General features: G+C 41.1%; 5 protein-coding genes across 7 annotated transcripts in view; all 5 read right to left on the bottom strand.

Annotated features, from left to right (window-relative positions):
- Window positions 1–4,443: 4,443 nt before the first annotated feature.
- dip2ba (disco-interacting protein 2 homolog Ba) lies at window positions 4,444–66,662 on the bottom strand. 2 transcript variants are annotated; one of them, XM_080030965.1, is made up of 38 exons: window positions 66,407–66,662; window positions 32,414–32,485; window positions 30,984–31,139; window positions 30,681–30,806; window positions 30,330–30,572; window positions 30,101–30,241; window positions 29,192–29,311; window positions 27,114–27,311; window positions 26,749–26,840; window positions 26,557–26,667; window positions 26,066–26,189; window positions 25,711–25,820; window positions 25,324–25,426; window positions 25,062–25,126; window positions 24,846–24,939; window positions 24,588–24,707; window positions 24,358–24,472; window positions 23,669–23,808; window positions 23,396–23,532; window positions 21,468–21,548; window positions 21,227–21,354; window positions 20,905–21,019; window positions 20,494–20,695; window positions 20,284–20,396; window positions 18,094–18,174; window positions 17,820–17,943; window positions 17,579–17,700; window positions 16,787–16,898; window positions 15,285–15,394; window positions 14,833–14,963; window positions 14,543–14,711; window positions 14,230–14,400; window positions 9,018–9,079; window positions 8,827–8,884; window positions 8,623–8,697; window positions 8,237–8,411; window positions 7,887–8,010; window positions 4,444–7,748 (listed from the first exon to the last, which is right to left on the bottom strand). In XM_080030965.1, exons 1-38 carry the CDS (start codon window positions 66,489–66,491, stop codon window positions 7,496–7,498), a joined length of 4,758 nt encoding a protein of 1,585 aa, XP_079887091.1. In that variant the 5' UTR covers window positions 66,492–66,662; the 3' UTR covers window positions 4,444–7,495. The 2 variants fall into 2 exon arrangements, with proteins under 2 accessions (XP_079887091.1, XP_079887092.1); XM_080030966.1 differs by having other exon boundaries at window positions 30,113–30,241.
- A 2,717-nt stretch (window positions 66,663–69,379) lies between these two features.
- atf7a (activating transcription factor 7a) lies at window positions 69,380–93,380 on the bottom strand. The gene is made up of 12 exons (XM_080030967.1): window positions 93,340–93,380; window positions 87,845–87,916; window positions 84,644–84,740; window positions 84,301–84,413; window positions 83,456–83,620; window positions 77,942–78,090; window positions 77,007–77,100; window positions 76,797–76,919; window positions 75,398–75,547; window positions 74,933–75,121; window positions 74,380–74,485; window positions 69,380–72,444 (listed from the first exon to the last, which is right to left on the bottom strand). The coding sequence occupies exons 2-12, from the start codon at window positions 87,890–87,892 to the stop codon at window positions 72,212–72,214; spliced, it is 1,467 nt and encodes a 488-aa protein (XP_079887093.1). The 5' UTR covers window positions 87,893–87,916; window positions 93,340–93,380; the 3' UTR covers window positions 69,380–72,211.
- Window positions 93,381–94,639: 1,259 nt separating this feature from the next.
- Window positions 94,640–99,053, bottom strand: asb8 (ankyrin repeat and SOCS box containing 8). Its single transcript, XM_080030969.1, has 4 exons — window positions 98,866–99,053; window positions 97,754–97,930; window positions 97,568–97,672; window positions 94,640–96,784 (listed from the first exon to the last, which is right to left on the bottom strand). The coding sequence occupies exons 2-4, from the start codon at window positions 97,880–97,882 to the stop codon at window positions 96,149–96,151; spliced, it is 870 nt and encodes a 289-aa protein (XP_079887095.1). The 5' UTR covers window positions 97,883–97,930; window positions 98,866–99,053; the 3' UTR covers window positions 94,640–96,148.
- A 1,135-nt stretch (window positions 99,054–100,188) lies between these two features.
- larp4aa (La ribonucleoprotein 4Aa) lies at window positions 100,189–115,318 on the bottom strand. Of its 2 annotated transcripts, XM_080030955.1 has the most exons (17): window positions 114,803–115,318; window positions 112,554–112,671; window positions 111,074–111,232; window positions 109,480–109,564; window positions 109,216–109,352; window positions 109,022–109,125; window positions 108,801–108,911; window positions 108,641–108,694; window positions 108,335–108,544; window positions 107,165–107,268; window positions 106,874–106,915; window positions 104,613–104,852; window positions 104,445–104,499; window positions 103,573–103,731; window positions 103,317–103,462; window positions 102,997–103,210; window positions 100,189–102,688 (listed from the first exon to the last, which is right to left on the bottom strand). In XM_080030955.1, exons 1-17 carry the CDS (start codon window positions 114,917–114,919, stop codon window positions 102,296–102,298), a joined length of 2,448 nt encoding a protein of 815 aa, XP_079887081.1. In that variant the 5' UTR covers window positions 114,920–115,318; the 3' UTR covers window positions 100,189–102,295. The 2 variants fall into 2 exon arrangements, with proteins under 2 accessions (XP_079887081.1, XP_079887082.1); XM_080030956.1 differs by lacking the exon at window positions 106,874–106,915.
- Window positions 115,319–116,459: 1,141 nt separating this feature from the next.
- The window catches only part of pfkma (phosphofructokinase, muscle a), a 10,393-nt gene continuing 1,179 nt past the window's right edge, over window positions 116,460–125,673 (bottom strand). The window contains exons 2-22 of the mRNA XM_080031483.1: window positions 124,902–124,975; window positions 124,618–124,695; window positions 123,265–123,454; window positions 122,566–122,731; window positions 122,208–122,252; window positions 121,711–121,819; window positions 121,510–121,605; window positions 121,329–121,421; window positions 120,956–121,081; window positions 120,787–120,851; window positions 120,509–120,572; window positions 120,254–120,400; window positions 119,891–119,961; window positions 119,706–119,793; window positions 119,465–119,617; window positions 119,206–119,370; window positions 119,060–119,121; window positions 118,819–118,930; window positions 118,605–118,704; window positions 116,890–116,995; window positions 116,460–116,791 (exon numbers count right to left, since the gene is read on the bottom strand). Coding sequence (XP_079887609.1) covers window positions 116,650–116,791; window positions 116,890–116,995; window positions 118,605–118,704; window positions 118,819–118,930; window positions 119,060–119,121; window positions 119,206–119,370; window positions 119,465–119,617; window positions 119,706–119,793; window positions 119,891–119,961; window positions 120,254–120,400; window positions 120,509–120,572; window positions 120,787–120,851; window positions 120,956–121,081; window positions 121,329–121,421; window positions 121,510–121,605; window positions 121,711–121,819; window positions 122,208–122,252; window positions 122,566–122,731; window positions 123,265–123,454; window positions 124,618–124,695; window positions 124,902–124,975 — 2,252 coding nt within the window. The 3' untranslated portion in view covers window positions 116,460–116,649. The remainder of the gene's footprint in view (window positions 116,792–116,889; window positions 116,996–118,604; window positions 118,705–118,818; window positions 118,931–119,059; window positions 119,122–119,205; window positions 119,371–119,464; window positions 119,618–119,705; window positions 119,794–119,890; window positions 119,962–120,253; window positions 120,401–120,508; window positions 120,573–120,786; window positions 120,852–120,955; window positions 121,082–121,328; window positions 121,422–121,509; window positions 121,606–121,710; window positions 121,820–122,207; window positions 122,253–122,565; window positions 122,732–123,264; window positions 123,455–124,617; window positions 124,696–124,901; window positions 124,976–125,673) is intronic.

Genomic DNA, 125,673 nt, shown 5'->3' with positions numbered 1-125,673 from the left:
ATTACCAAAATGTATTTAATATTATGTGTTACCAAATGGAAAGAGTCAGCCAAAGGGACACAGTTAAAATGATAATTAAATGAAAATCAAAATGGCAGACTCCATCAGAATGAACAGTGAGACTACATTCATTTTCCTCAAAGCCACATCATTGCCACAGAGAAAAAGCGTGCAGACTTCTTGAATCGATCTTCAACAAAACTGCATTACAACACATCAATGATATAAGTCCTACAGTTTACACAACTCAAAAAAGTTTCAAGAGTCTCATATACATCAATACATCTGAAACACAGCAGCAATGTTTTTTTTTTTTTAATTGAATTGAATTGAAAATGTTTTTATTTCGAACAAGTAAACAATAAAAGACAAAAAAGCAATAATAAACAATAAAATAAATTAAACAAGTGGACAGTTACAATAAAGTAATATTTACACACAATGAAAACCACAAATGAAAATAAACTGTCTTACACTTGCTTTACCTGTTCGAAAAGGGGTGAGAAGAAGAAAACTTATTTAATCTCACCCCTTCTCCCTGATTTATATATCTATAATGACTATTGGCTTCCTTATTAGTGATATAATAATATTTCAAAATTAATAATACATATTAATATATATTAGTTTTCAATATGATACAATTTGTTACCAATTGCATATTTATGTAATAATATCGTCGTATTTATCTAATAATATTGTCAAGTAATCTTATAATAATAATAATATCTGATTAAACATTCAATATTATATAAATACCGTCAAATATATACAAATATACATACATGTATACATCGAAATTGATCTTTCGAGGTTAAATAAAGGTTACAAACAAACAAACAAACATGTAAACATATACACTATGTTAATCTTCATCCCTGTACCTTGTGAAAATCAATTCTTTGTATTTTATTTTAAACTGGTTAATGTTTGGACATTCCTTGATCTCCCCACTCAAACTGTTCCATAGTCTCACCCCACATATTGAAATGCAAAACGTTTTCCTGGTCGTACGGACGTTGTTCACTTTGAAATTAAATTTTCCCCTTAAATTATAACCCCCCTCACGATCACTGAATAATTTTTGTATGTTTAAGGGTAATATGTTGATTTTAGCCTTAAACATTATCTGTGCAGTTTTAAATTCCACCAGATCTGTGAATTTTAATAATTTTGACCGTATGAATAATGGGTTAGTATGATCCAGATATCTCACATTGTGAATAATGCGGATTGCTTTTTTTTGGAGAATAGTAAGTGAATGTAATGACGTTTTGTACGTGTTGCCCCAGACTTCTGTACAGTAACTGAGGTATGGTAAGACTAGTGAACAGTAGAGAATACGGAGTGATTTTTGATCTAGAACCTGTTTTACTTTGTTTAATACATAAATGCTTCTTGATAGTTTTGATTGTACGTGTGTAATGTGTGATTTCCAACTGAATCTATCATCTATTATAACCCCAAGAAATTTATTTTCGTAAACTCTTTCAATTTCAACTCCATTTATATTGATATTTATTTGCGTGTTCATTCTATAGTTACCAAATAACATTATTTTTGTTTTGCTTAAGTTTAATGATAGTTTGTTTTTATCAAACCATGTTTTTATTTTGCTCATTTCCTTATTGATGATTTCTTCTAGTTGTTTTAAATTCTCCCCAGAACAGAAAATATTAGTGTCATCAGCAAATAGAACCAACCTCAAGACATTGGAAACATTACAGATATCATTAATATACAGGATAAACAGTTTCGGACCCAGCACTGACCCCTGGGGTACGCCACAAGAAATGTCCAAACATGACGACGAACAGTTGCCCAACTTCACGAACTGCTTCCTTTTGCTCAAATAGCTTTTTATCCACTCCAATACTATCCCCCTTATTCCATATCTTTCTAGTTTATTGAATAAAATGTTATGATTGATTGTGTCGAAAGCTTTTCTGATATCAATAAATACTCCTACTGCATATTTTTTCTGTTCAATGGCATTTGTAATTTCTTCAACTGACTCTATTAATGCAAGTGATGTTGATCTGTTGGTTCTGAATCCATATTGACTGTCATTAATTAATTTGTGCTTTTCTAAGAATGTGTCCAGTCTATTGTTGAAGATTTTTTCTAATATTTTGGAGAATTGTGGAAGTAGAGAGACAGGTCTGTAGTTGGTGAAGTGATGCTTGTTCCCAGTTTTATACAGTGGTATGACTTTTGCTGTTTTCATTTGGTTTGGAAATGTACCAGTTTGAAATGAGAAGTTACAGATAAATGTCAATGGTTTTGAAATCCCCACAATGACTTTCTTGACCAATGTCAAATCAAATCAAATCAAATCAGTTTTATTTATATAGCCCAAAATTACAAATAAATTTGTCTCGGTGGACTTTACATTTCATACAATATGATATATGATACAATATGATACAATATGATACAATATGACACCCTGCCCTTACACCCTTAGCTCGGCTGAGAAAAAACTCCCAGTAAAAACCCTTTACCGGGAATAAAAAAAAAAAAAAAAAAAAAAATTGAAGAAATCTCATGTCATGTCGATGTCATTAAGATCAGTAGACTTTTTGTTTTTAAATTTTGTAACAATATCCAATATTTCTTTCTCCTCTACTGCTTTGAGAAACATTGAGTAGGGATTTCTCTCCAATAATTTATCATAGCTTTCACCAGATGTCCCTGGATCAGGGATTTTTTCTGCCAGTTCAGGTCCAACATTTACAAAGAATTTATTAAAACTGTTAGCTACGTCATCCATATTATAATTTTCATTATCCTTATCAATAAAGTACTTAGGATAACTTATTTGCCTAGGGCTATTTCTTATAATACTGTTTAGTATATTCCATATTCCTTTAATATTATTCTTGTTATCATCTAATATTTTCTTATAATATTCTTTCTTGCTTGTTCTTATAATATTGATTAATTTGTTCTTATAAACTTTATATTTATTCTCAGCATCTTTAGTTCTATGTCTTATGAAATCTCTGTAAAGTGTGTTTTTCTTTTTACAGGCATTTTGTAATCCCTTTGTGATCCATGGGCATTTGGTATATTTTATTAGTCTATTGTATTCTTGGATTGGACAGTTTTTATCATATAATGACCTAAATATACTTAGAAATGTTTCGTATGCACCGTCAATTTCATTTGCTTGGTATATTATGTCCCAGTTCTGAGCCATTAAGTCGTTTTTTAGTGCATTGATAGATTCTTCTGACTTCACTCGTTTGTATTCCGTTTGTTTATCTAGCTTGTTTTTGTAATTGCAGTCATAGATTGTAAAGACTGGCAAGTGGTCACTGATATCATTAATCAATAATCCACTCATTACATTGTTTTCGATTTCATTTGTGAATATGTTATCAATCAAAGTGGCACAGTGGGATGTAATTCTACTGGGTCTGGTGATTTTCGGAATTAGGCTCATACTGTACATGGTATTGACAAATTCATCTGTAATGTTGTGTTTATTAGGATTTAACAGGTCAATATTGAAATCTCCACAGATAAAAACTATTTTGCTGTTTATTTGAGAAAACATGCCCTCTATCCAGTCCTTAAATATTTCAATGCTTGACCCAGGGGCCCTATATATACAGCTTATTATGACATTTTTGTTTTTTTCCTTGCAGATTTCAATTGTTATACATTCCAGTAAGTTATCAACCACAGTTGTCATACATTCCAATACCCTAAAGTTCAATGACACATCCACATATATCCACTCCTCCTCCACCCTTGTTTTTTCTATTATTATACCTGAGTTCATAACCATTTAGTTCGAAATCTATCCCTTTGTCCGTGTTGATCCATGTTTCAGATATGGCAATTATGTTGAATGGTTGAGTGAATTTCTTTAAATATTCCTTGATGTTATTGAAGTTTGCATACATACTTCTGCTATTGAAGTGTATAATTGATAATTTGCCCTTTGATGTAATGTTCCGGTTATACTGATCATCTGTGTAGTAGCAGCATATATTGTTGTCATTGTTAATATTCGAGAAGAAATTATTGTCCGGATCTATGTCATGTTCCAAATCGTGTAGATTGTGATCAGAGTACTCACATGTGTTTAACTCCAGTTGTTCATGCTCGCTTATCCTATGATATATTTGGCTGTTGATTCCACGTGTATTTGCACAATGTTAAGTTGTGGTGTAAAGCCTATGTGAATAATCGTAAACTAGGATAAAGAAAAAAATAACCTGTCAGCCAGTAAGTAAGATACTTTTTGGTTTGAATAAACATCTAATTCACTGTAGTTAAAAATATCAAGTGAGAAATTCTGGTGAAAATGTTAAAGAAGTAGTTGGACTGACACCTGGTGGAAGGAAGATGCTATTTCCCTATAATGCAGCAGCTGATTGCTGAAGCTGCCAGTAACATAAGGAGGAGAATTAAGAACAAGCACAACAAAACTTCTGACAAAGGATTTTTTTATTATTTGACATGAAACACATCCAATGACCATGTGACAGTGTTTATTGTCAGGTAAGACATGTTAGAAGTTATCGCACCATTGACTTGTTCAGAATGTCTTTGCTGCAGCTCGACAATGCATAGTAACAGTCGTTGAGGTATACATTGTGGGCCCTTGAGTTGTTTTTTTGTGTGTGTTTGTGTGAAAGATCCTAATTTTATTACCTCACATGTACGTTTGAAATGTTGTGCTTAGAATAACATTGGAGGTTTGATATGTGCGCCATTACGCACAAGACAACTTGATTTATTTTTGTTTTGAATGATAAAAATGGAAATGGTTGATATGTCACGTTGCCTGTTTTCATCAAATCTCAGAGCTGATGAAAACTGCTGATGATGCAGTAAGTGAAATCTTTGAAAATGTTGGCATGGAAAAAGAATGACTTATTTTCACACACACAAAAAAAGGGCATCCGGGAAGAAGCTTTCTTTGACAGGACATTGGAGGACAAAAGTCTTATAAAGTTTCCCTTATTGAATAGCACCAATGTCTATTGAAAAGGCTTGAAGGCCAACAGGAAATTATAAAACTTTATTGAAACTTGCTGGAGTGTAACAGTAGCAACAAAAAGCAATTATCACACACTAGCTCAGAAGCTTCACTTGATTATTCATGAGTAACTCTACAACTCGCCGCAGATACTGGCTCTCGTATGTCAGTTTCTGTCACTGAAGGAAAAGTGGTTTATCGATGTGTTGCACTGTATATGTCAAGCTGCTTCCAATTCCAACCAGCTGTTAGCAGAAGTAAAAAAGATTACAATCAGGGAAATATTGATGAAACCCCTATAAAATATATTTAATTCCAATTTTGGATGGAAATAACTAAAATACAGTGGAGGCGACGTAAAAAAAATAAAATAATGAACAAAGAAAAACAAGAAGAAAAAAAGTTTCAATATTCTGGGATACTTTTCTTACAAAAGATAAACCTTGTTGCACCAGAAGAAAGCCAAATATCACTGTTTAAACTGGAAACTCACAGACACTCCCTCATGGACACACACACACGCACATAAAATGATATTGGGAAAGTGCACATTGTTCCTGCCAAAATAATCTGAAACCTTTTTTTCTTTCAATTTTGCAATGTGATAAAAATAACAATGCAGAAAAATGCTGTCAAGTATGAAAGATCAGTCAAGTTTTTTTATATCAATAAAGTTCATATTCATGTACACATTAACGCCAGTAATACAGTATTTGACCTAAAATACAGACAACATCCTTACCTCTCATTTATTACCTCAATTTCTTGTTTTTAAAAGGAGGATTTTTCAAATTTTAAATCACGGGTTGTTTACAGATTGTTGTTCATTCCTAACGTTTTTCTTTTTTCAGTGTTACAGACATTCAGAAAAAATTGGTTTAAAATGATGAAATGACAAAGGCGTGAATGCAAAGACCCCCCTCCCCTTCCCCTCCTCCTCTAAAAAAATGTGATCCGAGTATGTTTTGAGTTAGAAACTGGTGCCTTATTCCACATGTCAAAAATTTTGGAATATTTTTTTACTTTCAAATACACTTATGCAGCTAGAAATGAAGGATCAAGCATAAAAAGTACGTTCCACAGGTTTAGTAAGGCAAAGTTCTGTCCTCTTCTTTTTTAGAAAATCAACAGTACAGAATCATATGTCACAATGGTGCAATTAAAGGCACTGACCTGCCTTCTGATGATCTACACTGATCTAATTGGCTGCAAGGCTAGTATTAAATAATATAAATTATGTTCTTTGTTTTAACATGGGAAACTACACACGGACTGAAAGCTATTGGCTCACTTCAATACAAGCCAGGAAAATCAATAACTTGAGCTGGAGCTGTAGATGTTCAAACTTTTTTGACTTTGAAAAGTCCGAAATATCCATGCAAAGTCCATTTGCGACCAGTGGATCTTCGAATTTTTTTAAGTCAAGAATGAAGAATCCAGCTTAAATCTTGTATGCTTTCTTTTTTTAGGCTCACATGTGGACATCAACTGCTCTCTTAATTTGCATGCACACCTAAACACCAGCTTCAACTCTTCTTCTGCGAATGTGTTAATTCTTAACAGTAATAAGAACTTTCTAATGGACCAAACTTCTACTCACCCGGAAATGTATTATTTTTGTGACACAGATCATCTTTAATTTCCATGTTTATGAAGCAAGAGTCTTTCTTTTCCCACACCAACAAATAATTCAAGTGTATTTTTTTAGTAATGTAATGCGTGAATGCCGGCAGCATGTTCCCTAAAGTATTTACAGTATGTGATGGGAGAGCCACGGTGCACCTGGAAATATTTCCCGACCCATGTGGGCTGCACTTTTTAATACTGATGTGGATTTGCTCTTGTGGAAAGCAGCAAATGCAGGGGGTTTCCCCTTGAGGCAGGTGAGACCCAAATTGGACTCAGAGGTGCGAGGACTTAAAGTGCAAGAGGGGGAAAGTCCAGCTCCTCTCAGCAGTTCCAGTGCGCCATCCTGCCTTCAAGAATTGAGGGGGGTTAAAAAAACTAGAACAAAAAAATGCAAGCACATGAGGATGAATGGATTAAAAACTAGGAATGGAAGGAGGGGAGGATTTTCTTTCTATGATTTAATTAAAAATGTCTTAAAAAACATGAATTGGAGCAATGAGGGTGAAGTGGGATGCTCACAGAGAGGATAAAGATAAAAAAAATTATCCAGGTAACAGATGGACCTACTACACGAGAGAACATGTTTTTCCCCCTCGGTAAAAATCAAAGTGACCCTGGACTGCAGCGATTGAGCAGGTGGAAGCAAAGAAGAAGTTTCTGAGAGGGAAGCAGGTTCTCACTACAGTACTCGTACTGTACTCAGTACTATAATCGCATTCCCACAGTTTGGTGTTTTGAATGTGTGTCTGAGGTCTAAAATTGGGGGTTGCTTCTGAACGCACCACCCAAATCCTTCTTCCTCATGAGAGTTCTCAGAGCCCGGCTCAGTTTTTCTGCATCTTTCCTGGGTTTTGGTGAGGTGGGCGGCTATCACATGTTGTAGGCCACGTAGATGGGGTCCAATTGGTCTGCCAGGAAGGAGTCTCGCAGATGCATCCTCTGCTTCTCTCCTCTGGAGTTGATGGGAATCACCCCAGGGTCCACGATGACCACCACCCCGACGATCAGGTGGTGTTCCTCCAGCACCACGTTGGTGACGAGGGGCACCAGGTCCAAGGCCTCCTGCTCCGAGCCGCTCAGCTCTGCCACCACCACCAGCAGGTTGGTCCATGTAAACACAGCACTGAGGAGCGAGAAGGGTAAGAGGCCCAGGCACAATTCATTCAGAAATGTTATACTGTGTGGATTACAGGCGATGGCATTTCTGAGTGTAAAAAATAAATAACTAAGAAAATGAACAGCACTAATTGAAGGACCTCACCTTTCTGCGATGCTGCGGTGGGTTCGAGACACGGACGTCTCGATGTCGATGGGGTGATAGCGTAACCCCCTCAACTCCAACGTTTCATCGAGGGAGCCCACCACAAACAAGGCATCATGCCGATCTGCAGCAGAAAATAACAAAATGACATGAATTTATTTTTTAAAGATTGTTTTTAGGGCTTTTTTAATGCTTAATTGATAGTTCAAATAGATAGAGATGAATTGGCGCAGAGAGGGGAATGATATGCAGAGAACGACCACGGGTCTGACTCAAACCGGACTCTCGGGTGGGTGGGGGCTCTTACCACTACACTGAATGAGGTCAACTTCTTTCATATAGCCTCTCACCTCCGCTTGCATCCAGCAGCTCAGTTCTCTTGATGAAGCCCAGGTAGCCTGTCCTGGCCCACAGAGTGTGGGGCTCACCGAAGCTGAGTCTGGTGTTGAAATGATCCGCCTGCAGGCTCTCCTCCCCATAGATAGTGTAGTAGCCACTGGCACTGTGAGGGCTGGTCACCCAGATCTGAAGACAAAACAAATCAGTTTCTATTGTGTGTGATGACCTATAAAATCTCGATTATATCCCAGATCAAATCACACAGTCAAATTAATAGATTGGTGTCCCTGCTTTGCTCTTTTTACTCTGTGCAGGTGAAACCTCTCAATAACTTGAAAAAACTGAAAAAATAAAATGTTTAAGTCTCAGAATCCCATGATCCTCTTTGCCCACTCACCTCCCCAAGATGTGAGTCTCCCAGCGGGCCTCTGGTCTCCGGGTTGACTATGATGACCCTCACTCCTGGTAGGATCTTAGAGGATAACAGAAAAAAGAAAATTCGGCTTCATGAATAAAACAACCACTTCAAGAACCTTTCTTGGACTGTGGCCGGCGTGAGCATCGCACACTGGAGTCTGTTTCATTATTAAACAATACTTACAGTGCCTGACTCCATGAGTGGTATACTCTGTGGCGCTCCTCGTTCCACCAGCCTCACCCTGATGGACACAGACAAAAGTCAGCCTGTCAATCAATCAATCGGTCCGAGTTCACCGACAACATTTGTTTTTACCTATCAGGTCATGTGACATGTGTACACTTTGTTCTGGCTACAAGTGTTTCCAGTCTTACCTGTCATGGCGCAGAGACTTCATGTCAACATAGACGGTGGAGGGATCTGGCCCAGCAGTTCCCTGAGGACAGTGAAAACCCAAGAATGTAAGAAAGCAAACCTTACCTGAAGCCGTTTGGCCCATTTAGACAATCAATTGACTACTATATTTCAGCATTACTAAGGAGTTGGCATGGAAAAACATGTGTGTAGAGTAGAATAACAAATGTTTTTATTTATTTTATTTCACCTTTACTTCTACAGGCAAGTCATTAGGAACAAGTTCTTAACACTTATTTACAATGGTGGCTTGACAAAGGACAAAAGCAACTTAGGGGAAAGGAAGGAGCGCTAGGTCATAAAATATAATAGACATTAACTATAGTTTTAAATAACATAGGGGAGAGTGGGGGGAGCTGTGCCACTTTTTACTCAAAATGACTTTAAAGTGAGGCTTTGACAATAATGTCTCCAACTAAAATGTGTATGTGTATTTCAGGATGTGGTGCATCCCTGGCAACAATAACTTTGGATCTGAAATAAACTGTTTAAGAAATAAAGCTTTCGGAAAAAAAGTTGTCTTATGGCACAACTTGCCCCCGGTGCGGGGTGAGTTGTGCCTTTGGAGAGAATACCATGGGGTAAATTGTGCCATTGATATGGCACAATCAATGTCTGTAGCTACTGGGGATGGGCGTTAGTAATCGAGTACTCGAGTACTCCTCGTTTCAAATGATCTCGATTGGTGGATGAGGAAAATCGTTTTTTGTTTTTTTTTAGTGTTTGTAGCCCTTAGGCCGGCCGCCCCTATTTTAAAATGTTGTGTACAAAACGGCACAAAACGGATATAAAGTTTAACAAAATTAAATATTTTGATCCAAGTTAAATAAACTAAGCGTTGTGTCAAACAGAAACCGCAAATAACTGCCACCTCCGTGCAGCGCAGCCAGTGTGTGGTCTCCACAGCACCGCGGAGCTGAATGCGGTGCTGGAAAACTTGGAAAGTCACGTCGGTCTAAAGAAGCCAGGCTGACTTCGGGCACATTCGAGCAAACGACATTTAAGAAGCCTTTATTATGGAATATAGGATTGAGATTCAAAAGCCGACGGTGTAACGTTCCGTTAACGAGGAATTAGTCGCGGTAATTAGTCACGGACAGGAGTGAGCATTACGCGGTTGGATAGGCCTACTACTTCTACTGCTTTGGTGAGTTATTTAGCCTATCTATGTGTTTAAATTGTAGGACAATAATTTTATTGTATTTGCTGCCCTTCTTATTTTAAATGTCTATTTTGAATGTTAGCCAACTACAGCCCATGCTTTTTTTCTCTCTCTTTTTTCTCTCTCCACCGCAGACCTACTCGATCGGTTTAAATTGTGGTCCGCTTATTTAATTACTTTCAGTTAGGAAAATGTGTTTTAAACTTGTGGAAAATAAATCCTTAATATCATATGGCAACTGTGACTGTTTGACATAAGCATTGAGCGCTTTATTGCGGTCAACCGTTGTTCTGTAGACAGATGCGTTGCGTCCTAAAAATAGAAAAAAGTTTGACGAGGAATCGATTGATCCTCGAGGAATGCAAGCGATCACACGAGTAGCGAAAACACTCGTGCCCATCCCTAATAGCTACTATTGCACAAAATGGTAACACTTACGTACGTTATGCAAATATGCAACTTGTTTGTTGAAATGTGGGAGCTTCCTCAGGGGCACTTTACACGGCCACGCAAAACGGTGCATACGCAGAAAAATTTCTGCGGTTGCACTATATCATTTACAGGAAAACAGCAAACGCAAACACAAACGCAGGCATGAACCGCAGATTTTTGAGATCACCTCCGAGGGAGGATTTTTTGGAAAACTTAACGGTTTTGGTTTCCTGTAAACACCGAAACCATTTCCCCTGATAACGCTGACGTCACGGCTCCACCCTCACACATGCGCATTGCGTTTGGATATAAATAGGCATGCGCCGTCTTTGTAGGTCCACGTGCGCCAGTTGGAAAACAACAACAACAATGGCGGATCACCGAGCTGTATTCATTGTGCTCATGGACGTTGTGCTGTTGCTGATGCATTTGTTATCGTGCCACCAATCGCTCCTACAAGCAAATAGGGAAAGAGTTGTGCTCTGCCTGTTTTTCTAGCTAAATAAACGTGTGTCACTTCTATATGCCAGGGACACGGCTCTACATTAAAAAAACACTATCAGCGTGCAGCGGTTAAGTTAGGCTACTGTTCAACAAAAGGAGCATTAAGGCTATGGCTTCACAGTAAAAGCATTTCACTGGCTAAACATTCATAGCATTTCGCTGGACACACGTGAGTTGACTTTTATTTTGAAGTACGCCTAACAGGAAAATATCCGCTCACGAAGCCCCTTCACTATCAGCAAGTCTGCTGTTTTTCCGAGTTCAATGCGGTGAAATAAGAGGACAGAAAGCTTGTCTTTTACAATATTTGTAACCCCAAGCTTACACCAACCGCTTTATGAACGTTAGTGGCATTAATTTTCGGTTACAGTAAGGTTTTATGCATCAAATTGTACCGGAAGAGCTATCTACTAGGCTGTGTCACCGCTGACTATTGGCTTGGCATGGCTGCTACTTCAGCGATTTCGGCCCGTTTCCTCTGAAAACTTTGTGTACGGGTGAAGATGTCAGATAAATTGTGTCTGAACGGGGGTTTTTTTTTTAAACCAAAAACGGGAAAACTCACGTTTTCACCGTGTAAAGTGCCCCTCAAGCTGCCATCTCTTTCCCGACAATCCCCTCTGTGCACGAACTCTTACATATGGTAATTAAACATTATAACACCTGCGGCTTATTGTCTAGTGCAGCATATAGTACGGAAAGTATGGTAACTATCTTACCTCTGCACTACTATCTTTGTTAACATGTGGATGTCTGGGTTTTATGTCTTATTTTATTTTTGTTAATTTACCTTCATGTTTTACCGACTGAATGCACTATGTACAGCACTTGCGAACTGTTATAAATAGGGCCCGACCGATATATCGGCCGGCCGATTTAATCGGCAGATTATAGCACATCTCCGAAAAATCGGCAATAGTCAAAATGGCATTTATTTTTATTTTTTTTCAAGCAATCATGTTGATTGAGATGCATTGCTGCCCCGGAGGTAGCCTACATGCATAGCATTAAAGTTATAGCCTATTAACAGCAGCATCAGGTGTGCTGTAAAACATTGGATTAATTCACACTTGACAGTTCACAATTGATAGAATTTATATAGTGCTTTATTGGAGGTCATTCAAAGACACTTTACATCATACATATAGAAAATCATACTTATAGAAAAAGTAAACAAAATAAAGAAAAATTAAGGATAAGGTTTGGAGTCAGGTGTAATTATGTTTTCTGAAAGAGGTGAGTTTTGAGTTGACTTTTGAATGAGTTTATTTAGTCTAAGATGCAGATTTTTGAGTTTGGAGGGAGGGAGTTCCAAAGGGTTGGGGGCAGATACATAAAATGCTTAATGTCTGAGTTTAAAAATGCGTCATGTCCAGGGCTGTACGCTTATTTTTTCAGGTGGTAGCACTGGTGCTAGCAAGCAAAAAAATTCAGTAGCACAAAAATAAATTTGGTAGCACACAAAGTAGGCTATGATTGAAAACTTGCATAACCTTAACCCTTGCATTTTGCTCTAATTACCTTTGAGCATGTCATCCTGGTCTCATTTGAGATTCACAATTAATATGATATCCTAGTGGGTGCAGTAATAATTGTAGAAAAATTAATAGGGGTGCACTGATTGCGATTTAGAAAAAAGAATCTAACCTGCCAATTGCAATTTTTTGCTGAGTCAGAATTATTATTATAATGTCCTTCTGTTAATTAAAACCAAACTTTAAAACATTAAACATAGCCTATTAAATTAATAAGTATACATATTGGTACAATTTAGGATAAATTAAATAGGTTGTTGTGAATGTGTTGGGAGTAGCTTTTCAGTGGCTTATTTAAAACTTTGTAAATAGACTAGGCTACTGTTGACTGCTCTCTGCAGCTGAATGAGTTGCCTTTCAAGCTAGAAAAAAGCGCTAACTTCCTGTTCTTACCGGCTTCAAAATAAAAGTCAACTAACGTTTGGCTAATAACAGGCTTTTAATGTGAAGGCGCACAGGAAATGTTCTGTTTGTACACGAGCTAACTTAACTGCGGTAATGTGCCGTCTCCTTCCGGTAATTGCCGTTGGTGAAGTTTTTATACCTAGAATCGCTGCACCCGCGGCGCACAGATCCCGAGCACACATCTTTCACCAGCCAAGTGGAGGGTGGATTCAATAACTTACTTGCCTAAGACTCATTTACCCGCAGTGTTAATATAGAGCCCTCTAAGCAGTGTTGTGCATCTCTCCTCTGTGTTTCAAAGAGACAACATCTGCTCATTATCAACCTGTCGCACGAGTGCTAATGGGTTCGTATTCATCATCGCACGTGATCAATTTCAGTAGCAAATGCGATCAAAACTGTCGCACTGTACAGCCCTGGTCATGTCACTTAAGACATATTTGTAACACTTTATTTGTTTTAGATAATGCATATTTCAATTAATAAAAAGTTCCTGTACACCTATCGACAGTAACAAGTATTTATATATATTTAAGGGTTCAAAAAAGTAAATTTTTTCAACATATATTTTGGGGACTAAAAAAAAAAAAAAATCGTCCGATTTAAATTTACCGTAATTTTTCTCTGAAAATTATCGGCATCGGCATTCAAAAATCCATATCGGTCGGGCCCTAGTTATAAATGTGCTTTTATAAATACATTTTACTTACTTATAACTCACCCAGGCACTTTGGCACAAATCACCCCAATCCCAGCATTTAGGGATAACATCGTGCTAACTGTATAGACTCAAGTGTAGCATACTAAAGCACTAAAACACGTGTCAAATGTTTTCAAACGTGTCTATAATTGTTCAGACACAATAATCAAAAAACTATCATAGAAATTTTACTTGGGAGGCAAAACTGTTTTTTGAGCTTAAATGTGCTTTTATCTTATTCCATGTGTCTCCTTTCTTTACAGGATTTTACTACTTCCCAGCTGGTACAACTCAACCCACTCTCCCCTATAATAAAACTTAAATACCAAACTAAAATTGACAATGAGAACACAGACAGCAGTCAACAAGTTTAACGCGACTACAGTGATTCACAATTGAACACTGTAGAGTCGGTGTGTCCTTATAAAACTAACCTGCAGACAGATGGCCAGGTTGACCCTGGAACCGAAGGCTGTGCTGACGGCGCGTGACGACAGGCCGAGATCTTTGAAGAGCTTGGAGAAGGACTGTGTGAGAGAGAGACGAGGACGTTCCTCTGCTATCACCACGCAGCTTCGCACGCATGACAGATTCAGACCCCGCGCCTGGAGACACGCAGGAACAGCTAAATCAGCACTGAAGCATCCAATTATTCATTACTATAAAATAGACTGATACAACATCCACATGCTGTAAACACTGAAATAGTCCATTTATTTTGTGAGTGTATGAGGGTGTGATTCTCACCTTCAGCATCTCTGTCTGAGTGCCCAGGCCTTTGGTGCAAAGCTCCATGACAGAGTAGGAGCAGAAAGTGTCTCTAATCTTGTACTGACTGAGCGTACTCAGCCACAGAGGCAGTGAGCTCTCCAGCTCCAGGGGAGGGATAAGGATGGACTGGTGACCTGAGTAAACACTGGCGGGAAAAAACACTTGTTACAGCAACAACGCCACATTTACAGTAAATAGCATGTTATATGTGACGTGATCGTCAGTCACACAGACACAGTGTGTATTTGTGAGTGTGGGTGTGTTACCTGGAGAGGCACCACAGGACAAAGCCCAGGCCACAGTACGGGTCCAGGCAGATGGCTATTTGGCGTGAGGAGTAGAGTTCACACTGCAGCTTAATGGAGCGGCACAGAGTACTGATTGCAGCATGAGACATCTGATGAGAAACAGACAGAAGCTCTTAAAAATATACTCAGTTAGTGCCACCTTCAACTTAACAATGTATATTTACTTGATGATTTTTTTTTTCATAAGCATTTTAATTTGAGTATTTAACTTTAAAAAATCCCCTACAAACAAATTCCTGAATATACAAAATTTCAAGTGAAGGCACCACAAGCAAAGCACATGTTTAACTTTACATCCCTCTGACTAAAGGGATTAAAAATGTTAATGACACAAACAGATAGCTTTAAAAATAAAATAAAAATAAAAATCATGTTTTATATGATATGCATAATTTGAGAGAGTAATTTACCTTTACTCCGGTCAACATGCCTGTAGTGGACACACTGAAGTCCAGGTAGGCCAGCATCTCAGCTGTAGGGGGTTTGTAAATGTGGGGAGGCCGCTTTCTGGGGAGATCATCTAGAAGAAGGAAGTGACGTTTGTTTATTTTCTTACTTGGACAAAATAAATCGCACACTTTTGCTGTCTTACTGTTAGTGTTGTTGTTTACTATTGAGTTACTGTTGAGTGGGAGGATGGTATAATGTCGGATGAATAACTCCTCACACGTATGTCACATACAATACCACTCAGTTCATGAGCAAATCCACTATCATTTAAAAATGTTGTTGAGTTTTTTTTCCTGCATGTTTTAAGGTACGAACACACTGCACATCGCCGCGCGGCGAGTTTACATAGAAAGTCAATGTATTTCGAGCGCCGCCGCGCGAATCGGCGGCCGGCGGCGAGCGGATCACGCGGCACGGCCAGGGGCGGCGCGGCGCGAATGCTGCGGCCGCCGCAGAAGTTGAAAATATTGAACTTTTCGCCGCCGGCCGCGCCGCGATAGCCAATCAGCGTTGAGCTCCTCCCGACATCACTCGGGTGAGTCTGCTGAGCTACAAGACACGTGAAACCTGGCTGGCGGTGCAGTCGGGAAAGGAGGGATGAAGGGAAAAAAGAAGGAAAAGACAGAGAGACAGAGAGAGAGAGAAAGTTCCAACACATCGATAAAATGTATGACAGCAGTTTAATGAGACACCTTTTAGTAAAAGGAGCAAGGAATAGACTCACATTATAGAAGAGAGAAGGAGAGAAAGCCAGGGAAGATGTACGGCAGATGAGTGAATATGCAGAGACAATAAAAACTAAATACGACAACTGACACTTCCAAACATTTCCCTAAACATCTGAAAATCTGTTTGGGTTTTCTCTACATGTTGATATGCCGGCGTGAATGTGTAGCCTATATGCACGGCCATCGATACATATGTGCGTGTGTGTGTGTGTGTGGGCGGGTTGTGTGTGTAGCCTATGTGTGTGTGGGCGCATGTGTGGGTGTGTTTACGAAGCTTGGGTGGCAGGTGGCGGGGAGAAATGTGTGAGAGGTGCAGTGAGACCAATACAAGGGCCGATGGCAGAGATGAAGAAGGCAGAATAGCCTACTTCAGAGACGCTCCCAACAAAAACAAATCAGTGAGGATGACGACGATGATGAGAGAGATGTAAATAGCGGGAAGAAACTGGGCGTGCACATTCAATGAGTCATCGGGCGGCGGGCGGCGGCCGGCGGCGGACACAAATGAGCCAAAATGACCACGCGGCGCGGAACCTGCGATTCGCGCGGCCAACCGCCGCGCTGTGCAGTGTGTTCGCACCTTTAACACTACAGAGTATATCGACCCTTAGTCTATCTTGAGGACACCTTGTGGCCAGAATGGGAAGTGTTTGTATTAAATCCAGACACGTCTACAGATGTTTCAGAACAGACAGTGAAGTACAAATGACTTCACATAATGCCTAATGTTGCACCTGTATCGATGATAGTGGGCCAGGTCTTGATGTTGACGCTGGCCGCAGCTTCCCTGGACCTGAGGATCCTCATGAGAGGCTGAGTGGTGAGGATGCAGGCTGCTTTGCTAACCTGTGACACAAAGTAAAGAGTAAAGAAAAAAATTAAATAAAAAGTCTCTTGAAGGATACAACCACACTTTAACAGTGTAAAGGGTAAATAAAAGAAATACAAATCCTTCATTCGAGGTGTTGCTCAAATAAAAGGCCTTTAATTATCGTTACACTTTATTGATTCCTGAAGTAAAATTCAATTTTATTTTCTTCCCTCCAGGGAAATCAGTTATAGTCAATAGCAGAACTATTTCACAGAAGCTGTGCGGCATTAAGTTACTTGCTTAAGGGCACTTCAATAAATATAATAGATTGCTGAAGTGGTGAATGAAAAGTATCAGAAAGGCTCATAAATCTTTTTGACGTATACGATACATATGTTGGTGGTTGAAAGCAATCTAAGACTGACAAATTAAAGCCTGCTCTAATGTTCAGTAATAATATCTGGTTATACGTATCTAGAAAAGTGACTACAATATCCTAAAGGCTGTAATGAAGCAAAAGTAGACGTTTTTTTTTCTACTATTGAATCTAATCATGAAAAGCATTTTCTACCTGAATTTGCTTGGAGTGACTTAACCTTTAAGGAGCTGAAGCTTAATGCAAAGATAATCCATCGTACATGAATTACACCATGTAACAGAAGCACCATGAATCAAAAAATTCTTTAGATTTTCATGACAGTGTTGAGAAACTCACATCGATGATCATGCGGACCGTGGGGAGAGTAGCAGCCAGGTTCTGTGGGTGAGGCGGCCTCACTGTCACAGGGATGACCCCCGCGTAGAGACAACCATAGAAGGCAGCTATAAGGTCAACACCTGCAGAAATAAGAAAGGAACCAATTAAACAGCCGTACTTTTCCACTGAACGTTAAATGGAGAAATGAGGGCAGATGGCCGTCTACAATGATGAGGGGTGTGTGGCTGTGTGTGTTCACCTGGGGGATAAAGCAGCACCACGTTGTCTCCTGTGTTGAGGCCACCTCTCTCCATTAAGGTAGCTGTGATTTTCTCTGCTCTCTTGTGCAGCTGAGCACATGTGGCTGTGCACACCGCCACCCCCTACAAGAAAAGAAGAGTAAGAACAGCTTAACTCACAGTCAACAAAAAGAAAGACAGAAAACTGTGCAATATATACGTTGATTCATAATTGATTGGATGATTGATTTTGTATGATTGGTGTGTGTGTGTGCGTCAGAGTGTTTAATCTACCTTGGCATTCAGCAGCACATACAAGACATGGTCTGGGTCGGTTTGAGCTCTCCATTGCAGAGATTCAGACAAGAACTGGTGCTGGAATGAAAGTTTGACATTGCATCATCAAGAATTGTGGAGTCTATATACAGTATGTATTGGACAATAAGAAAACATAACATAAACAAAGCTGCATCAGTGACAAATAATAATCCATTTAAAAATGATCAACAGATAGAAAGACATAAAAACTAGTCCAGCCCACTTCAGTTCATATATCACCAAACCAACAGCCAAAAATAAACGGTCCTCTCAGTGACAACAGAAACCTTCTGTTCATTTTTTAAACTTCGTGTGAAATAGGGAACAGAAAACCTTTTGACCTGTCACAGAGAGAGACACACAGGCACACGACAGGAGCATGGGAGTGTCCAGCGAATCTATAATTTTTTGCCAAGTGCAGGGTCATGCCGGGACCATCTGCACATGGTAGGAAGCAAATTGAAGCCACTGTCAACAACTATCAAGCTCTGGGCCAAGACATTTTTGAAAAGTTTCCACAACACTGATTATTCTTACTATAAAATATATAATATAATATGATAATATTTGATGCAGTATTAGCCCCTCGATAAGTAAGGTCAATAAGCTGAGGAACTGGCTGGTGCACTGGACTGGAACAGACAGGACAGTAAAGCAAAGAAGTCCTTTACAGGCAGGAGCCAAGGGAACATTAGGCAACACATAAAGTAAAAAAAAAAATTAAGGTAATACCAGGACGTTCTCTGGACAAACGAACATAATATAAAGCAGTGTCACATGGCTGGCAATGTTAAATAATCTGTCCGGAGCCGTCCTTTGTGAATCTCTCTCTCTCTCTCTCTCTCTCTCTCTCTCTCTCTCTCTCTCTCTCTCTCTGTGTGTGTGTCAGACAACCGCTCGTGCTATGGACAACAATTAATCAGGAGAATAGACTGTATATAAAAAGGGGATCAGGAGTCACATCATGCAGACCAGCTGCCCTGACCACTGATCAAGCCATGCTACATGTGGGAGCATCACAGTGAACACAGCGAGCAGAGGTGCACACAAAAATGTTTATTGTCAGAAATAATTTTATTTGGGGGGTTTATTACATGATATTCACATAACGCATCACAGTGTTTGACATGGGTCTTCAATGGCCACATATGCCACTTGACTTGCTCAAAGTCTGAATTACCTTTAAAAGTAAGAAATGAGAAGCGAGGAACTTCACTCACTTGGAGTAGATTATTATCACTTAATTTACTGCCGAGCTTTTGGTTTGGCAAAGTTTAGCAGCCTGCCAACCATCCCCCATGTTAAGAAGGAATACTGGGCACTGATAAATGAAGGATGGTGATTAACTGGACTATTAATGTATTACTGCATATTATCGTATTAATCGTGTGGACCCCTGCTGGCCAAGGAGCGAGCTTGGACAGTGATTCCTGAGCGTGACAGTTGGCCATTAGGCCACCATGGCTGCAAAAGCGCATCTGACTGACAAAAGCAGCAGAAGCAAAGACGGGTGGGGCCCCAGCTAGAGCCTTACCATCATGGTGGGCCACATACAGAGCTAAAGCCCAACTCAGGCAAAGTAGAGGCAGAACAACAACAGAGATTTAGACATAAGCATCCATTTTCTACCGACTGTTACAGGGTCATCTATTATTACGAACACAATCAGAGCATTTTCAGTTTATACATCAGATAAAGGTGAATAGCTTTGTGTATAATACAATGTAGGGCCCAAACTAAATTAATTCTCTTTTTCTTGATTAACCGATTGATCATTTGGTCTATAAACAATCAGAAAACATTATATAATGCCTATTACTATTTCCTAGAGCCTAAGGTTATGTCATCAAATGTCTTGTGTCCAAAGATATGCAGTTAACAATAATAAAGACACCAAAATTAGAAAAATCACATATTTGGCCAGTTTGGGTTGACGTATTAATGTAACGTGTGTATTATTCAGTAACTAAGCGTAGCAATAGTATGAAGTTTATTGACAGAGTCATGGATGTTGACAGCTTATATATTATAATTTACAATATTATATTAAGCTGTTGAAAAAGTCACTTAAGTCAAATAATTCCTCAATATGTCTGGTAATTATTCTTGGATGAGTGTAGTGTTCCAAAGTAAGATTTCAGAAGATGTCTGTGTGGTAAATTGTACCTTTCTAATCAGATCCTGGTCCTCCACCACACCCAGCTCTCTGCCTGTAGCCTGGGCGATCCGTTTCCCTGCCACCAAGTTGCCAACCAGCATAGAAGCAGGGCCGACATCCACTGAACAGATCAGAGAAAATACGATACCACATGACAATTCATATTTATAATATTACCTTCTTTGCTGTGATGTTTAGCATCAGTGGATATGGTGTACCTGGCTGTTTCTGACGTGGCTTGGGCAGGTTGGTAACACACGTGTGTGGGCACATGAGGATATTACAGGGGTGCAGGTTTCCCTCCAAAAAGTTCTGCTTGGTTTCACAGATGTGGATGCCCCCAAGGGGTGTCTTCGGGAGAGTGTTGGCCGGAACGAGTGCGAGGCAGTACAGGCCGACCTGGTGGATGCTGTCGATCGCCTGAGCAGGAAATAAGCATCACGTGACATGGAAAAAAAACACAGCTTATCATAAAATATCCTTATAAGAAGAGTTTAAACATAACTGGGGGCTTAACAGGGAGGGTCTGTTACATAACAAGAGTTAGTTACAGCATAATATCATAATTGAGAACCTGAAGATACATTTTTGTTGAATATTCCCTATGTTGTACTGTCCATGTGATTTACCTGCAATACTCGACTCATCCACTGGAAGCTGTCCTCCTCACTGGCATCAGGCCTCTGCTCTGCCACAACCACTATCCTTTCATCATAAAACACTGTGACTGAGAACACAGCGATCCTGCACGAATGACAGAGAAATAAGAAACACACAGGTACACTGTTTAAGTGGGGTTCAATTATTAACATTATATTGGCACATATGGCTAAAATGGTCTCCTTTGGTGTTGCCTGTGCATCTATGCATCATTTTTTAGGGTGAAACAGTGTACACACCCATAACAGGAGCGTCAAGCATACGGGCTCAGATAGGAAACCAGCGTCTCACCTGCCCCTGTAAACGGTTTTGACAGGCTCCACTGCTAGTGCGGTGGCCACCAGGTCGTCTGCATTGTGGCGACGCCCACTCACCATCAGCAGCCCCTCAATCTTCCCCACAACAAACACTAGACTGCCCTGTGGAACAGACGGCTCAACTCAGTATGGAACACGAAAGTCTCACCCCCCTTATTTCCTCAAGTCAATTTAAGAAAGATAACTGTTTTTATGTATGCGTATGAGTTGCTTACCGGTCCTACAAATCCTAGCAGGCCAGTCCGACTGAAGGGAATTTCTCCTATGGGTGCTCCAGCTTGGTTGACAGGTATCACCTTTGGATTAGCAGACAAATAAAAGATTGGATCTCACCCAGACATTATGTTATATCTTAAAGCCAAAATATATGATATAATGAGGGAATAAACAGAATGCAACAATTTCATGATGACTGTGGCTCCTTTTCATGGTTCATGTATATCTGTGTTTCTTTCCCATCTACCTATTTTTCTAAACCAGCCAATCCTGTGCAGAGTGGAAGGGGACAGGCAGTGGTGGGCCATCAGGGCCAGCAGGGCCTTCTCTGCTGGCTCTGTCAAAATCCAAATAATATATTTTTGTTGTTGTTGTTGTTTAAAATTATATTAATTTGTGTATAAATATGTCTGAATTTAATAAAAAATGTCAGTACGTTACAATAATAATTCAATTTTTTTGGGAATATAGTTATTTTTTGTGAGGCTGAGCTGGATTTCCCAGGCATATGTCATCTAAACACATCACAGCTATGTGGAGCAGCGGGACCTGCACTAGAAGTATTGCTAGCCTTTCATTGAAGCTGCCGTCTCCTATTGGATAATAACTTTGACTGACATGTCTCATCAGCCAATCAGATTCTGATGTGTAGTGACAGCCCACCCCAAGTTTGAAACTCCGGCGGGCTATTAGCATTGTGATGTGAGTGAACTGCTGTGGCCATCGCTTTCACACAACCTACTCATCCCATTACCGATCTAGCGTGGCTATTTGAAAGGTGATCGTTTAACATAGTTTAGATATAGTTTCGACAGGAATACTACACATAAGCTGGATGGGCTGACAACGTTTTTTTTGCGGCACTTCACTGACTGTAACTACGACGCTATGACTGGCTAACAGCTAGCACCGAGCGGAACAAGTTACCGGTATGTTGCTGGCCGTGTCTGCTTTTTAAACCTGTGAAGGAACATGACACATCACGGATTTTAACAGCCTTAATGGTTTAGGGGATACAAGGATGGATTTCCTCTACAAGTGATGGGTGAGTGTTACTTTTGGCTGTGTCTATCTGTGAAGAGATAACGTTTTTTTGTGGGGTTTTAAAACCATTTTGTTTGTTTGTTATGGTCGTTGTAGTGTAGCCTATATTGCTGGGACTTGGGCAGTAGGTGATGCTGTTTTTCATTGTTGATGCCGCTTTCTAAGCATAATATGGGAACCAGCTCTCAACTACACTTCTTCTTAATATGCTGGTTGGATTGGCTGTTGTAAAATATTTGGCATAAAAGACCCTAAGTTCTTGCATGTTTCATTTTTGTTATTGAAGCGAATGCGGCTCACTGGTAATATTGTCGCTATACTAAATTGAATCCGTTGAAGTTGTGCAAGCATCCGGTGAACCCTATTACAATAACTGGATGCTTGTTTTGTTTCGTGTTATGCGTTTGCAAACAGTTGTCGAGTGACATTAAATATCTGATGGTGATGGTGCAGTAGTCTATCTGGTGTAGGATGAATAACAGTGGTGTGCGCAGTGCGCTGTTCTGTGGTTGTTGAAGATCAACTGTCAAGCTCTTCATGTTATGCATTAGTGTATTGGGGGGGTGGGTTGGAGTTCGCTACTGAAGGTCCTGACTGAAACCCCACGGTACGCTACTGGGGACAGGAGCATTCCAGAACACACTCCACAAGAGTCAGCATCCTCAATCGCTAAATATAACTTTTAAGTAGAGTTGTGATTTGCTTGTTCATGCAAAATACATTTCTTGTCTCATGCCAAATATTTATTTAACCAAAGCATGCTACATGTTTTTTTTACTCTGCCACACTACTTGGGAAGAAATGTTATGTAAGAATTAAGTGTATGAGGAACAGATGTGTAATGAAGGCTCTTCTTAAAGATGAGTTTTAAACTTTGTAAGACCTCAAATGTGTTCTTGGTGACACCAGGCAGGCCGTAGTACATGGTGCCTCCAGCCCGAGAATTGATCACAATCTCTCCTATTTCATCTGTCTTGCACAGCTGCGGAGGCCCGTCTGGTTTCACAATGCACATCAGAGCTAAAACAAACAAACAGGTCGCAAAAATGAACATTAGGTACGTGGAAGCAGCGAATGAAGATCAGAAAATGGAAGAATGTACAGTGAATGTGGCAGCTGCTACACTGCCAATGAAAGGCCAACTCCAGTGTCTAACCTCCAGGCATGATGTGGCCCACGTCCTGCACTGTGAGAGCAGAGTTCTTGTCCTCTGTGTTCACCCGGATCACACTGTGGCTCAGGCCGCCCATAGACAGGATGGCCCTGGCTGGTAGTGGTGCTCCCCGTGCACCAGGCCTGCACAGAAGGCAAAATGAGAAGTGACGTGTGAGAGAACTAATGTTCCAGACAGGAAGGCAGCAGAATGGTGACACGTTGTTCATGTCTGCTGATGGAAAAAATCTATCTCAGATTCAAAGGGATTTTCATCTTGAACAAGACAGAAGAAATGAGGAAAACTTTTATGGTTTTATTTGAGTTTTGAGTTAATTTACTTTAAAATAGTGAAATTATTCCACCCTCAACATCATGAAAAAAAAAGATATGTCAGGAAGATTTGTGAATTTTTAGGAGACACATGATGCATGCAAAAAAGTTGGTGTCAAAACCACAAGTCGCTCAGTTTATTAGTCTTTGTTCCTCACACTTGGTCTGTCTCCTACAAACTTTTCATTCAAGACAAATGAGGTACTGAATAATGTTTGTTCACACAGTCATGTTGGAAATTTCCCATCCTAATTTTAAACGGCACTCAATTTAAGTGACTTAACGGTGAGTAGTATGTGCAGAGAATCCCTAATATCAGAGCATCTCTTTTCAGAGCATGTGAGTATGCAGATGTGATACCTGCGAAGGGCCACAGTCAGGGCCTCAGGAGAGGTGGCACAAGGGCAGATCACCTCAGGCTTCAGACCATGAGACTGAAACACATTCAGGAAGGCGTCACACGACGACACTGACCCTGGAATCAAACATTGGATAAAAACATTACCAAAAACTGACAGAAATAGTGGGGGAAACACGTTCAAATGTCTGCACATAAAGATGACCATGTTTGTGCAGGAGAGGTGACTCACATGGATTTGCTCCATCAGCCACAATAAGCATACGAATGGAGGACAGGTTGGTGTCCCTCTGTTCCTTGTGGGCCATCATGGCCCAGTGGAGGTCACGGCACTTCACCAAGGCCACACGCGCTATCAGTGGGTGAGGGGAATATGTTAGATATATTGCATTTGCATATTGTATAAACTTTAAATCTAATGGTCTTGTAAGTAGTTTTGAATGATATACAACTACACAAATATGGAACAAAAAAGTAAGATAAGTTAAACCTTTGTGAATGTGGACCCTCTGCACCCAGGAAATGGGACATGCTTTCATGACAGCGTATGGCACTGTGATGGTGTGGATTCTGTTCATGACACTCTGGAGAAAAAAAAATACACACATTGTTAATGTCACATTGCTCTACAAAGTGGACCAAAGTAAAAAAAAAAAAGAGTCAACTAGTGTGGATATACAGTACTAATTGTTGCAGTCAATCTTACCGCTAAGACGCCGTGCCACATGCCCATATCCTTCTTGCAGTCCAAAACATTGACCAGGGTCTCCCCTACGACAGAAACACTTAAGTTAAGTTGTGTGCAATCACCAACTAAATGTGTGAAAAATTTAAGTTTTAGCTAGAACCAAAAAATAATATTTTTGTGGTTCATCAGAATGTGTATTTTCTCTGAAAAAACATAATGCTAGAGCATCACAGACGCAGGAGAGGTACAGTAAATGTTACATTGGGCACTAAGCTCTGACCTTCACAGTAGTTACAGGCCTGCGTCAGGGCTTGACAGTGAGTCAGCATGGAGATCTTGGACACAGCAACTCCCATCACTGTCCCCTCCTTACTTGCTTTGTACTTGGTTTTATGAGACACATACGCACAAACAAAAATATAGACAAAGTTACATGACCGCAAAAGCTACCTTTTCTCAATATATCAAGTACTGGTATAGATCAAATTTAAGATGGCATAAAAAAGGAAGGAATCATTCAATGGAAATAAAGAAAATGAAAAGTAAACAAAATATAAATGGAGGAAAGATGCACACTAAAATGCAAATGATCAGTAAAGTCAATAAAAATTGTTTTAATAACCAAAAGTATATTGCTAAAAGTGTGAATGTATGTCCTGAAAAGTACCTCTATGTAGGCAGTGTCTGTGTTGGCGGTGGGGATGTGAGGCTGCCAATCTTTGGATGGTTTAGTCAGGTACTTGGTGTCCGTCACGACCCATTTCATCCTTGGCCATCCTGGTAAACATAACATCACAAAAAAAATATAGAGATATATTTTTTGCCAACACTGGGCAAAAAAAAGAATGTGTGATTATGCACGCTTATTTGGAGCCTGACGGTGTTCCCATTGCAACCTTCTGGTTTTAAAGTGAAAAGTGAATATTCAAAAGTTTACTGGTGGCATCACCCTGCATATTTATTTTAATGAATCTATCTAATTGCTCCCAAAGAGACTGAGACGGAGGAAGGCCCTGACTGACCTTTGAACTGGATGATCTCTCCGTTTGGTGTCTTGGGCAGCCCTTTGAGACACAACTCGCTGGTCAGAGCCAGACTAACACCACAGCTGCCCAACAGGAAGCCAATCTGCAGGCTGCCAGCATCCTATAGAGACAGACAAGGGTCAAGAGAATTCTGATACACAAGGAGAGCAACCAAAACTGTGACAATTATAAACCAAACAAACGCTCTAGTTGTCAATATGCTGGTCTTATAATAAATCTTTACCATACATTGACAATTAAAATGGATGCTTAGCAACAATTAACATAGTTTACAATTAATTACATGCCACAAGATTCAAGATAACTATGACTGATATTGTCATAGAAAAAATGCCAGTCTGCTGCGTGACAGTATGTGCTTTTGTGCTGATTCTGGATGTACATTTCAGACCTGACGTAACTATCAAATGCTTGCTTCCATGCATGGTCTTTAAAAAGAATTCACTTGACAACAGTGACATTGTTACCTGTCGTGACAGTGGAACCTCAATGGGCACAGGGATGACCTCGGCTAACAGGCAGCCATAGAAAGCCACCCAGAACATGCCAGGGTCACTGTTTGGATACACCAGCGCCACCTAAGAAACACACAAAAAACGATTTGCCGTGTCATGCTCCTTCATACTTCACATACTGAGTTGCGACGGACAGACTCTTACCCGATCTCCGGGTTGTAGAACAGGTTCTGTCTTGGTGCCCAGTTTATTCAGCAGTGTATAGGCCAGTTTTAGACTGCGACTCCATAGTTTGCCTGTGAAGAAGATAAGAGATCATTTTCCATTAAATCATGTTGTATAACTGAGCCTGCATAGTTGAACCCTACAACCCCCTGTAAAACCTCACTGTAGAAAATAATACTGTGGGTGTTATTCTATACAGGCCAACAAACCTCTAGGAGATGTAACTTACATTTACATTTGGTGGACACAACAACATGAACGTCATAAACTGAGAAGTTAAAACAAAAAAACCTTTGTTTGTTACTGCCTTCATTTACTAGTCTATGAATCGAGGTGTTGCTCACCATATGTTAAGGTGTAGAGGGGTTTGCCTGTGATATCCAGAACGGTGAGGGCAGGGCTCTTGGCCTGTGTGGCCCCCCAGCGGGCCAGGGCAGCCTGCAGGGCAGGAGGCCAGTTGCTGACAACTCCGAGGGGCTCCCCCTTCACCGGGATGATTTGACGTCCCTCTGGCTTCGGGGTGTTGGGGTCCGGCTGGGGCACTGGACAACGACAGACATACAGAGTAGAGGGGAGGCAGGAAATGATTAGAGGAAGCTATGAATGAATGTGAAACCATGCAATAACAATGTAGGCAACACAAGTGATATGTAAAAAGATGGTCACTTCCAACATATAATTAAATCTATACTTATGTGGTGGTTTAGTTTAAAATAATAGTCCTCTGTGGCAAAATGGTAGATACATTCATTCCATTTTGTTTCTGCTGCGCTTCCATTTAGTAAACATAAATGCAATATGTTAGCTATGTCAATAGCTATACTATATGAAATCTAACATGAAAAAAATCGATATAGAAAAATAGAAACTATTGTCCACTATCAGTCTGAATGAAGCATCCCACCAAACAATTTGTGATACGTTGTTTAAATTATGTGAGATTATGTATTTCATGCACGATAAATGTGATCGTGTGAATGAGTGAGGGCTTGTTTATTTTGGCTATTCCCCCCTAATTTTAACAAAAAATGATATTCATAAAAAAAAATAAAAGAACAGAACATGAATGCATACGCATGCTATGTACAGTTGTGTTCAAAATAATAGCAGTGTGTTTAAAAAATTGAGTAAAGATCAAAATCCTAATAATAGCTTTTATTTCCATACACGCAAATGCATTGGGGACATTGCACATTCTATTCCAATTCCAAATATGAAGAAACATTTGTCAAATGTTTCTTCATACAGAAAGTGAAGAAAAAGGAATATTAGACTGTTCAAAAAAATAGCAGTGTCTGCATTTTTCTTTACAACTCAAACATTTACTGTATCAACTGAAAAATGCATGAAGATTTAGCTTTCCTATGAATCACTGAACTAATATTTAGTTGTATAACCTCTGTTTCTGAGCATCGGTGTTGCAGGGAGCCGACCAACTTATGGCACTTGTGAACAGGTGTTTCAGCCCAGGACGATTGGACTACATTCCACAATTCCTCTGCATTTCTTGGTTTTGCCTCAAAAACAGCATTTTTGATGTCACCACATAGGTTTTCTATTGGATTAAGGTCCAGGGATTGGGCTGGCCACTCCATAACGTTAATCTTGTTGGTCTGGAACCAAGATCTTGTTCGCTTACTGGTGTGTTTGGGGTCTTTGAATTGTTGGAACACCCATTTCAAGGGCATTTCCTCTTCAGCATAAGGCAACATGACCTCTTCAAGTATTCTAATATATCCAAACTGATCCATGATCTATGGTATGCGATAAATAGACCCGACACCATAGTATGAGAAACATCCCCATAACATGATGTCTGTGCCACCATGCTTCACTGTCTTCAAAGTGTACTCTGGCTTGAATAGGGGCCGCAGACAGTTTGTCAGACGACCCCCAAACACTCAATTGAAGCCACGGTACACTTTGAAGACAGTGAAGCATGGTGGCACAGACATCATGTTATGGGGATGTTTCTCATACTATGGTGTTGGGTCTATTTAATTAATTGTGGAATGTAGTCCAATCGTCCTGGGCTGAAACACCTATTCACAGGTGCCATAAGTTGGTCGGCTCCCTGCAACACAGATGCTCAGAAACAGAGGTTATACAACTAAATGTTAGTTCAGTGATTCATAGGAAAGCTAAATCTTCATGCATTTTTCAGTTGATACAGTAAATGTTTGAATTGTAAAGAAAAATGCAGACACTGCTATTTTTTTGAACAGTCTAATATTCCTTTTTCTTCACTTTCTGTAAAGATGGAGAAACATTTGACAAGTTTCTTCATATTTGGATTTGGAATAGAATGTGCAATGTCCCCAAAGCATTTGTGTGTTTGGAAATAAAAGCTATGATAAGGATTTTGATCTTGCCTCACTTTTTTAAACACAGTGCTATTATTTTGAACACAACTGTATCTCACCTTCTACAATTTCTTCAGAGTCATCAACGAAGAACTCGCTGAGTGGTGGTCTCTTTGGCCGTTTGAGTGTGTTTAACAGCTGCTGGATCTTAGTAGACACCCTGCTGTTGACGGGCACGCCTGGACAAACACCAACAACAGCCACCGTCACAATCATATACAAACAAACAAACAAACAAACAACCGCGGGAACATGTGCGCACACACTCACACATTAGGTTCTACTACGACACACATCTCTACTCCATGGCACACACTCACGCAGGCAAAACCTCAAAGCACTAGCACAGGGTCAGGATCAGAATCAGCAGCAGGAAGGATTCAAAAGGGAAATCGCTACATGAGGAGAGAGTGACAGATTGGCCGCTCTTAAGGAAAACAAACACAATGTTTTCTACATCTACACCTAAGACACAAGACATACACAAAGGTAGATAGACAGGCTCCAGGCTGAGAAAGCAAGCTGATTTAGGCCTCCTCAGCATCCCTCCCCTTCCCCGGGCGCGATTTGTATTACCTTTTCTTTTTCCTTTTTTTTTAATGAAAGGCAAGACAGGGACAGGATTAATGGACCCAAAAGAAAGAACAGAAAATATCTGTCGTTAGCAGCATTCACCACAGTGAAATGAAGATGACGTTGACAGTGATCCCTGGATAAACACTGATCTTTAATTGGTTTGAAAGCAATCCGATCAGCTTCGTCAGCGCGTACGGTCAATACGAAAACAACTGGTTAGAACATGAAAACTATTCAAACTTTCAATCTGAAGAGAAACAGGGTAACCAAGTTCAACAATTTTAAGGATTAGAACATAATTGTGATTTTCCTTCCCACATTAGCAGCAATGTGCATCTTGGTACAGTATTTACATTTAAACCTTCAATAGACATTTATTAATATATTAGCACTTGTCAGGGTACCGTCAGCTGTATCCAGTATGCTGGAGCGACTCTGTCCACGGCTCATGCCCCTGACCGCCGGGGGCAAGTCCACCCTGGACCCTCTCTCTTGGGGAGTGGAAGATGTCACATCTGGGGGGACACTGTTTTCTGAGGGAGAAGAAATAGTCAGCGTCATAAAAGAGAGCCACGTCATTTAACAATTACATTTTGGGGCAATTTTTTCAGTGAAGACTACCTATGCGTGTGAGGGCCAGCATGTCGGCCAACAAGGAAGCACCGGGTTGTGGCTGGGGCTGTGGCTGGGGCTGGGTCTTGGGCTCTCCATGGGAGAGGGTGGAGGAAGCAGACGAGGACGTGGAGGAGCTTTGGACGGAACGGTTGATCCAGTAATCGGGGCTCTGCAGGCTCTGGGCCAGCACTGCACTGAGAGCGGCCTTTCTGCGCAGTGAGCCCTCATCCTCTGATGCAGAAGATGTGTCTGATAGAAGAAGAACATTCTGACTATTTAGATGTGCACTTCGGTAATGTGTTCCCGTAAGTATTGCACTGAGCAGCTAGGCACTGGGATGAGAATTACCCAGTTTACCTGGAGGTGTGCAGTTCTCAATGGGAGACTGGACAAAGGCTGATCGTCTCTTGGTTGGCATGGGCAGTGCCATCTTCTCTTCTTTGTGTTTGGCCAGTGCTGCCTGCACAGCCTCTGTGTGGATGTCTACGTTTAAGGTGAAAATAAAGTGTGTGAGTCAAACAAGTGAGGAAGATAGAAAGTAGTAGGAAACATACATTCAAAGGAGTAAGTGGACAGGCTGATGATTTGTTATTGAAAATATTTTTTTAAATGTTTTTATGGTTTGTAATGGTGTGTTGTTGTTTGGTATGTTGTGTGTACCTGATCTGTAGCGGTCGTCCCTGGCCCCTCCACTGCGGTGTGCGCGGTGGTGTCTGGAGGCCGAAGATGTGGAGGGGCCCGGGGCCTCAGGACTGGGGCTGGGGTCAGCGCTGTGGCCTGGGGACAGCTGCACATCTGGCAAAGATAGACCCACATCTGTAGAACGACAGCAGGTATGTACAGGTTAAAAGCACATATAGAGGAACATACAGTACATAAAACAACAGAGGAACATGAGCTCTTTGGGATGTTGTATGCAAACAGAGCACACTATTCCTTTACATAATCCTATTACAGCCACATGTAGGCATACATTTTGTATGTTACTCGGAGAAGCTCTCTAAATTTAGCCTCACTACAGATCCTCTGAGACTGAAATGAAATAGGGACATGGACTTGACTGATGGAACTTCTACTGTTCCCGCAGTATATGAAATTAGACTAGATTCAAGCAAATATATTTTAGTCAACTGTCCTCTCCTCTCAGAGAGCCTCTGAGGGGAAGAGAGTTCAGACGTATAAGAAGGGGACCATTGCAGCTTCAAAAGCTTCCCAATACCGGCTTTGTCATCCAGGTCCAGCTGCCCATAACACAACATACTGACAACCATGGGAATTTTAATTTAATTCAGCTACTAAATATGGAAAATAATATCATTATAGGATTCAGTGTTCTGCAGCCTTTTTCTATCGCGAGTCTGCTCAAGGCAAAACAGGCCAAGGTTGAACTGGCCTAAAGTTAACTATTCCCCTTTTTAAATTAGTTAACAGTGACACATCAACAAAGCTTTTTTCATGCTAATGTGATGCAATTTTTCCTGAGGGGAAACACCGCACCCTCATGTGAGTCAGCTGACTGAGAAAAAGCTGAACAGATCGGCTTACCTACAGGGACTGAAGTGACTGGCTCATAGTAGTTCCAGTGAAATTATAGTGCTTCCCTTCTGTTGACAGCTTTATGAACAGACAGTTGGTTTCAGCATGGTTTCACAGTTTGCCACAAACTGTGATGCTAACAACAGTATTGTTATTTTTTGCTGAGAAGTTGTTAAGAAGTTCTTCTGGTTGTCATTTGTGCAGTTCCCATTTTGGCCACAAGAGTGCCACAGAAAGCCAGAAATTATCTTGGACAAAGAGAATTACATTCACAAGAATTTCTGTGAAGATTTTTTATTTTATTTTATTTTTTAAATAAAGCTGGGAATAAAAGTTCATATTGAAAGCCCCTCTTTCATGATTATTTTGTATATGTAAATTCATCACTTGCCGAATTATTCTGGTGCAATTACTTTAAGACTCCGGATTCCACATTTTTTTAAGATTGACCAGGAGGAAGAAAGCTGACAGAAGAGGTGACGCAATGCAAGAGAGCAGAAGGGCTAACAAATGAAATGAGGAAAAGCGAAGAGCAGAAGGAGAGTTGGTCTTACTTGGCAAAAGGGAGATGTAGGAGGCCAGCAGCTTGGCTTTCTTCTTCTCATAGCCCTTCTGCGTGATGTCACCTAGGAGAGAGGACAGCGACACCACACTGTGAAGTTAGTCATAATTACCACACAAACACCAAGCATAAACTAGATAGGAAGTACACACAACACTAATCTGACACACACACACACACACACACACACACACACACACACACACACCTTCTGCTTTAGCTAATACATTTGCAGGGGTTGAGTCAGAACAATAATCCTCTTTGAAACAAATCTACTGAACTCCACTTGTTGACGGCTCAGGCCATTTACAACTAGGCAAGGAGATAACCCCAATGTTTGGCCTTACATTAGCCCCGGTGAACAAACATGATGAGCGCACACAAAAATCTCTGGGCTACGAAACACAAATATGATTAGGGCAACTAGCGATTGACCGTGCCAGGCGGAGAACAATGGTAGAAAGAAAAGAAAGAAAGAAAACCTGAAGGCTACCGGGAACAGTTGGGATAGTAACCAGAGAAAAAGGAAGCCATATGAGCCACTTTCACATGGCACAATTTATCTCCTCCACCTCCCTTCCCCCTTTTCCCACTGTACACCCCGCCCCACCCCTTCCCTTCCTCATTCGGCCTTGGACTGGTAGGACTCACATCGCTACCAGAGTTTTTAGCTGGAGTGCGACAGAGGCAAGGCAAAGTCCACTTAAACTGGGACCCCAAAACACACATCGTCTGCTTGTGCAGCAAACAAGCACGCAGGACACACCCTGTCAAGCCAACTCACACAAATACACACTCCCACAAACAATCCAACCACTGCAGTGTAAACTCTTTCCTGAGTTATTTCTCTTCGCCTGTGTCCAGTGATAACACCGTATGCTATGTCAAGTGCAATGTTGCCAAAAAACTGCTCAGCCTCAAACCCAGACACCTCCTCCACACTCAAACCAGGGTGTGTGTGTGTATGTGTCGGGTTGGGGTCGGGGCTAAGGTGATGAACACTTGGTGAGAGAGTCACTGACGAAAGTGAACAACAGACCTGTGTGTGTGTGTGTGTGTGTGTGTGTGTGTGTGTGTGTGTGTGTGTGTATTACACAACAATGGAAAGAAAAAGAGGAGAGGGGAGCCAAAAGTTCAACAGCAGATTGGAGGGTGGTGGGCTAGATAAGCCGGCACTGGGTGGGGTACTCCCATGTGTGACATAAGATTCTGTGTATTGTTTCCTAAGGCTTACTCACACTCTTGTCACTGTCCACTGGGAAAAACAACAATATCGGAAAGAAAGTTCCTCTTTGGACTGAGTATGTATTTTCAGGACGGGTTGAATTTGAGCTTTATTTCTGATGTTCCCATGCAGAAAATTATCTGAGGTTGCACAATACTTTGAAATCATACGAAACTGGGGAGGAGATAAGGAGAGGAAGAGTGAGTGTTACAACATTCATAGAGAAACAAAGGCAGTAAAATGAAGTTGGAGACAGTTTCAGAGAGAGGGAGTGTGTGATTGAGTGGCGAATGATTTGTCATTCTCTGCGGGAAAAAAAAGCTCAAATGGGGATGCCGGACGGCATTCAGCTCCAACTTCACGCCTGGGTAAACACACTGGCCCTGAAATCTACTTTGGATGAAAAACACAGCGGCAAATAGAGTCTCTTCTTCTTTGTTTTCTTTTTTGTTGTCTAAGGCGTGGTTACAGGCTTGTTATGCAGTGGACACTCAGCGCTCACAGACAGACATGCGAGCACAGCCATCAGCAGCAAATTGATTGGAGTGGACTGGAGCTTCATTGTTGTTGGAAACAGGGTTCTGTCAAGCCCAGTGCTGGTGCCCAAGTGGCGCCCAGAGGGAGGAAGGGATGGAATGATGGAGGGGAGGGTGGTGCTCATTAACGCAGACAGAGGAGAGTCTGTGTTTGGTGTGGGACATAACAACAGGCGTGGACTGGCACGACCACGCCGGCTCTGTGGCTGGCAGTGGGCACAGAGAGACACACTGAGGGCTCTGGGTTGAAAGAGGGACTGTGACAGCTGCTTCAAAACAGAGGAAAAGCTGTATGTTTTGAGAGCAAGAATGTGGTGTTTTGAGAGCGAGGCATGAGCAAAAAAACTGTACAGTGACTGTGTGTGTAATCTGAGGTCAGGGGACAGGATATGAGTGTTACCCCACCCTGTGCGTGCGCTGCCAAAATCGTCTCCCCGTGTCTGTCTAGAGAAAGAGGAATGTGCTGATTGGAGCACACCAGGCTAACACAGAGGGCCAAATGGCCAGGAGAGCGAGCTCATTGGCCCAAAACCCCCCTGAGGTGCCGGATACAAATGTATCTGCATTTTAGTGTGTGTGTGTGTGTGTGTGTGTGTGTGTGTGTGTGTGTGTGTGTGTGTGTGTGTGTGTGTGTGTGTGCATACACAGCTAGTGCAGGTTAAAGTTTGCTACAGTACACAGAGGAATGAATGCTGACTGATGCCGCAGCAGAGTGGCATTACAGGCCTTCTCTGTGAGATGTGTGTCAGTGTGTCAAACCAGGAGCTTGAATGTTTGTTTTGATGTCCAGGCATATGCTGGACATGCTGAACACAGATTGTTGGAAGGCAGGTTGTTTGCCAAAGTGTTTGTGTAAAAATGTCTTGTAGATCCATTAATTCAGCGAGAAAAGGTCATCTCATGTTTGTTAGCAACCATCATAGTCCTTCCTTAATGTGTCCTTGGGCGGCAGTGGCGAAGTGGGTAGGGTCGTCATCCACTGGAGTGCAGGGTCAGTGGTTCGATCCCCCGCCTTCGCGCCACATGTCCAAGTGTCCTTGGGCAAGACACTGAACCCCAAATTGCTCCCGATAGTTAGCTTGCACCCTGCATGGTAGCTGCTGCTTTCGCTGTATGAGTGTGTGTGTGATTGGGTGAATGTGTACAAAACAATGTAAAGCGCTTTGAGTCTGTGAAAAACCAGGGAAAAGCGCTATACAGTGTGTTCCAAATAATTATGCAAATGATATTTTTCTCAGATTTTCCTAAATAGTCGATGTAAATGACAGTCAGTATAATTTTCAAGTAATCAACCGTTAAAGTATGATTACATTTTTATTGAACAAACCTCCAAATGTTAACGGTATTTTTTTCAAAAATTAAAAACTCAAAATGCACCGTTCCAAATTATTATGCACAACAGAGTTTCAAAGCATTTTATAGGTTGTAAAGAACTAAAAATGGTCATTTGTTGAATTTGCAGGATGTGAAGGTCATATTTAGTGAAATCAAAAGCTATTTCAATCAAAAACACCTTAACAGGCCAAGTTACATGTTAACATAGGACCCCTTCTTTGATATTACCTTCACAATTCTTGCATCCATTGAACTTGTGAGTTTTTGGAGAGTTTCTGCTTGAATATCTTTGCAGGATGCCAGAATAGCCTCCCATAGCTGCTGTTTTGATGTGAACTGCCTCCCAACCTCATAGATGTTTTGCTTGAGGATGCTCCAAAGGTTCTCAATAGGGTTGAGGTCAGGGGAAGATGGGGGCCACACCATGAGGTTCTCTCCTTTTATGCCCATAGCAGCCAATGACACAGAGGTATTCTTTGCAGCATGAGATGGTGCATTGTCATGCATGAAGTAGGGCTGCACGATATTGCCCAAAATGATTATCACGATTATTTTGGTCAATATTGATATCACGATATTTTACCACGATTATTCAGTAATTTTAGTGAGTAAAATATTTGTATTGGATTGTCACGTAAACATAACAGCGCTTTCATATCCATGTGATCGGCTATGCAATATTACTGATAATGTACATATATTTGCATAAATATAATAATTATTTACCTGAAGTCAATGCATTTCCACAAAGAAAATATAAATCAAAATATTGCACCAAAACTTTACACAAAATCAAATCAACAGAGCACTGCTTTAACCTTTCCTTGTGCTACATTTCTGTTAAATAACACATCTTTGTTTCCTCATATGACCTCATTGCATCTCCTAAAAGCAAAATATAAAATATTTTACTCCATTCATTGTACCTGCATGATGGATGTGTATAAAACTTGATTTTGAACTAAATAAAATTGTGCCCACAATGTATAAATAAAATAAGTATATTGTGAGCTGCGCCCTGTCAAAATAAATCACAACCTATATGGCTCTACTATGTCGAAATTTAATTTGAAAGGACGGAGACGGGAAGTGACAGGTAACACTCAGCAACACGTTAGTTAACTGTAGCTGCCTCTCATGCCTTTACTCGCAACGCAAGGTTTCATCTTCGCTTCAGGTCGTGTGTACACCGAGGCACTGACTGTATGGAGTTATTAGCAACCCTGAGAGCCTGTCTAATAACTGGAATAGTCATTGCAAACTAAGTTCTTATGTAATGAAAATGTAGTTCAGTACGCCAGTAAATAGGAACGACCAAGGATACGACCTAGTAATGGGGGAATAGTCTACTCGCCCCGCTAGACTGTCTGCTTCAGCTGACTGAAGGCTCAGGCGTTAGCCACAGAGCTACTGTTTTGCTAACAACTCAAGACTCGCACACTGTACAAACAGACAGTAAATGTAATCGGCCAACATATTTAACAAGAGCTCCATCTAGCTAACAAAGCAATAGCCCCCAAAATCAATAACACAATTCACGGAGAAAATGACTGCCGCACATTTACATGGCGGGCTGCAGCCTGAAGTTACTGTATAGGCTAATTGTCAATATGCGGCCAAACGTACTCACGTCGTGTTGACTGGAGTCCTGTCGGACATTAACCATGACTCCTGTGTTCCCTGCTCTCCTGATACATGCAAAGTCGCTTTGAAAAAGTATTCCATTGTTTTTTGAACGAGTAGTAGCCCTGTTTGTGGACGTCTATCCATCAAAACTATGACGTAGGTCCTTAGGTGACCCGTTCGCTATACATTATACTCTTGACAGCGGTCTGTCTTGCTGGACATAACAGACCTGGCAAAGTGTCATGTAATAATGGGTTATAAATCCGGCCCCACACAAAAAAAGAGACTAACAAGGGGATGTATGTGATTGCACCAGCGCAAATATCTGCTCTCGCTCGCGCGATAAGCAGCAGATTGCTTCTTCGCGCGGCTCTTGGAGTGCTTTCTGTCTATGCGGGCAGAAAATAGGCTCGTTCGACCTAACTTTCAGCTCGTCTGGAAAGTAGACGAGAGTAGCCGAGTGCAGTCGGGGGAGTGACGAAAATGCCTGACTGAAGCCGGACAGCTCCGAGTCGGAAGTAGCGTCCTTGTTGCGGATGCAGTTCGTTTTCTAGTTTTATTTTGAAGGCCTATTAGAAACATATTCGCAGGAGAGTCACACATGCTACAACCGATTAGAAGCAGAACACAACACAAAGACGAGTAAACACTTTAAAAGCGAGGGGCATTTTCAAAACAAGAAACGAGATATAATATCCCCATTCCCCACACATCTTTATCTTTCTTGTTACTTTACTAGAACACCTACCTTTAAGTGATAAAGAATAATTTACAAGAATAATTTACAAATCCAAATAAAGGAGGTTTAGTATTTCTCCCTTCACATAACGAATATGATCGGCCTAAATAAAGAAGGTCTAAGAAAAGATCCCTTATTATTATTGTAGAGATGGATATGATGAACTGTATTATGATGTGTAACAAACAAACTACTTGTTGTAGTTTTGGTCTGGCTTTGCGACACTACATGTAAAATACAATCCCCAGACCATTTAGATCACTTGAAATAAGCCTATGATTTAATCTTAATGGTATAAAGATATCACTTCACCAAGATCTTATGTGACTCAAGTTTGTGTTCACTTTTAAATATATCTATACAGGAGAGTTACACATCCAAATTATTTCTATGTCAAGGGTTCAGAGGTTTAACTCTGATTAAGTACATTTCTGCTTAAATGCATATTGTGGCGGCCTATGATTAAACATAAATTAAAATCAAAAAGAATGGATCGTAATTTAATTTTGAGCGGTGATGTCAGACTTTTGCCTAACCAATTGGGGAAACGCATCAAAGGCACGAGGTTTAAACTCCCAATTAGCGCTCAGCTCCGCCTGTCAGCAAGACGTTTCCCATCAGACATTTCGCTCCCGCAGCCCGTGGGGAGCAACTGCAGCGACTTGCTCCAGTGTCTGTGTCCGTCTTGATACCGCGGGACTTCAAAGTCTCAAGCAGCCGAGCCGCAGCCAGCCACGGGTGCAAGTGGGACAAAAAGTCTAACCATAATGCAGTGCGCTCAGCAAGACGAGCGTCATAATTGCGCAGGTCTTAGCAAGACGGCGACAGGTCGAACGAGCCTAGTGTTCACACTTTGGGGGCGGAGCCACTGGACTTTGATTGACAGCTCTCGGGGAACCTGGGGTTGCCAGGTTGGAGCATGGACAGGCACATGATCAGCGAGTGGTTTGGGGAGTGATTGATTTGCTTCGCAGCTGAGCACACATTTCAAATATCGCACATTCATGTACACGTCATCGTGGGAAGGCAATATCGTCATCGCGATGAAAATTCGATATATTGTGCAGCCCTAGCATGAAGATGATTTTACTACGGAAGGCACGGTTCTTCTTTTTGTTCCACGGAAGAAAGTGGTCAGTCAGAAACTCTACATACTTTGCCGAGGTCATTTTCACATCGTCAGGGACCCTAAAGGGGTCTACAAGCTCCCTCCCCATGATTCCAGCCCAAAACACTCCGCCACCTCCTTGCTGAGGTCGCAGCCTTGTTGGGACATGGTGGCCATTCACCAACCATCCACTACTCCATCCATCTGGACCATCCAGGGTTGCACGGCACTCATCAGTAAACAAGACTGTTTGAAAATTTGTCTTCATGTATTTCTGAGCCCAGTGCAACCGTTTCTGCTTGTGAGCATTGTTTAGGGGTGGCCGAATAATAGGTTTATGCACAGCTGCAAACCTCTGGAGGATCCTACACCTTGAGGTTCGCGGGACTCCAGAGGCACCAGCGGCTTCAAATACCTGTCTGCTGCTCTGTAACAGCATTTTAGCAGCTGCTCTCCTAATCCGATGAATTTGTCTGGCAGAAACCTTTCTCATTGTGCCTTCATCTGCACAAACCCGTCTGTGCTCTGAATCAGCCACAAATCTCTTCACAGTACGATGATCACGCTTAAGTTTCCGTGAAATATCTAATGTTTTCATACCTTGTCCAAGGTATTCCACTATTTGACACTTTTCGGCACCAGAGAGATCCTTTTTCTTTCCCATATTGCTTGAAACATGTGGCCTTCTTAATAATGTGGAACATCCTTCTTAAGTAGTTTTAAGAAGTTTATGACACTTCAATTTGCATAATAATTTGGAACGCGGTGTATAAGTGCAGTCCATTTACCATTTCCTCAGTCATTGTCTTTTTTAGGTTTGTCTTCATCAAGCTGGCTGTGTAAACAACCAATGAGGCAGACTCTTCCTTTAAGGCGAGACACGGCAGGCAAAAACATCGTTTTTTTAAGCACTGGTCAATTTTGAGATTTGTGTCTATTTAGTTTCCATAACATGTCTTCTTTCATACTAGTATGGATAAAATGTCCAAAATATACGTTTTAGGTGTTTATTTTACTAAACTTTGACTGCTTGCGTCTGTATTTTGCTCCTAAATTCGTCAAAAGTGAGCATTCTAACGTAACATACAGCACCGCGACCGCTGTATGAATCATAATAACCATGGTACTGTTGGAAAGCTCTGAATCTCAAGAACAACGTTATCTGATCCAAATATGGTCATTTCCTTTGTATCAGTAACCAATCGTGAAAGTGTGAGGAGGGATTCAATGCTAGGAAAGCGACCTCATTGGCTAATGCACATTTCTGACGATGTGATTCGCTAAAAGGCATCACGTGATGCTAGCCCCGGGTAGCTCGAAAATCACAAAATAAAATGGGAAAAACGTCGAAAATATGCCAAACCAAGACAAAAAAAATACTTAATCAATTGGCTACGGACATTACATGATCGCCATTTGAAGGGGAGAAGTGTTAAAGACATGTAAATCACACCGATCACGTCGGAGAGACACAGACTGTCAGACGATCAGAGGGGAGATGGTGGGGAGAGAGAGCGTCTGTGCCGACAGGAGCAGGTTGACAGACAGTGGCTAATAATGAATTAACCACGTTTAAATTAGCATGTGGATGTAAATGTTACTATGCTATGGTTTATATATGTTAAGCAGTGGTAGGCCTATATGGCATTGAAGGGTGTAGGGCCTAATTCAATAAATTACTCTAGCTATTATCAGCAGAATTCACGTTTTTATCTTTAACGGCCGTTTTCTCAAAATGAGCTTTTTCCAATACCCTGCGAAAGATATCTCAACTTCTAGACCACTGACATCAACCAAACTTTCTATGATCATTCATAGCACTATTTTAAAGGTTTTTACAGAAGGATTTGTTAATATATTGTTAATTGTCTGATTTATGATACATTTTCCTCCTAAAAACATGCCAAAAATGCATTTCTAAGACATGTACATAGTCTTTTTTGATTTATTAAATGAAAAAAGGCTGTATCCAAAATCTGTTCTGTAAAAACTTTAGAAACTAATATGTGGTTAAAATAAAATAGAGATTTTAACTCTGGCTTTATCCAACATCTCAAAATCTTTCTCGAAAAATGACCCAAATTTACGCATAATTGGTTAAATATTGCCATATTTGCATATTTAATAAAATATTAAAGAAAAACATGTAATACAAAAAATTATTGTGTTTGTGTCAGTAATCAACTGGCAAAGTTTCATGATGATATCTATAAGTTAAAAAAAAATCCCTATTCACCTGGGGTGTCTCGCCTTAAACTACTGCTGTTGACCTCTGACCTCAAGACAAGTCAGAAGGAGAGCTGATCCTCTTACAGCTGACAGCGCAGGGTCACAGAGGGGATAAACAGACAGACACACACACAGTTTTTCCCTGTAACACCAATAATTATAGCTAGCTAAAGCGCACGCGATTGGGATTTTACAGTAAAAGTCATGCATCCAGGCATTAGTTAACACTTTTTTTTTATCTGCACTGATCCAGCAAATGAAAGCCTTTTGTATTTACATGCACAGTACGCGGATGAGCTGCACATAAACTCACACACTGTGATGGTTTTTTCATCAGATTTCTACCTAATATCTTGACAAGTTCTGGTTTAATCTGCACAACACATCGTGTTTTGATTGAAATGTATAGCCAACACAAAAATTATTTGCCTTTAAAAGCGATTTTCTAAACTTCAAAAAATATTTTTCATATTAGTGGAAATAAAAGTGTTGATAATCTGAACAGCAATTCAAGACAGAAACACAAAACTCAAAACAGCAAAGTCAGTGTGCGCTCCAGCTACTCTTTAGTCAGAGTAACACCTGCTGCCTACCCGGGAAATCCAGACTAGCCGCTACCAAATTTCAATTTGTTCTGCACGATTCAGGGACCAGATGATGGAAACACTCTCGCAGAACCAGCACTGTAGTAAAGTAATAAATACAAGGAGTCCGCTCAGTTTCGGAGCTCACTGCCGGGCTAATGTTTCTATTTGGACTGAATGATGAGCTAATGGTTGATGCCAGCAGCAGACAGGAGAGTCTGGACTGTAGTTAGTGTCTGTGGCAGGGGGTAATACTGAATGGTTTTAGGAATCAGCTGATTAGCAAACATGACACAAACATCATGTATGAATGTTATATGCACAAAAACTAAAGGTGAGTCACTTCTTCCACTTCTTTGTCAATGATGTGGCAACACCATGACGTCTAATGAAATAGATGTTTTTTGTAGTTTTCTGATGAGGTTGCAGAACACATCCATACTATGCACAGACCCCTGTGACCCCCTAACTTAACCCCCCCCCCCTCCCCCCTGCCATCCCAAACACACACTGGTAGAGCTCTGTAATTACTGGGGGGCAGATTAGCCTGGTGGCATCCAGCTCTTGGAGGAAGTGACATTACTGTTTCTGCCACCCACCATTTCCTCTTGCCTCACAGTATCAGTTCCTCTCCCTTCATACACACAAGCACCAACATGTCAGAGGTTATCTGCAAACACATAACTGTAGAAAACCCAAACACACACACACTTCAATGAGGATAACTGCCCACACAGATAAGTGTGAGAAAAAAAACATTGCTTTCACATTGTGAGAATTATTCAGCGTTTCCATTTTTGTCTTTTACCTAATCTGTAATCTGAGATTACATCTAACGTAACACATTACATTGCGCCGTCTGGACAATTTGTGTGGATTTGCTAAAAGGATGGATGACAAAATTGTCTGAACTGAGGCTAGCCTCCAAGGCAGTAATGAGGGACTGTCTTCTAACCCTGTGAGATCATGGTTGGGCTCCTAGCCAGCGAAACTGGTTCCATCTACACAAAGCTGTCTTTGTTTATCATTGGTTTATTGCCATTGTGCTAAATGTGATGCTAATTTACAACACTTACAACTAGGGCCCGACCGATAAGGATTTAAGGGTGCCGATGCCGATTATTTTCTGAGAAAAATTACAATAACGATTAAATCGGACGATTTTTTTTTATATCCCATAAATATATATTGAAAAAATTTACTTTTTTGAACCCTTAAATATATATAAATACTTGTTACTGTCAATAGGTGTACAATAACTTTTTATTTATTGAAATATGCATTATCTAAAAAAAAGAAAAGTGTTAGAAATATGTCTAAAGTGACATGACGCATTTTTAAACTCAGACATTAAAGCGGCAACGAGTAACATTTAAATATCTTTTAAACAGCCTCATGTTTCCTCTCATAATCATAAATTACCTTTAACAGCAAACGAGACCATCAGTGCAAAGAAAGACGTTTTTATATAGTTTTTATTACTGCATTTGATCTGGTCGTACACCCAGTCCGATTTTCGGTTCAAGCATGCATGCTCTATGGTCACATATCCGCATTGGTCGCAGATTTCAGTGTGGCGCAGCAACGTGAATTGAGAAGCCTATGGCTCCAGGTGAGGGAAGGGGAGCGGGAGCCTTGTTTGAGACAGTTGTTTGTAGTCATAATGACTGATAACGGGGCTGAACCATCAAAGAAAAAAAATAAAATGCAATGAAGAAAAGCTAAAAGTGAGAGTGATAGGCGGGCGGGAGGGCGTTGCCAGGCAACGTATACACAATTTCACGGAGCGAACCTAGACTGCAGTGTTTACTCCTAAATGAATGAGCGGTAGCCTCCTAAAACACAGTCTACTTTGCCTCACCAGCATCATCAGATGACCATTATTCATCTGAAATAGTCATTATTTACAACAACATAAACACATTACCTCATCATGATCCTAGACTACTAACTAACTGCCATCTCACGGACACGGACTCGTTCAGCTACGTGAGAGGTGACAATGCATCAACTCATTGCAATCAGGTGTGTTTAGCACTTACTGGCATTAGTTGATGCTGTGTCACTAACCACTCTCTGGAAGCCGAAAAGAGTCCGGTTCCCCTTACACTTTCAACACACGGACACGCACCATATTGCTTCCTGATTATTTGATTCTTGCACTCCCAGCACGAGCTAGAAAACAGCTGGCGTCGTAAAAATACTACCGCTTTTGTTCAAAGGTGTCGCCAACGTGCCGACTTACTCGTAGTAGCTTTAAGCATTTTATGTAACTGCACCCAACCCTCTGGAACTCCCTCCCTCCAAACATCAGCATCTCAGACTAAATAAACTAATTCAAAAGTCAACTCAAAACTCAACTCTTTAAGAAAGCATAATTACACCGGACTCCACTCCAAACCTTATCTTTAATTTGTCTGTATTTTGTTTTCTTTTTCTATAAGTATGATTTTCTATATGTTTGATGTAAAGTGTCTTTGAATGACCTAAAAGTGTCTTTGAATGAATAAAGCACTATATAAATTCTATATAATAACTATCAACTACTATTAACAGTCAAGAGATGACCAATGACTCTGCTATTGGTGTCAGGGGGAACTGTCAAGTGTGAATTAATCCAATTTATTACAACACACCTGCTGCTGCTGTTAATATGCTATAAGGCTACCTCCGGGGCATCAATGCATCTCACTCAACATGATTGCTGGAATTAAAAAAAAATTAAAATTAAAAAAATCAGCGGCCTTTGCCGATTTTTCGGATATGTGTTATAATCGGCCGATTAAATCGGCCGGCCGATATATCGGTCGGGCCCTACTTACAACTCAATCTCACGAGAAATAGATAGCAACAACAGAAAGCTGCTCACTTGTAAGGGTCTTGGTGGGCAGATGACACAGAGGATGTGGAGACACACAGTGCACAAACACAGATACTCACACAAACCGCCACAGTGTGCATATTAACATGCAAATACACACATAAACACAGAGGCTGAGAGAGGAACTAACGTCACCCACACAGGATCTTATTTATAGAGCGGAAGAACAAAAACAACAGGCAGACTGAGAACATGGGTAAATAGAACTCAGCAGGAAATGCAAATGAATGAGACTGACACCAAGGTCATTTAATGCCACCTGGTCGTTAGTGAAAGTAATTTTTCAAAACAATGCCAAATATTCCCTTCTTGCAGCTAATAAAGTGTGTTTATCTCTGTCTCATGCAACAATGAAATGAACATCATTAGGCTTTTGGAGCCTTAGTCAAGTGAGCAATGAGATAACATCAACTTGGGCTTCAAGAAATTCCAAAGGAAATTTTTCACTATTTTTCTGACATTTTATAGACACCAAACAATTAATCAATTATTTGAGATAATAATCGGCACATTCACGGATATTGAAAATCATTAGTATTTTCTACTGAGTCCTTAATTTGCCTGAAGGGAAATTTTTTAAAAAGAAAAGAAAAATAATGTGAATCAACAATATGTGGTTGTTTGAGGCATTGGCATTTGACAATTATCAGAGAACTGACTAAGCAACCACCATAGCAGTGTGGAGAATTCTCCAAGTCTGCAGGACATTTTATTAGTGTATCATCAGCTGAATCACAAAGATATTAAATATCAGTTGTAAATTCTTGTCACTCAGGGGGGATTTTGTTCATGTCTATGATTGAAACGTCTACACAAGGGCTCCATGAACAATGTTTTCCACTCCAAAAGCAGGCCTAATATTCCTCTGGGACCCAGCTAACTCCAGTGTTTTTTTTTCAGACAGACAGACAGACAGACAGACAGACAGACAGACAGACAGGTAGGATGGAGTGATCTCTGGGTGGCTGAAGAAATTTGCCATCTAGCTGAGAAAAAAAAGGCTGGGGGAGTCCGATTTCTCTTTAAAGAATCTCCATTGGAAACAACGATTTGTTTTTATTTGGTTGCTTAAGGGTGGCAGCAGCAGGTCATGACAGTAAACTGACAAATCATATCATGATTGAGTAGGACTAGAGCTGCAACGATTAATCGACGAATCGATTATTAAAATAATCACCAACTATTTTGATAACCGATTAATCGTTTAAAGTAATTTTTTAATAAAAAATTTCCAAATTCTCTGATTTCAGCTTCTCAAATGTGAATATTTGAGTATTTTCTGGTTTCTTTAATCCTATTATGACAGTAAACTGAAATATCTTTGCGTTTTGGACATAAAAATACATTTGAGGACGTCAACATGGGCTTTGGAAAATGTATAAAAAATGTTCACCATTTTCTGTCATTTTACGGGCCAAAACACTAATCGATTAATCGAGAAAATATTCGACAGATTCATCGATTATCAAAATAATTGTTAGTTGCAGCCCTAATAGGACTGGGCAAATGATGGTAAGTTATCATTGTTGTTAACAGATTTTTTTTGTATTTTTTCCCCTTCCATCAGACCCAATAGCAGGTCAACTGTACACGGTTTGCAATTAATCGTTTAATCAAACCAGGCCTTCCTGGACGGGATAAAAACACTTCAGTTCAATTGTGTTGTGCCATTCTAAGATCAAAGTTAAGATTATTCCCACTGTGAACTGTAAGAAAGGATGCATTTCTGTGGCTGAGGCACACTAGACTGAACAGTCAGCATCCTGTTTTTTTTCCATACGTTTCGTCCAAGCTTTTACCGCGTTTAAATTCTGTTTGAGTGCTGATAGAGGATTTCCTTCCATTACTTCTATTACATTCTTGAGCCAGCTATTTCAGTACAGCTTTTGAGTTTTGAGCTGGGGACAGTTTCATTCACCAAGCCATATAACGGATGTCTCACTCCTTAAGCTTTTATCTAAATGTGACATCTTTATTTCTATGGATGCACTTTACACACAAATTTAGTTCACAGTATTTCCCTGAAAACAATAACAGGCACATTGCACATCTTGCTGGCAGTGACAACTTGTTTTGTAAATAAATTCGGAGCACACTACTTCATCATAATGCTAAAACTGGTGAACAGCTGATGGGTTATTGTCAGACAACTGACGAAAAACAGGCACAAGTGAGTTGCATGTGATTAAACAACAAAGGTTTAATCTTCTTTCTAGTCAGGCTGCCTTGAAGCAAACTATAACCACAGTAGGTTGTTAACTATCAGGTTGTGTCTTTGTGGTACATTAGGAGCGGGACCACCTGAGGAGAAGGCCAAATCCCAGATTGAATTTTGGTCAGATTAGCTAGCCACCCTCCCCTTGACTGGATTAACCGTCACCTTGAGCTGTTACAGAATAATTGCTTGAAAATGTTTTTACTTGAGGCTAACACACCAATTTGATCATTAATTAATAGACCCTTTTCACAGGAGACATTTTGAAATGTTTGTAGTATTTAAAAGTAGAATAGAATAATTATACCTGTGCTTTAACAGCCACATTCAATTTACATCAGCAAGTGTCAATGGCCCACACAGCGAGTTGGCACATTCAAATGGCTTACTGGGACACGAATAGGGCCAGCGTTAATGATATTAGGAACACCTTTGAATTTCCTACATTGACGCGTCAAAATGTCTGCAGTGAGAAAGGTTTGTAAGGTGCTGGTATATGTTGACAGAAAGCCAATTTAAGCTGCTACAGAAATATTTGTTTCTATAAAATAATTTTTGAACTTACGTTTTACTCTGTTAGAAATTTATTTATTCGCCTTCACCCTGAGAATTACATTAGCAGAAAGATTCCCCTGTCATGCCAGTCGGTGAAAAGAGTAAGTAAAGCCAGGGCCAGGAGGCAAACTGAAGACAAGTTCTTGTTTTACGGGGAATTACGAGCTGTAACGATTTCCTGGCAAACAGCAGCCAGGCATGATGACTTCCTGGAGTCTTGTCGTAACCATGAAGTTGACTCCAGAAAGTTGGTTCAGAAAGTATTAGACAAAATGAACAAAGTAAAAGTGATTTCTGAACTGACATTATCAGGAATTTGTTCTATGTACAGGCTCCAACCTTACAGTAACAGTTTAAATCTGTCTTAATTGGCTGTTTTCACAGAAACATGACATCATGACATGTCCCAGTAGCAAAAGCAAAGAGGTAAAACATAAAACAAATAAAATAAATTATATTAAGTTGTTTAAGTTTCAGGTCCTGCCAGGACAGACTTGAGGTAGTATAACAAATCTGATTTATGATAGAAGTCTAAATTCATTTTGTTAGAGTTAATGTTCTAAGCTAGAGTTCCTGACTACAGTAGGACTACAGAAGGATTTATATTCCATGAATTCTGGATACACCCTTTTCAAACTGTAAATCAAGGCCGACCAATCAAAAGCATAATGTGATAAACTGCTCAGCTCCCTTCACTCAAGCATCCGTAGGGAAGAGATCAACAGTTACAGAATATTTTACAAGAAATTCAGCAACACATACAAAGATACAGAAATAAAGAAAGTGCATTTTTACTATCTCAGTAGGTTCGCTTTTACTTAATTCCGCATACTGTAAAGAAAAACAAAAGCAGAGACTTATTGAGAAAAAGGCATCCTAGCCTGTCAATTGAATGACATACCAGTGTTCCAGCATTGCTGGTATAGTAGCCACAATGTACTCAGTGGCGAAAGTAAGCAAGTGGTGTCGGGTGTCACTAGCCCCTTTTACACAGCCAGTGAAAGCCGGGAATATGCCGGCCTTTCGGCCCTCCCCCCAGCTGTGTAAATGCGACAGTTGCGGAACGAGGGAAGAAAGGTGCGAGTGATCGTTCCGGGAATTTTACTACCTCGGGGGGTAGTAAGATTCCCGACACGATCAGTTCCGCCTCTCTGTTTAAATGCTCCAGCTTGTTGTTGCGGAACTGGGGGGCGTTTGACGTTCCATGTCCTACGTTCTAAACATGCGACCATGTTAGCAGTTGAAGGACGTGTGTTTAACATTAACCACGGCGGCCTGATGTCCCGTAAAAATCACCAAATAAAAGGAACGGTGTATAATCTAGCTGATCATAAAGTCCGTTGCTCAATCCAAACCCCCGCGCTTCATTTTGCAGAGTGTATGAGTCTATTTCTGCCCAGGAGAAGTTGTACAATGGAAAGCTAGGCTAGGCTAAGTAAGGGATAAAGTATAGCGAACGGGTCACTTGCTAGAAATAAAGACCGACAAGCTGAAGCAGGAGCCCGACGCGCAGCGGAGGGCTCTTGTTCAGCTTGAAGGTCGACCTAGTAACGGGGGAATAGTCTGCTCGCCCCGCTAGACTGTCTGCTTCAGCTGACTGAAGGCTCCGGCTCAGCTGTTAGCCACAGAGCTACTGTTTTGCTAACACATTCCGCCGCCGCTATTATATCCTAAGTCTGAGCGTATATCCACACTTTATTTCTGTCTACAGTAACGTGACTTCACACACTGTGTGTATGTGTATGTCTGATTGGCAGATCGCTGCCCTCACAAAGAGACTCGCTCACAACCAACCTGTCACACACACACACACACACACACACACACACACAGAGGTGAAGCGGTCGGATTGATTTAGTCAGTTTGGTTAACTGTCCCAGTGATGTTGGACTCAGCGCGTAGCGAGATCAACTGGCACATCGTGGGGACAGTAAAATACGGCCCTCTTACTGCAAGCTCCAGCACTTCTGCTCTCAATTCACCGGCCATTGTTGTTGTTGTAAAGCAGCTGACCGGCGCGGCGCTAAATGTTTACGTCACACCTGACGCTGTTTACAAGCATCTCTTTCATTCCGGAGCGCTGTGTAAAAGGGACTACTGATGCGCCAGCAGGCCGGCGTTGCTTGGTTCTGTGTAAATAACACAGAAGCAAGCAAAGCCGGCATATTGGAGTGATGTTGTTCCGTCAATATGCCGCAATCTCTGTGTAAAAGGGGCTATTGTTGCGGTGTGGCGGTTAAGACAGTCAGACACAGGTCACCAGTGTGGGACAGACGGACCTGATCTAAGGTTTACTGAGCCATCTGTCAGTTACTAGCCTGGAAATCCAGACCCTGATATCTTGAACGATAGAGGGTCTGGCCACGATCAATAGTAATTTCCAATTCAAGGGGCGGCTCCTACTCGTGCATTTCAAATGCCACTGCAAGCAGTTGGATAGCACTACAACCAATCAGAGCGATGCACAAGGTGACGTATTAAGCCGTTAGTTTAGCGAACAGCTGTTAAACTGTTAAATTAAACTTTTGCCGTGGTCGGTCGGGAAAACAGAACATTCCACTTACTTGCTAATGAAATATTTGAGTGCCGTCTTTTAAGTCGTAAAGCAGTGGTGTCAAACATACGGCCCGCGGGCCGCATATGATTTAATCCGGCCCGCGACTTGTAGAGCACACATTTATGAGCATTTAAAAAAAAAAAGTAAGTCTCTAGCCCATTCCTGTGAGGAGATATGAATTTTTAAAGAAATAACCAAAATGCTCACTCCAGCCGCTAGGGGGCAGCCTAAATAAAAAAAAAGCACATTTTAGCAACGTGGGAAATGGTAAATGGCAATCTTGCTTCACCGCTATTAATGTTTCCTCCAGTGCTTTATGGCAAAGTAAAAACCAAAAAAATAAAAAATAAATAAAACAATTTTTATTTTTAGTGCTGAACAATTAATGTACTAGCAAGCGCGATGTGTCCGCGGCTCTGCACGTGCGAAACGAGCAGGAGCATGCTAGTGTAGGCCTACAAGATTTATTTCCTAATTTTCCATGCTGCTTTATTTTTATGTTTTAAATTGGGAAAAACGAATTCCAAAACAACCAATAACCTCTGTATTTAAAAATAAATCAAAACAGTAGAAGTTGCACTTTTATTAAATTTTATTTTGTACTGTCTGCATGTTTGCACAAAATGTGTCCCTGTACATATAGTAAACAAAATTGGACAACTGTAACGTCAGTGCCTGTTGTATTTGTGTATTCAAATAAACAGTTGTTTATTTCATTAGTGCGTATTGGCATCTTTGAGCAAATTTTTGCTGCGGCGCTGCGCGCCGCACCTCCTATTCCCATGGCCAGCAGCAACCTTTACTAAGACATTTCCTGGGGGGTACAGAGATCCCTTGTGATCCGTGATAATGTAGGTTACAAATGTAGACTGAGTGATAAAGCATATTACTGAAAAACAAAGCTAGAGATTTGGAGTTGATGTACGTTATTTTGCCATTATTGTACTGGTCTGGCCCACTTGAGATCAGAGAGGCTGTATGTGGCCCTCGAACCAAAATGAGTTTGACACCCCTGTCGTAAAGGGTCGAGGCCAAAGCAGTCTAAAACTCACACAACATATCCGCAGCCATCTTTGATGTTTACTATCACGGCTTCGACGTCGCATGCACGTCACTGTCGTCATCCGGTTACGTCCGCCCCATGGCACCATACAAAGGGCTCTGGCGCGCCCATATTAGATAAAACCAATTGAAACGTGAGTCGGGATTTCTCGACTTTTTGAAAAAGCTTCAATGGAGAGTGTCCAGACCAGCAGGCGCAGCAAATTTAATTTGCCAGCGCCTAGTGGCAGGTCTGGGAATGCCAGGCTAGTCAGTTACTACATTCAACACAAATTCTGGTCAGTGTGGTCAGCACACAAGATAGCATGACGCCAAACATGACACGTGCTGTATGAACCTGAGCATAGCTGAGTAATATTTTCCATCTCTGGATGACATATGGAGAATTGATGCTCCTTGAAACTGCTTAATTGCTCATGGATGATGGTTTAAAAGAGGAAATTAATGTAGAAAGAGGAAGGATAACCAGGCAGCTGACTTATTAAATCAATATTGCACACTCATAAAAAAGGCATGAGTAGCCTTTGAGAAACACTCACATCCCGGTTGTTGAGTCTATTGCCGACATTGAAACCGCACAGCCAGGCCTTATTGCCTACGTTCCACTCTCTGGACAGCTCATGGTCCTGACCTTCCACCACCTACTGCTCAGTTATTAAACAGCCTGTCATCGGGATGGGAATCTGTTATTGCTCTGAAAATAATGGCTATGAGACCGTGGGGATGTTCAACAAGGTGCAACACAAGAGAAAAGTGTTAAAAACGGTATGAATGCCTGTCAAGACTAAGAAACATATACCTTTGTGTCAGCGAAAACATATCACATCATGTGGAACTGAAGGTGCAAGGTCAAAGGAGGAGGGGTAAGCAACAAGGCACTCACCAAGAAAAAACAGTTTGGTGATTAGATGAAAGTGTGGTGAAAGGAGGGACTTGACAGTGCTGCATTTACAACTGGTATGATCCTGATACAACCTTGAAGAACCTATATCTCCAATAATGAAGATATACTGTATATGAAAACACCACTGTCAGTTAGGCTGCAAAAAAACGATCTTTTCAGAAGCACTCACAATGAAACCCCACAATGGGGATGCATTGAAAACATCAGTCTGACATGCTAGTCAGAACTGTCAACACCTTTTCAGTGACACTGATAAATGACTGCCATGTCATTTTTGGCAATGCACTTTTATAAAAGACAAGGTAAAATCAGACCTGGATAGCCAGACATGTTTTCAATTGATGACACCACAAATCTGGCAACAAGTTGTGACATTATCAACCAGTCATCATCAGTTGTCTCCTGAAGTGAAAATGAAAACCTAACTTACCTAACCGTAAGGGGGTCTGATTTTAAGGTGGAGCAGCTTTTAATAAATAAATGTAAATAATGAAATATTGTTACAAAACATAAATTCTGTGTTGTTGCGTGATTTGCATCAGTACTGAGTAGCCTCAACTTTTTTACGGTTTTGTTTTCCTCTAGTTTATCTTACAGTTTATCTTACTGCTTGTACCAACTGCTATGATTAGCCCCTTTTACACAGAGATTGCGGCATATTGACGGAACAACATCACTCCAATATGCCGGCTTTGCTTGCTTCTGTGTTATTTACACAGAACCAAGCAACGCCGGCCTGCTGGCGCATCAGTAGTCCCTTTTACACAGCGCTCCGGAATGAAAGAGGTGCTTGTAAACAGCGTCAGGTGTGACGTAAACATTTAGCGCCGCGCCGGTCAGCTGCTTTACAACAACAACAATGGCCGGTGAATTGAGAGCAGAAGTGCTGGAGCTTGCAGTAAGAGGGCCGTATTTTACTGTCCCCACGATGTGCCAGTTGATCTCGCTACGCGCTGAGTCCAACATCACTGGGACAGTTAACCAAACTGACTAAATCAATCCGACCGCTTCACCTCTGTGTGTGTGTGACTGTGTGTGTGTGTGTGTGTGTGACAGGTTGGTTGTGAGCGAGTCTCTTTGTGAGGGCAGCGATCTGCCAATCAGACATACACATACACATACACACAGTGTGTGAAGTCACGTTACTGTAGACAGAAATAAAGTACTCACATGCATCAACCCTTGTTGACTGCTCGACACCATGCTCGACACTCTCTGCTAAAAATTGTGCTCTTATGGTCCATAAATATAAATACGTATTTCTATCTATGTTTATGCTCTAGAGAGCTGTCCCATCATTTCCGGCTTTCGTATTTTTTCCGGCCACAATACAGATTAGCGCCGCCTGCTGTTGTGGAGACATTACAAGCGCGGGACGTACGGAAAATAAGCAGTCGTCTCGGTGTGTTTTTGGGCCGTGACGGAAAGACTGGAGCTTCCTGAAACGGCGACTCCAGTTTTTGGGTAGTCGGAACGTGTCGGACTGGTGTGTCCTGGCCTTAACAAGTGCGCACCGAATGCACACGCGCAGAACACATACACACACGCAGACACACAGATCAGCTGATGGGATGATCAAACGAGAGGTTGTAAAGACAGGCGCACACGAGGGGTAGACCGACAGTGCCGCGCAGACGCTCGCAAATGATTATTACGGAATCAATGATTTTTTTTTTTTTTTTTTTAAGTCAGGCTGCTGTTGGCCTGGCGGGGGGTCCCGTTGGCCTGGCGGCCCGCCAGTCCTGTATAATGGTAGGGGAAACACTGCTGTACTGTTCATGTAGGCATGAAGTGTCTATGGGAGGGGATAAGAGTCTGTGTCAGTGGGGAACCACGGCTTTGATAATCTGACCTGAGTGAAATTTGTAGAAACCTAACTGTTGTGGTTTCAAACTAATGCTGATACCATTTTCGGTAGTCACTTGCTGGCTTGGTGCTTGTTGAGGGTGCAACAACACTCGTTTGGGACTGTAATTCATTTATCATTTTCTGTGTGTTCTTACTGGTGATATTGTTTCAAATGTTGAAACATGTGTATGGTGTTTCCTGTCTTAGATGGCACGTGTTTTCAGTGCACTGTTTTTTGTTGGATGGTAAATTGCCAAATATTCTCCAAACAATGAAGTGTAGTGAACTTTCTTCTTGTGGATGGTGGCTTTGTCCTGCTTCGAGCTGGTCATGGGCACTTTGTTTCTTCGAAGTCTCTCTCTCTCTTACTCTCATGTCTCTCACTTGTGCTCTTCATTTGATCAGCCACAGCTGATCACCACAGCCTTTGCAGAGGGTGTGGAGAACACGGTTATTTCTCACCAGCTGGTCAGTTTCTATATATGAAAGCTTAGGGCCTGCGTCAGAGGAAGGGCTGATGGGAAACCAGCCCTCGGGGGTAAAGCGGTGCTGCTCTATATGTACAGTGAAAGTTTCCAAAAGGTCAACTGGTCAGTCATTGGTATTTTTGCTTCTTTCTTTTGGACTCTTGCCTTGCTTTTGAATAGTTCTCTCCTTAATTCTTACCCGAACCCAAAGGGTTATCAAAAATGTCCTCAGGAAACCCCCTCTACAAGCTGATGTGTATCTCCCCTCTTGGCCCCTCAGAACACATTGTGCTAGAGCCTGGCTCGTAGTCATGGACCCCTTTAATTCAACTCCCTAGAGGAAGAGGTAAAACAAAGGCCATGAAAACACATTGCATGGGTGGGGCTTCAACTTTTTGATACTTAACTCTCAATAACGCAGGCTTCTTGGCCGATGCAGACCTATTATATGTTCATTGCCTTGAATGGAAACATTTGGTTAATAATTTGACACTGGTTGTATTGTATCACAGAAGTAATTTCCTGGAGAGTAGCTTCGAGAGTATTAGAGTAGGCTAACTCTAGCATAGAAACAGACTCCGTTTAGGTGGAGCTTAATATGTGCCAAATGCCACTGAGCGTGGTGACAGTCATTATTTCTCACACTCCTGTATAGGCAGGAGACTTCAAAAGTAGCTTTGTTTTGTTCTACATGCACCCACTGACAACAACAACACACTGTTGACGGTTCTCATGTAAATTGGCCCTGGTTGTGGTGATAAGTAGGACTGCAACTATCCATTATTTTAGTATTTGACTATTTAAGTGATTATTCCATGTTGGCTGTTGGGCTGGTTAATATACAACTATGCTTTGTAGACAGCTGTTATGTTTAAGTGGGTTGGCCTACTCATGCAATATATTTTTAGAAAGCTGAGATTATGTGATACGATTTATACAAATAATTTCAAGATACAATAGCCCCTTTTACACAGCCAGTGAAAGCCGGGAATATGCCGGCCTTTCGGCCCTCCCCCCAGCTGTGTAAATGCGACAGTTGCGGAACGAGGGAAGAAAGGTGCGAGTGATCGTTCCGGGAATTTTACTACCTCGGGGGGTAGTAAGATTCCCGACACGATCAGTTCCGCCTCTCTGTTTAAATGCTCCAGCTTGTTGTTGCGGAACAGGGGGGCGTTTGACGTTCCATAGTCTACGTTCTAAACATGCGACCATGTTAGCAGTTGAAGGACGTGTGTTTAACATTAACCACGGCGGCCTGATGTCCCGTAAAAATCACCAAATAAAAGGAACGGTGTATAATCTAGCTGATCATAAGGTCCGTTGCTCAATCCAAACCCCCGCGCTTCATTTTGCAGAGTGTATGAGTCTATTTCTGCCCAGGAGAAGTTGTACAATGGAAAGCTAGGCTAGGCTAAGTAAGGGATAAAGTATAGCGAACGGGTCACTTGCTAGAAATAAAGACCGACAAGCTGAAGCAGGAGCCCGACGCGCAGCGGAGGGCTCTTGTTCAGCTTGAAGGTCGACCTAGTAACGGGGAATAGTCTGCTCGCCCCGCTAGACTGTCTGCTTCAGCTGACTGAAGGCTCCGGCTCAGCTGTTAGCCACAGAGCTACTGTTTTGCTAACACATTCCGCCGCCGCTATTATTATCCTAAGTCTATTTGTACATTTACTACATAACTGTACAATGCATCTATTTAAAGAACAGACAATTGCACAGCCTTCTTTTTTATAATCTATTTTTTTTAAGATAATTTTTTGGTGTTTTTATTTTTATTAGACAGATTTGGAGAGACAGAGTTGAAATGGGGCAAAGAGGGGAGGACATGCAGAGAACCGACACGGGTCGGATTCGAACAGGGTCTGCTGCAACGAGGACTGAGCCACTAGGGGGACGCTCTAACCACTACACCACTTGCTTTTACTTATTTTCTCAATGTTCATTTTCAATAGACTAACACCAAAAAATGTTTTGGCAATAAACCAAATTCTGACTATGAAAATAACCTTTTAAACTTGATTTGACATTCATCCTGATAATAACAGATATACTGATATGAACATTTTAAAATGGAAACATTTTAGCCATCTCGCCTAGCCCTTTGATTAAGAAATCATGTTGATTTTCATGGCATAATTGGTGTGGTGAATCCAATAGCCGTCTACAAATTAGGAAATCACTCCCTTAACTTGTGAGATCTTTCAGCACTAATGTTTAGGTACACACACTTTGTAGGTAACACGCTAAAAACATCTCAAACCACTGGTGTGATGCTTTTACAATTAGCATACCTATCGCATATCACCATGGGTCAGACAGCAGGCTGGTTGGCCTGAGAAGGGCAGTCCTCAACATACTGTGGTATTTCACACAAAACCCATGTGCGTAACAGTGACCCACATTTACCAGCCAAGCAGCTAGTAGGTTGGATATGGAAGTGTTTGCTACTGGCTACTTTATACTAGCCAGGAACATTGGCCTCTGCAATAAAGAAATACAAACAATTAGGACTGACTCCTTGGGACTTTGAGAGGGTGGCCTCCACTGCAATAATGGTGGAGCTTTTGTGTCAAAGAGATGCTTGTTTTCTCCTCCTCGGGCATGAAAGCGAATTTGTCTTGCCAGCCAGGTCTATTTATATTCACAAGAGCATTCTTCAGCATTAGCACAGTCACACGGCCCGCCGGGCAGTTGATATAGCCTGGCGATACATTGGAGGGGCTCTGCATCAGCTCCCCACAGACTAAAAACACCAGAAAACACAACCAGATTTGGGTTTATTTCGGTTTTGTCACTAATGAGTTAATTACTGTTATATATGGAGGTTTAAATCACATCAGTCAACATTGGCTGGTGTTTCAAACTCTGGGCACCTGACAAAATGACTGCAGGCATCAAAACAACTGAGTGGCATGTTTGCACAACCCAACGTCAGAGAGGTGCTTTACCGTCAACTTATGCACAGTCAAGATTACGGGCTGCTCAGGAGGTGAATGAAGGTGGGAGAAAGGGTCCCATATTACAAATCCCTATGCATTATTTTCTTATGGTGAGTCACGTGGCGTCACGCATGTTAGCTCAGTAAACAGCCCAGTGACACAGGAGGCTAAAACAGGTTCTCTCACTTGGTGGTGGATGGATTTGCCCCAGAGAAGAGAACACGCCTTATTGCAATGACTCACAGGTTTACAACAAGCAGGAGACAGACTTGCCTAGACTGTTATATTATTCTAAACTGTGAGGCACATAAAACAAGCTACATACATTAAGGGGTGAATGTGTACAGTATATCACAAAAGTGAGTACACCCCTCACATTTCTTCTATTATTTCATTATATATTTTCATGGGACAGCACTGAAGAAATGACACTTTGATACAATGTAAAGTAGTCAGTGTACAGCTTGTATAACTGTACACTGTGTGTGAATTTACTGTCCCCTCAAAATAATTCGACACACAGCCATTAATGTCTAAACTGCTGGCAACAAAAGTGAGTACACCCCTAAGTGAAAATGTCCAAATTGGGCCCAAAGTGTCAATATTTTGTGTGGCCACCATTATTTTCCAGCACTGCCTTAACCCTCTTGGGCATGGAGTTCACCAGAGCTTCACAGGTTGCCACTGGAGTCCTCTTCCACTCAGTCATGAGAGCATCACAGAGCTGGTGAATATTAGAGACCTTGCGCTCCTCCATCTTCCGTTTGAGGATGCCCCACAAATGCTCAATAGGATTTAGGTCTGGAGACATGCTTGGCCAGTCCATCACCTTTACCCTTAAGCTTCTTTAGCAAGCCAGTGGTCGTTTGGAGGTGTGTTTGGGGTCGTTATCATGTTGCAATACTGCCCTGTGGCTCAGTTTACGAAGGGAGGGGATCATGCTCTGCTTCAGTATGTCACAGTACCTGTTGGTATTCAGTGAACTGTAGCTCCCCAGTGCTGGCAGCACTCGTGCAGCCCCAGACCATGACACTCCCACCACCATGCTTGACTATAGGCAAGACGCTCTTTGTACTCCTCACCTGGTTGCCGCCCCACACGCTTGACACCATCTGAACCAAATAAGTTTATCTTGGTCTCATCAGACCACAGGACATGGTTGCAGTAATCCATGTCCATGGTCTGCTTGTCTTCACCAAACTGTTTGTGGGCTTTCTTGTGCATCATCTTTAGAATAGGCTTCCTTCTGGGACGACAGCCATGCAGACCAATTTGATGCAGTGTGTGGCATATGGTTCGAGCACTAACAGGCTGACCCCCCACCCCTTCAAGCCCTGCAGCAATGCTGGCAGTATTCATAGGTCTATTTTCCAAAGCCACTCTCTGGGTATGACGCTGAGCATGTGCACTCAACCTTCGTAAGACGACCGCTGCCTTGCTACAGAAGTTGAGGGTAAAGGTGATGGACTGGCCAAGCATGTCTCCAGACCTAAACCCTATTGAGCATCTTTGGGAGATGCTCAAATGGAAGGTGGAAGAGTGCAAGGTCTCTTATGTCTCCAAGCCCAAGAGGGTTAAGGTACTGCTGGAAAATAATGGTGGCCACACTTAAGGCCCAATTTGGACATTTACTCACTTTTGTTGCCTGCAGTTTAGACATTAAAGCCACTACGAATAACATGGCACGTTGGCGTCCCCTTTGGACAAAAGCGGTAGTATTTTTACGACGCCCGCTGTCGCAAAGCTGTTTTCTAGCTCGTGCCAGGCGTGCGAGTGAACTGAGAAGGGCGCAATATAGTGCATGTCCGTGTGTTGAAAGTGTGAGGACTCTTTTCGGCTCCGTGAGAGTGGTTTTGACACTGCATCAACTAATGCCAGTCAGTGCTACACACACCTGATTGCAATGAGTTGATGCAGCAGTGTCACCTAACTACTCTCTCACGGAGCTGAAAGATTACGTGTCCTCACAGAAAGCGAATGAACGAGAGACGGTAGTTAGTATGGATCACGATGAGGTAATGTGTTTGTGTTGTTGATGTAAATAATGACTATTTCAGATAATGGTTATCTGATGATGGTGAAGCAAAGCAAACTTTGTGTTAGTACCAACCGCTCATTCATTTAGGAGTAAACATTGCAGTCTAGTTTCGCTCTCGTGAAATTGTATACACGTTGCTTGGCAACGCCCTCGTCCCGCCCGTAGCCTATATCACTCTCCCTTTTAGCTTTTCTTCATTGCATTCTCTTTTTTTTCTTTGATGGTTCAGCCCCGTTATCAGTCATTATGACGACAAATAACTGTCTCAAACAAGGCTCCCATTCCCCTTCCCTCACCTGGAGGGATAGGCTTCTCAAATCGCGTTGCAGCGCCACACTGAAATCTGCGACCAATATGGATATGTGACCATAGAGCCTGCACGAGCGAACCGAAAATCGGACTGGGTGTGCGACCAGACCAAAAGCAGTAATAAAAACTATATAAAAACGTCTTTCTTTGCACTGATGGTCTCGTTTGCTGTTAAAGGTCATTTATGATTATCAGAGGAAACATGAGGCTGTTTAAAAGATATTTAAATGTTACTCGTAGCCGCTTTAATGGCTGTGTGTCGAGTTATTTTGAGGGGACAGTAAATTTACACTTATACAAGCTGTACACTGACTACTTTACATTGTATCAAAGTGTCATTTCTTCAGTGTTGTCCCATGGAAAGATAATGAAATATTCGAAGAAATGTGAGGGGTGTACTCACTTTTGTGAGATACTGTATGTGTAAGAGGAAGGTCAGAGCGCAAGGTCAGACAGAGAGCAGCACAATTTCAATGGAAGAGTCATGCTTAAGGGTGCCTCGGAAAAGTAGATGCTTCAGCCTGGCCAAGGTCCTTCATACAATAGCCCTTTTGACACTCTTTCATGTGTCATGTCAGATTTGCAAAGTACACAGTCCTTAAACTGGAGCTGGGATATAATGCAATATGATCATACATCAGCTTATAATGGACTTATATTTTGACAATATGATATTATGTTCATCATCATTTCCAACCTGTTGTCTATACCATTGATTCAAAGACAATTGTCCTTAAAAAGAAAATTAGGCATTATGGTTTTTATTTTCAGTTTTTGAGTTGTCAGATGTAAATCCAACTGAAAAACATAACATTGAAGACAGTTAATTCACATCAATCAACATCAGTCTGAATGTTTCATCTATAACACTTTTACAGTAATCAGTATGAGAAAGAAAAAAATGTCTTACTGATATTGTAGATTTCTGCCATATTATCCAGCCCTACCTGACATTACATGAACTTGATCGACAAGTTAGGTATCTTCTTCTGCTAATGAGTGGGATGCCAACAACATCTCCTTGGGCTAATTCAAGGAAGGTTGGCTTTTTCTATGCCTGCCTCAACTTTTACCTTCAAGAGTCAAGTCACATACACCAAATCTCCAAATCACACCCACCCCACTCTGTAAGGGCTGTCTTGCTATCTAATGAGAGCATGTGAATTATTTAGCCTACAACAGGTCTGTGGGAGGAAAAGGGACTGCAGCTATCATTAACTATTAACAGAATAACAGTATTATGATGACACACACACACCAAAACACATGTAAGCTTTTGCCAAGAGTATCCAACCATCTGCTGGGACCTAAGGCTTTGGCTCTAAAGCAGCAAGGAAGATGATCTGTGGGCTTTTTGGAATCTGAACCCAACAGACATTATTAAATGTCATACACTTCCCAAAGATCTAAACCAATTTAAGAAATCAAAGTTTATAAAGTATTCAATGTTCATTCAAATGCAGTGAGAAATGAAAGAGTAAGGTTTAAATCGCAGCCATCCATCTTTATCATATTGTTACAAAAAAAGTATGATGCGTCATAGTTGTTCTATGTAAATAAATACATTCATTATTCAAATGATGAGATCGCAGAACAAACCTTTTGTTTGTTTGTTTTTTTTGGGGGGGGATATGACATTGTGTTCTAGAAAAACACTTCAGAATCATTTGACTCAATAGTATAAACATGAATGTAACTTTTAAACATGTAATTGTGAAACTTCTGTAAATAGCATCATGGGAAGCCGTCTGTAATTGCAATGTTCCCCGTTTGCTCTTGCTGGCGACATTTGTCGTATGTCATCATCCCCCTCTTCCCCTCCCCCTGTTTCCTGTCTCTTGTATGATTCTCCACTGTCCAATAAAGTCAAGAAAATCCCATACCAATACTGTCTCCAAAAACAAACAAACAAATGTAAATAAACACCTTTAATAGATTAATGCTGTGATAATTCTGACAATTACATTTTTGAATATATTTCCCACCCATTTGTAGGACAAGTGCAATAACCTTTGGTAGTAGTTGTAAAAAAAACATGTTGTACCAAAGTCAAAAGCTGTGAAATGATTTGAATATGTGTGGAGATTTCAGCTTTCAAATAGTTTGAAAGTCACTTATTCCTCTTTTCTTTTGTTTTTGTGCGGACCTCCACCCTAAAAACAAACGCTCTGCAAAACACGAGCTTGAGTTTGGGGAAGTGTCTGTCACATGTCTGTAATTCGTCTAAAAATAAGCACTTTGCCCGAGTCTACTTTCAAAAACAACAGTTTGCTGCTTATCCCATTCATAAATTATGCACAAGAGAGAAGAGATATGTTTTCACAGAGGGTAGACCTCCTCCCCATGTTGGGAGGAGAGTCTTCCTCAAAGATCCATCAGGCTTTTGCCCTACATGCTGTCACTGACGGCTATAGGTCAGAAGAATGGATGGATGATGCAGACCGGGCCCATAGCAGTGCTGTCATCTTGAGGGCCCTCTGTCCTAATACTACAAACAAGTCAGGCCAACTTCTGCTGCATCTGAATGCTGGCTGGATGGATGGGATGGGTAATGGGATGATTGGCATAGAAAAGCAACTGTCAAAAATCTGGATACTCTCTGTCTGCTAGGGCTGGCCCGAATGCCATTTTTCAGGCTTCGAGTAATCGTTGGTTTTTCCGAGCGAATATTCGGATATTCGTTCCAGAAAAACACACCATCAAACCAACATTAATAATGCCAATGTACTCACTGAAACCGAGTGTGTGAGCCGAGACAGCAAGCTGCATAGTTTGTTGATGCTTTAATAACTTTTGAACGGTAGTAAAGTTGGAGTTCCTTACTTTTTCCCCATGGAGGCAAACAGCTGTTTTTCCGTTCCAAATCAGCTGTCTTCCGCGCCATCGTAACCCATACAGGAGCTTATCAATTCATCCAGGAACGTGCATCTTTTCGGCGATTTATAAATCCATACAAAGATCCAATATTGATAGTCTTTTGTGTCCATATTATATCCATTATTGACTGCCTATTCCCATGATGCAAGCAAGTCACGGTTGATGATGGCTGAATAGCATGGCTGAATGTAAACAAACAGCTGAGCTAAGCTAACGTTAGCATTACGTCAAGCATTACATTTCCTTCCGAAATCGCGCTAATATTGTGGTAGCCTATAGAGTTATTAGGAAATAGGAACACAATCTATTCTTCCTCCATCTCTCTCTCCCTTCTGCGCTTGGTGCCGCTTTTAGTTTGCCTCACTCTGGTAACATCAAGTAGCCTACTACAGCTGATATCACCGCTGGTTGCGCTTTGGTCAAAGTTCAAATAATTCGATAAAATATTGTAAATGAACGTCTAATCTGTATTTTACAATTGTTTTATAACTTGTATATCCAAATATTATTTGCTGACCAAATATACTGCAGTTTGAGCTACCTTTGCAAAAAAAAATGTAAAAAAAAAATTTAAGAAAAAAAAAAACGAATATCCCGAATACTGAATTGAGCTCCGAATACTAATTTAACAAACGAATACTCGGATATTCGAATAATTCGGGCCAGCCCTACTGTCTGCACAATCACATGTATGATGATCATAGATGCCGACAGAGAGCAAGAAGTATTTCTCCATGAACACAGGCACAGGCATGTGCACCCCATGCATGAGAAGCCGCTCCTGAGACAGCAACATCAATTCTAGACATAGACTCATTAATTAAAAGTCCTACACAGGCTCTGAAACTAAACTTAGTAAGATATTAGAATCTGTTTCTCTCATATGCAACAGATGTGGTACTGCCGCAGGCTCATTATCACACTTATTTTGGCAACTGTCCGGTATTAAATAATACCCTTGCTCTTCCTGACAGAAGGAGCAGACTCTGTTTATGCCTATAGTGCTGTTGACTGGAAGCTTTCGGACTATTGACGATATAATCCCCTGTCATTTGCCTTATATTTTGTGTGAAGGTAATTTAAAAAATACAGCAACTCAACTTCTGTATAAATTACTTGAAAGTTAGTGGGAGATGTGAACCAGGTAGGCTAGTTACAGGGAAGAGCCAGACATGACCTTTTAACCCTGGCCCAGCTGAGCAAAGGCAGGGTGAGAGGGGTGAACCACTCCCTTCTTCTCAAGTACTAATGGCCTGCCCCTCCCGTCTCTTCCTATGGAGGCAGCTCATTCCAACGTGCACACAAAGGCTGGGTTCAGCTGAATGGCCTAAATGGCAGCACAGCTCCTGGCCGCGGCGGCTCAGACCAGCTGAATGTCCTCATTGTGTCCCCACGGTCACAGGGGGCTTGCAGAGCTGGCTTGTTTTTTAAGAGGCCATTTGGCAGGCCTGTGTTCTTATCCGAGCAACGCAAGAAAAAGCATTTCCACTTGGTTCAGAGGAGGGCTTGTTATGGACTCTAGAAAAATAGCCTATAGGTGATAACATGCTGGAGGCATCCAGTCACAAAGACTGGCTGCCTTGCTGGCTTTAAACGTATGTGAACCTAAAACACAGCAAAACACTCAAATCTCTAGCATTTATTTCCTCATTTTTCCACTTAGGTCAATTATTAAGAGTGGCAATGGGAAAGGCAATGCTAAAAGCACTGCTGTCACCTTCTATACTGTCCGACAACCAGTACGTTAAAGGACGCCGCCAGGACAATGTGAATATGGTGTTTTAATTCTGCCAGAACTTGTTATGTAAAGCAACCAAACTCTCAATATGTTTCTCATGAATGCACCAAAAATGAAATGCCATCAGAGCAGTTCCTGTTGATGCTGCATTAACCACATAACTGACCAATTATAAAAGGTAGCATGTTTTTAAAGCTAATTTTCAGTCCAGACAAGAAGATGTCAACTACATTCTGTTATGAGGTAAAAACAATAACAATACACTAAACAATGAAAAGAAAATGTGGTGGGCAATATGAACACATTCCTATATCATGTTGTATGTAAGTCTAAATAACAATATTTACACAGTATATACATTGTAATACACTTCCTGGTGAGGGGATAGTTATCACAGTGTAAATAATGTATAAAAACATGGCAAAATCATAGCAGACAAATGTTTATGTTTATATCTATCTATCTATCTATCTATCTATCTATCTATCTATCTATCTATCTATCTATCTATCTACACATTTATCACATGCATTATATATTGAGTCATATCAGCCACCCCCTTATAATGACCTAAAATATAACTGTGGTAAATGGTCATATTGTAATGTAGTGTAACTAGCTAACTAACCTTCTTTCAATATTGGCCAATATGAGCTGTGAAAAGAGATCAAGGGCCCGACTCAGATATTCTTATACTCAACTATTTTGTAAATATGTATTTGTATTACTTACTGGTGAATGCAACATAATTAAACCATGTAGTTAAGGTATTTTATAGTACCATGCTGCTTTTTAAAGGCCTTATTACCGGCATGGCGGAAATGGTCAGCCTGAATTTTGTATTTAGAATCCATCAAAACTAGTTTCGGCCAAACATGAGTGGGAAAATATAAAGTACAAAAGTATCAGATTCACAGTACAAAACCACATCACACCCTGTAAAATCAACAAATGATCAATCTGCATGGACATGTACATACTGAGCAGTGGGAGCGTAGGACACCTGGATTGGGTCACCCCTGCTGGAAGAGGGTCGCCCATAGGTGCCATGATGCAGGAGAAGGGGGACAGTGTTGGGGATATGACAGTGTGTGTCACTGGGTGCAGAGCAGTATAGGGGGCTAACAGCTGCTCTGGGGGAGGGGGTTGATATGCAAAATGCTTCGGATGAATGAATGGTGCAGAAATTATTGTGAACTAGTAATAAATAGGACACATCTATCACCCACCTACATCCAGAAAAGCAGAGCAAATATGCACACCTGACCTGACACACATCTGACAGGGAAGTGTGTAAGCCACGATGAGCAGCGCAGGTAGGTTCACCTGGTATAATTCCAGTAATAGCAGGTTTACACAGCAAGTGTATTATGCCATGAACACATCTTGTTGATCACTCTGATTACATACACTAGGTTTGGTAATTACTCAACATCATTACAGACTCAGACTTCATTTGACACCGGAGCAAACGATGACTGTTCATAACACAGGCCTAGTCATAACACCTCAACACGGGCCACAGTGAGTCACAGTTTTACTGCAATAACAAAATAGCATTTTTTATTTACAGCTGAGATCAAACAAATAGATGCCCTAGCTGGTACAAGGCCAGCATGATGTCAAACTGGAAGCCATGTGGTCACATATGAACCACATTCCCCCACCATGATGCAGAAGTGTGACAAAGATATGTCAGAGGGAGAAGAGGTCAAGCCCTGGTAGAGACCAGACCTTGCCTCTGGCCATCTCTGTCTGTCACACAGCGACACACAAGCTGAGCAATGGCTTTGACATTCAATCACACAGCAAATGAGGAGAATTTGGCCCAGAACACTGATATTTTAAATTGACAGTTTTTGTTTTTTGCTTCAAATGAGCTATGGTTGAGATAAAGGAGACACGAGGAAATGGATGAAAGCCTTTCTCCTCCTCCTTCTCCTGCTGCTACTACTCCTTGTCATGCACTGCTAGCTAGTGTGCCCACGTCCTGTATTAGCACAAAATAAGCTAACTAGGTGGCACAGGCTGTTGCCGGACGTGTGTTCTCATTCAATGTATTAGAAACGTAAAGTAGGACAGGACAGGAGGAGGGTAACTACTGGTTTTATCGCTGCTGGGCTAGCCAAGACACATATAGCTAGCTTGGAAAAATCAGCTATAGCATCCCTCCCCCTATTCTTCCAATAGCCCCCCCGTCCTCTCATTCTTACCTTCAGATAGCTCCAGATCCAACTCCGCCAATTGGTCTCTAACCTCTTTTGGCAGGGCGGACGAATCCACGCCGCGGTCTGCCATGACTTATCGCCGATAAACACGAGCACGAGCGCTCACGCTGTCAAAAGAAACGGCTCAGTGAATGTTTTAAAAAACATATATACAAAAAAATAAAAATAAAATAAAACGCCCTCCCTCAAGACACAAAACAAGCCTCGGAGTGGGAGAGACAGTCCATCCGCACGTCCGGCCCCTCCGCCATAATGGGTAAAACTCACCAACGGCGACGGGCGGGGTCACATGACTACATTTACCTCGCCTGCACGTTAATTCACTGCTGCGTCCAACACCGAGAGACCACGCCGACACGGTGGCTCCCCCTGGCGTCCTAACCCAGCAAACAAGAACACACGCACACACACGCTGTTCTGTGATCATTCAGACTGACAAACTCTTCCTCTTGAGTGAAGTTAGCGACGCACTTTATTATTTTTTTTACTCAGCTGCTCGCAATCAGTCCGTTTGTGTAAAGTTAGCGGCACAAGATCAGTCCAGTCTGCAGTGGCGTGCACAGACATTTTCGGGGGCAGGTGCTCAGTGCAAAAAAAAAGGGCACAATATATTCTATCGATGAATGACCAAATAATTTTAAGGTTACTTGTACAAAATCCCCCCCTGGCCTAATGACTTTTAATACCCGGCCACACATAGAGTGTTTCTCAAAGGAATTTGGGAGACTTAAGAAAAACCTTTTTTGAACCTTTTTAAAGTAAAATTCATCAATCTGGTGCACTTTGAGAAGAAAGCTAAGGCTAAATCACCTGTGTCAATGTGGGCTATTTAGTACTATTTTCTGGAATAATTTGGAGACACAGAATTACCAAAAAGCAGGAAGAAAAAAATTGACATATATGAAAAAAAAACAGTCAGTTTTGGATTTTTTTAAATAATCCCTTATCCCGAATTCTCTCTTTGAAGTCTTTGTTAGGCCCCTGATCTCCGTACTAATAATACCCTATTAAGGTAAATACAAGATTACTGCAAGTCTTGTAACATAGAAATAACTTATGGTTGGGACAAACTAATATAATTAGCTTTAAAAGGCCCTGAACAGTTAACATGACTCTGGTCTTGACTCTGACCTCTCATCTTCAGCTTCCTCCTTGCTGCTGGTGGATGCTTTCATCCAGGAGAGCAGAGAGCTGCTCCCCTGGGCTGCCTGCTGCAGCTCCCTTTCTTTTTCCTTTTTAACCTCTCCTTTATAGGCATTATACTGCAATTTGTAAATAAAAAGAGACCAACCAACCATATGAATAAGACTGCTTGGTTACATTACAACAAGGCACAAGGCTACTTTTTCTGCAGGCAATTGGGAATTGCCTGTCATTTAGCAATTGGGAATTGCCTGTCATTTAGAAAATAAATTACTGCAAGTGAAGTGTTAATTATATAGCCTAAAGTAAACCTAAACAACACCAAATATTCAGCATACTGATAGATTCACATGCTGTACCAATGACAAACTCTGCCGACATTAGTTGTGTTCATCACGTCATATCTATTTTTTTGGGCTAGCTTGTTAAGCAGGATAGTCGGCTAATTTATGCTCAGCTGTGTGGCGCTGCATGATAGAGGCTACTTTATAACAGAGTATAAAGTAGCACCTACTCCCTGGCCAGGCCAGGGAGTAGGTGTGTGTGTGCAGCAGCTGTGAACTGCTGCGGCAACGCGCCTCCGTTTGTGTCCACTCTGCGCCGTAGGAAGTGTGTGCGGAGGAGGAGGAGGGGGGCATATTTATTGGGGCATTATTGTCAAACGTTTTTAATCGTTGAGCATTTATAGATGATAATGTCGGCATGGGCCACATACACTGTAAAAAAATAAAAATAATAACTTTAATTTAAAAAAAAAAAAAAAAATTCAAAAGGGCACTTGATTGGGTCAGGGGAAAAGGGCAGGTGCTTCAGCACCACTTCAGGTCTACCTGTGCACGCCACTGCCAGTCTGTGCGGAAGCTGAGTCAAATGACGGGTCAAACGCCCCCTTTCATGGGGACGCGCACAGAGCCTGAAGCCGAAACCCTCGTTCAACATAAGAGGTTGATAACTTCCTTCGTGATACCGGTTAGTTCTGAGGGTATGTGTTATGTTGAACCAGATCAAAAAAAGAGAGCCGGGCTCTGTTGAGTTTGTTTCGTAGTATACCCCTCAGCATGGCAACATTTAACTTAAACATTGTTAGTATACAGTAATTATTGGCTTTGTTGTGTATTTTATAAATGAAATGACATACCAAATAATCTAAAAATTAAACCAATTTTTCAACATGTATAATGGATCTTCTTACTTTCTCACTGGACCAAAGACGTCATGTCATATGAAAACAAATAGTATAGTATAGTATAGTATAGTATAGTATAGTATAGTATAGTATAGTATAGTATAGTATAGTATAGTATAGTATAGTATAGTATAGTATAGTATAGTATAGTGTTGGAAGCCTGGGGTATGTGTAGGGCAATTCTAGATACTGAATAGATTATCTTTTTATTGGTCTTATTTTTGGTCCAAAAGGAAACATTTAAAATAATAACTATACTAAATACATCTATAAAATACTCACCAAGTATGTTGAACAAAACCTCAGTTATCTACATGAATCATAGTCAGAAAAAAATTGAGGACATGGCCTCGCTGTCCTTAATAATAATAGCTACGACCACACCTGGAATCTTAGAATGTAATTTAAAAGTACAGGAAACATTATTAAAGTTCAGGAACCAGAGTACTAATTAGTTAATTTGCTCCCCTCAACATCTTCATTGGGAAGAAGACACAAATGAAATGGGACTAAGGGAGAGGTCAAATTTCCTTACATACAGTATTTCCCATATTCAAATACACTACCTTTTATACCAGACATCTAAGCTTAAAACTAACAAACAAAACTCTACAAAATGTTACATAAGATGTAGTTTCTTTAATTAAAACTGCAGCACTGTAAGTGTTCATTGTATTCCACTTGGACATGCATGGAAAAGTAAATATATTCATATAGTACAGATATGTACAGTACAAGGACAATTTTTGAAATCATCAGTCCAACAGTGGGAGTGTGAAAAACCATTAATACACTGACTGTATGCAACTTTCATATTGTTGCACTTTCCATTAAATTGCTCTTTTCACAACAATTCTAGGTAACATTAATATGCCATAGACCATTGCGACATTTGTTAGTTGACCAATTAAAAAAATAAGTTAGACAAGGACATCACCAAATTCATCTTAAAAGATATGAGAAAGGGGGATATGATCGATACTTGAAAAGGCCTAATGACATTTTTCGTTTGAGAAAAACAAACACAACAGAAATCTGTGTGTTAAAGAAAATGAGTTTCCATATTCATCAGTACAATCAGAAGCGTTATGACAAATGTCGAATAGTGCTGAAAATAACACAAGAAAACAAAGAAACAACAGAAAAGGAGGCAATGACATTAGTTACATGAAAACATGAAAGCTAAATAGTTAGAATTTTCATTTCATAAGAACAATCGTCTATAAGGGACTGCCAGCCAAATATAGCGCCAGCTTCGAAGTTCAACAAAATGCCGGGGTCGCCATTGGGACTGTAGGACAACAGGTTCAATCAAAGGTGAAAGGTACTAAAGTTGCAGAACAAAATTCCTATTCATGTATACAGTACAGAGAAGAGAATATATCATCTTTTATAAAGGATCTGATATCTCTGAAAAACACCCAGAGGACAACGGAACAAAAACTTGAACTGAACAGAATTACAAAGCAACAATAAACTTGCATTATCTTAGTGCATAAAGACATGCCCTTGTGTTAATGGACAGATATCTTGTTTATGAATTATCACATCTTTCAAAAGGAAAGGAGGAGGGGTAGGAGAGGAGGGGGTTATACAAGAAAAGAAGAAGAAAAGCAAACCACTTGATTAAGTGTTTATGTAAAAGTATACACTGATATCCCGGTAAAAAATTATGACCATTCAGATACAAGACATCTACATTTTTTTCCTCCAAGTGAAGATGTCTTTCCTGTGTCTGTCCACCAGGTGACAGGCAAGAATTGTCAAATGTTTAGGTTACTGAAAAGAGATAATGGTTAGGTAAACCATTTATATTAAAGGCTTTGAGGAATCTACAAGTCTTGTATTCCCCATTGGTTGTTTTAATTCATCAAATGAAAATTCAGACAGATATATTTTTCTAAGTTTCCATTGTTTATCACATGAGCAAATCTGCATAAGTGGAGGCACCAATGTGATCTTAAGGCAGATTTCATCGGAAGTTGCGTCTGTGTGTCTGTGTGTGTGTCTATGTGTGTTTGAGACTGTATGTAACAAGCAAGTGAAAGTTAACGAGTGGTGATTTACTGTAGACTGTGTCACTGCGACCTCTGAATCACGACATTACAGTCAGGCCTTTTACTTCCTGCCCCAAGAACAGAGTACCGAGCGGTCTTTGGAGATTCAGAGATGGGGTTATGTTGTCATTATGGCTTTAGTTTAGGATTGATAAAGAGAAAAGAGACTAAGTGGGTTCATCTCACTTCCAACGAGCAGCAAGGATGTGCAACCATCCTGAGAAGTGTGAAAATAACAGTTACAGTAAGTCCAGAGCGGCACACAGAGGAACACACTTACTAAGCATAGTCTCATATAAAATGGAAAAAGGCATCCACTTGCAAACCATTAGACAGCACAAACTGCTTGTTTTAGGAGAAAGTAGGGAGGACGTTGAATTCCCTTAAGGTCAGAAAAAGCTATTGCTCAAACAAACTCATTTTAAGATAATACACTTTCAATCCAACGTATTTTGGTTCTTTGGACTAATCTTAATTAAAAAAATATGTAGCTGCGCATACTGTATCACGAACAAAACACCCTAATAGAAAAAGTCACATGCTAACAATCCAGCTATCGACGTATCAGATCAGGAGTGGGCAAACTGGTATGTTCTGATGTACATAAATATATACACACAGACACACACCCACACGCACACACAGAGCCTATCACACACATAGTTTATCAATTTTCTCATAAAACGGTCTGACTGAGGTAAGGTTTTTTGGATCTGTATTGAGATTACCTTGAGGTGGAACCATTTATAAAATGTTTGGGTGAATAATTGAGATCTCAGACACAGACGTCTAGACAACCACTGCATCTTTGGAGCTGAAGATGTTTAGGGGATGAATGCTGCGATGGCCTGTGTGGGTGTGTGCGTGGCTAAAAAGGCGAGGAGCGCAAGGCACTATTCCCAGCTGAAAACATGTGAAGCCCTGCGTTTTGTTTGGTATCTGATTTGATCGAGAACGTTTATGCAACACCTACGTGTTAGAAACTGTGCACATGTGCGGTACGTGTCCATGTGAAAAGAGTTCACTGCGGCAGAACGCTCAGAGCGGTGGGGCCCTAACAGTCCAGTGAAGAGTCGTTTTGACTGAGGGCGAGGCGAGATGAGCGGGGGAAGCACAGAGGGGAACGAGGATGGGAGGTTGGAGTCCAGCCCCTGTAGTCTATGGCAAAGTGAACAGGAAGCTTTCTTTTAAAAGTCTATTCCCAGAAGGCTGCTGCTGAGCTCCAGGCCACAGCATGATGGCTCTACAGGAGGATCAGAGAGAGCAGAGGATAGGGGGCAAAAGGAAGATGAAAAATGTTGACTTCTAGATTGGGGAAGTCGGGTAGAGGGGGGGTCCGCTGCTCTTTTGTTACCCCCTGGCTGATGGGTGTGAGCCAATCCTGGGCCACGGTGATATCGCTCATCATCTGGCAGCAGATTGAGACTGTGCAGCCATGATTATGTGAGAGGCTCCACTCTCAGCCCTCTGCTGCTGGCCCATTCCTGCCAGAACAGACATGGCCATGGCCTCGGCAGCTGCCCTTGAGCTCAGGCCGTTGTGACCTACAGAGGGGCTGGGCGCAAAGGAGCTGTGCTGGATCACCGGGGCAGGGGACCCTGTAGGCTCTGAGGTGTCTCTCATGTTCTCCTCTGCAGCTTCACAGAAAGAAAATGACACAAATACAGACTTTTAAAGCATTTCACTTTTAACAATTTAATATACATCATTCAAGCCTTAAAGGTCACCTATTATGCAAAATGCATCTTTCCATGGTTTTTCAACGTTAATATTGGTTCCCAATTTGACGAGAGACTTCCAAAGTATGTGCTCAAAAACCCCAGTCAGATTTCTCTCCCCTTATGACATCATAAGGGATATGCCCCCTCATTACCAATCTAAATTAGTGCTACCTCTACCTGTGATAAGCGACCCCCAGATACAGGGCCAATCAGAGCAGCCTGAGCTTTTTGGAAGGCAGGGCTTAAAGGAACATGCTCTTAAACAGAGCATTACAGACAGAAGCTGTAAAGATAAGGTTCAACAATGGCACCGTGAGAAGTATGAAGGTTTTTTTGGACATTGCACCATGAAAACCGTTTCTAATGGAAACACAAATTTGAACCTGAAAATAAGCATAATATGTGACCTTTAATGAAAGGCTTTGTTGATTAGCAGTTGTTTAACAGTACCCAGATCCAGTGGCGGCTCGCCCATAGAGGGCGATAGGGCGCCGCCCTCCTTGAGCCATATCAGCAAAAAACGAAAATATAATAATGAATAATAATGATGATGTTTTTTTTTTTTTTTTTTGTATTAATAATCATAATTTATGATTTCAATACAGTTTTTACCTGCATCTAAGTCTGAATATCATTGTACAATCAGCGTCTGTGCTCTGTACCGTCACTCTGGGGCGATGTCGGGCTGGTTGAAAATCGCCCCCAGCGCTCTCATAGACATCAATGTAAAACTTTTTTTTTTCAAACTGCAAGCCTCGCAATGCAATCTCTATGGGTTCCGGGGGTGCTCGCACTAACGTGTTGTCGTCATACGTACAGTAAACAATAAACCAATTACAGTGACTGATACAGTCACATGTCCAGTATGCAGCCCAGAGCGGTCATATTCAAGACCAACACAACTTTATATCAACTCAGGCTAGGCTGGCAAGCTACTTACTTGATCGGACTCGGACTAGGTCTTTCCCAGACAAAATGTAACCATCAAGCAAGTATCTACCAAGATGGATTGGGGGATCTTATAAACGCGGATTTTCACGGGGCTCGTTTGAACGGCTAACGAGGCTAGCAGGATGCTAATGCGCTAACGCTCTGTCCTGCTGCCGCTGCATGATGATATGGACTGTATACTGGCTTTTTATCCATCCTGATGGCAGCACAGAGACCGCATGGATAACTTTGGGTGTCACCCCTATGCATCATCTCTCAGAAAAGGTAAAACAAACATTAAACATCAATCTGCATATACGAGCCAGCGCCGTTCAACAGCTGATCGGCTATTGAACGGTGATCAGCTGTTGATCGTCGTTTAGCTGACAGCTGCTTTCACCGTCCGACATAAACCCGCCTACCAAGTGCTGTAGACAGTAGTAACCCAAACCAATGTGATGATTAGCACTGTTAATGTTGCACATGCTATGCCAGCATCCATTTTTGTCTCCTAACTTTTAAAGGAAGCCTATCTGAGGAGCACACTGGTAGATGACAAGTTATCTGTGATGGCCACAGCCGGATAATTAATCATTTTAGAGCTAAAATAATTTTATTCAAGAAATTAACTAACTTAATTTCCAAAAATACTGTACAGTGCAATGCTTGTCTAATGTTGCCAGAGTGGTTATGCCAGATGAACAGGAAAAACAAACAGTTAAATGCAATATGACATTGTCATATGCTATCTGATTTAGGTTAATTTTGGGTCATATTTCCCATCATGGCAACAATTGCCCCCCCTGAGATTATTGTCAGGAGCCGCCACTGCCCAGATCATGTCTTGAATTATTAACAGTGAGAATATGAAATGTCAGAAGCTTCCGGGTGAGTGGCATGGCATAATTATAAAAGGTTCACCTAAGTAGGCAGTCTTCTTCTGTAGGTTCGTCACAGGACAGTCTTTGTGGGCCAGGAGCAACTGCTTCAAATGAGCCACCTCGTTCCGCAACAGAGACACCTCATTCTGAAGGATAAAAAAATTAAGATGTACAACACTTTTTCCAACTAATTCATAGAGAATTCATATATTAGTTAGACACACAGTATACCCCCAAAAACTCTTAACTAATTCTGGGGCATTTAACACCAAACGCCATTTTTTTTATATATATTTTTTAAATGGATTTGTTAAAAAGGGAAATGGTGTCCACTACTGTACATCTGTCAGTGGCGACGTGGTTACAGTGTAAAAATAACCTGACACCACCAAATTACACAATAAAGATGTGAAACAAGTCATAACCAGTTCACGGTTACAAGTCCTGTAACCTCATCCATTTGTAAAAGTACCCAATATTCCCTGAAACTAAAAAACAGCTAACAACCAACTGGTTGAAAGGCTGTCAACCGGGCACAGTCAGTGTGACACACCAACACGGGCCTCCCACAGGCCACATTTCATCCCACTCACCGACAGTGACATGTTCATGTTGCAGAGCTCTTCAGCCTTCTTCTCTAGGGAGTTGACCCACACTTTGCGTTTCTGTCTGCAGCGTGAAGCTGCGGCCCGATTCCTCTCCAGGAAGCGCTGTCTTCGCTCGTCAGGGTCATCGTCTAGCGTCCGCCGCCGACGCCCACCTGTAGGCTGCGCTGGAGATACCTAGGGGGGGACAGGGTGAGAAGGAAACAGAGACAGGGGAGGGGAGTGGAAAAAAGACGAAGAGAGAAAAGGGAAGTCTGAGTCATAGTTTCATGTCAAAGAACACTGTAGTCATCTCTCTACAAGTACGGCCCCAGTTTACTGTATCTGAAACAGGTGATATGTCATTTAATAAAGATAGTTTAGCTCAGTTACTTTTGTTCATCTTCAGGTTTTCCGAAAATTTAGAAAGTCATTGCAGAGTCGGTTTATTGCCCTATAGACAACACATTGTACCTGAGGTTGAGCAGGTGATGGAGCATCAGGCTGTTGGACTAGTAGCTGGCTCTGCTCCGCCCTATGAGGCACCATGGGGCTGCTGCCCATGGCCATATACCCCATACTGTGTCCTGACGGGCTCAGCTGGGACAGCGCAGCCTTCAGACGCTACACCAGACAACAACAATGATATGACCCAAGTCAATTTCAAGCACAGGGATGAGAATAAACAGCCCTAAGCAACAGTATATGGAGTAATGTAGGCATAAAAAAAGCACTGAAAAGACACACTTTTCAACACACTAACAGCATTGTGTGATGGAAGCCAATATATTTCTGGAGGCAAATGTTGCTGCAGACAAGACTGCTCAGTTTAAATATTTGACATGCAATTACTCAGTTCTCTGCTAGATATCTGATGTTTTAATTCAATTCAATAAGCAGTGCACCAGTTTGTACAACTCTTTGCCTCTGGAAAAACCTTTCTGAATGATCTAAGGCATTCATTTTAAAGTGCTCCTATCCTGCTGAGGTCTTCACTCGTGCTGACCTGACAGTGTCACACGGTTACCACTTGTATTCAGCAGCACATTTATGTAACATCCTGTTCTATCTTAATCAACTCTGGGGCCTTTGTAGCTTTGTATCAGCCAACCAAACTTAAAATGTTCCTGAAACTTTTTTCAGATGATGTTGGGGCATTATCCAGCTAGTAGTAATAGTTTTGAAGTAAGCTTGAAGGAATACAACTGGTCAGGTGCACTGCAGCATTTCGACAATCGTTCATGGTACTAAGAGACCCATGTCAGTCCGAAATCACTCCCTATTTACTATACACTGCACTATGTTTATTGTCTACAATTTTATTTGAGTGTAATTATCTGTACTATATAATTCCAATTTTAAAAATTCCACCCAAGAATAAAATATGTAGCGTACACAGCATGTGATTTCCCTGGTCACTATAAATGTGAACAGTTTATTATATAGGGAGTAGGGAATGAATAAACCCATGATCATGAGTGTGACTGTGCCCACACAACCTTCTAAACACCAACAATACATCTGAAGCCTTCCTTCACACCAATGATCTTCCAATTTGTGTAAAATAGCATGATTTACTCAGGTGGATACTCTTTGTAAGTTGTAATACTATAAACAATTATGACCATACTCACTCAGCTCCATCTGAAGTGAAAACATGGAATCTTTACATGAATCTTTGCAGAGTTATAAAGTGAATAATCATTTCAATTGTGTTGTCCTGGTGTAAGGGTTATATAAACAAGTAACGGCAACAACAAAAAAAGTCATATGATGAACAAACTAAGCCAGTACAGAAGAAGGCTGGAGGGTAAAGATGGAGACAAAAAGAACAGACAGAGAGATAAAAATAGAGAACTAATCTAGCGCTGACCATCTTGGCCTCTGAGTGGATGCTGTAGCCAGAGGGGGAGTTAGAGCCGCTGCTGCTGCTGCCTCCCAGAGGAGGACCAGGGATCCCAGGAATGTTGGGTACCATGCACATGGGTCGGGCCAACTGAAGACAGGAGAAGATACACAAATAAACTCATATAAACAACTTGAAATTGGATTACAACATGTTTAGACTGCTGGCGTGCCTTACATTAATGACAGAGGGCATCTGCAGAGGACCAGGGAGCACAGGCACTGCCTGACCAGAGGGAAGCATCATCATTGGGTAGTGGCTGGTTGGCGAACTAGACAGACAGAAAGCAGACGGACAACAGGAACAGGAGGTTCAGTCATGATTGTATAAATGACTCTAAGGTTTCTGTAAACATAGCAACCATCACCATTTAGGGGGACAAATCTACATATCCATCCATCATTACTTTTCCAAGCTGTGCATATAAAACAAAATCAAAAACACAAGGATTTTAGAGACACAACATGTGTAGGTTTGATAAGGACATTTTTATTTGTCCAGCTAGATAAAACATGATGGCATCATCCGTTTGAAAGGTTCACAAACAATGGTATTATCAGCTGAAAGAGAGTATACATGAAATATTGTCATACCAAGATATCGTTAGCCTGGTTCTACGAGACCATCGTACTTCATTTAATTTGTACAGAGGGTCTGGAATCGCTCAATTGACAAACGTTAACTCACTTGAAGACGGGTGTCTGTTGAAGTTTAAAACTATTGGATATGCCCAGTGCCACTCTGGATCTGCCAACCAATTGCAGCATAACCTTTGGTCGTGACGTATGTCATGCGTTGGCTTCTTCTGACTACAACTGAAACTGGCGCACATCATTGTTCTCAGCCACTCCCTCTGTTCGCTGATTGGCTGCCAAAAATCTGGTGGAGAAAACCCACTAATATAGGCCCAGACTGACTGCTGTAGGGAAATGAAAATTGAGCGGAAGTACATAGGCGGGCGGTGCCAGGCTAGGATATCGTCATACAGGGTGCAAAATCAGTTTCTCAAAGAGCGTAAATAGTTATAGGGAATTTAGGGATATAATACAAGGGTTAAATTAGGGTCAAAAGGGTCAGCAGGAATCAGTAGGACGGTGTAGAACTTTACTCACCCCAAAGTTCGATTGGAAGGTGGTGTTGGTGTGATGACAGAGGTGGGTGAGGGCATGGTGGGCTGAAAGGCATCAAAGCCCAAGTGTAGTGGGAGGGAACCTGGACGCACGATAGTCGGGGTAGGTGCTGAACTCCTGGGTGCTGTGTCCTAGGAGAATCAAAGCGGGGTAAGTTACATTAAACATTTTTAAACAATGGTTTCAACATGCTAGGCATACTGCAAAAAATACTGAAAAAGTCATAATGACATGAATCATGAGACATATAATCTTTCTACATCAGGGGTGCCCATTACATCGATCGCAAAGGCATTGTGGGTAGATCGCGGAGGCATTCTTAAAAAAAAATATATATATATATATATACAGGGTTTTTCCTGGCTCAGAATGGGCCTTTGGGGGGTCAGTACGCGACCGACTTTTTTTGGGGTCGCGACAGTAAAGGCAAACGGTTTGTGTATTTTAAGAGGGGTGTTGGGTTGGGAGAGGGGAGTTTCTGTCCAGCTCAAGAGCATTTCAGTCAGCCTGTCAATCACTGCGTTACCATGGAGCTCACTGACGCTTATGAAATCACAATAAACAACCTGTAGATATATCAAAATACTAATAATGACTAGGCCTACCTGTTTAATACTTTAATTGTTTCTAATTGATCTAAACCATGGAAGAAGGTAGGGCTGCTCAATTATGAAAAAATCATAATCATGATTATTTTGAGTAATCACATTGTGTTATCACGATTATTAAAGACAGTTAATCATTGATTTAAGAACATTATGCATTTATTTTACTTTTAACAGGGTTTTTTTCTAAAAACACCATGACTTTGGACTTTAAACAAAGGCCTAATTGAACTGAAAACAGGGAGAATAGAAATAGGCTAAATAAGTGAAACATATTTTTAATAATTTAATAAAAATATGTCAAAATAAAAATAACCAGTTGTAAATGGTGTTGATAGGGCACGTCTTTTGCTAGCATTGAATGTAAGGGCATGATTTATTTATGTCATGGAGCAGGCTGGATAGGCAGTTGCATTGTAGTGTTGACAGTTGTGGTGGCAGGAGTTAAGGAGCTTTAAACTTCCTGTGTTTTTATTCATTGATTGCTTGGTCATAGACCACTAGGATTCGACTTAAAGTGAATAAACAAATGGTCGGGATGTTTAAAGGTGCAGATCAGGTCGTATATCAATTTTCTTTCTCTCTCTCTGTCTCTGTCTCTCGGTCGCGTATGTCATGTTACTCGCGTGTCCGCGCGTGACAAATCTTGCACATTATTTTAGTTTGTTGTGAGTCTGAAGTGTTTTCAGACAACACAATTAGTTTTACCTTTATTCTCGTCATCTAGAAGTTTTTCAAAACACCCGGCAATGCGCAACATCTCCCTCGTACTCTCTGGACCAGCCGATAGCGAAACTATCAGGTGAGGGAGGGGCCGAGCGGAGCTCACGGCTGAAAGGGTTTGCTGCATTTATAAGCCTGCATGCCCCGGCGAGCGGAACAATGATAGTTTAATAACGATTATCCCCGACCTGATTTCTTTTTTTACAACTGAGATTGCAAGTAATATGACTGGAATGGCGCGGAAATGGAAACACATTTGGAGCCGTTTTAAAGGGGACATATTATGCAAAATCTCGGTTTTAAAGGTGTATTTCCAAGGTCTACTAGAAAAGGTTTTCATGGTTTATTGTTCAAAAGACCCAATAGTTTTCTACCATTTCCCATTTCTTCATCGCCTTTTTCAGCCTTCTCTGCCCTCTATCTCAAAAGGTAGGTTTTGACAGCTTACCCCCCTTCGCAAGAATACTAGTCTACTCTGACTGGTCAGATCTACATGGGCGTGCATGCACCGCCCTGCTCATTTACTCTATACCTACCTACATGGGCATGGCACACGCCCAGCTGTCAGTTTTGTTTACTTTTGGCCAATGCAGCATGGAGACCAATGTAAACATGTTTAGCTTCATTTCTACCACAAATATCGGCACACTAACCAGTTCTAAACTAAAAGATGTACAACTGAACCTGTTCAGACAGGAGTCTGAGCTGAAAACTGTGAAAATGGCATCAAGATTTCTGATTTCCCTGACATTATCCTCAGGTAAATACTGTTTAATTATGTCACAGTCAATAACATAATTTGAGCTAAGTATTTATGCATAAACTCTCTAAACTGGTAACATACACCCTGTTTTACGTTTGTCTTTACAGGTCTGTGGAATGATCTACAGCCCAGTGGAGTGAAAAAGCTTTGATTGTGAACCGATACTGAGTTTACATGTAAAAATGTACAGTAACCATAATGGAAAAGAATGTATCCTGAATCATGTCAAGATTCACTGGAAAGGCATTATCTTTTGTAAAATGTATGGTTGAAATAATTATGCTTTAGGTTTGTCAGAGCTGCAAATTATCTGACAACATTTCAATATCTAGTAGATAATGTATCATTTGTATTGTGATCACTCATTCATAATAAAGTTACCGTTAAAAAATGTATTGTGTTGCTTACTGTCACTGTTTGCTACCTGTAGTAAAGGACTACTTGAAACTCACATTTTCATCTCGCTGAAGATTTTCTCTGATAAAACAGTATCATTACATTTTAAAAAGACCAAAAACATCCTTAAAAATAAAGCAGTTTATTCATAGCCAGTGGAATGAAAATATGAAGTGTACATATCAAACAGAAGCAAAGCCATAACTTTTATGTTACTGTCCAGTTGTTGTTAGGCCCTGAAGAAGACCACCTGTCCCACCAAGTGAACACATCCTCCTCTGAAGGAACGGATAGTGTGACGGTCTTGGTGGCTCCGGCTCCATCAGGTCACTCAGACACCTGTAAAACATGGCACATTCAGTTACATCATGTAGCCTAGCTGACATGTATAGGCCTACATCATACATCTGTTATGGCAAAGCTACAACAAATTCAGTACAGCCCTGGCTCGATAAGCAACAAGTTCTGAGTGATACTGTGTGCTTTTTGAAATATAATGGACAGGAAACAAACACCAGCAGAGACAACTTACAGTATTCCTGTCTATGTGTACATTACACTGGAGATCATGTAATAGGCCTATTGCTGCTTGTACTACAGGTTTATTTTGCTTTAAAAAAACGGCACTTTGTCCCGCATTCTCCCGCACAAACGTAGTCTTTGTCCCACATCTGGTGAATTGGGATCTGGTCACCCTAACTACACACTGTCCGCAGACTTATTGCGGTGTGTACTTGAGCTATACAATCAGACAGCTAGCAGGTAGCAGGATGAAGCTATTAAAAAAATACTCTTCAGTTTCCAACACACCCTACAGTTTCACCGTCTGTTTTTCACTCAGGGGCTGTCACGGCAGGACTAACGTGAGCTCACAAAAGAGCCAAATAACAGTCACTGCAAAAGAATTACAGCTCTAACCGTTAGCATAAAGCTAGCGGGCGCTAATGCTAACGACTAAACCCCGCATTCTCTTATTTCAGTCGGTGTTGGTTATTATAGGAGGGATAAAATAAAGCACATTACAGACATTGAACTAACAAACGGATAGAATTATTTTTAAAATAGGACTACTTACATTTCGGACGGATGTTGTGTCTCAGTCTTCCTGGCACAGTCTCCTCCACACTCCAGTAAAAAGGCATTGATCACACTAACAGATTGCAAACCTTTGCTGGAGATAGCCTAACAAAAAATGAAGTAAATCCATTCAGCCCTAGTGTGCTTCGAGGCTGGGGTGTGATGGTAGCTTGAGGTTGAGCTCACACTGCAGCTTACTTCTCCTCTGTTGTTGCATGAGTGAGTGGAGGCTCAGCCAGGTGTGTGTGGTTACCAACGGGCGTCTTGATTTGCCAATCAACTGCCGAGTTTCTGGTGAGCTTTCCCGTGGGAGTATTTATGATAATGAAAACCGACCGATTTCGTCATCAGTCGGTGTTTTTTGGAAGAAACCTTCAAATCCCCCCTTTTTCGAAATAAGTGTCCCAGAAGAAACTGACATATTTGTCTTTTTGAAGCTTGTGTGTGCTGGTAGGGACGCCAATAACCTAAACAGTGTGCCCAAACACCGGCAATGTTTGGTTTTTCATAATATGTCCCCTTTAAGTAGATTTTTATTTATTTATCTATATATATATAAAAAAAAAAACACTTTGGCGCTGAGGATTTTCCTTTGGGGGGCGCTAAAATTCCTTTGGCGGGCGCCAACATTTTTTTAATGCAGGAAAAACCCTGTATATATATATATATAGGCTCCTAATCTTTGAAGACCCCGAACAACTTTATTTAAAAAAAGAAACAATTGACTGGCTCATTATAGGCCCCTAACCTCAGTAGGCATACAGAGATCTGGCACCAGTAAATTTTTTATATTTTTTAAATTACATTGTTCTTGGCTACGAAGATCAGGGGCCTATATTGAGGTATACTGTATTAAAAAAATAAATAAAAAGACTTCACAGAGAGATTTTTTAAACCTGTACATTTTTTCTTTCTGCTTTTTGGTAATTCTGTGTCCCCAAATTATTCCAGAAAATAGTACTAAATAGCTCACATAGGACGCAGCTGATTTAGCCTTAGTATTCTTCTCAAAATGCACCAGATTGATAGCCTGGAAATCCAGACCCTGATATCTTGAACGATAGAGGGTCTGGCCATGATCAATAGTAATTTCCAACTCAAGGGGCGGCTCCTACTCGTGCATTTCAAATGCCACTGCACGCAGTTGGATAGCACTACAACCAATCAGAGCGATGCACAAGGTGACGTAAGCCCCGTTCGTTTAGCGAACAGCTGTTAAACTGTTAAATTAAACGTTTGCCGTGGTCGGTCGGCAAAACAGAACATTCCACATACTTGCTAATGAAATATTTGAGTGCCGTCTTCCAAATCATAAAGGGTCAAGGCCAAAGCAGTCTCAAACTCACACAACATATCCGCAGCCATCTTTGATGTTTACTATCACGGCTTCGACGTCGCATGCACGTCACTGTCGTCATCCGGTTACATCCTCCCCAGAGTACCATACAAGGGGCTCTGGCGCGCCCATATTAGATAGAACCAATTGAAACGTGAGCCCAGATTTCTGGTCTTTTTGAAAACGGAGAGTTTCCAGACCAACAGGCGCAGCAAATTTAATTTGCCAGCGCCTAGTGGCAGGTCTGGGAATGCCAGGCTACCAGATTGATACATTTTACTTTAAAAGTTTAAAATTTTTCTTAAAGGCCCCCTAAAAGGCCCTGAGTATTACCTTAAAATGATTTGTTTATTAATCAAAAGAAATATTACACGTTTTGTGTTGTAAGTGGGCCTACGAAACCTCTCAGCTCCAGGGCCTAATATGTTTTGCATTTTTATAGTAAGTACATCTTCTTGACTTGCTCATTATAAAAGTAGCTCACAAGCTGAAAAGTTGTGGGCAACCCTGTTCTACATCATCTAAGGTTCCACCCTGCTTTCTTTACACTCCTGCTACCCCCACTTCTCTTTCTCCACCTCCCATTTCTGTCCTACCCTTTGTTTAACCGGAGGCTCTCTGCTGCTCTCTGACCCTCCAGAAAAAGATTCAGGGCTGCTCGGTGGTGAGGAGTCCACCTCTACCGGTTCCTCTTCTTTCACCTTCACGTTTGATGGCGTCTGCAGGCTCATATCCAAAGCCACAGGGTTGGGAGCAGGGAGCTGGGAAAGGAATGAGACAGTGAGAGAGAGAAAATAGTGTTAGGTTAAAGTAGCTACGAGGAACTTTTAGTTTCTAGTTTGTGTTTTTATGAGACCAGTGCTCAAGCGCGTGCCGGCGGCATTTGTTTAGGAATCAAGTGATAACATCCATGTCATGAAAATATAGCGCAAATGCGTCGCGATGAGCTAACGTCACGTGTATTCATATGTGACTACATAAGATTAATAGTGGTAATACAAGGGTGGTGAAGCAGAGTAAACTTTGATTTAGCACCGTTTGTAAACACAGGCAGTTCTGGCCTGCCTGCCGTACATAGTTTTGTCCAAGTTCCCTGAACAAAATCGAACCCATATAAATACATTAATAAAAACTACTTCACTGATAATCTTGTTTGCTTTTAAATGTAATCTATAATCATCAGAGGGAAAAATTAAACTGTTTCATAAACGTTTAAAAGTTCCTTGTAGGAGGTTTAAGTATAAAAAATAAAAAAGGAAGTGCGTATTTATGATATCATACAAGCAACCATAGCTGACTACATCAACACTTGAAGTACGAAAGAAGGAGGTAAAAAGTATGTTTCACTACACACAAAATTCCAATGGTTTCTGTACATAATGATACTGTACATAAAGGCATTCACAAAACATTCAACACAACACACAAAAAATACTCTTACAGAGTTTTTTGCTCTCTTTTCTTCCTCCTCTTGTTCGAAGGAGCTGGCCAGCTCATTAAACAGACCAACCTCCTCGCAGTTCTTTAGGAAGCGGGTGGGAGTAGGTGTCTGGTCTGGCAGAAGGGAATAAGCAGATATAACTATTAAAAGTCACACTTTCACACTTAGTTCACACTTAGCAATGAATATAGAAACTCATGTCATAAATGTGTCGTCGAAGCTGCCTTTCCTGAGATTGTGAAGACAGTGTTGGAACACACAGACCCTGAGGTACGCTAAACTCTTGACATCTCCTAAAAGTCAGAGAAAGAGCCAGTGTGTTCGTCTCGTAGACAAACAGTACCTGCAATAATGACAGAGTCGGTCCTGGCTGGTCCAAATTTCAGTGTCATCTCGTGCTTGTGTTTGTGTACAGCCAAGTGGTCCTCATTGGTAAACCTCTGGAACAAGTGAACAAGAAGAAAAGAGGTGAGTACAAAATATGTATCAGCCTTCAGGTAGTTTCCTGCTAGTCCTGGTGACCTTAAGAAAATGCCTATAGTACCTTAACCCAGATATCAATATAGCAATAATCACAGACAGATTATCTCTTGGAAATGCAACAGCTCAACAAATGCAGCCTATACTGTGTACATTATGTGACGAGAAGCCATAAAGAAAAACTGCATCCGTGGTGTACATTTCCCCGTCCCATTATAGCCCCAGAGCATGGGCTCAAATATCATTACAGAAAGTAGAATTATTGTGAAAAAGAAACTGACTTGTATGGATAAAAGATTAAATGATTTTAACAACACAGAAAATGTAGGAAATGAGCATGGTTGAAAATGTCAACACATGGCTGACGTGTTTTAAACCCCCTTGTCTCCAAACTACACCAAAGGCAAATGAGCTGACCCATCAAAACACTAAACAGATGCTGAAAATGCAAGTGTAGTGTTTTTACAGCAGAGGACACATAGTTGTCATACTAGTCAGCGTGTAAAACATGGGGATTCTGGCGTCAATTGTGTCTCAGTAAAGCTCTGCATTTTTTCCTATGCGCCGGTATTTCTGATCAAGTATCCACAGTGGAAGTTACAGCCTGGTACTCCAGACCTTTAAAATAGAGTAAGAGAGCACCGGCCGCCATCGTCTGAGACACGGCACTTCTTCTCCTTTGGAGAAGTGGCGAGGTGAATCAGTCAGGAGACGGTGGAGAATTAATCTTGGCTCTGGCACCAGCCTATTCACCATACCCTGCAGCCTATTTTTGGGGGCGCCGCGTTGCAGTTGCAAGTTGGGCCGTGAGAGAGTGAAGTGGAAACACAGTCAAGTGTCAAGGGGCTTATTTTTAGCACTACCCGGCAGCATCACCAATACAACTGCAGGACTGATCCGTCTCTTTCCTCTGAACGCGGCGGCTGGGTTTTGTGAAGGAAACTATCTCCGGCTAATCTCCCTGTATGAGATACTGGCAGCTAGGATTACCCCCACCCACACAGTAATACTGGGCATCACATAACGGGGGGTTATTGTGTTGTTTTTGACTTGGTAAAGAGGAAAACCCTGAGCAAAGCCAGGACTCAATCGTCCTTGTTCTATTGTGGGCATGATTCAGACTTTCCTGGTACACAATTGTGTTTTTTTAAAGGGCAGCAGTTGGTATTGGTATTTACACATAAGGAACTTGTCTCATGTTCCGTGTCTCAATGTAAATAAATAATATTATCAGAGATGATAAATATAAAGACAGCACGCCTAAGCTTCATAACAAGTTGTATAATGATACTTTAACTGTATTCAATTCTTTAATTTTGCTCAAAACTTTTCGGGTACAAACCAAAATAACACTTGGTCACCTTGGAAGGTATTTTGCTTTTATCTGATCAGATTCCTGATCCAAATCAAAATTGTGCCTTTAAAATGTATTGTATATCATTGTTATTATTTCTGCTTGTGTTATACAATTTAATTCCCAATAATCAGGCTAACAATGAATTGTGTGTTGTTGTGTGAAAGGGGGTCGCTCATAGGGTAAATGGTAAATGGTAAATGGACTTGACTTATATAGCGCCTTGTAGCCGATTTTCTCAGCCCCAAAGCGCTTTACATTTCTTACCACATTCACCCATTCATACACCGATGGCAGTAGCTGCCATGCAAGGCGCTCTCTGAACCATCGGGAGCAATTTGGGGTTCAGTGTCTTGCTCAGGGACACTTCGACATGTGGCGGGGAGACGGGGGATCGAACCTCCGACCCTGAACTCCAGAGGCGATCTCCCTAGGGACATATCTACAGTGAAATATCTCTGCAGTTTTCCTCACAACTTCACTGTTTTGGTTCAGTCCGACTGGTCTCATCAACCTCAACTCCAGCTGCAAAACACGACGTTTTCAATTAAGGAAATCTAAAAATCCACAGTGTGATGCCTGCCTGCGACTTACGCTAACGCATGAACATAATGTAGCATTTAGCGGCTGCAGAACCAGATATTTCCCTCATGCAGGGACCAAAACAAAGCCATAAGCGAGCGAATATTACATTTACAGCTATATACATCTCGGTCAACGTCATCTTTCCTTGAAAAAGCTTCCAGAATGTGATTCTGTTGCTTTTACTGCCATCTAAATTAATAATGATATTATCTACAAATGAAATATGCAGAGTATTGACATCCCAAAAAACATGTCAAAGGAAGGCTAAAATACTTAAAGAAGGGGTCCCTGTGTGTCCATAATGTTCTGACAAGGTAGTAGCCAAACAACACACACACACGTTTAACCGCTTTACATGCCTGCTGTGCAAACTGCAAATCCCACTTACAAGACATTTCTTCTGTTTAGAGAATGCAAGAAGGCTTATGAATCACTAATGTTTCTTAACCACATAAACACTTTCTTCCTGCAGACCCCAGGAGAGATGATCCATCACCAGCTCTTATATCACACCCAGCTGGACACGGCAACAGACAGCTAATTGAGCACAACATCAGACATGATATTTCCTGTGTTGAATGGTCATGAGTCCTTGAACAAACTTCTTTTAACTTGCTGTGATATAAGGCCAAGCCCAGACAATACACCATGTTGCTGGCATGGGAGCGCATTATTGGCACTCAGCTGAGTCACTGCCGTGGCTCAAACCTGTGTCTGCAGGCGCTAGAAGTCAACAGTGACAGGTTAGAACAATAACTGTGCTCTGATTACTCACTGGAGCTTTCAGTGAGTCACTGCTAAAGGAGACAGCAGTGTCTGACCATACAGCATGCTGCTAGCTAGAACGCTACGAGTGTGATGATCATTACGGCAGTTACATAAAATCACAGCAGCTTATTAGCTTATTCTCGCAATGAGTATACAGTACATAAAGCTTTATTCTATTCAAATCACGTGTCTTTTGAAGTACAATGTTGTTTTTCATTTTCCTTTTTGGGAAGTACACTACATTCAATCATAAGTAGTCAGTCACAGTCAACTGCTAGAGAGAACTTAAACAAAATATCACACAGCACACTCATACGCACAAACCGGAAACTTAGGTCACGGAAGAAGAAGACTTACCTGTCCACAGCCAGGAGCACTGCACACAAAAGGTCGGTCGTCCCCCATTTTTGCAAAGAGCTTGCAATGTAACTGTGGGAAAGGAGAAGAGGAGAACATTGCTCTAATTTGTCAACTGGCAAAATCCTGAAAATAACAAAACAGGGATGCTGGGGCTCGTAGTCTTTAGTCTGAGCAGGAAGCCGAATGCGATTTAAAAATAACCCTGGCACGGAGGAAAACATGCACAGAGGCAGCGAGACCAAGTTTCCCTGGTGATACTTCCTTCACACAGGGGGGGATTGTGGCAGGCCAATGAGGAACCGCTTCCAAGAGAGAAATGACAGCTCGCGTTTACACAAAGACGTCCCATTTTCACACACTTCCAATCCCTCCTCCTCTCAATACCACTCCCTCTCCTCACTTCTCAAATGCCTCCAAACTTTTTACCGTTTTGTACCCCTCATTCAACCTCTGTCTCTCTCTGACTCGCCTGTCCCAGTCCACTTCTACTTACCTACTTCTTCTGAACGAAGATACATCACCAAACATTACTTGTTACACTGACAAAATCCAATATAGCATTATTTTACTTAATACATGTATGCCGAATGTTTCATATTATAATGTACAATAGGGGTGGGTGAGGTAGTCTGTGAATTTTTTTTTATTTTATTCAGCTAGAACATAACAAATGCACTCATTTAACAGCTTAAAGGCCTACTTCACCGGTTTGAATATGAAGGTGTATTGAATTCTGAGATCCTATGTAGTATAAATGTGCGAAAAAAATTGAAATCGGTTCATCCTAGCCTGAGAAAAGGCAGAAAGAGTTTTTTTTTAACCCTATATTAATCTTACTGTGACATCACAGTAAGATAAATATAGGGTTAAAAAAAAAATTACTTTGTAAATATTACTGTGATGTCACAGTAGGAGAAATCACAGTAATATTTACAAAGTAAGGTTTTTTTTTTAACCCTATATTTATCTTACTGTAAGATTAATATAGGGTTAAAAAAAACACTCTTTCTGCCTTTTCTCAGGCTAGGATGAACCAATTTCAATTTTTTTTGCACATTTATACTACATAGGATCTCAGAATTCAATACACCTTCATATTCAAACCGGTGAAGTAGGCCTTTAAGTCCAAGAAAAGACAGCCTTCAAACTATTATCATAATATTTAACTTGTCTTCAAAATATCTTGAGTTATATAATAATATAACTCAATAATATACATAATTAATCTTCTCCCACGTCCACGTCTGCGAGTGGTTGATGAATTATGAGGAAAATAAATAGTGCATAACACTGCTACTTTTTTAGGACTTAACAGTATGATCTGAAATCTATGCCAGAAAAAAACATTGAACTCTAAAATGTTCAATGTAATAATGATTATTTTCAGTTACATAAGAGAACAATAGTAGTTTTTTCATGTTGGCTCGCCTCTGACATGTTTGTCTCATTAATTACAGTTGCTGACCAGTTTCACATTCTGAACATTTTGAGCAGACTTCAGGCCCCTGGTTGTAGCTCTTGTCATATTAAATATATTAAATACCCACTACCTATTCATTTAAAACTGCAATGAAAGTAATTTTAGGATGATTAGATATGTATTTACTTTATTTCATTGACCAGCGCTATGCTGTAATACCACAATATGAAGGATGTTATTGGGATGCTATTAACACATGCAAAAATATTTGGAAATTGTGCAAAAATAGAGGAAGGTATGGATAGCATTGTTGGGGGTTTCAATGCACTGGAAACACTTCCACATGACTACAAAGCACATACTACATCCCTCTCTTCCTGAGTGCAATTTCAAAGAGTTAAAAAGCTGCTTCTATCAGCTCTCTCCACAGAGGAGAATAACTCCTCACAAACCTCTCCAAACTCCCCCAATCCACCCCACCCTGCACTGCTCTGCACAGCTGAAAGCTCAGCACGTCAAGACAAACTGGGAGGTTTAGAAAAATAACTTGATCGTTGAATTTAAATCAGGAAGTTGTGGCTGGCGATGGACATAAATGTTTTAGCAGTCATTCTCAACTGGCTTAAAGTGACGACTGACAGCTATTACACAATTATGTCCCACTGACTGTACAGCGACTACCAACATGCATCGTGGAGCCCCGCTGTGAATACAAGTAGAAACCTTTCAGTAAACAAAAGCCACTCACTAACGCAGTACTCAACAACGGTTCCGCTACAACGCATGAGCAGGGCAGGGCAGGCATCCAACCTTAATAATTTAATATTAGCCCTTTGATATTAACATGTCTTTTGTGACTTGCTCAGTACTTCCGTGTTGATGTGAACTGTTTGCAAAGCTTGTTTAAACATGTTAATTTGTATAATCTGCTGTCGCATTATCCGACGTAACGTACTTACTTACTTTCCACAAACTTGAGAGCAATATTTTTTTTTGACATAATACTGACTTTCTGACCATATTAATGACTATTATCCCTACTATATGGATCGAGCATGTAGCCTAACATTATTGAGTGGGACAGATTATTCATTATGTTGGCCAGGCATAAATGTCTGAACATTTTCCCAATGTTGAAGTCAGTATATTTTCCTCCTTCCTCCCTGCATCTCTCACTCTGCCCCTGAGCCAACACATGATTAACTGAAGCCTTGCTCTGCAATGCAACGCTCTCCCATGACACCGAGCCTGTAACAGGCCTAACCGTTGTGTCTCCCTGCTCCATCAGGAAAGGGGGTTTGCGTTTTGTTTGCAGGCAAAATCACTGTCTCTGTCTATTCTGATCGAAGGGCAGATGAAGCAGACCTGCCATGCTCTAGAGAAAGGCAACAGGTTGGTGCCGGGGCCCTCACAAAGTGCTTCCAATCCACTGAGTCTATTTGAGCAGAGATGTGTCTGCAAACGAGATACTCCGTCTAGCTCGTTATACCGAGGGTGTGGACTATGTGGGGAAATGGACACATCTGGCGTCAGGAGTGGGAACAGATTTCAGAGTTTACATCTTAGTACAGACATACTAGACATTCACTTGGCTGTCTGGCACCAACGTGAAATATGGGATTTCCACCATAAATTTTAAATGACGGGCGTGGAAAATACCATTTGTTTTCATACATGCCCCAACTAATATCTTACACTGATTAAAACAGATGTGTTAAGGTATTTATCAAGCATCTATTGCTTGGTTTTGGCAATCCATCTTCAAAAACGACCAACCTATCTGTAACCCTCAACTAGATTCATGTATATAAAGAATGACACTACACTGTGAGTGTGAATGTACTTTGATTGTCAATTCGACTCAATGAGAATAAACTAATTAACAATTTGACAGTGTTATGTTTTACTGCATAGTAAAATGCTCAGCTTCATGAAGACTTAAACCCTGTGAGGGATAACAAATCAGTTGATAGTTACATTAGGCCTGATAAACATCATCAATGTTCATTTTCAGGCATGGGTATCAAGTCCACCTATTTTCACCTCCATTCATCCAAGGTGACATGGAAGCACTCAAAGTGCTCTAATTCCTGTCCTTCTCATTGAGCTGCTGCCAAAGTCCCACAGTTAACTTGTATTTCTCCGACTCAGCAGGTGTAGGGGAACGAGTCCCATCTATAATCAGCCACAGCCATCCAGTGTTTGATGCCGCCTGCTAGGAAACTGACTAAACAAACTGTATTAATAGCTTGCACTGCAGCCATGACTCTGGAATCTGAGGCTTGAATTGCCAGAGGGTAGGGGAGACCCCACAAAAAGAAAAAAAAAGAAAGGAGGGAGGTCGGGAGGGGTAGAGAGAGAGAGAGAGAGAGAGAGAGAGAGAGAGAGAGAGAGAGAGAGAGAGAGAGAGAGAGAGAGAGTAAAATGTTGAAATAGCAGAAGAAAAACACAGTCAACAAATGATCATTAAAGGATCATTAATATAAGCCGGATCCCAGGTGACGTTCTGTAAGTTTGGGCTATATTAACTATTATATATTAAGTATAAGCTAAGTATTAATCTAAGCAAAGCAAACCTGAGATTTTGTAAATGGAACAAATGAAATCCTATATCCATGTCTGCATAACTAACAAGGTCTAAAAGCCAAATCCATGCCGAGCTAGCAGACAATGTAGGACAATACCAGTTGGACCCAGGGCAGTTTTCTGAAAATAAATCAGAAACACTGTGCTAATTTGATTTGTGGTCGGCAAGCACTTGCTGTGAAGTTTTGTCACTCTTACTACAAATACATAGTCTCATCGGAGGCTGCAGAACCTCTGGTGCTGACAATAATTTTGCTAAATAATTTATGCTTAATGATGTAATGAATAAATTAAATTAATTAATATATTAAAAAGGCTTAGAATCACTGACATCAATCTCAGCCATTGCCTATACATAACTTTTAGCAGACATGCTCGACCTATACTTTTGAAACATTAAACGGCATGTGAGATGTTTATGGTGCAGCAAAGAATTTTAAATTTCTCGAGATTTTAAATCAATTTCATTATTTAGAGTGGGTCAAGGTGTTTGTCTGGACTATACAGGCTCCAGTTTTCTCTGGCATAACGCTATGTGATGGAATGAGGTACAACTCTGCCAAAAGCATGACCTACATTCCTAATGAAGGTGTTGACATGCATGGGGATGCGGTTCCTGGGGCGCTCCACAGCTCAGATTGCAATACTATGGATATCATTATTACTTGAGACTTTTGAGTTCCATGGAGGCTCTTCTTACAGCATATTCTACCAACCCCCCAAAACAAAAAAAATGTCAGTCAAGTATTTTTCGTGAGGTTTCGGGCATTTCAAACTGAAATCCCCAACGTCTTGGTAACTTTTAGTTCCTTTTTCCAGACAAGGTTCACAGGCTTGAAAAAGTTCGGTCTTTTTTAGCCTTCATTACTGTCTGGCGATGTTCGGGCATACCTAACCCTGCCTTTTCCCGTAACAAGACCGCCTTTTCTTTCAGCTATTGGCTTAAATCACGTCAATCAACGGCATCTGGCGCACGCAAAGCCTCGAGCCCTGTCAATAACGTCGAAAAGCTGAATCTCATTGGTTAAAACCACGAAATTAACTTTTTGTATCCACCACAAAACTAATGGCTAGCTGGTGTGGGCTAGCGTTAACAACAGGGCCGAACGCACATTCAAAATGAGTAATAACAGCGCTGCTACCAGCTTCAGTGAAGACAACAAACACACACCAACACTAATTTAATTATATCAGAAGTGAGCCGGTGTCTTTAAAGACATTTTGAACTGTGAAAATGACAAATGAAAAAAAAAAAAAAGCTAGCAGTTGGTTGGTTAGCGGGACTGACACTTGAGTGCAAAGCGAAACACTGGGTCCGAATGAAGCGTTGTGACTGCTACAACAGTTTTAACAATTAAATAGACGTGTGGATTTAACAATATAAAACACTGAAAACTGGCTATGCCGAACGCTACTTTGTCATAGTTTCGTATAGTCGACACGTCTATGGTGAATTTAAAGGGTAATAAAGTGTTTACAAACGTACCCTTGCGCCCCTCGCTCTGGCTCCCCTCTCCTCTCTCTTGGAATTTGACACTCCCCTTGACGTCGAATCATCGCGAGAATTCAAGTCAATCCTCGCGCCCAGACTTTTAAAAGTGTATTCAGTGTGAGGTTCTTATATTAAATTAAAGGAAAATATCATGTCAACCTGGACACTGGATAAAACCGCTTGTGTCCTGTGCGTGCAGTATTTTCCCCTCTTGCGTTGTTTTCTTGCTGATATGTTTTATCTCTCCTTGTGAATTTTTAATTTTTTTAATTAAAATAATTAATTTGAGATTATTCACATAAATCAATCAGCTATTGTAGTGTTTATAAATGCATATAGTATTAAATTCTAGTCAGCTGATGTAATCCACAGCAATTTTTACCATTTTCCTCAAATAGGCCTATACAAACCCTTCACATCGGTTGTTATACAAGCCATTGTGAAGAGACGAGACTAGAGAGACCCCTAGTGGATAATATTAGAACTGCATGTCATTTTGTATTCTTCTCAAGCGACAGGTTAAAACTCTCAGCATTGTAAAGGTTTTGCCAAAGTAAATACATTTTATAGTATCAAAATACATTTAAAATTCCCGTTTGTTATTGTCCTCTCATCCAATTATTTGAAATTGCTTAGAAACAGACCACGTAACAGTCTTCTTGACTGTACATGTTATGTGTGGTAAACATTCCCTTTGTTTGTTTAGATACAGTTTACAGAGCCTGGGCCCAGTTTTTGCGAGAATATGCTTTACAATGTCAGATGAGATGTTTTGTTATAGCTTACTTTGGTCGGTTTCTATTTTTCTTGCCTAATGGTTAGGCTTTGTATATGTCCAATCTAAAAGGAGAACTTGAGACAGCTGTCACCTTGGTGCAACACATTTTGAAAAATAAAGTATAAAAGGATTTTTTTTTTAAATAAAAAAGTTTTTAACTGTGAGTTTGATTTTCTGTGACAAAGCAGCGTTTCTCCTGAGTTTCAGGAACACGCCAAGATGTTCCATTAACCTTAAAACCAGCTGGTAACTGGTTTGATAATCGAAAAACAGGGAGACTCCATCTATGTGTATTACAAACTTACAGGAGAAGCTCGGTGTAATGACTAACACATAACAATATGTGCAGTGAAAATAACATAATTTGAACATGAACCAACTGAGTGTCAGTAGGGTTTTATAGCCTACTGTGAGCCTTTTCATTATAGTGCTCAATTAGTAATTATTAGATGTATTATAGCTCTGTTTAAACTGAATGAGTTTATTTTTGTGTGAATGACAATGAAGAGAAAAAACTTAATGGAATATAAAGGCATTTACTTTACTTTCTTTACTTTAACAGAGAAATAAAGCACTTTTGCAGGTACACAAGACATGATCTAACATGGTGAATTTTTTATACAGCAGCAGAGACAAGCAAACAAACTCATAAAAATGGTCAAATTTTAGACATATGCCATAACAAACAAATGCATTTTGCAAGCTTATTTAGTCGATCTTTCGAATACAAAAACTTAGTATTCATGCCATTACATGTTTCTGACACTTTAACATTTAAATTATAAATATATATTATTAAACATACACTGCACAATTTTGGACTAGGGAGCACCCTTGAAAAAGTTCAAGTTAAGACCAAAATGCACAATTGTAAAAAGGTAAATTTTATTCCTTATTGGCAATGGAAACCTTCAATAAAACACAGCCCAAATAAATACTAAATTACAAACGACGGCAGGCATATTGACTTCACTTTTGTCAGTGGACTAGATGGAGGCTTAGTGATTAGAGTGCCTGCCTGACATATTTTACGAAACCAATCGGTAAAACCAATGATAATATTTAACAACCTTTTGTTGCTTCTACATAACAAATACAACTGATTCCATCTGACACAATATTATCCATTCTGGTTAAGGTGTTTTTTTTTTCTTTCTATTTTATCTTCTTTTTTTTCTGTGATAATTTTCAAATTTGACTGAATTGTGCATTTACTGGGATGTCATCCAGAGATATAACCTCTCCAAAAATCATACAAACTACAAAACATTGGTTCCTGAGCACTACTTTAGGAAATACATCCTGACACAATAACTTTACAGCCTGGATCATTAGCCCTAATGCATGAACCTATCTTACATTTCAAACTAATCTTTAAATGACCATATACTCATTTTACCACCAAACTCAATATCTAAGCTTTTCCTCATGGTCTGTGAGGAAACCATAAAGGCATTTTTTTTATTATATTTAATGTGAGATTCAATACTATATAATTGTGAAGTTTATATACCAAAAATAACAATAAGCCTACTGAAAAGAAGCACTGGCTATTTGTGAATGGCAGCATGGTTAGACACAACGAGCTAAATGTAAGTCCATTCCTATGATTAAGACCAATAACACTGATGTTATAGCTTCTTTCTGTAGAGCATGCAGGTTGAGCTGAGACAACTTTGGCCAGGGTTTGCAAAAAAATACATAATGCTCTTATGAAACAACATAAACAGGGAGTGGTGCAACCCTCCTAAAACCCTGATCAAACTTATCAGCCTGCAATGCCGATTTAGATGTTGTGCAAGTGCGAGGTAATAATAATTTTTAAAAAAACTTGAGGTTTGTACATCTCTCCTTGTGCACAAATCTGTATTAATTTGCTTGCTTTAAAAGGTTTGATAAATTAGGGCCACTGTCAGACAATAACCTATAAGTCAACGGAGGCCCCTCCTTGCCAATAAATGCTGTGTGCTGAGCTGTCTATTAGTCAGCCAGTGAGGTTTGGGATCCCCCAATAATCTATCTGCCTCAGTCTCTCAGCAGTAGATATTCTTTGATTGTCTCTGGTAAAGGAAGCTCCTTCACAGCAGTGGGGAGGAACTGGACTCCAAGGCTCTGACGGACTGCGCAGCGTGCCAGAGAGCGAAGCGTGGGAGCCTGAGCCACCATGTTGGTCAGCCTCGCCAGCAGCTGGGGATCCTTGCTCAACTCCCTGGGAAGGGTGCCGTCAGCCCGACGGATCTCAAAGCGCCCTGCTGCCCGACACAGCAGCTCTAGGCACTCCTCCTCCTGTTCAGTGCCAAGGCCCCGGGCCAACAGGGCCACCAGGCGGGAGATAGGGGTCTGGCCCTTCAGGTTGGTAACATGGACCTGGGCTCCGTAGTCTAATAGTACTTTGACACTCTCCAGGTTGCCCTTCATCGCTGCCCAGCTCAAAGGTGTGTCATTGTTGTAGTCCCGTGCATTGGGACAGGCCCCGCTCTCCAGCAGGGCCCTCACGCACTCTGGGTTATCTTTGAAGGCGGCCCAGTGAAGTGGGGTGTCCTTGTTGCCATCCAGGGCGTTTGGCTGTGCCCCGTACTCTAACAGCAGTTCAACACAGCTCTCATCCTTCTCGGCTGCATAGTGCAGCGCTGTGCGGTTATAGCCATCCAAAGCATTCACCTGATAAGGAAATGAAATGGAATATGCAACCTTATGTTTAGGAGTTAACAACACTTGGGGACATATATTTCACACAAGCACAAAGCTTGGAATGTAGATGTGTTGGAAGAAAATCAAGCAAGAAGTAGTACTAGGATGATTTACTAATAAATAAAGTTGAATCTATAACTGAAATACAAATGCAGATCCAACTGTTCTGAGTCTTATAGCATAGAGATAAACGGTATTTGTTTATGCATATAACATTGTGTGTAGACACTATGAGAGTTTTTGAAAAAAATGGCAATATATCGCCTTACTTGTAGAGCACAATATATTGCTATCGTATCGTTACCCCAGTATCGGGATATGTATCGTACCGCGAGATTCCTGCCAAAACACAACCCTAGAAGGTATTGTTTTAATGAATCAGTCAGTGATGCTGGAGAATGCTTGCTGTCAAAACCAGTGAAGATCACCTCACAATCCACTATGTTTATGTACTGTGTGTTTGCTGAAAAAAATCCAGTGTTAATAGACAACATAGGCTCTGTAAACAGGCATGTTGCTAGTTACAGTAGAGCCCCTGTTTTTACATGCCCATCTACGGAATCTAGGATGTGTATTAACACCAGATTTTATTTCAGCACACATAGTACGGGCACGTAGCAGATCGTTAGGTGATATTCCCTTTTGACAAAAAGTAATCTAGGCAACAAACGATCTCCAGAATTGACTTCACCTTTAGTGTAAAATTCAATGGAATGATATTGGAAATGTGTGTTGGAGGCTGATATGTAATACCTCTGCCCCCTTCTCCAACAGCAGCTCCACGCAGTCAGCGTCAGCCACCATACAAGCACAGTGCAGGGGCTTAAGTGTGCCATGCATCCGGTTCACATCAGCTCCCTGAGGTATACAGGGAATAATGATGTCAATGCACACATATAGTATTCATTTAAAGTCGGACTAGAAGGAGAGCATGCCTACCTTACGAATGAGATCCTCCACATTGTCATGTGGGAATGATCGGATGGCTGCAATGGTGCGGATGAGCCGCTCAGACAAGGAGTATTTACTTTGAATGCTTTGCATGATGTACCACATAGTAGAGCTCATGTGTAACTGAGGACCATGGCACCCAGGCAGGGGTGACACCAAGACACACTGAAATACATTTTTCAAGGAGTAGGAGTTAAAAGTGAGACACATGATTTATAGTCGTTGATTACAACATCTTTTGGGTATTGACATGCAAAGTAAGCGACTTCCAACACAAATATACAGTAGCCTATGCAGCCAAGGGTTCATTGTGTTCATTTGTTTCATTGTGACCAAAAAATGATGCTCACAATGTAGAAATCTCTTTAATATCATGTAAAATTACACTGGCAGCAAATACACCGTTAAATACTACGAGTCGAGCAACATCTCCGTTTATATGGAAGTTTATACAACCAATTTTCTAAAGAGTTAAAAATAATGTGAAATTACAAAAGTTTTTATTTTTTTAATATACATGCAATCATGTATGATAAAAACAAATCACACACTTCTGATCACAATCGGTTATTAGGGTTTTAAAATAATATATTATAAGGACACCATAGTTCCGGCCATGAAATCTAGACAGTATGGTTTGTTAATCTAAGAGTAGAAATAGCTGGAAAGTTAGAGTTGAGCAAAATATCAGCCTTGTACGGAACTAAACGTAAACACATGACTGACACTGACAGCTAACTACCTCACTTGCCAAAAACAACCAAAGAAAGCACAAGACAGACTGCAACAGTGACGCACGCTTTACACCAAGTTACAGCTTTTAAGAACATCATATCATCAACGTTAGTAAACAAATCACAGGAAGCGCTTGGCTAGCGAGCAGACCAACGCCGAGGGTCTTGTTATGGGAAAAATAAACTATCGCCCCAGCAGCTAGCACCAAGTTAGCTAGCTAGCGAGCTAAGGTTAGCGTCGAGTTTCGAGGGACAATCGAGGCTGGTAGAAATCAATGACATGCATTTGAAATACTTGTAAATGGGCTCTGAAATGCGTCTCACAACAATCATCGATGATTTGCCGATGCTAACGAAGCAACGTACCGTTTATGGTCCACTTTGTGAAGGTCTGACAGGTTACCGTGTTGACTGTTTGTTTTTCTGCTGGGCCTGCGCGTCACCGTCCGCGGCCACGCCCTCTGCCTCCCTGTATTTAAAGCTCACTCAGACAAAGGTTTTGACGATATTATTAAGCCCTAACTTCATACAATTGAATGTTTTCTTTTAATGCCGTTTTTATGATGTCTCAGACTAAGAGGCACATCGTCCTTGCCAAGTATAGCGCTGTCTTTACAGACGTATGCAGAACACATCGCAGGCATCCGCCGCGTGCTCGGAATGCCTGCAGATCATGACCATGTTAAGGTAGTCGACCAGCAGCAGACTCTGAACAAGTGGCTTCACACATCATTGAAGACTGACAGGTCAGGCAGCCTCTGGTGGACAAGTAAGCCAGCAAGCCTCTTAACAGACTTAGCAGTTTAAAGCATCAGACAGTTTCATATGTGGTCCGGGGACAGTTGGTTCCCTGTTTTTTGCAGTTTTTCAAATGCTATCCCTAACCTTATGTAGCCTAATTGTTTTAAGAAAGCTTTACTTTTCTGTCGACTAATCAGTTAATTGTTGCTTGATAAGTTATCAGGAGACAGTTTTTTAAATGACCAAATAAGAGATAAAAGATGACGAATCGATTGCTAAATTTGATTGTCTACTAATTTCATACCTAACCCAATTAATTCATTGTTATACTTAATTCTAAGCAAAAACGTGCTTCTTACAGCCTCTATTGTCTGGCATTGCTGCTTTTATTGTGAAAATGAACTGAACATCTCATGGTTTTGCACTGTTGGTTGGACAAAACAAGCAGTTTGATATCACCAGCTTGTGCTTAATTGGAATGTAGTTAGTTGTAATGTAATTCAGAATTTTCGGACATTTGATTGATTAACCAAGCCTTGTAATTTGCTGATGTCAGGGGTCTGCACAGTCCTAAATATTAAGCCTGGCCCTGTACCAATATTTTTTAGGCCTGATAAACCTAGCTGTTGGTGCCAACGTTGACTCAAAGCTTTGTTTTGTCTATTTCCTGGTGACATTTTGCTGCAAGATTTCTTGCATCACAACGCATTTGGCAAGGTTAGACAGGAATAAGGACATTCAAATTGGCGTCTGCCACACCCTGTATGGTTGCGGGCAGATCGCAAAACTCTAGAGGGGATAGAGGGGCAAAGACCCCTTAACATATTGAAAAGCCATGATCCGAATATCTACTGCCTTACAAATACTTTAAACTACAGACCTCACCGTAAATCTGTAAAATGTGTGCAGGTGTGAAAAACGATGGTCAAGAAATGTGACACTGGAGCGCCAAATCAAAATAATTTATTTTTGGTGACATTTCGTACAGTTCTAGGATTGTGTCTCAAACACTTGGTTGATCCATTACTATAATTCCTTTTGCCACCCCAACCCAGATGAACAGAAAATAACCCAAACCTATGGAGGCGGAGGGGCAATTCCTGTAGGTATTTGCAAGCCTGTCAATGTCAACCATATGGTTCTAAAATTATTTCACATTACTCATGAGTAAGATTCTTTTAAAAACAAGTTAGTGCATTTATTTAATTATACTAAACCACTAGCTGCTCACTCATTAATGAAAAAGAAATAACAGGCCCAGTGATTTGGTTAACTTGTTAACTGCATTACTTAAACCAAAAAAGTAAATGCATCAAGTATTTTTCGCTCAGTTGACATCTCAAAACAGTATATAAATGTCATATGCGTGATTTTATTTTGCCAATGCGATTTCACACAACTTTGGGGAAACCAGCCTACCAAGATTGGGAGAAAAGCGTTGTGCATCAGAATTAAAATAAATAAATTTAAAAAGCAATACATACAGTGAGTCAAACTTCAAATTCTAAGTCAACCTGTTTGTTTAAAAAAAAACAAAAAAAAAACAAAAAAAACAAAAACAGCAAACTCACCCTAATAGCACAAAACAATCTGGTGGATACCTGCTCTCAAAAGCCTCCCTCTGTCAAATTGAGTACTAGAACAATTACATTCTCCCACACACATTTCTAGTGAAGGGTCATTAAAATATAGCATAGGCAACTACACCTCTACAGCTTCTTCAAAATCCAGTTTCACTGGGCCAAACGTTTCACCAAGACCACATTATTTAGCAGACCTCGTCAATAAAAATCAAAACTTTATTCTATCACACTATGATCGTAGGCAGCTGGCACATAGCACGTGAAAATGTTCCAATTATCTATATACCCACGACTTTGCTGCCATTTAATATGTAGCTATTGTTATTAGCTAACACTCTTTTGTCTATGACACTATGCCTTTTGTTAAGAACAATTCACAGATATAAACTTAACCTGGATATCCTGTGATGTAGAAAAGCCAAACCTCACCTAATCCCTCAGGCGCACTGAAGTGTCAAATCTTACCTTTAACCTATTTTAATTATTATTTATTTCCTCTTTGAAAACATCAACCTACAACCCAAACAAACATGTAAACAGAGAACCTGACTGATTATCAACATGACAATATTCTGAATCCATCAGAGTGTGTAGACCCAAAAGCAGTTTAGATAGATAAAGAGACAACTCAACGTGAAAAACTTTGGACCAGGCTAGCAGGTTCACCGAGGCTAACGGGCCAGTGAGCACCCCCAAAGTGGATTTTGCGTCAAACAAAACCACACCAACAGTTTCTGATATCTGACTGATACACCCTAAGCCAATTATGAACCAGGATCAAAATACCGCCATAGAACACAATTCATTAATATAAATTAGGAGACCACACTGTCCCAGTTTCAGGTCAGTGATTCTGAAATCTGATGTAAAAATCAAGAATCATCCGTTTCATCAGTGCAACAGCACACCGTAGCACTTCAATCATTTTGCTAAACAATCAATGCATACACAGACATCAGTCAACCCTTCAGTCATACTTGCAAACCTAAGCACACAAGAAAAAAAAACTGATGTCTCATTGCGTGTTAGTGATATCTTTGTATATGTATATGACACATATGCATGTTCTTTTCTTCTTAGTGCATACTGTTCTTGCAGACATCTATTCGTTAAGAATAATAAAATAAAAAAAAAGGTAGAGGGCCATTTAGGTGGCCCAGCTTCCCACCTCTCCCTAGCAGAGCATATATGTGATGGCCTCAACATCAACTGCACTTCTTATAAGCATAATGCTGGAGGCCAAAACAAGATTTGTTTCCTTTTCAAATCACTCATCAAAGTTCTTCAGCTGTCATTTTGCTCATTAGTCCTGGATGCCCCGGTCTTAGTCATTTTAAAAGCTTTTCTTTGGACAAGTTCCAGGGGGGGAGATGGCTACCATAATGTTGTTGCTTTTATGTTATTCATTTTTATATAATTATATATATCCATGTATATATTCATACATCTTTTTTTCTATTCATATCAAGTTTTTACTTTGGCGATACTGGTGGGATATTTTGCTCTTTGCCAGTGTGCCTGTAGCCTCCCTGGGGGGAGCTGCGTCGTGCCTGAGGCGGGCGCCTCTGGTCCCGAAACTTCAGGCCCCCGTTGCCTCTGGGGCCATTGTTGCGGTAGTAGCCTTGAGAGTCACGTTCACGTGGTGGCCGGCTCTCCTTGCATTCCCAGCCCCCCTCCCTGTCGTGGCCTCTCTCCTGTTTCTCTCCGGGACCGTTGCTGGATCCCGGCTCCTCAGCCTTGTTCACGCGCAACTCGCGTAGCGGCTGGCCAGACGCAGTGCCTGAGGAAGGCGGGGCAGGGGCCGCAGGGGGAGGGTCCTTGGGTGGCCGTTGGCACACCTCAGCATAGCTGAGCTTTCGGGGCTCCTGAGGAAACGCAGTAAAAAAAGTAAAATTTTAAGATGCAACAGAGACTTGGAATTTAGAACATTTTCACTATTGCCCTCGTCAATCCCTCAGATCTCATAATCTGAACGCTCATCGGGGTAGGAGTGAACGTTCTGGACTTGTGGTGGGATAGGGAAGTGAGAAGAAAAGAGTGAAAGGTAGAGAGAGGGGAGAGAACCACAGCCAGTCAGGACACTACCTCACTTCCCTCTATGCGCAAAAGATCTCATCATCGGGAAGACGACAGTATGCTGTAGTGCAGGGCATCATCTCAATAAGATTCTCACCAGTGCAGGGGTGGGAATAGTGGCTGTAGCAGGGGCCGGCGTGACTGGCGTGACTGGCGTGGAGGGTGGAGCGGGCTGAGGCCTGGGGCTAGACACAGGCTTCTCGGAGGAGGAGGATGGGATAACGCTAGTTTGTACAGGTGCGCGTGGAGTCGCCTTCTGAGCTGGCGGTGGGGGCTCTGCCCGTTCAACCTTCTTCTCCTGACGATTGATACTGTCAAAACGAGAGTTTCAGACATTAAAGTTACCATGTAAAGTTCCATACGATTCCAAAGTACCAAATATCATGAACTACATTGTCATTATTGAGACAGCCGTACCTAGGGGTTGAAGGTCCAAGTGGTTGTGTAGCACATTTTGCTGGAGCTGGGGCAGGACATGAGACAGCCACAGCCTCCTCTCTGACTGGGGTTGGGGCTTGGCTTGAAACTGGACTCGCAGCGACTTCTTTATTGGCTTGTTCCGTCTATAAAAAGCAAGAAGAAATGAACATCAAACCTCTGCCTCTCAACAATACTCACTAAATAAAAAATGTATCAAAGAGATTTATAAACCGAGTCTGAAATTTCTTCTTACCTTGTCCCTGTACAAACCGCGTACGACATCTGACATTCGGTTTTCGAGCACAGGCTCCCCCTGTGTACTGACCACGCAGCCGGGAAGAGGTGGGAAATTGGTAGCAGCCAAGTCAAACTTAGGTTGAGAAACCTTGATCTCTGCAAGCGGTACAGGCCTCTGGGGAAGGACATCGAAAAGGATCAAATAAAGCAAAAGATCACGGCATGTTTCACGCTTAACCCATTGATGACTATGGCAATCTAGGATGCATGTCCTTAATGCCTGAGGGTTTTCTGAAAAAATAGTACGAATTGTCAAGTCTACCAAAACCTTAATATCTAACCCTGTGTAGCACATAGAAACATGAAATAAAATACATTTAAAAGTTAAGGTTCACAGGTTTTATTTAAACATGCTCCCTTAGCGCTTACAAACCAACAAATATTTCTAAAAATCGTCAAAATTAGATGAATTAGAAAATTATTAAATATTGTTAATAAATAGATGCAATGTGTTGTGTGATTTTCGTCAGTAGTCTATAGTAGACCTTGATTCTGCGCAACAAACGCCACTAACTGTTCTGTCACCGACACAGCCGGCGTATTTTTTATTATTATTTTGTCTTATTTTTTTATTTTTATTTTTTTTGATTGACGTGATTTTCGGCAAACCACACAACTTTTGGGTGGTCACGTGGTCTTAAAAAAATCAACAAAACCCACCTCATGTGTATTTGAACCAATGACAGTGCATTCTATGCTGGGAATGCCATGAAAATTAGATAAAGTAATAATGCTGCGCGACGCAGCATCAGGCAGGAGAGCCTATGTGGCATCGCGCAGCAGCCGTCATCAATGGGTTAAAAGACAACATAGAAAACGTCTATTTACCGCAAGCCGTTCGTCTTCCCGCCTCCTCCGTGTTCCTCTGTAGGTTGTGCTCCGCCTGAAAGTCAAGTAATTATTTGTCAACAGTAACTCAAACCGAACGTCACAGGATGAGAGCCCATGAGGCCATTACAGTCAGGCACAGGTCAAGACATTAACAAACAGGTTTACCTTCCACGTCCAGCCATGCCGCTGTCATCATTGGGGTCCAGAGATGATGAAGAGGAGGAGAGATGTGAGAACGCTGAGCTCAGGTCAGCAGTGGTCTGGACTGGGTTAGTGGTGTTGGTGACAGCAGCAACAAGCGCAGGGGGCTGTGGGCTGCGCAGTCCAGTCAGACTCTCCAAGGGGACAGGAGTTAAAGATGGTGGGGGGACCTCGTTTGTCCTCACCTGGGGCTTCACATGGTTTCTGTTGCAGAGTAGAAAGGCAAAGATGAGCGAGGTCAATATAATATTGAAACACTTGTAACACATTCTGGTAACCAGTGTTTCCTGTGGAGCGGTTTTCTTTGAGGATAATTTTGACGCCCCCCAAGACCTTAAGAGGTAAAAATCAAGTGACATTCCACTGACAGTGATTGACTGGTGATTTTTATATTCAAGTTAACAAAGGCGTTTTAACTACTTCAGATTGATTTAAAACTTTTAAAAAGGCATCTGTTATACCGTAGGAAACCTTTTAGAGATAAGAAACCTTCCTGACATCTCGCTGAACATATAACCATCTTTATATTTTGTTCAATTGATGCGGTTCGGATTCAATTGCAAGCAAAATAAACATTTAATCTGGCTGGTATAAGCCTATACTTGTATATAAAAATAGGGCCGTCAGTCGATTAAAATATATAGTCGCACGAATGACCAATGCGATTGGTGATATGTGCGACTGATCACACATATTTTACCTGTTGTAAATGTACCTTAAGGGATTAGTCGTGTTTTTTATACTTCTATAAACATGGAAGTGGACATATATGGTGCTTAATACAAATGTATGTTTAATATTACTACAACAATGCTAGATCCTGTCAATAAATGTAATCTAATCTTTCTTTTTCTGTAATTTAATCAAAGTGAAACTAATATATTCTAGTTTCATTACACAAAGTGAAATTCATTTAGGATAAACATACTTTTTTGAAGGTTGACATTTCTGTAAGGTGTTATAAATCCTTTTGTGATTGGTTTTATGTAATATGGCTACTGGATTTTTTTATATCCAATGTGCTGTAAGCCGTGCCTAATTATCAAATGAAAACAGAACGGCTTTACATATTTCCCTTTTGGAACGGACTTTTCCCATGATATTACATTTTTTCCTGTGTTAACTTTGTCAGCCCTAATAAAAATAAAAAGCTTTTTGTTAGGAGGTCCTTCAATCATTTTCAAATAATGGTGGCTGAACATGTCAATGGAGTTCAAAAGGAAACACTGGTGTTACCAGTTTGCTGGAGGAATAAGACAGCATGCTGTGTCCAAAGGGCAACTGTGTAAACAGGCATTTTTATTTTTTTATACATTTGTGCTCATCATCGATTGAATCAGTGAAAACATTGATGTCAACATACTGTATTGTTTCGCCATCTGATCCAATCATAAACTCATAGAAGAGATGACAACGCCCTACAAGATCCCAAACATTAATACACTACAAATGGCCCTTTAAAGAGATATTGTTTTTCCAAAACATAGCAGCGTGATTCACATGGATTCATCTTCTTGAGCAATTGACCTTCAGATCTCATAATCTGAACGCTCATCGGGATGAGAGTGAAGCAGCTGACATCAGAGAGAAAGGAGAGAGAGAAAGTATATAGAAGAGAATGAGAGAACCAAAGCCAGTTACTCCACTCCCTATTTTCCCTCTATGCGCATGTTGATTTCATCACTAGGTCTGACTTGAGAAGAATCCAGTGAGATCTCGCTTTGTGAAGCTGCTTTTTTTAGTCTATAAACCGACTGGCAAAGTTGTCAACTCTTTGCAAAAGATTTAAAGCGTATGGATTAAAACGTCAACAGCTGGGTGACAGTCAACTCCAAACCGCAAGTATCTATTTTACAATAGCATATAACACATGGCAATAAATAAAAGCACTGACAATGAAAGCAGCAGAAAAAACAAGTTATAAAATGGGTAGTAATGTCAATGCAAAGGAGGATATTTTGGAGCCAAGATGGCCATAACTGGTAAAAAAGCCAGTTGGTACGAATGAGATAGCAGCTGCTGCCATGTAGCAACAAAGTCTTAATTTATCAAATGACGTGACAAATCCAAGATGTCCAAACATTCATCACACTGATGAAAAGGATCATGGTTATAGGAGATCTGCCTGGCATAAGGCCCCATTATGGATTTAGTAATTTGGCTGCTGCAGCGTGGTAAGAGATGAGGGTAGCGATGAAGCTTATTGTACAATATAACAGTGGTACCTGAAGGCATTTATTACATTCTTTCTTGAATAGAGGGGGACACTGTGGGGACAGTAAGAACACAGGGAGTGAAGAACAATTCCCTGGTGAGGTCATGTTATCTTTATACAAAATGTCATTGCAGATGATCTGATGATCACAATATAACATCATGCAAACAATGGCACAAGTGGTTAAACATTCCAATTAAGAGTACGTTTATGAAATAACCAGACTAAGATTTTACTTTTTTTTTTTTTTCTTTTTTTTTTAAACTCGCAAATTAAAAGGTCTGGAAAAATGAAGCCTTACCGGTTTCTGTTGAATGGGCGAGTGATATTAAGAGAATTGGAACCAGTTTTGTAGTGTCCGGTAGAGCCAAATCCATTCACAAAGCTGCTGTTTGGAAAGGGTGCCTGCACAAGAAATAAGGGACAGTGCTTACAGTTTGTATAACATGAAACTATTTGTTACAAGCTACTTATTCAGTAGTCACCACACTGATCTAAAAAACAAATACTGTAAACAGATATTTTTTGTCAAAAACATAGCGTGATTCACATGGATTCATCTTCTTGAGCAATTGACCTTCAGATCTCATAATCTGAACGCTCATCGGGATGAGAGTGAAGCAGCTGACTTCAGAGAGAAAGGAGAGAGAAAATATATAGAAGAGAAGGAGAGAACCAAAGCCAGTTACTCCACTCCCTATTTTCCCTCTATGCGCATGTTGATTTCATCACTAGGTCTGACTTGAGAAGAATCCAGTGAGATCTCGCTTTGTGAAGCTGCTTTTTTTAGTCTATAATAGTGCTGCCAATAACGGCGTTTTTTTAGCCTTTTTTCTAGGCCTTTATGGCCTAGCAAACTTTGTAGTTTTTTCACATGCTCTTGCAACAACTAGTAACGTTAGAACAAGTATACACTGAACATGTAGCTCGCAGTTAAGTTACTGTTAATTCAACCTGAACATTTCCTACAGCATAACTTCACATTAAAATCATTTAACTGGCAAAATGTCAAGTCAATTTTGACTTTTATTTTGAAGCAGAAACCGGAACCTTGTGCTTCCTAGCCCCGCTGCGGAGCGCTTCCGTCACTACTAGTGTCTTCCGTGTGGGACTCTGGGACTATGCGGTGAAAGAACAGAGAGAGAGCTTGTCATTTGCAAGAGTCCTACTTGTAACCCTGCACTCACACCAAAAGCTTCAGGAAAGTTAGCAGCAGCGGCAGTCATTAATTTTCACTTTCACTACGAAGGGCGACTGGAGCAGCGCCATAGCAACCACCGGCACACAGGCGTATAGTGTAAGTCCACACACAGTCTGAAATAAGCCGTGGATGAACGACAAGGATGTTTTTCTTCACCAAATTGTAAGAATCATTTTCCACAGCAACACAAAAATCAACAGCAACTGGAAATGAATGTTTTCAAACAGTGTGTGAAGGATGAATCCCTGAGAGGGTTTGTGTGAATCTCACCAGAGGAGTTTCAAAATAGGGTGTGGGCGAAGGCGTCCAGGTGGGAGGTACGATGCCATAGACTGGGTACTGCTGCTGGGGGTAGACATGCTGCATGTATAGTGGGGAGCTGTACTGGGACTGGCTCTGGGACTGCTGGGAATACACGCTGCTGTCCATGCTACGGTAGCCATTCTTCGCAAAGAACGTGTTGATGGCCTTTATCCTGGCCTATTGAAAGGAAAAGAAGAAAAAAAGGAAAAAAGTTAGAAATAACTAAAAAAAAAAATTCACAAAACAGGACTTTCCGAAATTACTAATACTCACCATAATGGGTTTTCCCTGAAATGTTTTTACTTCCTCTCTCAAGTATTTGTACGCCTAAAAGTGGGGAGCATAAATAATCGTCATAAGGCCATTCATGGTGCAGTATTTCCACTGAATACTCAAGCCAGTGTAAAGAAAAGTGTAATTCGTCTCGTATTACCTGTTGAGCATCTGTGTCTGATTGGAATGTGATGTACCAGTTGTTGTTGTGCGCAAACTCGACACTTATCACCTTTGGACAGTTGTCACTCTTGAATAAGGACTCCACTTCCTGAGAATTAGATACAAAGAATCATCTCACACTTCAGCTAAATATCAACGAACAATTTTGTCCTTCCAAACACATAAACTATTTTTGGTAAGTGTGTAGGTTAGCCTTACCTCAACAGGCGTCGTTTCAGGGACCTCCCTCAGAATGATAATACACCGCTTGTGATTAGGACGCACTTTCTCCCCTTTCTCGTCCACTTGTACCATGGGAGAGGCTGAGGAGAAGCAAAGGTATTTACATATAGACAAGTGACAGATGTACAGCAGATTGTTTTACCATACACCAGCTTAAAATGTCCACTTACATCTCAACACATCCAGGATGAGGTCCATGTCAGTGGTGAGGACCTTGATGCCCTCCATGCTGGCTATAGTCCAGATAGGGACAAATTGGTCACTGTCCATCTGGGACATCAGGTACAAATCCTTAGAGAGGTTTTCTCTGAATCACATGGGAAGGACAAATCCATGTACATTAGATTGGTCATGACGTGGGGGGAATAAAAAGAAGAAAAAAATAAGTCCACTTTCTACAGTATAAAGACTTGGTTCGAGGACTTGGCACTTACCTAGAGAAATAAAACTCCAGCTCCTTCTTCAGAGACTCTCGTAGATTCTCAGAGGAGATTGGCTGTTCTTCGGTTTTGGAATCCACTGTGAATCAAGAACAAAGTTTCAGAGGTAGGCAGAAAAAAGTTTCAAAATGCTTGTATACTTAGCTTATCTGTAACAGGCGTCTTTCAGAAAGACTGAGTAATGTGGGGGAGGGGTAAACTCACATTTGGTTTTGGCCACTATATATTGGTCACTTGTCAACCTTCTGCCATAAAAGGTTAACATACACTCATTGTCCACTTTAATAGGTACACCTGTACAGTAGAATGCAATCAAATACTATTGTTGTGCAATAAAGTCTACTTGTATTATGCCTATAATGTTGTGCTTTTGTTGTCTTTTCATTAGGTGTTAAATAATTCAATTGTTAGGGCTTTGTCACCAAGTCTGGCTTTGACACTTAAGTCATGTGCCTGCTTTCATTTTATCCATGCAAACTCAATAGTATAACTATTGTAACTCTAGTATATAAATACAAATGTCACTCTCCTGCCCAGTTAGTGTGTTGATGTCAACATACTGTATTGTTTCGCCATCTGATCCAATCATTAACTCATAAAGAGATGACAACGCCCTACAAGATTGCTAATATAATAATAAACTACAAATGGCCCATTGAGAGATATTGTTTTTCAAAAACATAGCAGCGTGATTCACATGGATTCATCTTCTTGAGCAATTGACCTTCAGATCTCATAATCTGAACGCTCATCGGGATGAGAGTGAAGCAGCTGACTTCAGAGAGAAAGGAGAGAGAGAAAATATATAGAAGAGAAGGAGAGAACCAAAGCCAGTTACTCCACTCCCTATTTTCCCTCTATGCGCATGTTGATTTCATCACTAGGTCTGACGTGAGAAGAATCCAGTGAGATCTCGCTTTGTGAAGCTGCTTTTTTAAGTCTATAAAACAGAATTGCAAAGTTGTGATCTCTTTGCGAAAGATTTAAAGCATATGGATTAAAATTTGGACAACTGGGTGACAGACTCAACTCAAAACTGCAAGTATTTATTTTATAATACCAAATAACACATGGCGAATGGTAATAAACAAAAGCACTGACAATGAAAGCACCAGAAAAAATTAAATAGGTAGTTAGTTTTGATGGGGAGAAACTTAAAATTTCAAACACACATTCAAACTGGACGGTAGTACTGTAAGGTTGTGCCAACTTCATTGACAGTCAGCACCGGAGCTGAGAGCACTGCAGAGCAGCCAACAGACTCGAGTTACGCTGTGTGCAGTAGACTTAACGGCCTTCTGTGCTACTGTTCCTGCATTTCGCTGTGCAGTGATTTGACTGATAAAATGCATGACTGTGTGTAGACTGCTTCATTACCTTTTAAATATACAATTATTATTTAATAAGTAAGTTTTCCAGAGCTTGTGAATAGTTATTGGATGTATCTTATGGCTCAGATTACATTGGCTGCAATATTGTGGATGATAAAGTAAAGTTGAACCATGGAGGCAACGACAGCTGGTTTTCATTCATTTTAACCAAAGACAAAGAATGAGGCGATCAGTTGGTGTGGCTAGATGTGACTGACCTGAGGTCCCTGTGGTGGACTCGGTGGGTGTAAATCCCAACTCTGGAGGGTCCATTCCATTTACTGCGATCTCAGCTGTTGCTGGGGAGCTGCTGTCATCCGTGGCCGTGAATCCCGCAGTATACTGCTTGCACCCGGCAGACGGAGGCTCAGAATAACCTGTGAACAAGGTAAAGAGTTTAATTGGCAACCATGGACATCATTTTCAGGGCTGCTTGGCTTTGTCCATTTTTGAAGTCCATGAGTGGGCCGTGTTGGGCTTAGTATTTAGTTTAGTCATTATATTTCGGAATTATCGGCATCTGCACTTTTAAAAAAAAAAAATTTCAAGCAATCATGTGTGAAATGTATTGCTGCCCTGGAGGTAGCCTAATTGAATAGCATTAATGCTATAGCCTATTTACAGCAGCAGCAGGTGTGTTGTAATACATTGGATTAATTTACACTCGACAGTTCCCCCAGCAACCAATAGCAGAGGCATTGGTCATCGCTTGACAGTTAATAATAATAATAATTGATAGAATTTATATGGTGATTTTTTGGATGTCATACAAAGACACTTTACATCATAGAGAATCATACATGTAGAAAAAGAAAACAAAATACAGAAAAAATTTAAATAAGGTTTGAAGTGGAGTCAGGTGTCATTATGCTTCCTTAAAGAGGTCAGTTTTTAGTTGACTTTTGAATTAGTTTATTGAGTCTGAGATGCTGATGTTTGGGGGGAGGGAGTTCCAGAGGGTTGGGTGCAGTAAGATAAAATGCATAATGTCTTAATTTTTAATATCGGTCGGGCCCTAGAATTCCCCCCCCCCCCATTATGAACTTCGAGAAAAACGACTGAATGAAAAGTGGAAATTCAATTTTGTGAATAAAGACGAAGGCCTTAACTCAACAGTTCAAGACTGTGGTTAAGTTGGAAAAATGTTGACAGATTTGAACTTGAAGATCACCAACTGATAATTTAAACGTTATTAAATCACAAATTATGCATCTTTGCTGCAACCTAATTTTTAACCAAACAATAGACTGCTCTAAGCTCGACATATAATTAGAACTAAGGTATCAAACATTTTACACTCCAGTCTCGCAGGGAGCAATATATTATTAGTAGAGACTAGAGGACGTCTTATTTCGGTAAAAATTAGGCCTTATGACGATAGCAAAGATGCATCCCTGGCAAATTTTGCTTTCGAGTTATTCATACCTGTAGTTTGAATCTTTCAACATTTTGAAAAATCCATTTTGAGGTGTCGAGTTCATTCGGGTAGATTTGTATTGTAATTGTATTTCCACTCTAAACTCAACATTTGTTTTTAATTCTTGAAGTGCATAATTAAAGAAAAGAAAAAAACCCTCCAACGTATTGTTTTCTCTTCCTGTGGCCCCTTCCATATTCTGTTAAATCTATATATGAAGAAAGAATCCTGATGAGTTTTCTGGTGGATATTGAAGTTAGGCAATTGGAAGCGCATCTCACCCTCACTGATGTCTGAGGGGGCCCAGTGAGAGCTGTTGGTTACAGCCTCGCTGGAGGCCACAGGCATCTCCTGCCACACCTTGGCATTCGGGTTCAAACCGGCGCCCTTAGAGGTGACCTTCAAAGCAGAAACAGCAGATCAGACGAGTTTAATGCATAGCAACATAAAAAGCAAAAAGGACATTTGTATTTTAGCTAAATTAAACAATGAAGCACATACACAGGCAAAAAAATAAATCTATTTGACAGTTATTTATATTTTCCATCTATTCTCACTTGTTCCTAGAATACTTTTAGACACAACAGCACACAGTATGTTTTAACACTAATCGAGTTCTTTTTTATATACAATATTGAGCAATGGGCAACAAGCACCTTAAACGCATTCAATAAGTGTAAAATGCATTGACCTCATGAAATCTTTGACCATCCATTTGGAAATCGAAAAGATGCAATTATAGCATGGACTTAATATAACAGCAACAAACAATCAAACTAATACCCAGTGCCGCCCTAATGCTGCAAACAAAAGAGTTCCAAACACTCCAGAAAACTTTAGAGAAATTCATATTTAAAGTATTTCTACAAAACCAATGCTTAACTATTTAGTTTTGAAGGCTGATGCACTTTGAATTCTGCAATCTGCATCTGAGTGTTAGACAGAAACATTTATATTTTGCCGTTTCGTAAAAGAGGAAATCTTTAGTGTACATGCGAGGCATCAACACATTTACAAAAACCAACCACAGAAAAAAATGACCTTGAAGATTTAACAAGGAAGTAACCAAACTGTGGGCTTCAACAATGTATGGAGTCAGAGCATGCAGCCAACAATCACTACAACTGCCTACTCTCCTAATTACTTCAACCTTATATTGGGAGGCCACTAACTGAAATCACCTGGTGCAACCTAAGGATGGAGGGAGCACCTGCATACTATTGGGCCTCAGTGGCAAGTACTGTAATTGGAAAGCAGTTAAGTGTTGTGAAATGTGCCCCATGAATGCTATCAATCTGTTAACCTCAAAGAGGAGAATAATTAGAAAAGCTTTCAGTAAACCATCATGTAGTTTGCGCAGTAAGAAGTGTTCAGCAAAACAACAACCTACTACTTTGTGTTACTTTCACCACAAAATTAAGATTTTTAAAGCATTTAATTCAATATTGGATCTCACCCTTCATGTCTAAAGGGCTGAGAACTGGCAGGCGACTGTCCCTCAAAATCTGGGGCCAAGAAATATCACATACTGTACATAACACATTAAAAAGGGATACACAGAGAGGAGTGGGTGACTGTACAAGTAAGTTGTACATTTTTCAAAATTACCAGCTTCTTCTTTTGACATTGCAACTTGCGACCTGCCCAAAGATGCAACCCCTTGTTGTAAAGGCAGCGGCCTGACAACTACAGCTGCCGGATAGAATATGCCCCTAGGCACTTATGTCCACCAGTCAGACAGGCCGTGCCAGACGGCTAGGCCTAGGTGTCATTCAAAAGAGCTCGAACATTTATGTGCCGAACAACTTGACACATGGTTACAATGCATGCTTCTGTGTTACAGGCCCGCAGCGAGCCAAGTAATGTCAGCTGACTGCGCTGCGCAGCACAGGCCAGGTATTTGCAACGCATGTCACCGCGCTAGATAATTCAGCTAGCAGCGCGATTAGCTAACAGATAACGTTAGTGAATGAAGGTTTGTCCTTCGGACAATAATCATAGCATCGATCGACCAGAAAATAGAACATAACTCGATCGTACTTCACTGGTGCTTCATATAGACCTACCGTCGTTCCACCGCGGTGGCATGACTTAACTTACAGGCTAATGATTACTCAGCAAACTACTTAATGCGCTGGCTTGTTACTGTGGCTAAGCTAGCACGAGCTCACTGTCTGCAAGGGGCTGCAGCGGGGATCAATCGATAAGTGTGTGAAATAATCTGTCTGTAAAATGACCCCTTCGTGGTGGTTACAAGTTTGTAGTCGTGCAAATACTGCCATATGTTTGGTGTGAGAGCTAATCAATATCACCTTGTTATACATCGTTATCAGGCTGCGATTATGCTAATTGCAGTCGTAGAAGTCAAAGCCGAGCTGAAGCTAGGTGGTGTAACAGTTTTTTTTGGGGGGTTAATTTTAGCTGCTGCATGTTGAATATCGCCCATCACGCAGAGGGGGGCGTACTGTGCTAACAGGTCTCCAATGAGCAGCAGCTAGCTGGCTCGGTAGCTGGAGAAGGCCTCACTCACCATGCCGCCTGACCCTCCCTCGCTCCCCAGCAGAGACTCGTCCTTCCCCCCGGTCTCCGGTCCGGGATCAGCCTCCTCCTGCAGCAGCGGCGGCTCTCCGCTCTGGTCTGAACTCATCAGCCGCTCCTAACTCACTCCCACCCCGTCGCGTTCTCCCGCTCCCCGCCTGCCACCACCTCCTCTCCCCCGACGCAGCGCCTGTGTTCAGTCCCGGTGTCTCTCCTGCTTGACTGTAACAGCAGCACACGGAAACTAGCTCAGTTGCTAGCTAGCCGGCTAGCAGGTAGCTACAGACGGAGGCTAACGACCTAGCGTGCTATGAATCAACGATGCGGGCTGACGCCAGCTAGCTCAATGAATCAATCTCGCACGCCGGGACACTAATGGCACAAACGACGCCAAACCATGACTCTTCTTATGGTTTCCTCAAATATTACAACGCACAGGCTCGCGAGGTGCATTCCTAACCGGGCGACCGGAGCGGACACTGGGGACACGCACCCTTCCTCAGCGCAGGTACACAGTCCGCCGACGTCCCGGCGGCCACCGCGAAGTCCCGGTGACCTCTGTAGAAACCATTTCCTTTTCCGGAATTGAACTGTAGTTTTCTACTGTATTTTTTGGCGTAATGAAGTCCTAATTGCAATAATGTGTCCCTGTTTCTTTATATGTCCATGGTCCCTGTCTGAAGTAGCCTACGTACAGACTTTCTGTATGTTTTTGTTGTTGTATTAAGAAAAGTAAAGAGTAGGCTACATTTAATCAAATCTTATTTTAAAACATGATACTTGTAAGAAATAAAATAATTAGAATGTAAATATCCTCTTCTCTGAATAACTGAACCTCCTTCAAGCCAATATTCATTTATATACTCCTGTTCTAATTTTATGTTGTGTATGTATTTAGATAATTTTTGTATAGAGTGAGTTGCCCTAATGTGGGACAATGTTTGCAATTGCAATTTATGTACGATATTAACATATGAAGCCAATACATTTGACATATACATGATACCATTCTGAAATCCCCAAGATGTTGGCTAATTAAAACGGAAACAATTCAAATATCATACTCAGAGAAGAAATGGAACATATATTTGTGGTCCATGTGCAAAATTGCTCAAGAAAATGTGTTTGCTCTAATCTGGGACAGTGTGTGCCCTAATCTGGGACAGTCTGTATTATGCATTAAAAAAAACAATATCCCCATAATTAATGCAAGGCAGGTATCTTCAGTTTGAGATATAACACTGCTATCATGCGTATGCCCATACATTTTGTACAGTGCCATTACCAGCAGGTTTAATAAATAGTCTCACACCTCGTGTGGCAAAAAAATAAAAAAAAGGGACCCCTGTGATGTGATCGCCTTTTTGCCCACTTAAGATGCAATCAGGAACAATTGACCATTGAAATAGCCCCAAATGATTGTCTAGATACCTCTTATCTCATTGGATTGTCAGTGTTGTAGATAAAAAAAAATGGTTCCACTGCATATGTTCCTTAAAAAATAAAGCAAAAGTATCTTTAGTGAACATATTGTATGCAAATTAATAATACAATTCTTATTTTATTATTTTCTCAGAGTACATCATACACACATTTAATAAAAAGGACAAACAATATAATTTTTTTTAAATAAGTGTTTAATTGGTTTCTTGAAGTCTTATCATCTTCTGCAAACCGGATTCACTGATGGTTGTGAAAGTTGGGAGAACAACAGGACAATACATTCTAAGAGGAACAAGCTATTGTACCAAGGCTTGTGGACTTGGACGACAATTTACTTTGTAATGGAAGTGAAAAACTGCCCTACCCACCCAAGTGCTCCTTGGGGGCAGACTGAGTCTATTTTTCGAGGAGACTCCTCTTCTTGATCACGTGCTCCATGTCAGCATGTTCGGATGTGTCCAGCTTGATGTCATATTTGGCCAGAATCTTCATGATGGGCCTGATCTTCAGCCACCACTGTGTCTTAGGGATGCGATGCCTGCAACAGACAGAGGAGTAGATCATTCCACGTATCCACCATCAAACATTATATTGGTAATTCAGTAAGTTATTTGGAAAATATGAATCATAGCCTACTCAAAATCAGTTTCTTCCTTCAGTTCAGTTAGAGGCTGGAAGGTGAGCGCCCTCTTTCTCATGCCGAGCACACAGGCAGAGTCTGGTGTGTTAGCAAAGATACGACCTAATGGACAGCACAGAAAGTTAAAGAGATAACAGTTATATAATGCTCATTACTATCAACCACCACAAACTTAGTATTATGAATTACTGTTGGCAGTGGTTGAGAAAATGTCATCAGATCCTTTCCTTAAAGCTGGGGTATATGATTTCTGATTGGTCAAAGTGAACATGAGCGGTACACTTTGACCAATCAGAGCAAGGCTCCGATTCAAAAAAAGAAGAAGAAAAATCCGATTCTCTGTTCTTATTGGCTGTTGGGACTGTCCATTCACTTTGGCACCGACGTTGTTGGTGTAGAGCAGGGGTGTCCAAACTTTTTTCACTGAGGGCCACATACAGAAAAATCTACGAAGGGCCGGGCCACTTTGCAAAAATAACACATTTATCAGGACATGTAGCTGCTCTGATGTTTCATAGTGTTTTCATAAATTGTAATCCTTCTTCACGGCAACACTTTACTTGCACATTAAACAGATACATTTCCCCTCTTGTTAAATGCCATTGATACACCCAGTGTTTTCTGCTTTTGCGTCCAATGTCCAGCTGGGTGAAAATAGTAGCCAGCTGAGATCCCGACCCTCCTAGGGGGGTCCGGGGGTATGCCCCCCCGGGAGAATTTTTTTAAGTTTTTAAAGTGAAATGCATGAATCTGGTGCACTTTGAGAGGGAAATTAAGAGGCTAAAGCTGAAGAATTTTGTATGAAAAAAATGGAGACACTGTGTCAGATGAATTAGAAGCTATTGGAGAAGGACACATGGATTTTCCATAATAATATTAATTTAAAATAAAATGTTATGCAGGGTCCTCTGGGATGGGCTTGGAGCTATTTTTCTTTTTTGGGACATATTTCTCTGTAATATAATGAGTGCATTTAAATTATTTAAAAATTAAAAGGGCCATATTACATTATATTTTTAAAATGTGCCACGGGCCAATCAATCAATTTTTTATTTTATTTTTTCCAAAGGGCCATATTACATTATATCTTTAAAATCGGCCGCGGGCCAATAAAAAGCGGGCCGCGGGCCGCAGTTGGCCCGCGGGCCGTAGTTTGGACACCCCTGGTGTAGAGCGTGTCAGGGAGGGACCATATAGGAGGTACCAAAGAGAACAAGTGGAGCGGTAGAGGTATTTGGATTCGAATCTCTATCCCAACTGCTATTTTCTCCCCAAATCATGTACCCCAGCTTTAAGTAGAAGTAGCTTGTTTGATCATGAAAAAATTTCCCCCTGTGAGTGTTAAAATATAATAATATATGTGTTGGTGGATTACAACTTGTGCTATAATGTGTGTGACACTGTTTCTAGCAAACTGTCGCAGTTTTATATACTGTTAGGTAGTTTGATGCAAGATTGCATAAAATTTATGAGCGCATCATATGTTTTTGTGGGTAAAATCTTCATCTGCAAAGCAACAAGTGACTCAAGCTAGTAGATCAATGCAGTGGAGTAAATCTAAAAACTAACACTCTAAATATAAGGTAACAATAATAAAATGGAAAAGCTGCATATTTTCTGTAAATGTACTAAGCTGCATTTCACCACTGCCTGTTGGGATTATACATTTTCAATATGTGCAATAGACACATCCAGGTTTCAGCACACGTACCATGCCTGTAGCACTCCTTGAGTTTCTCAGTGATCCACAGAACGGACTTGGCGCCCATCTTTGTTCCAAAGTTTCTGTCGAAGGGCGTTGGAGTGCCGCCCTGTGGTTGATAAAGGTGCATCATTGATTACATTGAGTTAGAAAAAAATAAGTTAAAGCAAGGACAATATCTGTTTTATTGGAGTGGATCGGACACTTCGCTGAATGAACAGACCTGCTGCATGTGTCCGAGGACATTCTTTCGACAGTCGAAGACGCCTTTGCCCTCCTCAGAGTAGAGGTTGAAGATGAAGTCAGTGGTGTAGTTGGAATTACATTTTTCATTCCTATTGTAGAAGGAACAGTGACAGATCATTGTTCTGTCATCGGAAAGGATGTGCTTCCAGAGTAAGAAGCCTGTCAACCTTTAACTGGGCTTTACCTCAACTCATACCTCACACTTGACAAAACCCTACCTGAGAATCAAGCCTCTCTTCACTGTTGTCTTCATTTTCTCCACGAGATGCTCTACGTTCACCTGCAGGCCGAGGACACAGATCACAGTAAGTACACAACACTCTTTATAAAAAACCTGGATGAATAAGTCCAGTCATCAGCTCACCTCCAGGTCTTTGATGTTGAATTTGTCCTCAAAGATATAGGCAGCATCAGCCCCAGCAGCCATACCGGCCATGGTGGCCAAGTAGCCGCAGTATCCACCCATAGTCTCAACGATGAACACGCGCCGCTTGGTTCCCGCGGCAGACTGCTTGATTCTATCACAGGTCTGCAGAAAAAAAACACAGAAAAAAAATGTATTAAGTTGTTTTATTTTTATGTATATATGTATGTGTGTATATATCTGCTGTTTAGGCACTAACTGTGACGATGGTGTTGACGGCACTGTCAGCTCCGATGCTGAAGTCAGAGCCAGGGACATTGTTGGAGACGGTGGCAGGGATAACCACCATGGGAATGCACATCTCCTCGTATTTCTCTCTGGCTTGAACCAGCTCCAGGGCTCCCATATAGGCCTGCAGGAAGGGTGATGGACCTTCAGGCAAAGCCAACTCAACAGCCAACATTTTTTTAAAGGCAAAGAACGGCTGCCATGTGTCTTACCTCAAATCCACCAATGATCACCAAAGAGTGGATGTTGAACTTTGCAATGTTCTGGCTGATTTCCTCCAATAATTTTCCCGGCAGAGATCTTTGGGACACATAGACAATTTAACAGGGAAAGGTTTGTAGTGCAACAAACTAAAACCATGAAAATAAAAAAATAAAGAATTACAACTATGATTTACCTCTTGGTGCCCAACATTGAGCCTCCTTTTCCTGTCCAGCCACTCACTGAAGTCCAGTTGATGGGCTCAATCTGCAATGACAAACAAATACTAACTGCAAAAAATAATAGTAAACTTTGTGCTGCCGTATTAAATTTGTCAGGTTGATAGTAAGTTAGTTCTCAAAAACGACTTATTGATTATTTACTGTTTTCACTGGAAAGACCTTTTTTAACATTCAACATTTACATTATTTCTTGGATTCCTTGGTTCTAGATACATTTTTTCTCCCCTATATGTTCTGTCCAAACAGATTGTCCACCATTTTTAAAATTTGAAACAACATTTTACTTATTTCTGAATACATTTTGCCACGAATCCTACCTGCCCGTGAGCCAAGCCGTCAAAGCCGTCATGGACAGCCAGCATGTTGTGACCCTGGATGATGCCAATCCTGACTGCTGAACGGACGGCAGCATTCATACCAGCGCAGGGAGCACCGATGTTAATGATGGCCACGTTGATGTTGCTCTAGTTGGTAAGCGCGAAGGAGAGAGAATATGACTGAAAGGTTAGTTACTGGAAAAAAGGATGATGGTGTAAACATTGAAATCATGAATTTGTTTTTTAATAAATTACCTTAACATCTGGAGGGTTGATGTGAGCCAGCATCTTGTACGTGTTCCAGTTGTTCTCAAAACTCCTGCACATCAAAGATAAAGTTGAGTGTTGGTTGTTTGGAGCTACATTATCAAAAACATACTCTTTTCATTTTAAATTGATTAATCAATGGTATTATCTATTACTATTCTGTTAGCACGCACCGGGATCCGTAGTGCTACATGGTCACGTTGCACTCAAGACCAAAGTTTGGTGGATCAATTGTGTTCATTATTGCACTGAGGGAAAATACTTACTTTCCTCTGAGTTTGATTGCGTCCTCAAATCTGCCCTCACCCATGGCGGCAGTTACATCTTTGGTCTGTGGCAAAGACGTTTAGAGTGTTAGAGAGAGGAAGCTGGACAAATATCTTAACTGTAATGTAAGGTCATAACCTCCAAAACACCCTTTATTTTGTGACATACCACTTGTACACACTCCATGAGGGGCAGCCTGATTGCCTGGTTTCCAGACAGGCTGACCACACAGGCGGGAGTTTCTGGAGTGGCCTCCAGCAGCGCCATCACAGCCTCCACACCCATCCTGCTACCCTACACACACAAACACACACACACACACACACACACACACACACACACACACACACACACACACACACACACACACACACACACACACACACACACACACACACACACACACACACACACACACACACACACACACACACACACACACACACACACACCAAACACACACACACACACACAGAGTCAGATCATAAGGTGTGTGAGGATCGGAGAGAAAATTGGTGGAGCTTTCTACCTGAGCACTTACCAGGATTCTGTCGAAGGCGGAAGGCGTTCCGCCCCTCTGTACGTGTCCAAGAACAGTGGTGCGCGTATCAAAGCCGAGCCTGTCAGTCACCAGCTGAATACAAACAAATCCACCTGTTAGTATGGCATATTATTTCCTGTAGGCCTACTTCTTGGAACAAGACATTTGCAGGAATGCTTGCCTTTTTGATCATGTCCGATGTAATGGGTTTACCGTCCCTGGAGATCGCACCCTCAGCCACAATGATCACATTCAGACGAGAACCTCTGGCCCTTTGCTGTAAAAACAATCAGAGGAAAAAAGAATAAAAAAGAAGTTAAAACACATTGCCGTTTAGAGCAAGTTGGCAGGCATCTCGATCTTCAAATACAGACACACATACATCTGCCAGTCTCCTGCACAGGTGATCCTCCCAGCCAGCATCTGGGGGCATCTCTGGAATGAACACCCAGTCTGCACCACAGGCCTGAGCAGACACCAGGGCCAGGTACCTGCAGCCAAACACACACACACACACACACACACACACACACACACACACACACACACACACACACACACACACACACACACACACACACACACACACACACACACACACACACACACACACACACACACACACACACACACACACACACACACACACACACACACACACACACACACACACACACACACACACACACACACACACACACACACACACACACACACACACACACACACAAGTAAAACCCATGTATTAGCAATGAATGCCTTGACATTATTCAGGAATAAATATACATGTCTGTAAGATGTTACATTTGAAACCGTTTGTCCAAATACAGGACATGCAGTATATATCCTGTATATTGACGAAGCACACAAGGTACTGACCCACAGTGTCTGCCCATCACTTCCAGGATAAATGTCCTCTGGTGGCTGAGGATGAGCAGAGAAAATGTTGTGTTTATTAGTCAAACAGAAGTCAGGTCAAGTCAAATTAATTTCAATAGCCCACGATCACAAATAACAATCTGCCTTAAGGTATTTATTATCTGGACAGCATATGGCACTCTCTGTCAGTCTGTCATTAGACCTTTGACTCAAATCATGAGGGGGAACAGGGCAAAAAGGGAGAAATCTTCATTAAGAGCAGCTTATCACTATGTGTTTACTATTCATCGTTCTTGGGTGTGAAAGTAATATTATCCCCCACTGTGTGCATGGGCAGGAGGGCTACGTGACCTCTGACCTCTGTGCAGTCGTGGTGATAGCGTCCACCACCTCGATGATGCGGTGCAGGGCAGAGTCGGTGCCAATGGTCATGTCTGTGCCACAGAAGTCATTGTCGATGGAGCCCACCATGCCCACGATGTTCAAGAAGGAAAATTCCTGGGCTTGCTCATCCGTTATCTTACCTGTGGAGAATTATGTGTGACCAGGGTCAGCGATGGTAATGTTGTTAAACATAAACATACTGTATAATGCCTGTAAAAAGTATTTATATATTTTTACTTATTAAAAAAAAAAAAAAATCATATACTTTGTAATTCACTGTTGTAAGGCAACAATACTGGACAGAAAAGTTCAGTGTATCCCCAATCATTATGATTGTTTTTGAGTTATTTAAACTTATGTACTTAAGTGATTCTTGCCGTTTATAACTTCATGGTTGAATGCATGTATCGGAAGTCGCTTTGGATAAAAGTGTCAGCTAAATGAAATGTAATGTAATGTCATTTTCCGGGGACCATGAACGTCTGTGCACGATTTCATGTTAATGCACCCACTTTGCTCAAGTAACATTGACATTAAAAAGAGCCACTCCGTCCGCTTGGCTAAAGTACAAACTGAGGTCTCGATAAACACACACCTAAAGGAAGATAAGCGTGGAGGACTTTACAGATTTGCCTCTTTATTAAGCCCACAGCCTCTACGTTTGTCTGTTTACCAGATTTGCAGAGGTCCGTCAGCAGTCCGCTCCACTCCGACCTGAACTCGTCAGCACCAGTCAGACTGCCATCGCCTCCGATCACGCACAGGTTAGTGATGCCCCGCTTTATCAGGTTGTGAGCTGCTTTTATGCGACCTTCTCTGGTCTTGAACTCCATGCTGCGGGCACTTCCAATGACTGTACCTCCCTACACATAGAGGGGAACACTGTTTATAATACAGTTACTGAGATTCACACACTGTCATGCTTTGAAAGAAGAAAATATATATAATATAGGCCTATACATAATACATGTATATTACTTGTGTTTAAAGGTGAAGTAAGCAGTTTATTTATAATAATATAAGTGTTAAATCGTTCTTTACTCACACAGCAATCACTTACACGATGTGCGCGTCTCATAAAGCCAATCTCTTAGAGAGCTGCTCTGCATGTAATAAGCAATTAAGCTTTATGTAGTATCCCAAAATTTTATCCAATCACAAGGGAGAACGCTACAAACCGACACCCGTCCTCACCCGTCTCACTCATGGTCTCACTGCCGGTGCACGCCAGAGCGACACATTGGTGAATGTTTATGCGCCTATAATGGCGGAGCAGGTAAAAATCCTTCCCAATGTCTGTTTTGATGGTTTTTATCATGTTTTATCACACTTATGGATCTGAGATGATGCTAGATAACTTACTGCTCGAAGACCGCAGTGCATTAATGTGGTGACGTAGGGACGAGCGAGGGGACTGCTAACTGCAGTAACTGACAGGAAGTTAGCTAAAAGAACCATTCCGCTTACAGCTCCTTTAATTTTGTATGATGGAATTTAAAAAAGTGACTCTTACATAAAGTTTTCAAAGAGAATATTTTAAATAGGCTAAATGTGCGCGACTGTGTAGAAAAAAACGCTAAAGTTAAAAGCAACAATGGCTGCTTAAAATCTGAACAAGATACTGATAAAGCAGGGCTAAATGTAGGCCTAAATGCAGCAGCGACACCTCTAAAATACAACATCTTCATTGAAGTCCAAGAGAATTTGGTGCAAAAGGACATGGATTAACCTAATTAGTTTTTGGAATATGTGGATTGGTGCCATCGGTCCGCTATCCGATAAGTGAATTACAGCTGCAATGACACCAGATACCGATGTTGGATCATATTAGCCTATTTATCATAATAAATATTATTTAAATATAGCCTATAATTAAAAAATAATAAATAAAAGAGACTTCTATCTTTGCTTAGTAAAACTACAGACTATTTTGAACAGTCAAACTACGTTAAGGAATATGCTTATGTGGTAAGATCTGGTTTGGTCTGTATTTCTGTGTGCCTTGACGCGGCCCTAAGTTACTCACCAGCTGAAGCATCATGGACACACTCTCCCATGTGGCGAGGCGAATGTTATCTCCTCCATCACACAGACCCTGGTAGCCCTGCAGGACACGATCAAATACAGTGTGGTTGAATAAAGACACAGTTATGTCTGTGTCTGATGTCAGGGTTTAACAAAATAAAAAAGAGAAAATACTCTTTCATGACTTTAATATAAATCTCTCAAAGGCATATTTGTGTTATTATAACTAGCCTATGTGCAACATAATAACATGTAAATATCCTGTAGCCTGTTTGCAGCCCTCACCTCATGGACAAAGTAGACTTTAGCCCCGGTGTAGAGGCCAACTCTGACTGTGGCTCTCACAGCAGCGTTCATACCTGAGACACACAGATGACAGGATCTGTTGGTCTGATTTACCCACATTACAAGAAAATAACAGTTTCAACTTAAGACTTAACACTTGTTTTATTTCAGTGTTTTTTATTTTTTGTATGTTGAGATGGTGCAGGTGTTTGTTTGTTTGTTTGTGTGTGTTGTGAAAACATGTCTTATCCTTCAAGTGACTTGACTTGAACATTGGCAAAAGGTGAGACAAAAATAGCCATAGGGAAAGGACAGAATTCATGGGACTGCATGTCTTGTGTACCATCTTGCCCCTGGATGCATGGTACAGTAAAGGCCAAAGTGTTAGCTTGTGTTATGGCAGGGTGGCATGTTGCAGCTCTTGTTTCACCAGACAGCTGTGGATTGAGGGGGGGGCCTCTCTCCCCCATACCAGAAAAAGGTCAGCGCCACTAAAATTAGCCCCAAAGATGTACAGTAAGGGACCACTCGGAACAGAAAGATCCTGTATACAATAAAGGGAAAGGGTAGGGTAGGTTTTGGAGTGAGTAAAGCTTGCACAGGACTATGAGATGCATAGGAATATGAGAAAAGTATCATCCAGTTGAAACCGTAAAGTCAGTATGGAGTTGATGGAGTAATTGTCTACAGGAGCTCAAGGAATACACGTTCCAAACTCTCTGATCCAACTTGATTTGTTACAATCCTAAACAGCTACACATGTTTAGCTGTG

The sequence above is a fragment of the Ammodytes marinus genome (genome assembly GCF_949987685.1).
Source record: "Ammodytes marinus genome assembly, chromosome: 7".
Lineage (NCBI taxonomy): Eukaryota > Metazoa > Chordata > Actinopteri > Uranoscopiformes > Ammodytidae > Ammodytes > Ammodytes marinus.
Note: the sequence above shows the minus strand (reverse complement) of the source record. Positions and strands in the feature narration are given on the sequence as shown.

What these genes read in the sequence shown, in the direction of transcription:
- dip2ba (XM_080030965.1), bottom strand. Translation starts at nt 66,491, where the DNA reads ATGGCAGACCGCGGCGTGGATTCGTCCGCCCTGCCAAAAGAGGTTAGA. An exon ending in CTACATCTCCCTTTTGCCAA is followed by an intron (nt 31,140 to 32,413) that starts GTAAGACCAACT and finishes GTCGTTCTACAG; the next exon opens with ATGTGGGTCTATCTTTGCCA. An exon ending in GGACGACCGCTACAGATCAG is followed by an intron (nt 30,807 to 30,983) that starts GTACACACAACA and finishes CCTTAAACGTAG; the next exon opens with ACATCCACACAGAGGCTGTG.
- asb8 (XM_080030969.1), bottom strand. Translation starts at nt 97,882, where the DNA reads ATGAGCTCTACTATGTGGTACATCATGCAAAGCATTCAAAGTAAATAC. An exon ending in TGGAGGATCTCATTCGTAAG is followed by an intron (nt 97,673 to 97,753) that starts GTAGGCATGCTC and finishes TGTATACCTCAG; the next exon opens with GGAGCTGATGTGAACCGGAT. An exon ending in TGTTGGAGAAGGGGGCAGAG is followed by an intron (nt 96,785 to 97,567) that starts GTATTACATATC and finishes TTTCCTTATCAG; the next exon opens with GTGAATGCTTTGGATGGCTA.
- atf7a (XM_080030967.1), bottom strand. Translation starts at nt 87,892, where the DNA reads ATGGGGGACGACCGACCTTTTGTGTGCAGTGCTCCTGGCTGTGGACAG. An exon ending in AGCCTCCGGTTAAACAAAGG is followed by an intron (nt 78,091 to 83,455) that starts GTAGGACAGAAA and finishes TGATTCTCCTAG; the next exon opens with GACACAGCACCCAGGAGTTC. An exon ending in TCCACTCAGAGGCCAAGATG is followed by an intron (nt 75,548 to 76,796) that starts GTCAGCGCTAGA and finishes TGTCTGGTGTAG; the next exon opens with CGTCTGAAGGCTGCGCTGTC.
- larp4aa (XM_080030955.1), bottom strand. Translation starts at nt 114,919, where the DNA reads ATGAGTTCAGACCAGAGCGGAGAGCCGCCGCTGCTGCAGGAGGAGGCT. An exon ending in GGGAAGACGAACGGCTTGCG is followed by an intron (nt 103,732 to 104,444) that starts GTAAATAGACGT and finishes GTCCTTCCCCAG; the next exon opens with AGGCCTGTACCGCTTGCAGA. An exon ending in CTATTCCCACCCCTGCACTG is followed by an intron (nt 102,689 to 102,996) that starts GTGAGAATCTTA and finishes GCGTTTCCTCAG; the next exon opens with GAGCCCCGAAAGCTCAGCTA.